The sequence below is a fragment of the Pseudopipra pipra genome, chromosome 13 (assembly GCF_036250125.1).
Source record: "Pseudopipra pipra isolate bDixPip1 chromosome 13, bDixPip1.hap1, whole genome shotgun sequence".
Classification (NCBI taxonomy): Eukaryota; Metazoa; Chordata; class Aves; order Passeriformes; family Pipridae; genus Pseudopipra; species Pseudopipra pipra.
In genome coordinates this window covers 21,179,425-21,322,783 of record NC_087561.1, presented here as the reverse complement: position 1 = coordinate 21,322,783, position 143,359 = coordinate 21,179,425, and the positions used below count along the sequence as shown (strand labels likewise).

General features: G+C 47.5%; 3 protein-coding genes across 5 annotated transcripts; 2 read left to right on the top strand and 1 right to left on the bottom strand.

Moving 5' to 3' along the window:
• Window positions 1–61,167: 61,167 nt before the first annotated feature.
• On the top strand, window positions 61,168–82,316 carry LOC135421740 (serine/threonine-protein kinase 4 homolog A-like). The gene is made up of 4 exons (XM_064670427.1): window positions 61,168–61,623; window positions 62,294–62,343; window positions 81,415–81,537; window positions 82,155–82,316. Exons 1-4 carry the CDS (start codon window positions 61,608–61,610, stop codon window positions 82,314–82,316), a joined length of 351 nt encoding a protein of 116 aa, XP_064526497.1. The 5' UTR covers window positions 61,168–61,607.
• LOC135421724 (serine/threonine-protein kinase PAK 3-like) lies at window positions 66,715–80,704 on the top strand. Of its 3 annotated transcripts, none has more exons than XM_064670408.1 (18): window positions 66,715–66,812; window positions 67,698–67,820; window positions 69,400–69,634; window positions 69,884–69,947; window positions 70,374–70,422; window positions 71,226–71,341; window positions 72,162–72,279; window positions 73,014–73,113; window positions 73,441–73,613; window positions 74,527–74,649; window positions 75,435–75,629; window positions 76,096–76,285; window positions 77,335–77,398; window positions 77,825–77,873; window positions 78,677–78,792; window positions 79,405–79,522; window positions 79,903–80,002; window positions 80,329–80,704. In XM_064670408.1, exons 1-18 carry the CDS (start codon window positions 66,804–66,806, stop codon window positions 80,580–80,582), a joined length of 2,196 nt encoding a protein of 731 aa, XP_064526478.1. In that variant the 5' UTR covers window positions 66,715–66,803; the 3' UTR covers window positions 80,583–80,704. The 3 variants fall into 3 exon arrangements, with proteins under 3 accessions (XP_064526478.1, XP_064526476.1, XP_064526479.1); XM_064670406.1 differs by lacking the exon at window positions 66,715–66,812 and adding an exon at window positions 67,256–67,318; XM_064670409.1 differs by lacking the exons at window positions 66,715–66,812; window positions 67,698–67,820 and adding an exon at window positions 67,272–67,318 and having other exon boundaries at window positions 80,329–80,703.
• A 4,136-nt stretch (window positions 82,317–86,452) lies between the features above and the next one.
• On the bottom strand, window positions 86,453–141,473 carry LOC135421723 (calpain-5-like). The gene is made up of 14 exons (XM_064670405.1): window positions 141,363–141,473; window positions 132,012–132,092; window positions 131,023–131,197; window positions 108,155–108,286; window positions 107,481–107,689; window positions 106,917–107,109; window positions 103,100–103,293; window positions 100,151–100,228; window positions 98,781–98,976; window positions 96,947–97,069; window positions 94,796–94,998; window positions 93,896–94,017; window positions 87,369–87,505; window positions 86,453–86,770 (listed from the first exon to the last, which is right to left on the bottom strand). The coding sequence occupies exons 3-14, from the start codon at window positions 131,185–131,187 to the stop codon at window positions 86,588–86,590; spliced, it is 1,935 nt and encodes a 644-aa protein (XP_064526475.1). The 5' UTR covers window positions 131,188–131,197; window positions 132,012–132,092; window positions 141,363–141,473; the 3' UTR covers window positions 86,453–86,587.
• Window positions 141,474–143,359: the final 1,886 nt, after the last annotated feature.

Sequence of the window (143,359 nt, the reverse complement as noted above, 5' to 3'; positions counted from 1 at the left end):
GTCTGGGCTTTATGAGGTCAGTGCCAAGAGGAGGCCTGAACCATTATGACATATCTGGGCTTCATGATGTCAGTGTGATGATGAGGCCTGCACCATTATGACATGTCTGGGCTTTATGAGGTCATTGCCATGATGAGACATGGACCATTATGACATGTCTGGGCTTTAAGAGGTCACTGTGATGACATGAGGAGGTCTGGACTATTATGACATGTCTGGGCTTTATGTGGTCAGTGCCATGAGGAGGTCTGAACCACTATGAGGTGTCTGGGCTTTATGAGATCAGTGCCATGATGAGGCCTGCACAATTATGACATGTCTGGGCTTTATGAGGTCAGTGCCATGACGAGGCCTGCACCATTATGACATGTCTGGGCTTTATGAGGTCAGTGTGATGATGAGGCCTGCACCATTATGACATGTCTGGGTTTTGAGAGGTCAGTGCCATGATGACGCCTGCACCATTATGACAGGTCTGGGCTTTATGAGGTCAGTGTGATGATGAGACCTGCACCATTATGACATGTCTGGGCTTTATGAAGTCACTGTGATGATGAGGCCTGCACCATTATGACATGTCTGGGCTTTATGAGGTCACTGTGATGATGAGGCCTGCACCATTATGAGGTGTCTTGGCTTTATGAGGTCACTGTGATGGTGAGACCTGCACCATTATGACATGTCTGGCCTTTATGAGGTCAGTGCCATGATGAGGCCTGCACCATTATGGCGTGACAGGGCTTTATGAGGTCACTGTGATTCTGAGACCTGCACCATTATGACATGTCTGGGCTTTATGAGGTCAGTGTGGTGATGGGACCTGCACCATTATGACATGTCTGGGCTTTATGAGGTCACTGTGATGATGAGGCCTGGACCATTGCGACATGTCTGGGCTTTATGAGGTTAGTGCCACGACGAGGCCAGCACCATTATGACATGTCTGGGCTTTATGAGGTCAGTGTGATGACGAGGCCTTCACGATTATGACATGTCTGGGCTTTATGAGGTCAGTGTGATGATGAGTCCTGCACCATTATGACATGTCTGGGCTTTAAGAAGTCACTGTGATGATGAGACCTGCACCATTGCGACATGTCTGGACTTTATGAGGTCAGTGCCACGACGAGGCCAGCACCATTATGACATGTCTGGGCTTTATGAGGTCAGTGTGATGACGAGGCCTTCACGATTATGACATGTCTGGGCTTTATGAGGTCAGTGTGATGATGAGTCCTGCACCATTATGACATGACTGGGCTTTATGAAGTCACTGTGATGATGAGGCCTGCACCATTATGACATGTCTGGGCTTTATGGGGTCAGTACCATGATGAGAAGGCCTGCACCATTATGACATGTCTGGGCTTTATGAGGTCATTGTGATGATGAGGCCTGCACCATTATGACATGTCTGGGCTTTATGAGGTCGGTGTTATGATGAGGCCTGCACCATTATGAGGTGTCTGGGCTTTCTACGGTCACTGTTATGATGAGGCCTGCACCATTATGACAGGTCTGGGCTTTATGAGGTCAGTGTGATGATGAGACCTGTACCATTATAAGGTGTCAGGGCTTTATGAGGTCACTGTGATGATGAGGCCTGCACCATTATGACATGAATGGGCATTATGAGGTCACTGTGATGATGAGGTCTGGACCATTATGTCATGTCTGGGCTTTATGAGGTCACTGTGATGATTAGGCCTGGACCATTATGTCGTGTCTGGGCTTTATGAGGTCAGTGTGATGATGAGGCCTGCATCATTATGACATGTCTGGGCATTATGAAGTCATTGTGATGATGAGGCCTGCAACATTATGACATGTCTGGGCTTTATGGGGTCAGTACCATGATGAGACCTGCACCATTATGACATGTCTGGGCTTTATGAGGTCGGTGTGATGATGAGAACTGCACCATTATGACATGTCTGGACTTTATGAGGTCACCGTGATGATGAAGCCTGCACCATCCTGACATGTCTGGGCTTTATGAGGTCACCGTGACGATGAGGCCTGCACCATTATGGCGTGCCTGGGCTTTATGAGGTCAGTGCCATGATGAGACATGGACCATTATGACATGTCTGGGCTTTAAGAGGTCACTGTGATGACATGAGGAGGTCTGGACTATTATGACATGTCTGGGCTTTATGTGGTCAGTGCCATGAGGAGGCCTGAACCACTATGAGGTGTCTGGGCTTTATGAGATCAGTGCCATGATGAGGCCTGCACAATTATGACATGTCTGGGCTTTATGAGGTCAGTGTGATGATGAGGCCTGCACCATTATGACATGTCTGGGCTTTATGAGGTCAGTGTGATGATGAGGCCTGCACCATTATGACATGTCTGGGTTTTGAGAGGTCAGTGCCATGATGACACCTGCACCATTATGACAGGTCTGGGCTTTATGTGGTCACTGTGATGATGAGACCTGTACCATTATAAGGTGTCAGGGTTTTATGAGGTCACTGTGATGATGAGACCTGCACCATTATGACATGTCTGGGCTTTATGAGGTCACTGTGATTATGAGACATGAACCATTATGAGGTGTCTTGGCTTTATGAGGTCACTGTGATGGTGAGGCCTGCACCATTATGACATGTCTGGGCTTTATGAGGTCAGTGTGATGATGAGGCCTGCACCATTATGACATGTCTGGGCTTTATGAGGTCACTGTGATGATGAGGCCTGCACCATTATGACATGTCTGGGCTTTATGAGGTCAGTGCCATGAGGAGGCCTGCACCATTATGAGGTGTCTGGGCTTTATGAGATCAGTGTGATGATGAGGCCTGCGCCAATTTGAGCCGTCTGGGCTTTATGAACTCAGTGTGATTTTGAGGCCTGCACCAATATGAGGTGTCTGGGCTTTATGAGGTCAGTGCCATGATGAGGCCTGCACCATTATGAGGTTCCTGGGTTTTATGAGGTCACTGTGAACATGCGACCTGGAACATTATGACATGTCTGGGCTTTATGATGTCAGTGTGATGATGAGAACTGCACCATTATGACATGTCTGGACTTTATGAGGTCACTGTGATGATGAGTCCTGCACCATTATGAGGTGTCTTGGCTTTATGAGGTCACTGTGATGATGAGACCTGCACCATTATGACATGTCTGGGCTTTGTGAGGTCAGTGCCATGATGAGACCTGCACCATTATGACATGTCTGGGCTTTATGTGGTCACTGTGATGATGAAGCCTGCACCATTAAGAAGTTTCTGGGCTTTATGAGGTCACTGTGATGATGAGACCTGCACCATTATGACATGTCTGGGCTTTATGAGGTCACTGTGATGATGAGGCCTGCACCATTATGAGGTGCCTTGGCTTTATGAGGTCACTGTGATGGTGAGGCCTGCACCATTATGGCATGTCTGGGCTTTATGAGGTCAGTGTGATGATGAGGCCTGCACCATTATGACATGTCTGGGCTTTATGAGGTCACTGGGATGATGAGGCCTGCACCATTATGACATGTCTGGGCTTTATGAGGTCAGTGCCATGAGGAAGCCTGCACCATTATGAGGTGTCTGGGCTTGAAGAGGTCACTGTGATGACATGAGGAGACCTGCACCATTATGTCATGTCTGGGCTTTATGAGGTCACTGTGATGATGAGGCCTGCACCATTATGACATGTCTGGGCTTTATGAGGTCAGTGTGATGATGAGACCTGCACCATTATGACATGTCTGGGCTTTATGAGGTCGGTGTTATGATGAGGCCTGCACCATTATGACATGTCTGGGCTTTATGAGGTCAGTGTGATGATGAGACCTGCACCATTATGACATGTCTGGGCTTTATGCGGTCAGTGCCATGACGAGGCCTGCACCATTATGACATGTCTGGGCTTTATGAGGTCAGTGCCAAGAGGAAGCCTGAACCATTATGACATATCTGGGCTTCATGATGTCAGTGTGATGATGAGGCCTGCACCATTATGACATGTCTGGGCTTTATGAGGTCAGTGCCATGATGAGACATGGACCATTATGACATGTCTGGGCTTTAAGAGGTCACTGTGATGACATGAGGAGGTCTGGACTATTATGACATGTCTGGACTTTATGTGGTCAGTGCCATGAGGAGGCCTGAACCACTATGAGGTGTCTGGGCTTTATGAGATCAGTGCCATGATGAGGCCTGCACAATTATGACATGTCTGGGCTTTATGAGGTCACTGTGATGATGAGGCCTGCACCATTATGACATGTCTGGGCTTTATGAGGTCAGTGTGATGATGAGGCCTGCACCATTATGACATGTCTGGGTTTTGAGAGGTCAGTGCCATGATGACGCCTGCACCATTATGACATGTCTGGGCTTTATGAGGTCAACGTGATGATGAGACCTGCACCATTATGACATGTCTGGGATTTATGAAGTCACTGTGATGATGAGGCCTGCACCATTATGACATGTCTGGACTTTATGAGGTCACTGTGATGATGAGGCCTGCACCATTATGAGGTGTCTTGGCTTTATGAGGTCAGTGTGATGATGAGGCCTGTACCATTATGACATGTCTGGGCTTTATGAGGTCAGTGTGATGACGAGAAGGCCTGCACCATTATGACATGTCTGGGCTTTATGAGGTCACTGTGATGATGAGGCCTGGACCATTATGACATGTCTGGGCTTTATGAGGTCAGTGCCATGACGAGGCCTGCACCATTATGACATGTCTGGGCTTTATGAGGTCAGTGTGATGACGAGGCCTTCACGATTATGAAATGTCTGGGCTTTATGAGGTCAGTGTGATGATGAGTCCTGCACCATTATGACATGTCTGGGCTTTATGAAGTCACTGTGATGATGAGGCCTGGACCATTACGACATGTCTGGACTTTATGAGGTCAGTGCCACGACGAGGCCAGCACCATTATGACATGTCTGGGCTTTATGAGGTCAGTGTGATGACGAGGCCTTCACGATTATGACATGTCTGGGCTTTATGAGGTCAGTGTGATGATGAGTCCTGCACCATTATGACATGACTGGGCTTTATGAAGTCACTGTGATGATGAGGCCTGCACCATTATGACATGTCTGGGCTTTATGAGGTCAGTACCATGATGAGACCTGCACCATTATGACATGTCTGGGCTTTATGAGGTCAGTGTGATGATGAGAACTGCACCATTATGACATGTCTGGGCTTTATGAGGTCACTGTTATGATGAAGCCTTCACCATGCTGACATGTCTGGGCTTTATGAGGTCACCGTGACGATGAGGCCTGCACCATTATGACATGTCTGGGCTTTATGAGGTCAATTTGTTTATGAGACCTGCACCATTATGGCGTGTCTGGGCTTTATGAGGTCAGTGCCATGAGGAGTCCTGCACCATTATGACATGTCTGGGCTTTATGAGGTCACTGTGATGATGAGAAGGCCTGCACCATTATGACATGTCTGGGCTTTATGAGGTCACTGTGATGATGAGAAGGCCTGCACCATTATGACATGTCTGGGCTTTATGAGGTCAGTGTGATGATGAGGCCTGCACGATTATGACATGTCTGGGCTTTATGAGGTCGTTGTTATGATGAGGCCTGCACCATTATGACAGGTCTGAGCTTTATGAGGTCAGTGTGATGATGAGACCTGTACCATTATAAGGTGTCAGGGCTTTATGAGGTCACTGTGATGATGAGGTCTGCACCATTATGACATGAATGGGCTTTATGAGGTCACTGTGATGATGAGGCCTGGACCATTATGTCATGTCTGGGCTTTATGAGGTCAGTGTGATGATGAGGCCTGCACCATTATGACATGTCTGGGCTTTATGAAGTCACTGTGATGATGAGGCCTGCACCATTATGACAGGTCTGGTGTTTATGAGGTCACTGTGATGACGAGGCCTGCACCATTATGACATGTCTGGGCTTTATGAGGTCACTGTGATGATGAGGCCTGGACCATTATGACATGTCAGGGCTTTATGAGGTCAGTGCCACGAGGAGGCCTGCACCATTATGACATGTCTGGGCTTTATGAGATCAGTGTGATGACAATGCCTTCACGATTATGACATGTCTGGGATTTATGAGGTCACTGTGATGATGAGGCCTGGACCATTATGTCATGTCTGGGCTTTATGAGGTCAGTGTGATGATGAGGCCTGCACCATTATGACATGTCTGGGCTTTATGAAGTCACTGTGATGATGAGGCCTGCAACATTATGACATGTCTGGGCTTTATGGGGTCACTACCATGATGAGACCTGCACCATTATGACATGTCTGGGCTTTATGAGGTCAGTGTGATGATGAGAACTGCACCATTATGACATGTCTGGACTTTATGAGGTCAGTGCCATGAGGAGGCCTGCACCATTATGACATGTCTGGGCTTTATGAGGTCACTGTCATGATGAGGCCTGCACCATTATGACATGTCTGGGCTTTATGAAGTCACTGTGATGATGAGGCCTGGACCATTACGACATGTCTGGACTTTATGAGGTCAGTGCCACGACGAGGCCAGCACCATTATGACATGTCTGGGTTTATGAAGTCAGTGTGATGACGAGGCCTTCACGATTATGACATGTCTGGGCTTTATGAGGTCAGTGTGATGATGAGTCCTGCACCATTATGACATGACTGGGCTTTATGAAGTCACTGTGATGATGAGGCCTGCACCATTATGACATGTCTGGGCTTTATGAGGTCAGTACCATGATGAGACCTGCACCATTATGACATGTCTGGGCTTTATGAGGTCAGTGTGATGATGAGAACTGCACCATTATGACATGTCTGGGCTTTATGAGGTCAGTGTGATGATGAAGCCTTCACCATGCTGACATGTCTGGGCTTTATGAGGTCACCGTGACGATGAGGCCTGCACCATTATGACATGTCTGGGCTTTATGAGGTCAATTTGTTTATGAGACCTGCACCATTATGGCGTGTCTGGGCTTTATGAGGTCAGTGCCATGAGGAGGCCTGCACCATTATGACATGTCTGGGCTTTATGAGGTCACTGTGATGATGAGAAGGCCTGCACCATTATGACATGTCTGGGCTTTATGAGGTCAGTGTGATGATGAGGCCTGCACCATTATGACATGTCTGGGCTTTATGAGGTCGTTGTTATGATGAGGCCTGCACCATTATGACATGTCAGGACTTTATGAGGTCACTGTTATGATGAGGCCTGCACCATTATGACAGGTCTGGGCTTTATTAGGTCAGTGTGATGATGAGACCTGTACCATTATAAGGTGTCAGGGCTTTATGAGGTCAGTGTGATGATGAGGTCTGCACCATTATGACATGAATGGGCTTTATGAGGTCACTGTGATGATGAGGCCTGCACCATTATGTCATGTCTGGGCTTTATGAGGTCAGTGTGATGATGAGGCCTGCACCATTATGACATGTCTGGCTTTATGAAGTCACTGTTATGATGAGGCCTGCACCATTATGACAGGTCTGGTGTTTATGAGGTCACTGTGATGACGAGGCCTGCACCATTATGACATGTCTGGGCTTTATGAGGTCAGTGTGATGGTGAGGCCTGAACTATTATGACATGTCTGGGCTTTATGAAGTCAGTGTGATGCTGAGACCTGCACCATTATGACATGTCTGGGCTTTATGAGTTCAGTGTTATGATGAGACCTGCACCATCCTGACATGTCTGGGCTTTATGAGGTCACCGTGACGATGAGGCCTGCACCATTATGGCGTGTCTGGGCTTTATGAGGTCAGTGCCATGAGGAGGCCTGCACCATTATGACATGTCTGGGCTTTATGAGGTCACTGTCATGATGAGGCCTGCACCATTATGACATGTCTGGGCTTTATGAGGTCACTGTGATGATGAGAAGGCCTGCACCATTATGACATGTCTGGGCGTTATGAGGTCAGTGTGATGATGAGGCCTGCACCATTATGACATGTCAGGGTTTTATGAGGTCACTGTTATGATGAGTCCTGCACCATTATCACAGGTCTGGGCTTTATGTGGTCACTCTGATGATGAGACTTGTACCATTATAAGGTGTCAGGTCTTTATGAGGTCACTGTGATGATGAGACCTGCACCATTATGACATGTCTGGGCTTTATGAGGTCACTGTGATGATGAGACCTGCACCATTATGAGGTGTCTTGGCTTTATGTGGTCACTGTGACGGTGAGGCCTGCACCATTATGAGGTGTCTGGGCTTTATGAGGTCACTGTGATGATGAGACCTGCACCATTATGACATGTCTGGGCTTTATGAGGTCACTGTGATGATGAGGCCTGCACCATTATGACATGTCTGGGCTTTATGAGGTCAGTGCCATGAGGAGGCCTGCACCATTATGAGGTGTCTGGGCTTTATGAGATCAGTGTGATGATGAGGCCTGCGCCAATTTGAGCCGTCTGGGCTTTATGAACTCAGTGTGATTTTGAGGCCTGCACCAATATGAGGTGTCTGGGCTTTATGAGGTCAGTGCCATGATGAGACCTGAACCATTATGAGGTGCCTGGGTTTTATGAGGTCACTGTGAACATGCGACCGGGAACAGTATGACATGTCTGGGCTTTATGAGGTCAGTGTGATGATGAGAACTGCACCATTATGACATGTCTGGGCTTTATGAGGTCACTGTGATGATGAGACCTGCACCATTATGAGGTGTCTTGGCTTTATGAGGTCACTGTGATGATGAGACCTGCACCATTATGTCATGTCTGGGCTTTGTGAGGTTAGTGCCATGATGAGACCTGCACCATTATGACATGTCTGGGCTTTATGAGGTCACTGTGATGATGAAGCCTGCACCATTAAGACGTTTCTGGGCTTTATGAGGTCACTGTGATGATGAGACCTGCACCATTATGACATGTCTGGGCTTTTTGAGGTCAGTGTGATGATGAGACCTGCACCATTATGACGTGTCTGGGCTTTATGAGGTCACTGTGATGATGAGACCTGCACCATTATGACATGTCTGGGCTTTATGAGGTCAGTGCCATGAGGAGGCCTGCACCATTATGAGGTGTCTGGGCTTTATGAGGTCACCGTGACGATGAGGCCTGCACCATTATGACATGTCTGGGCTTTATGAGGTCACTGTGGTGATGAGGTCTGCACCATTATGACATGCTGGGCTTTATGAGGTCAGTGCCATGATGAGACATGAACCATTATGACATATCTGGGCTTTAAGAGGTCACTGTGATGACATGAGGAGGCCTGCACCATTATGTCATGTCTGGGCTTTATGAGGTCACTGTGATGATGAGGCCTGCACCATTATGACATGTCTGGGCTTTATGAGGTCAGTGTGATGATGAGAACTGCACCATTATGACATGTCTGGGCTTTATGAGGTCAGTGCCATGATGACGCCTGGACCATTATGACATGTCTGGGCTTTATGTGGTCAGTGTGATGATGAAGCCTGCACCATTAAGACGTTTCTGGGCTTTATGAGGTCAGTGTGATGATGAGAACTGCACCATTATGACATGTCTGGGCTTTATGAGGTCAGTGTGATGATGAGGCCTGCACCATTATGACATGTCTGGGCTTTATGAGGTCAGTGCCATGATGAGACATGAACCATTATGACATATCTGGGCTTTAAGAGGTCACTGTGATGACATGAGGAGGCCTGCACCATTATGTCATGTCTGGGCTTTATGAGGTCACTGTGATGATGAGGCCTGCACCATTATGACATGTCTGGGCTTTATGAGGTCAGTGTGATGATGAGGCCTGCACCATTATGACATGTCTGGGCTTTCTGAGGTCACTGTTGTGATGAGGCCTGCACCATTATGACATGACTGGGCTTTATGAGGTCAGTGCCAAGAGGAGGCCTGAACCATTATGACATATCTGGGCTTCATGATGTCAGTGTGATGATGAGGCCTGCACCATTATGACATGTCTGGGCTTTATGAGGTCAGTGCCATGATGAGACATGGACCATTATGACATGTCTGGGCTTTAAGAGGTCACTGTGATGACATGAGGAGGTCTGGACTATTATGACATGTCTGGGCTTTATGTGGTCAGTGCCATGAGGAGGCCTGAACCACTATGAGGTGTCTGGGCTTTATGAGATCAGTGCCATGATGAGGCCTGCACAATTATGACATGTCTGGGCTTTATGAGTCAGTGTGATGATGAGGCCTGCACCATTATGACATGTCTGGGCTTTATGAGGTCAGTGTGATGATGAGGCCTGCACCATTATGACATGTCTGGGTTTTGAGAGGTCAGTGCCATGATGACGCCTGCACCATTATGACATGTCTGGGCTTTATGAGGTCAATGTGATGATGAGACCTGCACCATTATGACATGTCTGGGCTTTATGAAGTTACTGTGATTATGAGGCCTGCACCATTATGACATGTCTGGACTTTATGAGGTCACTGTGACGATGAGGCCTGCACCATTATGAGGTGTCTTGGCTTTATGAGGTCACTGTGATGGTGAGGCCTGTACCAATATGACATGTCTGGCCTTTATGAGGTCAGTGCCATGATGAGGTCTGCACCATTATGGCGTGTCAGGGCTTTATGAGGTCACTGTGATTCTGAGACCTGCACCATTATGACATGTCTGGGCTTTATGAGGTCAGTGTGATGATGAGAAGGCCTGCACCATTATGACATGTCTGGGCTTTATGAGGTCACTGTGATGATGAGGCCTGGACCATTATGACATGTCTGGGCTTTATGAGGTCAGTGTGATGATGAGGCCTGCACCATTATGACATGTCTGGCCTTTATGAGGTCAGTGCCATGATGAGGTCTGCACCATTATGGCGTGTCAGGGCTTTATGAGGTCACTGTGATTCTGAGACCTGCACCATTATGACATGTCTGGGCTTTATGAGGTCAGTGTGATGATGAGAAGGCCTGCACCATTATGACATGTCTGGGCTTTATGAGGTCACTGTGATGATGAGGCCTGGACCATTATGACATGTCTGGGCTTTATGAGGTCAGTGTGATGATGAGGCCTGCACCATTATGACATGTCTGGGCTTTATGAGGTCAGTGTGATGACGAGGCCTTCACGATTATGACATGTCTGGGCTTTATGAGGTCAGTGTGATGATGAGTCCTGCACCATTATGACATGTCTGGGCTTTATGAAGTCACTGTGATGATGAGGCCTGGACCATTACGACATGTCTGGACTTTATGAGGTCAGTGCCACGACGAGGCCAGCACCATTATGACATGTCTGGGCTTTATGAGGTCAGTGTGATGACGAGGCCTTCACGATTATGACATGTCTGGGCTTTATGAGGTCAGTGTGATGATGAGTCCTGCACCATTATGACATGACTGGGCTTTATGAAGTCACTGTGATGATGAGGCCTGCACCATTATGACATGTCTGGGCTTTATGAGGTCAGTACCATGATGAGACCTGCACCATTATGACATGTCTGGGCTTTATGAGGTCAGTGTGATGATGAGAACTGCACCATTATGACATGTCTGGGCTTTATGAGGTCACTGTTATGATGAAGCCTTCACCATGCTGACATGTCTGGGCTTTATGAGGTCACCGTGACGATGAGGCCTGCACCATTATGACATGTCTGGGCTTTATGAGGTCAATTTGTTTATGAGACCTGCACCATTATGGCGTGTCTGGGCTTTATGAGGTCAGTGCCATGAGGAGGCCTGCACCATTATGACATGTCTGGGCTTTATGAGGTCACTGTGATGATGAGAAGGCCTGCACCATTATGACATGTCTGGGCTTTATGAGGTCACTGTGATGATGAGGCCTGCACCATTATGACATGTCTGGGCTTTATGAGGTCGTTGTTATGATGAGGCCTGCACCATTATGACAGGTCTGGGCTTTATGAGGTCAGTGTGATGATGAGACCTGTACCATTATAAGGTGTCAGGGCTTTATGAGCTCACTGTGATGATGAGGTCTGCACCATTATGACATGAATGGGCTTTATGAGGTCACTGTGATGATGAGGCCTGGACCATTATGTCATGTCTGGGCTTTATGAGGTCAGTGTGATGATGAGGCCTGCACCATTATGACATGTCTGGGCTTTATGAAGTCACTGTGATGATGAGGCCTGCACCATTATGACAGGTCTTGTGTTTATGAGGTCACTGTGATGACGAGGCCTGCACCATTATGACATGTCTGGGCTTTATGAGGTCAGTGTGATGGTGAGGCCTGTACCATTATGACATGTCTGGGCTTTATGAAGTCAGTGTGATGCTGAGACCTGCACCATTATGACATGTCTGGGCTTTATGAGTTCAGTGTTATGATGAGACCTGCACCATTATGACATGTCTGGGCTTTATGAGGTCACTGTGATGATGAGGCCTGGACCATTATGACATGTCAGGGCTTTATGAGGTCAGTGCCACGAGGAGGCCTGCACCATTATGACATGTCTGGGCTTTATGAGATCAGTGTGATGACAATGCCTTCACGATTATGACATGTCTGGGCTTTATGAGGTCAGTGTGATGATGAGTCCTGCACCATTATGACATTTCTGGGCTTTAAGAGGTCACTGTGATGATGAGGCCTGGACCATTATGTCATGTCTGGGCTTTATGATGTCAGTGTGATGATGAGGCCTGCACCATTATGACATGTCTGGGCTTTATGAAGTCACTGTGATGATGAGGCCTGCAACATTATGACATGTCTGGGCTTTATGGGGTCAGTACCATGATGAGACCTGCACCATTATGACATGTCTGGGCTTTATGAGGTCAGTGTGATGATGAGAACTGCACCATTATGACATGTCTGGACTTTATGAGGTCACTGTTATGATGAAGCCTGCACCATTATGACATGTCTGGGCTTTATGAGGTCACCGTGACGATGAGGCCTGCACCATTATGGCGTGTCTGGGCTTTATGAGGTCAGTGCCATGAGGAGGCCTGCACCATTGTGACATGTCTGGGCTTTATGAGGTCTCTGTCATGATGAGGCCTGCACCATTATGACATGTCTGGGCTTTATGAGGTCACTGTGATGATGAGAAGGCCTGCACCATTATGACATGTCTGGGCGTTATGAGGTCAGTGTGATGATGAGGCCTGCACCATTATGACATGTCAGGGCTTTATGAGGTCACTGTTATGATGAGGCCTGCACCATTATGACAGGTCTGGGCTTTATGTGGTCACTCTGATGATGAGACCTGTACCATTATAAGGTGTCAGGGCTTTATGAGGTCACTGTGATGATGAGACCTGCACCATTATGACATGTCTGGGCTTTATGAGGTCACTGTGATGATGAGACCTGCACCATTATGAGGTGTCTTGGCTTTATGTGGTCACTGTGACGGTGAGGCCTGCACCATTATGAGGTGTCTGGGCTTTATGAGGTCAGTGTGATGATGAGACCTGCACCATTATGACATGTCTGGGCTTTATGAGGTCACTGTGATGATGAGGCCTGCACCATTATGACATGTCTGGGCTTTATGAGGTCAGTGCCATGAGGAGGCCTGCACCATTATGAGGTGTCTGGGCTTTATGAGATCAGTGTGATGATGAGGCCTGCGCCAATTTGAGCCGTCTGGGCTTTATGAACTCAGTGTGATTTTGAGGCCTGCACCAATATGAGGTGTCTGGGCTTTATGAGGTCAGTGCCATGATGAGACCTGCACCATTATGAGGTGCCTGGGTTTTATGAGGTCACTGTGAACATGCGACCTGGAACATTATGACATGTCTGGGCTTTATGAGGACAGTGTGATGATGAGAACTGCACCATTATGACATGTCTGGGCTTTATGAGGTCACTGTGATGATGAGACCTGCACCATTATGAGGTGTCTTGGCTTTATGAGGTCACTGTGATGATGAGACCTGCACCATTATGTCATGTCTGGGCTTTGTGAGGTTAGTGCCATGATGAGACCTGCACCATTATGACATGTCTGGGCTTTATGAGGTCACTGTGATGATGAAGCCTGCACCATTAAGACGTTTCTGGGCTTTATGAGGTCACTGTGATGATGAGACCTGCACCATTATGACATGTCTGGGCTTTTTGAGGTCAGTGTGATGATGAGACCTGCACCATTATGACATGTCTGGGCTTTATGAGGTCACTGTGATGGTGAGACCTGCACCATTATGACATGTCTGGGCTTTATGAGGTCAGTGCCATGAGGAGGCCTGCACCATTATGAGGTGTCTGGGCTTTATGAGGTCACCGTGACGATGAGGCCTGCACCATTATGACATGTCTGGGCTTTATGAGGTCACTGTGGTGATGAGGTCTGCACCATTATGACATGCTGGGCTTTATGAGGTCAGTGCCATGATGAGACATGAACCATTATGACATATCTGGGCTTTAAGAGGTCACTGTGATGACATGAGGAGGCCTGCACCATTATGTCATGTCTGGGCTTTATGAGGTCACTGTGATGATGAGGCCTGCACCATTATGACATGTCTGGGCTTTATGAGGTCAGTGTGATGATGAGAACTGCACCATTATGACATGTCTGGGCTTTATGAGGTCAGTGCCATGATGACGCCTGCACCATTATGACATGTCTGGGCTTTATGTGGTCACTGTGATGATGAAGCCTGCACCATTAAGACGTTTCTGGGCTTTATGAGGTCAGTGTGATGATGAGAACTGCACCATTATGACATGTCTGGGCTTTATGAGGTCAGTGTGATGATGAGGCCTGCACCATTATGACATGTCTGGGCTTTATGAGGTCAGTGCCATGATGAGACATGAACCATTATGACATATCTGGGCTTTATGAGGTCACTGTGATGACATGAGGAGGCCTACACCATTATGTCATGTCTGGGCTTTATGAGGTCACTGTGATGATGAGGCCTGCACCATTATGACATGTCTGGGCTTTATGAGGTCAGTGTGATGATGAGGCCTGCACCATTATGACATGTCTGGCTTTTTGAGGTCGGTGTAATGATGAGGCCTGCACCATTATGACATGTCAGGGCTTTCTGAGGTCACTGTTGTGATGAGGCCTGCACCATTATGACAGGTCTGGGCTTTATGAGGTCACTGTTATGGTGAGACCTGTACCATTATAAGGTGTCAGGGCTTTATGAGGTCACTGTGATGATGAGTCCTGCACCATTATGACATGACTGGACTTTATGATGTCAGTGCCAAGAGGAGGCCTGAACCATTATGACATATCTGGGCTTCATGATGTCAGTGTGATGATGAGGCCTGCACCATTATGACATGTCTGGGCTTTATGAGGTCAGTGCCATGATGAGACATGGACCATTATGACATGTCTGGGCTTTAAGAGGTCACTGTGATGACATGAGGAGGTCTGGACTATTATGACATGTCTGGGCTTTATGAGGTCAGTGCCATGAGGAGGCGTGAACCACTATGAGGTGTCTGGGCTTTATGAGATCAGTGTGATGATGAGGCCTGCACAATTATGACATGTCTGGGCTTTATGAGGTCAGTGCCATGAGGAGGCCTGCACCATTATGAGGTGTCTGGGCTTTATGAGATCAGTGTGATGATGAGGCCTGCGCCAATTTGAGCCGTCTGGGCTTTATGAACTCAGTGTGATTTTGAGGCCTGCACCAATATGAGGTGTCTGGGCTTTATGAGGTCAGTGCCATGATGAGACCTGCACCATTATGAGGTGCCTGGGTTTTATGAGGTCACTGTGAACATGCGACCTGCAACATTATGACATGTCTGGGCTTTATGAGGTCAGTGTGATGATGAGAACTGCACCATTATGACATGTCTGGGCTTTATGAGGTCAGTGCCATGATGAGACCTGCACCATTATGTCATGTCTGGGCTTTATGTGGTCACTGTGATGATGAAGCCTGCACCATTAAGACATTTCTGGGCTTTATGAGGTCAGTGTGATGATGAGACCTGCACCATTATGACATGTCTGGGCTTTATGAGGTCACTGTGAGGATGAGGCCTGCACCATTATGACATGTCTGGGCTTTATGAGGTCAGTGCCATGAGGAGGCCTGCACCATTATGAGGTGTCTGGGCTTTATGAGATCAGTGTGATGATGAGAAGGCCTGCACCATTATGACATGTCTGGGCGTTATGAGGTCAGTGTGATGATGAGGCCTGCACCATTATGACATGTCAGGGCTTTATGAGGTCACTGTTATGATGAGGCCTGCACCATTATGACAGGTCTGGGCTTTATGTGGTCACTCTGATGATGAGACCTGTACCATTATAAGGTGTCAGGGCTTTATGAGGTCACTGTGATGATGAGACCTGCACCATTATGACATGTCTGGGCTTTATGAGGTCAGTGTGATGATGAGACCTGCACCATTATGACATGTCTGGGCTTTATGAGGTCAGTGCCATGAGGAGGCCTGCACCATTATGAGGTGTCTGGGCTTTATGAGATCAGTGTGATGATGAGGCCTGCGCCAATTTGAGCCGTCTGGGCTTTATGAACTCAGTGTGATTTTGAGGCCTGCACCAATATGAGGTGTCTGGGCTTTATGAGGTCAGTGCCATGATGAGACCTGCACCATTATGAGGTGCCTGGGTTTTATGAGGTCACTGTGAACATGCGACCTGGAACATTATGACATGTCTGGGCTTTATGAGGTCAGTGTGATGATGAGAACTGCACCATTATGACATGTCAGGGCTTTCTGAGGTCACTGTTGTGATGAGGCATGCACCATTATGACAGGTCTGGGCTTTATGAGGTCACTGTTATGGTGAGACCTGTACCATTATAAGGTGTCAGGACTTTATGAGGTCACTGTGATGATGAGGTCTGCACCATTATGACATGACTGGGCTTTATGAGGTCAGTGCCAAGAGGAGGCCTGAACCATTATGACATATCTGGGCTTCATGATGTCAGTGTGATGATGAGGCCTGCACCATTATGACATGTCTGGGCTTTATGAGGTCAGTGCCATGATGAGACATGGACCATTATGACATGTCTGGGCTTTAAGAGGTCACTGTGATGACATGAGGAGGTCTGGACTATTATGACATGTCTGGGCTTTATGTGGTCAGTGCCATGAGGAGGCCTGAACCACTATGAGGTGTCTGGGCTTTATGAGATCAGTGCCATGATGAGGCCTGCACAATTATGACATGTCTGGGCTTTATGAGGTCAGTGTGATGATGAGGCCTGCACCATTATGACATGTCTGGGCTTTATGAGGTCAGTGTGATGATGAGGCCTGCACCATTATGACATGTCTGGGTTTTGAGAGGTCAGTGCCATGATGACGCCTGCACCATTATGACATGTCTGGGCTTTATGAGGTCAATGTGATGATGAGACCTGCACCATTATGACATGTCTGGGCTTTATGAAGTTACTGTGATGATGAGGCCTGCACCATTATGACATGTCTGGACTTTATGAGGTCACTGTGACGAAGAGGCCTGCACCATTATGAGGTGTCTTGGCTTTATGAGGTCACTGTGATGGTGAGGCCTGTACCATTATGACATGTCTGGCCTTTATGAGGTCAGTGTCATGATGAGGTCTGCACCATTATGGCGTGTCAGGGCTTTATGAGGTCAGTGTGATGATGAGTCCTGCACCATTATGACATGTCTGGGCTTTATGAGGTCAGTGTGATGATGAGAAGGCCTGCACCATTATGACATGTCTGGGCTTTATGAGGTCACTTTCATGATGAGGCCTGGACCATTATGACATGTCTGGGCTTTATGAGGTCAGTGCCATGACGAGGCCTGCACCATTATGACATGTCTGGGCTTTATGAGGTCAGTGTGATAACGAGGCCTTCACGATTATGACATGTCTGGGCTTTATGAGGTCAGTGTGATGATGAGTCCTGCACCATTATGACATGTCTGGGCTTTATGAAGTCACTGTGATGATGAGGCCTGGACCATTACGACATGTCTGGACTTTATGAGGTCAGTGCCACGACGAGGCCAGCACCATTATGACATGTCTGGGCTTTATGAGGTCAGTGTGATGACGAGGCCTTCACGATTATGACATGTCTGGGCTTTATGAGGTCAGTGTGATGATGAGTCCTGCACCATTATGACATGACTGGGCTTTATGAAGTCACTGTGATGATGAGGCCTGCACCATTATGACATGTCTGGGCTTTATGAGGTCAGTACCATGATGAGACCTGCACCATTATGACATGTCTGGGCTTTATGAGGTCAGTGTGATGATGAGAACTGCACCATTATGACATGTCTGGGCTTTATGAGGTCACTGTTATGATGAAGCCTTCACCATGCTGACATGTCTGGGCTTTATGAGGTCACCGTGACGATGAGGCCTGCACCATCATGACATGTCTGGGCTTTATGAGGTCAATTTGTTTATGAGACCTGCACCATTATGGCGTGTCTGGGCTTTATGAGGTCAGTGCCATGAGGAGGCCTGCACCATTATGACATGTCTGGGCTTTATGAGGTCACTGTGATGATGAGAAGGCCTGCACCATTATGACATGTCTGGGCTTTATGAGGTCACTGTGATGATGAGGCCTGCACCATTATGACATGTCTGGGCTTTATGAGGTCGTTGTTATGATGAGGCCTGCACCATTATGACAGGTCTGGGCTTTATGAGGTCAGTGTGATGATGAGACCTGTACCATTATAAGGTGTCAGGGCTTTATGAGCTCACTGTGATGATGAGGTCTGCACCATTATGACATGAATGGGCTTTATGAGGTCACTGTGATGATGAGGCCTGGACCATTATGTCATGTCTGGGCTTTATGAGGTCAGTGTGATGATGAGGCCTGCACCATTATGACATGTCTGGGCTTTATGAAGTCACTGTGATGATGAGGCCTGCACCATTATGACAGGTCTGGTGTTTATGAGGTCACTGTGATGACGAGGCCTGCACCATTATGACATGTCTGGGCTTTATGAGGTCAGTGTGATGGTGAGGCCTGTACCATTATGACATGTCTGGGCTTTATGAAGTCAGTGTGATGCTGAGACCTGCACCATTATGACATGTCTGGGCTTTATGAGTTCAGTGTTATGATGAGACCTGCACCATTATGACATGTCTGGGCTTTATGAGGTCACTGTGATGATGAGGCCTGGACCATTATGACATGTCAGGGCTTTATGAGGTCAGTGCCACGAGGAGGCCTGCACCATTATGACATGTCTGGGCTTTATGAGATCAGTGTGATGACAATGCCTTCACGATTATGACATGTCTGGGCTTTATGAGGTCAGTGTGATGATGAGTCCTGCACCATTATGACATGTCTGGGCTTTAAGAGGTCACTGTGATGATGAGGCCTGGACCATTATGTCATGTCTGGGCTTTATGATGTCAGTGTGATGATGAGGCCTGCACCATTATGACATGTCTGGGCTTTATGAAGTCACTGTGATGATGAGGCCTGCAACATTATGACATGTCTGGGCTTTATGGGGTCAGTACCATGATGAGACCTGCACCATTATGACATGTCTGGGCTTTATGAGGTCAGTGTGATGATGAGAACTGCACCATTATGACATGTCTGGACTTTATGAGGTCACTGTTATGATGAAGCCTGCACCATCCTGACATGTCTGGGCTTTATGAGGTCACCGTGACGATGAGGCCTGCACCATTATGGCGTGTCTGGGCTTTATGAAGTCAGTGCCATGAGGAGGCCTGCACCATTGTGACATGTCTGGGCTTTATGAGGTCTCTGTCATGATGAGGCCTGCACCATTATGACATGTCTGGGCTTTATGAGGTCAGTGTGATGATGAGAAGGCCTGCACCATTATGACATGTCTGGGCGTTATGAGGTCAGTGTGATGATGAGGCCTGCACCATTATGACATGTCAGGGCTTTATGAGGTCACTGTTATGATGAGGCCTGCACCATTATGACAGGTCTGGGCTTTATGTGGTCACTCTGATGATGAGACCTGTACCATTATAAGGTGTCAGGGCTTTATGAGGTCACTGTGATGATGAGACCTGCACCATTATGACATGTCTGGGCTTTATGAGGTCACTGTGATGATGAGACCTGCACCATTATGAGGTGTCTTGGCTTTATGTGGTCACTGTGACGGTGAGGCCTGCACCATTATGAGGTGTCTGGGCTTTATGAGGTCAGTGTGATGATGAGACCTGCACCATTATGACATGTCTGGGCTTTATGAGGTCACTGTGATGATGAGGCCTGCACCATTATGACATGTCTGGGCTTTATGAGGTCAGTGCCATGAGGAGGCCTGCACCATTATGAGGTGTCTGGGCTTTATGAGATCAGTGTGATGATGAGGCCTGCGCCAATTTGAGCCGTCTGGGCTTTATGAACTCAGTGTGATTTTGAGGCCTGCACCAATATGAGGTGTCTGGGCTTTATGAGGTCAGTGCCATGATGAGACCTGCACCATTATGAGGTGCCTGGGTTTTATGAGGTCACTGTGAACATGCGACCTGGAACATTATGACATGTCTGGGCTTTATGAGGTCAGTGTGATGATGAGAACTGCACCATTATGACATGTCTGGGCTTTATGAGGTCAGTGTGATGATGAGACCTGCACCATTATGAGGTGTCTTGGCTTTATGAGGTCACTGTGATGATGAGACCTGCACCATTATGTCATGTCTGGGCTTTGTGAGGTTAGTGCCATGATGAGACCTGCACCATTATGACATGTCTGGGCTTTATGAGGTCACTGTGATGATGAAGCCTGCACCATTAAGACGTTTCTGGGCTTTATGAGGTCACTGTGATGATGAGACCTGCACAATTATGACATGTCTGGGCTTTATGAGGTCAGTGTGATGATGAGACCTGCACCATTATGACATGTCTGGGCTTTATGAGGTCACTGTGATGATGAGACCTGCACCATTATGACATGTCTGGGCTTTATGAGGTCACTGTGGTGATGAGGTCTGCACCATTATGACATGCTGGGCTTTATGAGGTCAGTGCCATGATGAGACATGAACCATTATGACATATCTGGGCTTTAAGAGGTCACTGTGATGACATGAGGAGGCCTGCACCATTATGTCATTTCTGGGCTTTATGAGGTCACTGTGATGATGAGGCCTGCACCATTATGACATGTCTGGGCTTTATGAGGTCAGTGTGATGATGAGAACTGCACCATTATGACATGTCTGGGCTTTATGAGGTCAGTGCCATGATGACGCCTGCACCATTATGACATGTCTGGGCTTTATGTGGTCACTGTGATGATGAAGCCTGCACCATTAAGACGTTTCTGGGCTTTATGAGGTCAGTGTGATGATGAGGCCTGCACCATTATGACAGGTCTGGGCTTTATGAGGTCACTGTTATGGTGAGACCTGTACCATTATAAGGTGTCAGGGCTTTATGAGGTCACTGTGATGATGAGGCCTGCACCATTATGACATGACTGGGCTTTATGATGTCAGTGCCAAGAGGAGGCCTGAACCATTATGACATATCTGGGCTTCATGATGTCAGTGTGATGATGAGGCCTGCACCATTATGACATGTCTGGGCTTTATGAGGTCAGTGCCATGATGAGACATGGACCATTATGACATGTCTGGGCTTTAAGAGGTCACTGTGATGACATGAGGAGGTCTGGACTATTATGACATGTCTGGGCTTTATGAGGTCAGTGCCATGAGGAGGCCTGCACCATTATGAGGTGTCTGGGCTTTATGAGATCAGTGTGATGATGAGGCCTGCGCCAATTTGAGCCGTCTGGGCTTTATGAACTCAGTGTGATTTTGAGGCCTGCACCAATATGAGGTGTCTGGGCTTTATGAGGTCAGTGCCATGATGAGACCTGAACCATTATGAGGTGCCTGGGTTTTATGAGGTCACTGTGAACATGCGACCTGCAACATTATGACATGTCTGGGCTTTATGAGGTCAGTGTGATGATGAGAACTGCACCATTATGACATGTCTGGGCTTTATGAGGTCAGTGCCATGATGAGACCTGCACCATTATGTCATGTCTGGGCTTTATGTGGTCACTGTGATGATGAAGTCTGCACCATTAAGACATTTCTGGGCTTTATGAGGTCACTGTGATGATGAGACCTGCACCATTATGACATGTCTGGGCTTTATGAGGTCAGTGTGATGATGAGACCTGCACCATTATGACATGTCTGGGCTTTATGAGGTCAGTGTGATGATGAGGCCTGCACCATTATGACATGTCTGGGCTTTATGAGGTCAGTGCCATGAGGAGGCCTGCACCATTATGAGGTGTCTGGGCTTTATGAGATCAGTGTGATGATGAGGCCTGCGCCAATTTGAGCCGTCTGGGCTTTATGAACTCAGTGTGATTTTGAGGCCTGCACCAATATGAGGTGTCTGGGCTTTATGAGGTCAGTGCCATGATGAGACCTGCACCATTATGAGGTGCCTGGGTTTTATGAGGTCACTGTGAACATGCGACCTGGAACATTATGACATGTCCGGGCTTTATGAGGTCACTGTGATGATGAGAACTGCACCATTATGACATGTCTGGGCTTTATGAGGTCAGTGCCATGATGAGACCTGCACCATTATGACATGTCTGGGCTTTATGAGGTCAGTACCATGATGAGACCTGCACCATTATGACATGTCTGGGCTTTATGAGGTCAGTGCCATGATGAGACCTGCACCATTATGACATGTCTGGGCTTTATGTGGTCACTGTGATCATGAAGTATGAACCATTAAGACGTTTCTGGGCTTTATGAGGTCAGTGTTATGATGAGACCTGCACCGTTATGACATGTCTGGGCTTTATGAGGTCACTGTGATGATGAGGCCTGCACCATTATGAGGTGTCTTGGCTTTATGAGGTCACTGTGATGGTGAGGCCTGCACCATTATGTCATGTCTGGGCTTTATGAGGTCAGTGTGATGATGAGGCCTGCACCATTATGACATGTCTGGGCTTTATGAAGTCACTGTGATGATGAGGCCTGCAACATTATGACATGTCTGGGCTTTATGGGGTCAGTACCATGATGAGACCTGCACCATTATGACATGTCTGGGCTTTATGAGGTCAGTGTGATGATGAGAACTGCACCATTATGACATGTCTGGACTTTATGAGGTCACTGTTATGATGAAGCCTGCACCATCCTGACATGTCTGGGCTTTATGAGGTCACCGTGACGATGAGGCCTGCACCATTATGGCGTGTCTGGGCTTTATGAGGTCAGTGCCATGAGGAGGCCTGCACCATTATGACATGTCTGGGCTTTATGAGGTCACTGTCATGATGAGGCCTGCACCATTATGACATGTCTGGGCTTTATGAGGTCACTGTGATGATGAGAAGGCCTGCACCATTATGACATGTCTGGGCGTTATGAGGTCAGTGTGATGATGAGGCCTGCACCATTATGACATGTCAGGGCTTTATGAGGTCACTGTTATGATGAGGCCTGCACCATTATGACAGGTCTGGGCTTTATGTGGTCACTCTGATGATGAGACCTGTACCATTATAAGGTGTCAGGGCTTTATGAGGTCACTGTGATGATGAGACCTGCACCATTATGACATGTCTGGGCTTTATGAGGTCACTGTGATGATGAGACCTGCACCATTATGAGGTGTCTTGGCTTTATGTGGTCACTGTGACGGTGAGGCCTGCACCATTATGAGGTGTCTGGGCTTTATGAGGTCAGTGTGATGATGAGACCTGCACCATTATGACATGTCTGGGCTTTATGAGGTCACTGTGATGATGAGGCCTGCACCATTATGACATGTCTGGGCTTTATGAGGTCAGTGCCATGAGGAGGCCTGCACCATTATGAGGTGTCTGGGCTTTATGAGATCAGTGTGATGATGAGGCCTGCGCCAATTTGAGCCGTCTGGGCTTTATGAACTCAGTGTGATTTTGAGGCCTGCACCAATATGAGGTGTCTGGGCTTTATGAGGTCAGTGCCATGATGAGACCTGCACCATTATGAGGTGCCTGGGTTTTATGAGGTCACTGTGAACATGCGACCTGGAACATTATGACATGTCTGGGCTTTATGAGGTCAGTGTGATGATGAGGCCTGCACCATTATGACATGTCAGGGCTTTCTGAGGTCACTGTTGTGATGAGGCATGCACCATTATGACAGGTCTGGGCTTTATGAGGTCACTGTTATGGTGAGACCTGTACCATTATAAGGTGTCAGGGCTTTATGAGGTCACTGTGATGATGAGGCCTGCACCATTATGACATGACTGGGCTTTATGAGGTCAGTGCCAAGAGGAGGCCTGAACCATTATGACATGCCTGGGCTTTATGAGGTGACTGTGATGATGAGGCCTGCACCATTATGACATGTCTGGGCTTTATGAGGTCAGTGCCATGATGAGACATGGACCATTATGACATGTCTGGGCTTTAAGAGGTCACTGTGATGACATGAGGAGGTCTGGACTATTATGACATGTCTGGGCTTTATGTGGTCAGTGCCATGAGGAGGCCTGAACCACTATGAGGTGTCTGGGCTTTATGAGATCAGTGCCATGATGAGGCCTGCACAATTATGACATGTCTGGGCTTTATGAGGTCAGTGTGATGATGAGGCCTGCACCATTATGACATGTCTGGGCTTTATGAGGTCAGTGTGATGATGAGGCCTGCACCATTATGACATGTCTGGGTTTTGAGAGGTCAGTGCCATGATGACGCCTGCACCATTATGACATGTCTGGGCTTTATGAGGTCAATGTGATGATGAGACCTGCACCATTATGACATGTCTGGGCTTTATGAAGTTACTGTGATGATGAGGCCTGCACCATTATGACATGTCTGGACTTTATGAGGTCACTGTGACGATGAGGCCTGCACCATTATGAGGTGTCTTGGCTTTATGAGGTCACTGTGATGGTGAGGCCTGTACCATTATGACATGTCTGGCCTTTATGAGGTCAGTGCCATGATGAGGTCTGCACCATTATGGCGTGTCAGGGCTTTATGAGGTCACTGTGATTCTGAGACCTGCACCATTATGACATGTCTGGGCTTTATGAGGTCAGTGTGATGATGAGAAGGCCTGCACCATTATGACATGTCTGGGCTTTATGAGGTCACTTTCATGATGAGGCCTGGACCATTATGACATGTCTGGGCTTTATGAGGTCAGTGCCATGACGAGGCCTGCACCATTATGACATGTCTGGGCTTTATGAGGTCAGTGTGATGACGAGGCCTTCACGATTATGACATGTCTGGGCTTTATGAGGTCAGTGTGATGATGAGTCCTGCACCATTATGACATGTCTGGGCTTTATGAAGTCACTGTGATGATGAGGCCTGGACCATTACGACATGTCTGGACTTTATGAGGTCAGTGCCACGACGAGGCCAGCACCATTATGACATGTCTGGGCTTTATGAGGTCAGTGTGATGACGAGGCCTTCACGATTATGACATGTCTGGGCTTTATGAGGTCAGTGTGATGATGAGTCCTGCACCATTATGACATGACTGGGCTTTATGAAGTCACTGTGATGATGAGGCCTGCACCATTATGACATGTCTGGGCTTTATGAGGTCAGTACCATGATGAGACCTGCACCATTATGACATGTCTGGGCTTTATGAGGTCAGTGTGATGATGAGAACTGCACCATTATGACATGTCTGGGCTTTATGAGGTCACTGTTATGATGAAGCCTTCACCATGCTGACATGTCTGGGCTTTATGAGGTCACCGTGACGATGAGGCCTGCACCATTATGACATGTCTGGGCTTTATGAGGTCAATTTGTTTATGAGACCTGCACCATTATGGCGTGTCTGGGCTTTATGAGGTCAGTGCCATGAGGAGGCCTGCACCATTATGACATGTCTGGGCTTTATGAGGTCACTGTGATGATGAGAAGGCCTGCACCATTATGACATGTCTGGGCTTTATGAGGTCACTGTGATGATGAGGCCTGCACCATTATGACATGTCTGGACTTTATGAGGTCGTTGTTATGATGAGGCCTGCACCATTATGACAGGTCTGGGCTTTATGAGGTCAGTGTGATGATGAGACCTGTACCATTATAAGGTGTCAGGGCTTTATGAGCTCACTGTGATGATGAGGTCTGCACCATTATGACATGAATGGGCTTTATGAGGTCACTGTGATGATGAGGCCTGGACCATTATGTCATGTCTGGGCTTTATGAGGTCAGTGTGATGATGAGGCCTGCACCATTATGACATGTCTGGGCTTTATGAAGTCACTGTGATGATGAGGCCTGCACCATTATGACAGGTCTGGTGTTTATGAGGTCACTGTGATGACGAGGCCTGCACCATTATGACATGTCTGGGCTTTATGAGGTCAGTGTTATGGTGAGGCCTGTACCATTATGACATGTCTGGGCTTTATGAAGTCAGTGTGATGCTGAGACCTGCACCATTATGACATGTCTGGGCTTTATGAGTTCAGTGTTATGATGAGACCTGCACCATTATGACATGTCTGGGCTTTATGAGGTCACTGTGATGATGAGGCCTGGACCATTATGACATGTCAGGGCTTTATGAGGTCAGTGCCACGAGGAGGCCTGCACCATTATGACATGTCTGGGCTTTATGAGATCAGTGTGATGACAATGCCTTCACGATTATGACATGTCTGGGCTTTATGAGGTCAGTGTGATGATGAGTCCTGCACCATTATGACATGTCTGGGCTTTAAGAGGTCACTGTGATGATGAGGCCTGGACCATTATGTCATGTCTGGGCTTTATGATGTCAGTGTGATGATGAGGCCTGCACCATTATGACATGTCTGGGCTTTATGAAGTCACTGTGATGATGAGGCCTGCAACATTATGACATGTCTGGGCTTTATGGGGTCAGTACCATGATGAGACCTGCACCATTATGACATGTCTGGGCTTTATGAGGTCAGTGTGATGATGAGAACTGCACCATTATGACATGTCTGGACTTTATGAGGTCACTGTTATGATGAAGCCTGCACCATCCTGACATGTCTGGGCTTTATGAGGTCACCGTGACGATGAGGCCTGCACCATTATGGCGTGTCTGGGCTTTATGAGGTCAGTGCCATGAGGAGGCCTGCACCATTGTGACATGTCTGGGCTTTATGAGGTCTCTGTCATGATGAGGCCTGCACCATTATGACATGTCTGGGCTTTATGAGGTCACTGTGATGATGAGAAGGCCTGCACCATTATGACATGTCTGGGCGTTATGAGGTCAGTGTGATGATGAGGCCTGCACCATTATGACATGTCAGGGCTTTATGAGGTCACTGTTATGATGAGGCCTGCACCATTATGACAGGTCTGGGCTTTATGTGGTCACTCTGATGATGAGACCTGTACCATTATAAGGTGTCAGGGCTTTATGAGGTCACTGTGATGATGAGACCTGCACCATTATGACATGTCTGGGCTTTATGAGGTCACTGTGATGATGAGACCTGCACCATTATGAGGTGTCTTGGCTTTATGTGGTCACTGTGACGGTGAGGCCTGCACCATTATGAGGTGTCTGGGCTTTATGAGGTCAGTGTGATGATGAGACCTGCACCATTATGACATGTCTGGGCTTTATGAGGTCACTGTGATGATGAGGCCTGCACCATTATGACATGTCTGGGCTTTATGAGGTCAGTGCCATGAGGAGGCCTGCACCATTATGAGGTGTCTGGGCTTTATGAGATCAGTGTGATGATGAGGCCTGCGCCAATTTGAGCCGTCTGGGCTTTATGAACTCAGTGTGATTTTGAGGCCTGCACCAATATGAGGTGTCTGGGCTTTATGAGGTCAGTGCCATGATGAGACCTGCACCATTATGAGGTGCCTGGGTTTTATGAGGTCACTGTGAACATGCGACCTGGAACATTATGACATGTCTGGGCTTTATGAGGTCAGTGTGATGATGAGAACTGCACCATTATGACATGTCTGGGCTTTATGAGGTCACTGTGATGATGAGACCTGCACCATTATGTCATGTCTGGGCTTTGTGAGGTTAGTGCCATGATGAGACCTGCACCATTATGACATGTCTGGGCTTTATGAGGTCACTGTGATGATGAAGCCTGCACCATTAAGACGTTTCTGGGCTTTATGAGGTCACTGTGATGATGAGACCTGCACCATTATGACATGTCTGGGCTTTATGAGGTCAGTGTGATGATGAGACCTGCACCATTATGACATGTCTGGGCTTTATGAGGTCACTGTGATGGTGAGACCTGCACCATTATGACATGTCTGGGCTTTATGAGGTCAGTGCCATGAGGAGGCCTGCACCATTATGAGGTGTCTGGGCTTTATGAGGTCACCGTGACGATGAGGCCTGCACCATTATGACATGTCTGGGCTTTATGAGGTCACTGTGGTGATGAGGTCTGCACCATTATGACATGCTGGGCTTTATGAGGTCAGTGCCATGATGAGACATGAACCATTATGACATATCTGGGCTTTAAGAGGTCACTGTGATGACATGAGGAGGCCTGCACCATTATGTCATGTCTGGGCTTTATGAGGTCACTGTGATGATGAGGCCTGCACCATTATGACATGTCTGGGCTTTATGAGGTCAGTGTGATGATGAGAACTGCACCATTATGACATGTCTGGGCTTTATGAGGTCAGTGCCATGATGACGCCTGCACCATTATGACATGTCTGGGCTTTATGTGGTCACTGTGATGATGAAGCCTGCACCATTAAGACGTTTCTGGGCTTTATGAGGTCAGTGTGATGATGAGAACTGCACCATTATGACATGTCTGGGCTTTATGAGGTCACTGTGATGATGAGGCCTGCACCATTATGACATGTCTGGGCTTTATGAGGTCAGTGCCATGATGAGACATGAACCATTATGACATATCTGGGCTTTATGAGGTCACTGTGATGACATGAGGAGGCCTACACCATTATGTCATGTCTGGGCTTTATGAGGTCACTGTGATGATGAGGCCTGCACCATTATGACATGTCTGGGCTTTATGAGGTCAGTGTGATGATGAGGCCTGCACCATTATGACATGTCTGGGCTTTTTGAGGTCGGTGTAATGATGAGGCCTGCACCATTATGACATGTCAGGGCTTTCTGAGGTCACTGTTGTGATGAGGCCTGCACCATTATGACAGGTCTGGGCTTTATGAGGTCACTGTTATGGTGAGACCTGTACCATTATAAGGTGTCAGGGCTTTATGAGGTCACTGTGATGATGAGTCCTGCACCATTATGACATGACTGGACTTTATGATGTCAGTGCCAAGAGGAGGCCTGAACCATTATGACATATCTGGGCTTCATGATGTCAGTGTGATGATGAGGCCTGCACCATTATGACATGTCTGGGCTTTATGAGGTCAGTGCCATGATGAGACATGGACCATTATGACATGTCTGGGCTTTAAGAGGTCACTGTGATGACATGAGGAGGTCTGGACTATTATGACATGTCTGGGCTTTATGAGGTCAGTGCCATGAGGAGGCGTGAACCACTATGAGGTGTCTGGGCTTTATGAGATCAGTGTGATGATGAGGCCTGCACAATTATGACATGTCTGGGCTTTATGAGGTCAGTGCCATGAGGAGGCCTGCACCATTATGAGGTGTCTGGGCTTTATGAGATCAGTGTGATGATGAGGCCTGCGCCAATTTGAGCCGTCTGGGCTTTATGAACTCAGTGTGATTTTGAGGCCTGCACCAATATGAGGTGTCTGGGCTTTATGAGGTCAGTGCCATGATGAGACCTGCACCATTATGAGGTGCCTGGGTTTTATGAGGTCACTGTGAACATGCGACCTGCAACATTATGACATGTCTGGGCTTTATGAGGTCAGTGTGATGATGAGAACTGCACCATTATGACATGTCTGGGCTTTATGAGGTCAGTGCCATGATGAGACCTGCACCATTATGTCATGTCTGGGCTTTATGTGGTCACTGTGATGATGAAGCCTGCACCATTAAGACATTTCTGGGCTTTATGAGGTCAGTGTGATGATGAGACCTGCACCATTATGACATGTCTGGGCTTTATGAGGTCACTGTGAGGATGAGGCCTGCACCATTATGACATGTCTGGGCTTTATGAGGTCAGTGCCATGAGGAGGCCTGCACCATTATGAGGTGTCTGGGCTTTATGAGATCAGTGTGATGATGAGAAGGCCTGCACCATTATGACATGTCTGGGCGTTATGAGGTCAGTGTGATGATGAGGCCTGCACCATTATGACATGTCAGGGCTTTATGAGGTCACTGTTATGATGAGGCCTGCACCATTATGACAGGTCTGGGCTTTATGTGGTCACTCTGATGATGAGACCTGTACCATTATAAGGTGTCAGGGCTTTATGAGGTCACTGTGATGATGAGACCTGCACCATTATGACATGTCTGGGCTTTATGAGGTCACTGTGATGATGAGACCTGCACCATTATGAGGTGTCTTGGCTTTATGTGGTCACTGTGACGGTGAGGCCTGCACCATTATGAGGTGTCTGGGCTTTATGAGGTCAGTGTGATGATGAGACCTGCACCATTATGACATGTCTGGGCTTTATGAGGTCACTGTGATGATGAGGCCTGCACCATTATGACATGTCTGGGCTTTATGAGGTCAGTGCCATGAGGAGGCCTGCACCATTATGAGGTGTCTGGGCTTTATGAGATCAGTGTGATGATGAGGCCTGCGCCAATTTGAGCCGTCTGGGCTTTATGAACTCAGTGTGATTTTGAGGCCTGCACCAATATGAGGTGTCTGGGCTTTATGAGGTCAGTGCCATGATGAGACCTGCACCATTATGAGGTGCCTGGGTTTTATGAGGTCACTGTGAACATGCGACCTGGAACATTATGACATGTCTGGGCTTTATGAGGTCAGTGTGATGATGAGAACTGCACCATTATGACATGTCTGGGCTTTATGAGGTCAGTGTGATGATGAGACCTGCACCATTATGAGGTGTCTTGGCTTTATGAGGTCACTGTGATGATGAGACCTGCACCATTATGTCATGTCTGGGCTTTGTGAGGTTAGTGCCATGATGAGACCTGCACCATTATGACATGTCTGGGCTTTATGAGGTCACTGTGATGATGAAGCCTGCACCATTAAGACGTTTCTGGGCTTTATGAGGTCACTGTGATGATGAGACCTGCACAATTATGACATGTCTGGGCTTTATGAGGTCACTGTGATGAGGAGGCCTGCACCATTATGACATGTCTGGGCTTTATGAGGTCACTGTGATGATGAGACCTGCACCATTATGACATGTCTGGGCTTTATGAGGTCACTGTGAGGATGAGGCCTGCACCATTATGACATGTCTGGGCTTTATGAGGTCAGTGCCATGAGGAGGCCTGCACCATTATGATGTGTCTGGGCTTTATGAGATCAGTGTGATGATGAGACCTGCGCCAATTTGAGCCGTCTGGGCTTTATGAACTCAGTGTGATTTTGAGACCTGCACCAATATGAGGTGTCTGGGCTTTATGAGGTCAGTGCCATGATGAGACATGAACCATTATGAGGTGCCTGGTTTTTATGAGGTCACTGTGAACATGCGACCTGCAACATTATGACATGTCTGGGCTTTATGAGGCCATTGTGATAATGAGATCTGCACCATTATGACATGTCTGGGCTTTATGAGGTCAGTGCCATGATGAGACCTGCACCATTATGACTTGTCTGGGCTTTATGTGGTCACTGTGATGATGAAGCCTGAGCCATTATGAGGTGTCTGGGCTTTATGAGGTCACTGTGATGTTGAGACCTGCACCATTATGACATGTCTGGGCTTTATGAGGTCACTGTGATGATGAGGCCTGCACCATTATGAGGTGTCTGGGCTTTATGAGGTCAGTGTGATGGTGAGGCCTGCACCATTATGACATGTCTGGGCTTTATGAGGTCAGTGTGATGATGAGGCCTGCACCATTATGACATGTCTGGGCTTTATGAGGTCACTGTGATGATGAGGCCTGCACCATTATGACATGTCTGGGCTTTATGAGGTCAGTGCCATGAGGAGGCCTGCACCATTCTTAGGTGTCTGGGCTTTATGAGATCAGTGTGATGATGAGGCCTGCGCCAATTTGAGCCGTCTGGGCTTTATGAACTCAGTGTGATTTTGAGGCCTGCACCAATATGAGGTGTCTGGGCTTTATGAGGTCAGTGCCATGATGAGACCTCCACCATTATGACATGTCTGGGCTTTATGTGGTCACTGTGATGATGAAGCCTGCACCATTAAGACGTTTCTGGGCTTTATGAGGTCACTGTGATGATGAGACCTGCACCATTATGACATGTCTGGGCTTTATGAGGTCAATTTTATTATGAGGCCTGCACCATTATGACATGTCTGGGCTTTATGAGATCAGTGCCATGAGGAGGCCTGCAGCATTATGACATTTCTGGGCTTTATGAAGTCACTGTGATGATGAGGCCTGGGCCATTATGACATGTCTGGGCTTTATGAGGTCAGTGTGATGATGAGAACTGCACCATTATGACATGTCTGGGCTTTCTGAGGTCACTGTGATGATGAGACCTGCACCATTATGACATGTCTGGGCTTTAAGAGGTCAGTGCCATGATGATACATGAACCATTATGACATATCTGGTCTTTAAGAGGTCACTGTGATGACATGAGGAGGCCTGCACCATTATGTCATGTCTGGGCTATATGAGGTCAGTGCCAGGAGGAGGCCTGCACCATTATGACATGTCTGGGCTTTATGAGGTGACTGTGATGATGAAGCCTGCACCATTATGACATGTCTGGGCTTTATGAGGTCAGTGCGATGATGAGGCCTGCACCATTATGACATGACTGGGCTTTATGAGGTCAGTGTGATGATGAGAACTGCACCATTATGATATGTCTGGACTTTATGAGGTCAGTGCCATAAAAAGGCCTGCACCATTATGTCATGTCTGGGCTTTATGAGGTCAGTCCCATGAGGAGGCCTGCACCATTATGACATGTCTGGGCTTTATGAGGTCAGTGCCATGATGAGACCTACATCATTATGACAGGTTTGGGCTTTATGAGGTCAGTGTGATGATGAGACCTGCACCATTATGACATGTCTGGGCTTTATGAGGTAAGTGCGATGATGAGACATGAACCATTATGACATATCTGGGCTTTAAGAGGTCACTGTGATGACATGAGGAGGCCTGCACCATTATGACATGTCTGGGTTTTAGGAGGTCGTTGTTATGATGAGGCCTGCACCATTATGACATGTCTGGGCTTTATGAGGTCAGTGTGATGATGAGACCTGCACCATTATGACATGCCTGGGCTTTATGAGGTGACTGTGATGATGAGGCCTGCACCATTATGACATGTCTGGGTTTTATGAGGTTAGTGTGCTGATGGGGCCTGCACCATTATGACATGTCTGGGCTTTATGAGGTCACTGTGATGATGAGACCAGCACCATTATGACGTCTGGTCTTTATGAGGCCCGCCAAATGCACCATAGAGCCAAAGGTTGCAGGCTTGCTTGGCTGGGGAGAAAGGTTCTTGGCTTTGTGCAGCTCCAGCTGCCAGTCCCACTGCCCAAATGGCATACGGACGAAGATTCCTCCCAGAGCAAAGGGGCCAGGACAGAAAGCTCTTGCTGCCATGGAGTACCCAGGCTGGCCCACCAAATGCACCAGAGAGCCAAAGGTTGCAGGCTTGCTTGGCTGGGGAGAAGGGCTCTTGGCTTTATACAGCTCCAGCTGCCAGTCCCACTGCCCAAGTGGCGTACGGACGAAGATTCCTCCCAGATCATGGAGGCCAGGACAGAAAGCTCTTGCTGCCATGGAGTACCCAGGCTGGCCCACCAAATGCACCAGAGAGCCAAAGGTTGCAGGCTTGCTTGGCTGGGGAGACGGGCTCTTGGCTTTATACAGCTCCAGCTGCCAGTCCCACTGCATAAATTTTGTAGAGTTGAAGATTCCTCCCAGAGCAAAGAGGCCAGGACAGAAAGCTCTTGCTGCCATGGAGTACCCAGGCTGGCCCACCAAATGCACCAGAGAGCCAAAGGTTGCAGGCTTGCTTGGCTGGGGAGAAGGGCTCTTGCCTTTATGCATCTCCAGCTGCCAGTCCCACGGCCAAAATGAAGTACGGACGAAGATTCCTCCCAGAGCAAAGGGGCCAGGACAGAAAGCTCTTGCTGCCATGGAGTACCCAGGCTGGCCCACCAAATGTACCAGAGAGCCAAAGGTTGCAGGCTTGCTTGGCTGGGGAGAAGGGCTCTTGGATTTATACAGCTCCAGCTGCCAGTCCCACTGCCCAAATGGCATACGGACGATGATTCCGCCCAGAGTAAAGGGGCCAGGACAGAAAGCTCTTGCTGCCATGGAGTACCCAGGCTGGCCCACCAAATGCACCAGAGAGCCAAAGGTTGCAGGCTTGCTTGGCTGGGGAGAAGGGCTCTTGCCTTTATGCAGCTCCAGCTGCCAGTCCCACTGCCCAAATGGCATACGGACGATGATTCCGCCCAGAGCAAAGGGGCCAGGACAGAAAGCTCTTGCTGCCATGGAGTACCCAGGCTGGCCCACCAAATGCACCAGAGAGCCAAAGGTTGCAGGCTTGCTTGGCTGGGGAGAAGGGCTCCTTGCTATATAGAGCTCCAGTGGCCAGTCCCACTGCCCAAATGGCATACGGACGAAGATTCCTCCCAGATCATGGAGGCCAGGACAGAAAGCTCTTGCTGCCATGGAGTACCCAGGCTGGCCCACCAAATGCACCAGAGAGCCAAAGGTTGCAGGCTTGCTTGGCTGGGGAGAAGGGCTCTTGGCTTTATACAGCTTCAGTCCCACGGCCCAAATGGCGTACGGACGAAGATTCCTCCCAGAGCAAAGAGGCCAGGACAGAAAGCTCTTGCTGCCATGGAGTACCCAGGCTGGCCCACCAAATGCACCACAGAGCCAAAGGTTGCAGGCTTGCTTGGCTGGTTGACAAGGGCTCCTTGCTATATATAGCTCCAGTTGCCAGTCCCACTACCCTAATGAAGTACAGGTGAAGATTGCTCCCAGAGCATGGAGGCCAGGACAGAAAGCTCTTGCTGCCATGGAGTACCCAGGCTGGCCCACCAAATGCACCAGAGAGCCAAAGGTTGCAGGCTTGCTTGGCTGGGGAGAAGGGCTCTTGCCTTTATACAGCTCCAGCTGCCAGTCCCACTGCCTGAATGGCGTACGGACGAAGATTCCTCCCAGAGCATGGAGGCCAGGACAGAAAGCTCTTGCTGCCATGGAGTACCCAGGCTGGCCCACCAAATGCACCAGAGAGCCAAAGGTTGCAGGCTTGCTTGGCTGGGGAGACGGGCTCTTGGCTTTATACAGCTCCAGCTGCCAGTCCCACTGCATAAATTTTGTAGAGTTGAAGATTCCTCCCAGAGCAAAGAGGCCAGGACAGAAAGCTCTTGCTGCCATGGAGTACCCAGGCTGGCCCACCAAATGCACCAGAGAGCCAAAGGTTGCAGGCTTGCTTGGCTGGGGAGAAGGCTCTTGGCTTTATACATCTTCAGCTGCCAGTCCCACTGCCCAAATGGCGTACTGACGAAGATTCCTTCCAGATCATGGAGGCCAGGACAGAAAGCTCTTGCTGCCATGGAGTACCCAGGCTGGCCCACCAAATGCACCAGAGAGCCAAAGGTTGCAGGCTTGCTTGGCTGGGGAGAAGGGCTCTTGCCTTTATGCATCTCCAGCTGCCAGTCCCACGGCCAAAATGAAGTACGGACGAAGATTCCTCCCAGAGCAAAGGGGCCAGGACAGAAAGCTCTTGCTGCCATGGAGTACCCAGGCTGGCCCACCAAATGTACCAGAGAGCCAAAGGTTGCAGGCTTGCTTGGCTGGGGAGAAGGGCTCTTGGATTTATACAGCTCCAGCTGCCAGTCCCACTGCCCAAATGGCGTACAGTTGAAGATTCCTCCCAGAGCAAAGGGGCCAGGACAGAAAGCTCTTGCTGCCATGGAGTACCCAGGCTGGCCCACCAAATGCACCAGAGAGCCAAAGGTTGCAGGCTTGCTTGGCTGGGGAGAAGGGCTCTTGCCTTTATGCAGCTCCAGCTGCCAGTCCCACTGCCCAAATGGCATACGGACGATGATTCCGCCCAGAGCAAAGGGGCCAGGACAGAAAGCTCTTGCTGCCATGGAGTACCCAGGCTGGCCCACCAAATGCACCAGAGAGCCAAAGGTTGCAGGCTTGCTTGGCTGGGGAGAAGGGCTCTTACCTTTATGCAGCTCCAGCTGCCAGTCCCACTGCCAAAATGAAGTACGGACGAAGATTCCTCCCAGAGCAAAGGGGCCAGGACAGAAAGCTCTTGCTGCCATGGAGTACCCAGGCTGGCCCACCAAATGCACCAGAGAGCCAAAGGTTGCAGGCTTGCTTGGCTGGGGAGAAGGGCTCTTGCCTTTATGCAGCTCCAGCTGCCAGTCCCACTGCCCAAGTGGCATACGGACGAAGATTCCTCCCAGATCATGGAGGCCACGACAGAAAGCTCTTGCTGCCATGGAGTACCCCGGCTGGCCCACCAAATGCACCAGAGAGCCAAAGGTTGCAGGCTTGCTTGGCTGGGGAGAAGGGCTCTTGCCTTTATACAGCTCCAGCTGCCAGTCCCACTGCCCAAATGGCATACGGACGAAGATTCCTCCCAGATCATGGAGGCCAGGACAGAAAGCTCTTGCTGCCATGGAGTACCCAGGCTGGCCCACCAAATGCACCACAGAGCCAAAGGTTGCAGGCTTGCTTGGCTGGGGAGACAGGCTCTTGGCTTTATACAGCTCCAGCTGCCAGTCCCACTGCCCAAATGTTGTGCAGTTGAAGATTCCTCCCAGAGCAAAGGGGCCAGGACAGAAAGCTCTTGCTGCCATGGAGTACCCAGGCTGGCCCACCAAATGCACCAGAGAGCCAAAGGTTGCAGGCTTGCTTGGCTGGGGAGAAGGGCTCTTGCCTTGATGCAGCTCCAGCTGCCAGTCCCACTGCCCGAATGGCGTAGGGACGAAGATTCCTCCCAGAGCAAAGAGACCAGGACGGAAAGGTCTTGCTGCCATGGAGTACCCAGGCTGGCCCACCAAATGCACCAGAGAGCCAAAGGTTGCAGGCTTGCTTGGCTGGGGAGAAGGGCTCTTGGCTTTATACAGCTCCAGCTGCCAGTCCCACTGCCTGAATGGCGTACGGATGAAGATTCCTCCCAGAGCATGGAGGCCAGGACAGAAAGCTCTTGCTGCCATGGAGTACCCAGGCTGGCCCACCAAATGCACCAGAGAGCCAAAGGTTGCAGGCTTGCTTGGCTGGGGAGACGGGCTCTTGGCTTTATACAGCTCCAGCTGCCAGTCCCACTGCATAAATTTTGTAGAGTTGAAGATTCCTCCCAGAGCAAAGAGGCCAGGACAGAAAGCTCTTGCTGCCATGGAGTACCCAGGCTGGCCCACCAAATGCACCAGAGAGCCAAAGGTTGCAGGCTTGCTTGGCTGGGGAGAAGGCTCTTGGCTTTATACATCTTCAGCTGCCAGTCCCACTGCCCAAATGGCGTACGGACGAAGATTCCTTCCAGATCATGGAGGCCAGGACAGAAAGCTCTTGCTGCCATGGAGTACCCAGGCTGGCCCACCAAATGCACCAGAGAGCCAAAGGTTGCAGGCTTGCTTGGCTGGGGAGAAGGGCTCTTGCCTTTATGCATCTCCAGCTGCCAGTCCCACGGCCAAAATGAAGTACGGACGAAGATTCCTCCCAGAGCAAAGGGGCCAGGACAGAAAGCTCTTGCTGCCATGGAGTACCCAGGCTGGCCCACCAAATGTACCAGAGAGCCAAAGGTTGCAGGCTTGCTTGGCTGGGGAGAAGGGCTCTTGGATTTATACAGCTCCAGCTGCCAGTCCCACTGCCCAAATGGCGTACAGTTGAAGATTCCTCCCAGAGCAAAGGGGCCAGGACAGAAAGCTCTTGCTGCCATGGAGTACCCAGGCTGGCCCACCAAATGCACCAGAGAGCCAAAGGTTGCAGGCTTGCTTGGCTGGGGAGAAGGGCTCTTGCCTTTATGCAGCTCCAGCTGCCAGTCCCACTGCCCAAATGGCATACGGACGATGATTCCGCCCAGAGCAAAGGGACCAGGACAGAAAGCTCTTGCTGCCATGGAGTACCCAGGCTGGCCCACCAAATGCACCAGAGAGCCAAAGGTTGCAGGCTTGCTTGGCTGGGGAGAAGGGCTCTTACCTTTATGCAGCTCCAGCTGCCAGTCCCACTGCCCAAATGGCATACGGACGAAGATTCCTCCCAGAGCAAAGGGGCCAGGACAGAAAGGTCTTGCTGCCATGGAGTACCCAGGCTGGCCCACCAAATGCACCAGAGAGCCAAAGGTTGCAGGCTTGCTTGGCTGGGGAGAAGGGCTCTTGCCTTTATGCAGCTCCAGCTGCCAGTCCCACTGCCCAAGTGGCATACGGACGAAGATTCCTCCCAGATCATGGAGGCCAGGACAGAAAGCTCTTGCTGCCATGGAGTACCCCGGCTGGCCCACCAAATGCACCAGAGAGCCAAAGGTTGCAGGCTTGCTTGGCTGGGGAGAAGGGCTCTTGCCTTTATACAGCTCCAGCTGCCAGTCCCACTGCCCAAATGGCATACGGACGAAGATTCCTCCCAGATCATGGAGGCCAGGACAGAAAGCTCTTGCTGCCATGGAGTACCCAGGCTGGCCCACCAAATGCACCACAGAGCCAAAGGTTGCAGGCTTGCTTGGCTGGGGAGACAGGCTCTTGGCTTTATACAGCTCCAGCTGCCAGTCCCACTGCCCAAATGTTGTGCAGTTGAAGATTCCTCCCAGAGCAAAGGGGCCAGGACAGAAAGCTCTTGCTGCCATGGAGTACCCAGGCTGGCCCACCAAATGCACCAGAGAGCCAAAGGTTGCAGGCTTGCTTGGCTGGGGAGAAGGGCTCTTGCCTTGATGCAGCTCCAGCTGCCAGTCCCACTGCCCGAATGGCGTAGGGACGAAGATTCCTCCCAGAGCAAAGAGACCAGGACGGAAAGGTCTTGCTGCCATGGAGTACCCAGGCTGGCCCACCAAATGCACCAGAGAGCCAAAGGTTGCAGGCTTGCTTGGCTGGGGAGAAGGGCTCTTGGCTTTATACAGCTCCAGCTGCCAGTCCCACTGCCTGAATGGCGTACGGATGAAGATTCCTCCCAGAGCATGGAGGCCAGGACAGAAAGCTCTTGCTGCCATGGAGTACCCAGGCTGGCCCACCAAATGCACCAGAGAGCCAAAGGTTGCAGGCTTGCTTGGCTGGGGAGACGGGCTCTTGGCTTTATACAGCTCCAGCTGCCAGTCCCACTGCATAAATTTTGTAGAGTTGAAGATTCCTCCCAGAGCAAAGAGGCCAGGACAGAAAGCTCTTGCTGCCATGGAGTACCCAGGCTGGCCCACCAAATGCACCAGAGAGCCAAAGGTTGCAGGCTTGCTTGGCTGGGGAGAAGGCTCTTGGCTTTATACATCTTCAGCTGCCAGTCCCACTGCCCAAATGGCGTACGGACGAAGATTCCTTCCAGATCATGGAGGCCAGGACAGAAAGCTCTTGCTGCCATGGAGTACCCAGGCTGGCCCACCAAATGCACCAGAGAGCCAAAGGTTGCAGGCTTGCTTGGCTGGGGAGAAGGGCTCTTGCCTTTATGCATCTCCAGCTGCCAGTCCCACGGCCAAAATGAAGTACGGACGAAGATTCCTCCCAGAGCAAAGGGGCCAGGACAGAAAGCTCTTGCTGCCATGGAGTACCCAGGCTGGCCCACCAAATGCACCACAGAGCCAAAGGTTGCAGGCTTGCTTGGCTGGTTGACAAGGGCTCCTTGCTATATATAGCTCCAGTTGCCAGTCCCACTACCCTAATGAAGTACAGGTGAAGATTGCTCCCAGAGCATGGAGGCCAGGACAGAAAGCTCTTGCTGCCATGGAGTACCCAGGCTGGCCCACCAAATGCACCAGAGAGCCAAAGGTTGCAGGCTTGCTTGGCTGGGGAGAAGGGCTCTTGCCTTTATACAGCTCCAGCTGCCAGTCCCACTGCCTGAATGGCGTACGGACGAAGATTCCTCCCAGAGCATGGAGGCCAGGACAGAAAGCTCTTGCTGCCATGGAGTACCCAGGCTGGCCCACCAAATGCACCAGAGAGCCAAAGGTTGCAGGCTTGCTTGGCTGGGGAGACGGGCTCTTGGCTTTATACAGCTCCAGCTGCCAGTCCCACTGCATAAATTTTGTAGAGTTGAAGATTCCTCCCAGAGCAAAGAGGCCAGGACAGAAAGCTCTTGCTGCCATGGAGTACCCAGGCTGGCCCACCAAATGCACCAGAGAGCCAAAGGTTGCAGGCTTGCTTGGCTGGGGAGAAGGCTCTTGGCTTTATACATCTTCAGCTGCCAGTCCCACTGCCCAAATGGCGTACGGACGAAGATTCCTTCCAGATCATGGAGGCCAGGACAGAAAGCTCTTGCTGCCATGGAGTACCCAGGCTGGCCCACCAAATGCACCACAGAGCCAAAGGTTGCAGGCTTGCTTGGCTGGGGAGACAGGCTCTTGGCTTTATACAGCTCCAGCTGCCAGTCCCACTGCCCAAATGTTGTGCAGTTGAAGATTCCTCCCAGAGCAAAGGGGCCAGGACAGAAAGCTCTTGCTGCCATGGAGTACCCAGGCTGGCCCACCAAATGTACCAGAGAGGCAAAGGTTGCAGGCTTGCTTGGCTGGGGAGAAGGGCTCTTGGATTTATACAGCTCCAGCTGCCAGTCCCACTGCCCAAATGGCGTACAGTTGAAGATTCCTCCCAGAGCAAAGGGGCCAGGACAGAAAGCTCTTGCTGCCATGGAGTACCCAGGCTGGCCCACCAAATGCACCAGAGAGCCAAAGGTTGCAGGCTTGCTTGGCTGGGGAGAAGGGCTCTTGCCTTTATGCAGCTCCAGCTGCCAGTCCCACTGCCCAAATGGCATACGGACGATGATTCCGCCCAGAGCAAAGGGGCCAGGACAGAAAGCTCTTGCTGCCATGGAGTACCCAGGCTGGCCCACCAAATGCACCAGAGAGCCAAAGGTTGCAGGCTTGCTTGGCTGGGGAGAAGGGCTCTTACCTTTATGCAGCTCCAGCTGCCAGTCCCACTGCCAAAATGAAGTACGGACGAAGATTCCTCCCAGAGCAAAGGGGCCAGGACAGAAAGCTCTTGCTGCCATGGAGTACCCAGGCTGGCCCACCAAATGCACCAGAGAGCCAAAGGTTGCAGGCTTGCTTGGCTGGGGAGAAGGGCTCTTGCCTTTATGCAGCTCCAGCTGCCAGTCCCACTGCCCAAGTGGCATACGGACGAAGATTCCTCCCAGATCATGGAGGCCACGACAGAAAGCTCTTGCTGCCATGGAGTACCCCGGCTGGCCCACCAAATGCACCAGAGAGCCAAAGGTTGCAGGCTTGCTTGGCTGGGGAGAAGGGCTCTTGCCTTTATACAGCTCCAGCTGCCAGTCCCACTGCCCAAATGGCATACGGACGAAGATTCCTCCCAGATCATGGAGGCCAGGACAGAAAGCTCTTGCTGCCATGGAGTACCCAGGCTGGCCCACCAAATGCACCAGAGAGCCAAAGGTTGCAGGCTTGCTTGGCTGGGGAGACAGGCTCTTGGCTTTATACAGCTCCAGCTGCCAGTCCCACTGCCCAAATGTTGTGCAGTTGAAGATTCCTCCCAGAGCAAAGGGGCCAGGACAGAAAGCTCTTGCTGCCATGGAGTACCCAGGCTGGCCCACCAAATGCACCAGAGAGCCAAAGGTTGCAGGCTTGCTTGGCTGGGGAGAAGGGCTCTTGCCTTGATGCAGCTCCAGCTGCCAGTCCCACTGCCCGAATGGCGTAGGGACGAAGATTCCTCCCAGAGCAAAGAGACCAGGACGGAAAGGTCTTGCTGCCATGGAGTACCCAGGCTGGCCCACCAAATGCACCAGAGAGCCAAAGGTTGCAGGCTTGCTTGGCTGGGGAGAAGGGCTCTTGCCTTGATGCAGCTCCAGCTGCCAGTCCCACTGCCCAAATGGCGTACGGACGAAGATTCCTTCCAGATCATGGAGGCCAGGACAGAAAGCTCTTGCTGCCATGGAGTACCCAGGCTGGCCCACCAAATGCACCAGAGAGCCAAAGGTTGCAGGCTTGCTTGGCTGGGGAGAAGGGCTCTTGCCTTTATGCATCTCCAGCTGCCAGTCCCACGGCCAAAATGAAGTACGGACGAAGATTCCTCCCAGAGCAAAGGGGCCAGGACAGAAAGCTCTTGCTGCCATGGAGTACCCAGGCTGGCCCACCAAATGTACCAGAGAGCCAAAGGTTGCAGGCTTGCTTGGCTGGGGAGAAGGGCTCTTGGATTTATACAGCTCCAGCTGCCAGTCCCACTGCCCAAATGGCGTACAGTTGAAGATTCCTCCCAGAGCAAAGGGGCCAGGACAGAAAGCTCTTGCTGCCATGGAGTACCCAGGCTGGCCCACCAAATGCACCAGAGAGCCAAAGGTTGCAGGCTTGCTTGGCTGGGGAGAAGGGCTCTTGCCTTTATGCAGCTCCAGCTGCCAGTCCCACTGCCCAAATGGCATACGGACGATGATTCCGCCCAGAGCAAAGGGACCAGGACAGAAAGCTCTTGCTGCCATGGAGTACCCAGGCTGGCCCACCAAATGCACCAGAGAGCCAAAGGTTGCAGGCTTGCTTGGCTGGGGAGAAGGGCTCTTACCTTTATGCAGCTCCAGCTGCCAGTCCCACTGCCCAAATGGCATACGGACGAAGATTCCTCCCAGAGCAAAGGGGCCAGGACAGAAAGGTCTTGCTGCCATGGAGTACCCAGGCTGGCCCACCAAATGCACCAGAGAGCCAAAGGTTGCAGGCTTGCTTGGCTGGGGAGAAGGGCTCTTGCCTTTATGCAGCTCCAGCTGCCAGTCCCACTGCCCAAGTGGCATACGGACGAAGATTCCTCCCAGATCATGGAGGCCAGGACAGAAAGCTCTTGCTGCCATGGAGTACCCCGGCTGGCCCACCAAATGCACCAGAGAGCCAAAGGTTGCAGGCTTGCTTGGCTGGGGAGAAGGGCTCTTGCCTTTATACAGCTCCAGCTGCCAGTCCCACTGCCCAAATGGCATACGGACGAAGATTCCTCCCAGATCATGGAGGCCAGGACAGAAAGCTCTTGCTGCCATGGAGTACCCAGGCTGGCCCACCAAATGCACCACAGAGCCAAAGGTTGCAGGCTTGCTTGGCTGGGGAGACAGGCTCTTGGCTTTATACAGCTCCAGCTGCCAGTCCCACTGCCCAAATGTTGTGCAGTTGAAGATTCCTCCCAGAGCAAAGGGGCCAGGACAGAAAGCTCTTGCTGCCATGGAGTACCCAGGCTGGCCCACCAAATGCACCAGAGAGCCAAAGGTTGCAGGCTTGCTTGGCTGGGGAGAAGGGCTCTTGCCTTGATGCAGCTCCAGCTGCCAGTCCCACTGCCCGAATGGCGTAGGGACGAAGATTCCTCCCAGAGCAAAGAGACCAGGACGGAAAGGTCTTGCTGCCATGGAGTACCCAGGCTGGCCCACCAAATGCACCAGAGAGCCAAAGGTTGCAGGCTTGCTTGGCTGGGGAGAAGGGCTCTTGGCTTTATACAGCTCCAGCTGCCAGTCCCACTGCCTGAATGGCGTACGGATGAAGATTCCTCCCAGAGCATGGAGGCCAGGACAGAAAGCTCTTGCTGCCATGGAGTACCCAGGCTGGCCCACCAAATGCACCAGAGAGCCAAAGGTTGCAGGCTTGCTTGGCTGGGGAGACGGGCTCTTGGCTTTATACAGCTCCAGCTGCCAGTCCCACTGCATAAATTTTGTAGAGTTGAAGATTCCTCCCAGAGCAAAGAGGCCAGGACAGAAAGCTCTTGCTGCCATGGAGTACCCAGGCTGGCCCACCAAATGCACCAGAGAGCCAAAGGTTGCAGGCTTGCTTGGCTGGGGAGAAGGCTCTTGGCTTTATACATCTTCAGCTGCCAGTCCCACTGCCCAAATGGCGTACGGACGAAGATTCCTTCCAGATCATGGAGGCCAGGACAGAAAGCTCTTGCTGCCATGGAGTACCCAGGCTGGCCCACCAAATGCACCAGAGAGCCAAAGGTTGCAGGCTTGCTTGGCTGGGGAGAAGGGCTCTTGCCTTTATGCATCTCCAGCTGCCAGTCCCACGGCCAAAATGAAGTACGGACGAAGATTCCTCCCAGAGCAAAGGGGCCAGGACAGAAAGCTCTTGCTGCCATGGAGTACCCAGGCTGGCCCACCAAATGCACCACAGAGCCAAAGGTTGCAGGCTTGCTTGGCTGGTTGACAAGGGCTCCTTGCTATATATAGCTCCAGTTGCCAGTCCCACTACCCTAATGAAGTACAGGTGAAGATTGCTCCCAGAGCATGGAGGCCAGGACAGAAAGCTCTTGCTGCCATGGAGTACCCAGGCTGGCCCACCAAATGCACCAGAGAGCCAAAGGTTGCAGGCTTGCTTGGCTGGGGAGAAGGGCTCTTGCCTTTATACAGCTCCAGCTGCCAGTCCCACTGCCTGAATGGCGTACGGACGAAGATTCCTCCCAGAGCATGGAGGCCAGGACAGAAAGCTCTTGCTGCCATGGAGTACCCAGGCTGGCCCACCAAATGCACCAGAGAGCCAAAGGTTGCAGGCTTGCTTGGCTGGGGAGACGGGCTCTTGGCTTTATACAGCTCCAGCTGCCAGTCCCACTGCATAAATTTTGTAGAGTTGAAGATTCCTCCCAGAGCAAAGAGGCCAGGACAGAAAGCTCTTGCTGCCATGGAGTACCCAGGCTGGCCCACCAAATGCACCAGAGAGCCAAAGGTTGCAGGCTTGCTTGGCTGGGGAGAAGGCTCTTGGCTTTATACATCTTCAGCTGCCAGTCCCACTGCCCAAATGGCGTACGGACGAAGATTCCTTCCAGATCATGGAGGCCAGGACAGAAAGCTCTTGCTGCCATGGAGTACCCAGGCTGGCCCACCAAATGCACCACAGAGCCAAAGGTTGCAGGCTTGCTTGGCTGGGGAGACAGGCTCTTGGCTTTATACAGCTCCAGCTGCCAGTCCCACTGCCCAAATGTTGTGCAGTTGAAGATTCCTCCCAGAGCAAAGGGGCCAGGACAGAAAGCTCTTGCTGCCATGGAGTACCCAGGCTGGCCCACCAAATGTACCAGAGAGCCAAAGGTTGCAGGCTTGCTTGGCTGGGGAGAAGGGCTCTTGGATTTATACAGCTCCAGCTGCCAGTCCCACTGCCCAAATGGCGTACAGTTGAAGATTCCTCCCAGAGCAAAGGGGCCAGGACAGAAAGCTCTTGCTGCCATGGAGTACCCAGGCTGGCCCACCAAATGCACCAGAGAGCCAAAGGTTGCAGGCTTGCTTGGCTGGGGAGAAGGGCTCTTGCCTTTATGCAGCTCCAGCTGCCAGTCCCACTGCCCAAATGGCATACGGACGATGATTCCGCCCAGAGCAAAGGGGCCAGGACAGAAAGCTCTTGCTGCCATGGAGTACCCAGGCTGGCCCACCAAATGCACCAGAGAGCCAAAGGTTGCAGGCTTGCTTGGCTGGGGAGAAGGGCTCTTACCTTTATGCAGCTCCAGCTGCCAGTCCCACTGCCAAAATGAAGTACGGACGAAGATTCCTCCCAGAGCAAAGGGGCCAGGACAGAAAGCTCTTGCTGCCATGGAGTACCCAGGCTGGCCCACCAAATGCACCAGAGAGCCAAAGGTTGCAGGCTTGCTTGGCTGGGGAGAAGGGCTCTTGCCTTTATGCAGCTCCAGCTGCCAGTCCCACTGCCCAAGTGGCATACGGACGAAGATTCCTCCCAGATCATGGAGGCCACGACAGAAAGCTCTTGCTGCCATGGAGTACCCCGGCTGGCCCACCAAATGCACCAGAGAGCCAAAGGTTGCAGGCTTGCTTGGCTGGGGAGAAGGGCTCTTGCCTTTATACAGCTCCAGCTGCCAGTCCCACTGCCCAAATGGCATACGGACGAAGATTCCTCCCAGATCATGGAGGCCAGGACAGAAAGCTCTTGCTGCCATGGAGTACCCAGGCTGGCCCACCAAATGCACCAGAGAGCCAAAGGTTGCAGGCTTGCTTGGCTGGGGAGACAGGCTCTTGGCTTTATACAGCTCCAGCTGCCAGTCCCACTGCCCAAATGTTGTGCAGTTGAAGATTCCTCCCAGAGCAAAGGGGCCAGGACAGAAAGCTCTTGCTGCCATGGAGTACCCAGGCTGGCCCACCAAATGCACCAGAGAGCCAAAGGTTGCAGGCTTGCTTGGCTGGGGAGAAGGGCTCTTGCCTTGATGCAGCTCCAGCTGCCAGTCCCACTGCCCGAATGGCGTAGGGACGAAGATTCCTCCCAGAGCAAAGAGACCAGGACGGAAAGGTCTTGCTGCCATGGAGTACCCAGGCTGGCCCACCAAATGCACCAGAGAGCCAAAGGTTGCAGGCTTGCTTGGCTGGGGAGAAGGGCTCTTGGCTTTATACAGCTCCAGCTGCCAGTCCCACTGCCTGAATGGCGTACGGATGAAGATTCCTCCCAGAGCATGGAGGCCAGGACAGAAAGCTCTTGCTGCCATGGAGTACCCAGGCTGGCCCACCAAATGCACCAGAGAGCCAAAGGTTGCAGGCTTGCTTGGCTGGGGAGACGGGCTCTTGGCTTTATACAGCTCCAGCTGCCAGTCCCACTGCATAAATTTTGTAGAGTTGAAGATTCCTCCCAGAGCAAAGGGGCCAGGACAGAAAGCTCTTGCTGCCATGGAGTACCCAGGCTGGCCCACCAAATGCACCAGAGAGCCAAAGGTTGCAGGCTTGCTTGGCTGGGGAGAAGGCTCTTGGCTTTATACATCTTCAGCTGCCAGTCCCACTGCCCAAATGGCGTACGGACGAAGATTCCTTCCAGATCATGGAGGCCAGGACAGAAAGCTCTTGCTGCCATGGAGTACCCAGGCTGGCCCACCAAATGCACCAGAGAGCCAAAGGTTGCAGGCTTGCTTGGCTGGGGAGAAGGGCTCTTGCCTTTATGCATCTCCAGCTGCCAGTCCCACGGCCAAAATGAAGTACGGACGAAGATTCCTCCCAGAGCAAAGGGGCCAGGACAGAAAGCTCTTGCTGCCATGGAGTACCCAGGCTGGCCCACCAAATGTACCAGAGAGCCAAAGGTTGCAGGCTTGCTTGGCTGGGGAGAAGGGCTCTTGGATTTATACAGCTCCAGCTGCCAGTCCCACTGCCCAAATGGCGTACAGTTGAAGATTCCTCCCAGAGCAAAGGGGCCAGGACAGAAAGCTCTTGCTGCCATGGAGTACCCAGGCTGGCCCACCAAATGCACCAGAGAGCCAAAGGTTGCAGGCTTGCTTGGCTGGGGAGAAGGGCTCTTGCCTTTATGCAGCTCCAGCTGCCAGTCCCACTGCCCAAATGGCATACGGACGATGATTCCGCCCAGAGCAAAGGGACCAGGACAGAAAGCTCTTGCTGCCATGGAGTACCCAGGCTGGCCCACCAAATGCACCAGAGAGCCAAAGGTTGCAGGCTTGCTTGGCTGGGGAGAAGGGCTCTTACCTTTATGCAGCTCCAGCTGCCAGTCCCACTGCCAAAATGAAGTACGGACGAAGATTCCTCCCAGAGCAAAGGGGCCAGGACAGAAAGCTCTTGCTGCCATGGAGTACCCAGGCTGGCCCACCAAATGCACCAGAGAGCCAAAGGTTGCAGGCTTGCTTGGCTGGGGAGAAGGGCTCTTGCCTTTATGCAGCTCCAGCTGCCAGTCCCACTGCCTGAATGGCATACGGACGAAGATTCCTCCCAGATCATGGAGGCCACGACAGAAAGCTCTTGCTGCCATGGAGTACCCCGGCTGGCCCACCAAATGCACCAGAGAGCCAAAGGTTGCAGGCTTGCTTGGCTGGGGAGAAGGGCTCTTGCCTTTATACAGCTCCAGCTGCCAGTCCCACTGCCCAAATGGCATACGGACGAAGATTCCTCCCAGATCATGGAGGCCAGGACAGAAAGCTCTTGCTGCCATGGAGTACCCAGGCTGGCCCACCAAATGCACCACAGAGCCAAAGGTTGCAGGCTTGCTTGGCTGGGGAGACAGGCTCTTGGCTTTATACAGCTCCAGCTGCCAGTCCCACTGCCCAAATGTTGTGCAGTTGAAGATTCCTCCCAGAGCAAAGGGGCCAGGACAGAAAGCTCTTGCTGCCATGGAGTACCCAGGCTGGCCCACCAAATGCACCAGAGAGCCAAAGGTTGCAGGCTTGCTTGGCTGGGGAGAAGGGCTCTTGCCTTGATGCAGCTCCAGCTGCCAGTCCCACTGCCCGAATGGCGTAGGGACGAAGATTCCTCCCAGAGCAAAGAGACCAGGACGGAAAGGTCTTGCTGCCATGGAGTACCCAGGCTGGCCCACCAAATGCACCAGAGAGCCAAAGGTTGCAGGCTTGCTTGGCTGGGGAGAAGGGCTCTTGGCTTTATACAGCTCCAGCTGCCAGTCCCACTGCCTGAATGGCGTACGGATGAAGATTCCTCCCAGAGCATGGAGGCCAGGACAGAAAGCTCTTGCTGCCATGGAGTACCCAGGCTGGCCCACCAAATGCACCAGAGAGCCAAAGGTTGCAGGCTTGCTTGGCTGGGGAGACGGGCTCTTGGCTTTATACAGCTCCAGCTGCCAGTCCCACTGCATAAATTTTGTAGAGTTGAAGATTCCTCCCAGAGCAAAGAGGCCAGGACAGAAAGCTCTTGCTGCCATGGAGTACCCAGGCTGGCCCACCAAATGCACCAGAGAGCCAAAGGTTGCAGGCTTGCTTGGCTGGGGAGAAGGCTCTTGGCTTTATACATCTTCAGCTGCCAGTCCCACTGCCCAAATGGCGTACGGACGAAGATTCCTTCCAGATCATGGAGGCCAGGACAGAAAGCTCTTGCTGCCATGGAGTACCCAGGCTGGCCCACCAAATGCACCAGAGAGCCAAAGGTTGCAGGCTTGCTTGGCTGGGGAGAAGGGCTCTTGCCTTTATGCAGCTCCAGCTGCCAGTCCCACTGCCCAAATGGCATACGGACGATGATTCCGCCCAGAGCAAAGGGGCCAGGACAGAAAGCTCTTGCTGCCATGGAGTACCCAGGCTGGCCCACCAAATGCACCAGAGAGCCAAAGGTTGCAGGCTTGCTTGGCTGGGGAGAAGGGCTCTTACCTTTATGCAGCTCCAGCTGCCAGTCCCACTGCCCAAATGGCGTACGGACGAAGATTCCTCCCAGAGCAAAGGGGCCAGGACAGAAAGCTCTTGCTGCCATGGAGTACCCAGGCTGGCCCACCAAATGCACCAGAGAGCCAAAGGTTGCAGGCTTGCTTGGCTGGGGAGAAGGGCTCTTGCCTTTATGCAGCTCCAGCTGCCAGTCCCACTGCCCAAGTGGCATACGGACGAAGATTCCTCCCAGATCATGGAGGCCACGACAGAAAGCTCTTGCTGCCATGGAGTACCCCGGCTGGCCCACCAAATGCACCAGAGAGCCAAAGGTTGCAGGCTTGCTTGGCTGGGGAGAAGGGCTCTTGCCTTTATACAGCTCCAGCTGCCAGTCCCACTGCCCAAATGGCATACGGACGAAGATTCCTCCCAGAGCATGGAGGCCAGGACAGAAAGCTCTTGCTGCCATGGAGTACCCAGGCTGGCCCACCAAATGCACCACAGAGCCAAAGGTTGCAGGCTTGCTTGGCTGGGGAGACAGGCTCTTGGCTTTATACAGCTCCAGCTGCCAGTCCCACTGCCCAAATGTTGTGCAGTTGAAGATTCCTCCCAGAGCAAAGGGGCCAGGACAGAAAGCTCTTGCTGCCATGGAGTACCCAGGCTGGCCCACCAAATGCACCAGAGAGCCAAAGGTTCCAGGCTTGCTTGGCTGGGGAGAAGGGCTCTTGCCTTGATGCAGCTCCAGCTGCCAGTCCCACTGCCCGAATGGCGTAGGGACGAAGATTCCTCCCAGAGCAAAGAGACCAGGACGGAAAGGTCTTGCTGCCATGGAGTACCCTGGCTGGCCCACCAAATGCACCAGAGAGCCAAAGGTTGCAGGCTTGCTTGGCTGGGGAGAAGGGCTCTTTCCTTTATGCAGCTCCAGCTGCCAGTCCCACTGCCCAAATGACGTACGGACGAAGATTCCTCCCAGATCATGGAGGCCAGGACAGAAAGCTCTTGCTGCCATGGAGTACCCAGGCTGGCCCACCAAATGCACCAGAGAGCCAAAGGTTGCAGGCTTGCTTGGCTGGGGAGAAGGGCTCTTGCCTTTATACAGCTCTAGCTGCCAGTCCCACTGCCCAAATGGCGTACAGTTGAAGATTCCTCCCAGAGCAAAGGGGCCAGGACAGAAAGCTCTTGCTGCCATGGAGTACCCAGGCTGGCCCACCAAATGCACCAGAGAGCCAAAGGTTACAGGCTTGCTTGGCTGAGGAGAAGGGCTCTTGGCTTTATACAGCTCCAGCTGCCAGTCCCACTGCCAAAATGAAGTACGGACGAAGATTCCTTCCAGATCATGGAGGCCAGGACAGAAAGCTCTTGCTGCCATGGAGTACCCAGGCTGGCCCACCAAATGCACCAGAGAGCCAAAGGTTGCAGGCTTGCTTGGCTGGGGAGAAGAGCTCTTGCCTTTATGCAGCTCCAGCTGCCAGTCCCACTGCCCAAATGAAGTACGGACGAAGATTCCTCCCAGATCATGGAGGCCAGGACAGAAAGCTCTTGCTGCCATGGAGTACCCAGGCTGGCCCACCAAATGCACCACAGAGCCAAAGGTTGCAGGCTTGCTTGGCTGGGGAAAAGGGCTCTTGGCTTTATACAGCTCCAGCTGCCAGTCCCACTGCCCAAAAGGCGAACAGACGAAGATTCCTCCCAGATCATGGAGGCCAGGACAGAAAGCTCTTGCTGCCATGGAGTACCCCGGCTGGCCCACCAAATGCACCAGAGAGCCAAAGGTTGCAGGCTTGCTTGGCTGGGGAGAAGGGCTCTTGCCTTTATGCAGCTCCAGCTGCCAGTCCCACTGCCCAAATGATGTAGGGACGAAGATTCCTCCCAGAGCAAAGGGGCCAGGACAGAAAGCTCTTGCTGCCATGGAGTACCCAGGCTGGCCCAGCAAATGCACCAGAGAGCCAAAGGTTGCAGGCTTGCTTGGCTGGGGAGAAGGGCTCTTGGTTTTATGCAGCTCCAGCTGCCAGTCCCACTGCCCGAATGGCGTAGGGACGAAGATTCCTCCCAGAGCAAAGAGACCAGGACGGAAAGGTCTTGCTGCCATGGAGTACCCAGGCTGGCCCACCAAATGCACCAGAGAGCCAAAGGTTGCAGGCTTGCTTGGCTGGGGAGAAGGGCTCTTGCCTTTATGCAGCTCCAGCTGCCAGTCCCACTGCCTGAATGGCGTACGGACGAAGATTCCTCCCAGAGCAAAGGGTCCAGGACAGAAAGCTCTTGCTGCCATGGAGTACTTAGGCTGGCCCACAAAATCCACCCAAAGACACCAACACACATTTAGACACACTCAGGTACACTCAGACACAGTCGCCTACACTCAGACACACCTGCAAACACTGACAAACAATCAGACCCATAAATACGTGCTCATGCACACACTCGCTCACTGAGTCACACTCACACCCACCAAGACACACTCAGATACACTCAGACATTCTCAGACACACTCAGACACTTCTAGACACAGTCAGACACACTCACACACACTCTGACACTCTCACACTCAGACACACTTGAACACACTCCGACACACTCAGGCACTCACTCACACACTAAGGCACACTCTTACACACTGAGACGCACTAAGACACACTCAGACACACTCCTACAGGCTCAAGCACACTCAGATGCACCTGCACACACTGGGGCACACTGAGACACACCTGCAAACACTCAGACACACCTGCAAACACTGAGAAACAATCAAACCCATAAATATAAGCTCAGGCACATTCAGGCACACTCAGACACACTGGCACACAGCCAGACACACTCAGACACACTCTAGCGCAGTCGCACAAACGCAGACATGCTCACTCACACACACACACTCAGACACATTTAGGCACACTGAGAGACGTTCAGACACATTCGCACACACTGAGTGAATCTGAGTTTGTCTGAGGATGTGCAAGTGTGTCTCAGTGTGCCTGAGTTTGTCTCAGTGTGTCTGAGTGGGTCTCAGCTTGTCTGAGAGTGCCTGACTGTGCCTTCTTGTGTCTGAGAATGTTTGAGTGTTTCTGAGTGTGTGACAGTGTGTCTGAATGTGTGCGATTTTTTCTGAATATGTCTAGAGGTGTTGGAGTGTGCTTTAGTGTGTCTGAGTGTGTTGTGTGTTGGCTGTGTTCGTGTGTGTCTGAGTGTGTGTGAGAATATCTGAGGGTGAGCGAACGTGTCTTGGAGTGTGCGAATGTGTCTGAGTGTTCTGAGCATATATTTATTTGTCTGATGGTTTCTCAGTGTTTGCAGCTGTGTCTGAGTGGATGCGATTTTTCTGAGTGTGTCTGTGTGTCTAAGTGTGTCTAGCTTTGTGAGAGTAAGTCTAAGTGTGCCTGAGCATATCTGAGTGTGAGCGAATGTGTCTGGGTGTGTGTGAATGTGCCTGAATGTGTCTGGGTCTGAGTGTGTCTCAGTGTGTGTGAGTGTGTCTGAGTGTGGCTGAGTTTGCCTGAGCTTATATTTATGGTTCTGATTGTTTCTCTGTGTTTGCAGGTGTGTCTGAGTGAATGCAATTTTTCCTGAATGTGTGTGAGTGTGTAAGAGTGTGTCTGAATGTGTCTAAGTGTGTCTAGCTTTGCGAGAAAGTGTCTGAGTGTGTCTGAGCATATGTGAGTGTGAGCGAATGTGTCTGTGTGTTTGCGAGTGTGTCTGAGTGTGCTTGAGTGTGCTCAAGCGTGTCTGGGTGTGTGCGAGTGTGTCTGAGCGTCTCTCAGTGTGCCTAAGTGTGTCTGAGTGTCTGTGAGTTTGGCTGAGCGTGTCTATGTGTGTGGACTGTGCTTGAGTGTTCACGAGTGTGTCTAAGTGTGTCTGAGTGTTTCTGAGTGTGTGCGAGTGTGTCTGCACGTCTCTCAGTGTGCCTGAGTGTTTCTGCGAGTGTGTGAGTGTTTCTGAGTTTGCGAGAGTGCGTCTGAAAGTGCGGGTGTGTCTGAATGTGTGCGAATATTTCTGTGTGTGTCTGGATGTGTGGGAGTGTGCTTGAGTGTATCTGAATGTGCCTGAGCTTATATTAAGGGGACTGCTGGTTTCTCAGTGTTTGCAGATGTGTCTGAGTGTATGCGATTTTGCCTGAGTGTGTGTGAGTGTGTGCGAGTGTTTCTGAGTGTGTCTGGGTGTGCCTGTGTTTTTCTGAACGTGTCTGAGTGTGCCTGAGTGTGTCTGAGTGTGTTTGAGAGTATTTGAGTTTTTCTGATTGTGTGAGAGTGTGTCTGAATGTGTGCAAATGTTTCAGTGTGTGTCTAGATATGAGAGAGTGTGCTTGAGTGTGTCTGAGTGTATCTGAGCGTGTCTGAGCGTGTCTGACTGTGTGTCTGAGCATATCTGAGTTTGAGCGAATGTGTCTGGGTGTGTGCGAGTGTGTCTGAGTGTGCCTGAGTGTGCCTGAGAATGTGTGAGTGTCTCTGAGTGTGTGAGAGTGTGTCTCAATGTGTGCGAATGTTTCTGAGTGTGTCTGGATGTGTATGAGTGTGCTTGAGTCCGCTCAAGTGTGTCTGAGTGTGTGCGAGTGTGTCTGAGCATCTCTCAGAGTGCCTGAGTGTCTGAGCGTGCTTGAGTGTGGCTGAGAGTGTCTGGGTGTGTGGGACTGTGCTTGAGTGTGTCTGAGTGTATCTGAGTGTGTCTGGCTGTGTGCAAGTGTCTCTGAGTGTGTCTGAGCATATCTGAGTGTGAGCGTATGTGTCTGGGTGTGTGCAAGTGTGTCTGAGTGTGTCTAAGTGTGTCTGAGTGTGTCTGAGTGTGTGAGAGCGTGTCAGAGGATATCTGATTGTGTCTGGGTGTGTGCGAGTGTGTCTCAGTGTGCGAGAGTGTGCCTGAGCAAATATTTATGGGTCTGATTGTTTCTCAGTGTTTGCAGGTGTGTCTGAGTGTATGCGATTGTGTCTGAGTGTGTCTGAGTGTGTCTAAGTGTGTCTAGCTTTGTGAGAGTGTGTCTGAGTGTGCCTGGGTGTGTGCGAGTGTGTCTGGGTGTGTGCGAGATTGTGCCTGAGCATATATTTATGGGTCAGATTGTTTCTCAGTGTTTGCAGGTGTGTCTGAATGTAGGCGATTGTGTCTGAGTGTGTCTGAGTGTGTCTAAGTGTGTCTAGCTTTGTGAGAGTGTGTCTGAGTCTGTCGGAGCATATCTGAGTATGAGCCAAATTGTCTGGGTGTGTGCGAGTGTGTCTGAGTGTGTCGGAGTGTAACTGAGTGTGTCTGGGTGTGTGTGAGTGTGTCTGAGTGTGCCTGAGTGTGCCTGAGCTTATATCTATGGGTCTGATTGTTTCTCAGTGTTTGCAGGTGTGTCTGAGGGTATGCGATTGTGTCTGAGTGTGTCTGAGTGTGTCTGAGTGTGTCTAGCTTTGTGAGAGTGTGTCTGAGTGTGTCTGAGCATATCTGAGTGTGAGCGAATGTGTCTGGGTGTGTGTGAGTGTGTCAGAGTGTGCCTGAGTGTTCCTGAGAGTGTGTGTCTCTGAGTGTGTGAGAGTGTGTCTCAATGTGTGCGAATGTTTCTGAGTGTGTCTGGATGTGTATGAGTGTGCTTGAGTGTGTCTAAGTGTGTGCGAGTGTGTCTGAGCATCTCTCAATGTGCCTGAGCGTTCCTGAGTGTGGTTGAGAGTGTCTGGGTGATGGGACTGTGCTTGAGTGTGTCTGAGTGTGTTTGAATGTGCTCAAGTGTGTCTGACTGTGTGCGTGTCTGAGCATCTCTCAGTGTGCCTGAGTGTGTCTGAGCGTGCCTGAGTGTGGCTGAGAGTGTCTGGGTGTGTGGGACTGTACTTGAGTGTGTCTGAGTGTATCTGAGTGTGTCTGGCTGTGTGCGAGTGTGTCTGAGTGTGTCTGAGTGTGTCTGAGTGTGTCTAAGTGTGTCTAGCTTTGTGAGAGTGTGTCTGAATGTGTCTGAGAAGATCTGTGTGTGTGCAAATGTGTCTGGGTGTGTGCGAGTGTGCCTGAGTGTGCCTGAGTGTGCCTGAGTGTGCCTGAGAGTGTGTGAGTGTCTCTGAGTGTGTGAGAGTGTGTCTCAATGTGTGCGAATGTTTCTGAGTGTGTCTGGATATGTGGGAGTGTGCTTGAGTGTGTCTGAGTATGTTTGAGTGTGCTCAAGTGTGTCTGAGTGTGTGCGAGTGTGTCTGAGCATCTCTCAGTGTGCCTGAGTGTGTCTGAGCGTGCCTGAGTGTGGCTGAGAGTGTCTGGGTGATGGGACTGTGCTTGAGTGTGTCTGAGTGCGTTTAAGTGTGTCTGACTGTGTGCGAGAGTGTCTGAGTGTGTCTGAGCATATCTGAGTGTGAGCGTATGTGTCTGGGTGTGTGCGAGTGTGTCTGAGTGTGTCTGAGTGTGCTTGAGTGTGTCTGAGTGTCTAAGAGCGTGTCGGAGTGTATCTGAGTGTGTCTGGGTGTGTACAAGTGTGTCTCAGTGTGCTAGAGTGTGCCTGAGCATATATTTATGGGTCTGATTGTTTCTCAGTGTTTGCAGGTGTGTCTGAGTGTATGCGATTGTGTCTGAGTGTGTCTGAGTGTGTCTAAGTGTGTCTAGCTTTGTGAGAGTGTGTCTGAGTGTGCCTGGGTGTGTGCGACTGTGTCTCAGTGTGCGAGAGCGTGCCTGGGCAGATATTCATGGGTCTGATTGTTTCTCAGTGTTTGCAGGTGTGTCTGAATGTATGCGATTGTGTCTGAGTGTGCCTGAGTGTGTCGGAGTGTATCTGATTGTGTCTGGGTGTGTGCGAGTGTGTCTGAGCATCTCTCAGTGTACCTGAGTGTGTCTGACCGTGTCTGGGTGTGTGGGACTGTGCTTGAGTGTGTCTGAGTGTGTTTAAGTGTGTCTGGCTGTGTGCGAGTGTGTCTGAATGTGAACATATCTGAGTGTGAGCGTATGTGTCTGGGTGTGTGCGAGTGTGTGAGAGCGTGTCTAAGTGTATCTGAGTGTGTCTGGGTGTGTGCGAGTGTGTCTCAGTGTGTCTGAGTGTGCCTGAGTGCGCCTGAGCATATATTTATGTGTCTGATTGTTTCTTAGTGTTTGCAGGTGTGTCTGAGTGTAGGCGATTGTGTCTGAGTGTGTCTGAGAATATCTGTGTTTGCAAATATGTCTGGGTTTGTGCGAGTGTGCCTGAGTGTGCCTGAGTGTGTCTGAGAGTGTGTGAGTGTCTCTGAGTGTGTGAGAGTGTGTCTCAATGTGTGCGAATGTTTCTGAGTGTGTCTGGATGTGTATGAGTGTGCTTGAGTGTGTCTAAGTGTGTTTGAGTGTGCTCAAGTGTGTCTGAGTGTGTGTGAGTGTGTCTGAGCATCTCTCAGTGTGCCTGAGTGTGTCTGAGCATGTCTGAGTGTGGCTGAGCGTGTCTGGGTGTGTGGGACTGTGCTTGAGTGTATCTGAGTGTGTCTAAGTGTGTCTGATTGTGTGCGCGTGTGTCTGAGTGTGTTTGAGTGTGCCTGAGTTTGCCTGAGCTTATATTCATGGGTCTGATTGTTTCTCAGTGTTTGCAGGTGTGTCTGAGTGTTTGCTGGTGTGTCTGGCTGTGCCCGAGTGTGTGCAGGTGCATCTGAGTGTGCTTGAGTCTGTAGGAGTGTGTCTGAGTGTGTCTTAGTGCGTCTCAGTGTGTAAGAGTGTGCCTTAGTGTGTGAGAGAGTGCCTGAGTGTGTCGGAGTGTGTTCAAGTGTGTCTCAGTGCAAGTGTGTGTGAGTGTGTGCGAGTGTGTCTAGATTTGTCTGAGTCTGTCTGAGCATGTCTTAGTGTATCTGAGTGTGTCTGGGGGTGTGTGTGTTTCTCAGTGTGCCTGAGTGTGCCTGAGCATGTAGTTATAGGTCTGATTGTTTCTCAGTGTTTGCAGGTGTGTATGAGTGTGCCTGAGCTTTTACAGTTTTGTATGTGTGTCTGAGCATGTGTGAGTGTTACTGCGCATCTCTGAGTATGTGTGAGTTTGTGCGAGTGTGTTTGAGTGTTTCTGAGTGTGTCTGAGTGTGTCTAAGTGTGTGAGAGCGTGTCTGAGTGTATCTGAGTGTGTCTGGGTGGGTGCGAGTGTGTCTCAGTGTGCGAGAGTGTGCCTGAGCTTATATTTATGGGTCTGATTGTTTCTCAGTGTTTGCAGGTGTGTCTGAGTGTAGGCGATTGTGTCTGACTGTGTCTGAGTGTGTCTGAGAATATCTGTGTGTGTGCAAATGTGTCTGGGTGTGTGCGATTGTGTGCCTGAGTGTGCCTGAGTGTGCCTGAGAGTGTGTGAGTGTCTCTGAGTGTGTGAGAGTGTGTCTCAATGTGTGCGAATGTTTCTGAGTGTGTCTGGATGTGTGGGAGTGTGCTTGAGTGTGTCTGAGTGTGTTTGAGTGTGCTCAAGTGTGTCTGAGTGTGTGCGAGTGTGTCTGAGCATCTCTCAGTGTGCCTGAGTGTGTCTGAGCGTGTCTGGGTGTGTGGGACTCTGCTTGAGTGTATCTGAGTGTGTTTAAGTGTGTCTGACTGTGTGTGCGTGTGTTTAAGTGTGTTTAAGTGTGTCTGAGTGTGTCTGAGTGTGCCTGAGTGTGCCTGAGTTTGCCTGAGCTTATATTCATGGGTCTGATTGTTTCTCAGTGTTTGCAGGTGTGTCTGGGAGTGCTCGAGTGTGTGCAGGTGCATCTGAGTGTGCTTTAGTCTGTATGAGTGTGTCTGAGTGTGTCTTAGCGCGTCTCAGTGTGTAAGAGTGTGCTTTAGTGTGTGAGAGAGTGTCTGAGTGTGTCAGAGTGTGTTCAAGTGTGTCTGAGTGTGTGTGCATGTGCGAGTGTGTGCGAGTGTGTCTAGATGTGTCTGAGTGTGTCTGAGCATTTCTTAGTGTATCTGAGTGTGTCTGGGTGTGTGCGTGTGTGTCTCAAAATGCCTGAGTGTGCCTGAGCATGTAGTTATAGGTCTGATTGTTTCTCAGTGTTTGCAGGTGTGTATGAGTGTGCCTGAGCTTTTGGAGTTATGTATGAGTGTCTGAGCATGTGTGAGTGTAACTGAGCATCTGTGAGTATGTCTGAGTTTGTGCGAGTGTGTCTGAGCGTGTCTGAGTGTGCCTGAGTGTGTCTAAGTGTGTGTGAGTGTGTTTGAGTGTGTCTGGGTGTGTGCGAGTGTTTCTGAGTGTGTCGGAGTGTGTCTGAGTGTGTGTGGGTGTGTGCGAGTGTGTCTGAGTGTGCCTGAGTTTGCCTGAGCTTATATTCATGGGTCTGATTGTTTCTCAGTGTTTGCAGGTGTGTCTGAGTGTTTGCATGTGTGTCTGGGTGTGCCTGAGTGTGTGAGTGTGTCTGAGCATGTCTAAGTGTGTCTGAGTGTGTCCGAGTGTGTGAGCGCGTGTCGGGGTGTATCTGAGTGTGTCTGTGTGTGTGTGAGTGTGTCTCAGTGTGCGAGATTGTGCCTGAGCATATATTTATGGGTCTGATTGTTTCTCAGTGTTTGCAGGTGTGTCTGAGTGTAGGTGATTGTGTCTGAGTGTGTCTGAGTGTGTCTGAGAATATCTGTGTGTGTGCAAATGTGTCTGGGTGTGTGCGAGTGTGCCTGAGTGTGCTTGAGAGTGTGTGAGTGTCTCTGAGTGTGTGAGAGTGTGTCTCAATGTGTGCGAATGTTTCTGAGTGTGTCTGGATGTGTGGGAGTCTGCTTGAGTGTGTCAGAGAGCGTTTGAGTGTGCTCAACTCTGTCTGAGTGTGGCTGAGAGTGTCTGGGTGTGTGGGACTCTGCTTGAGTGTGTCTGAGTGTGTTTAAGTGTGTCTGGCTGTGTGTGAGTGTGTGTGAGTGTGCCTGAGTGTGCCGGAGCTTATATTTATGGGTCTGATTGTTTCTCAGTGTTTGCAGGTGTGTCTGAATGTAGGCGATTGTGTCTGAGTGCGTCTGAGTGTGTCTAAGTGTGTCTAGCTTTGTGAGAGTGTGTCTGAGTGTGTCTGAGCATATCTTAGTGTTCGCGAATGTGTCTGGGTGTGTGCAAGTGTGTCTGGGTGTGCCTGAGTTTGTCAGAGAGTGTGCGAATGTTTCTGAGTGTGTGAGAGTGTGTCTGAATGTGTGCGAATGTTTCTGAGTGTGTCTGGGTGTGTGGGACTGTGCTTGAGTGTGTCTGAGTGTGTTTAAGTGTGCTCAAGTGTATCTGAGTGTGTCTGGGTGTGTGCGAGTGTGTTTGAGTGTGCCTGAGTTTACCTGAGCTTATATTCATGGGTCTGATTGTTTCTCAGTGTTTGCAGGTGTGTCTGAGTATTTGCAGGTGTGTCTGGGTGTGCCCGAGTGTGTGCGAGTGTGTCTGAGCATCTCTCAGTGTGCCTGAGTGTGTCTGAGCATGCCTGAGTGTAGCTGAGAGTGTCTGGGTGTGTGGGACTGTGCTTGAGTGTGCCTGAGTGTGTTTAAGTGTGTCTGGCTGTGTGCGAGTGTGTCTGAGTGTGTCTGAGCATATCTGAGTGTGAGCGTATGTGTCTGGGTGTGTGCGAGTGTGTCTCAGTGTGTCTGAGTGTGCCTGAGCAAATATTTATGGGTCTGATTGTTTCTCAGTGTTTGCCGGTGTGTCTGAGTGTATGCGATTGTGTCTGAGTGTGTCTGAGTGTGTCTGAGATGTGACTAAGTGTGTCTATCTTTCTGAGAGTGTGTCTGAGTGTGTCGGAGCATATCCGAGTGTGAGCGTATGTGTCTGGGTGAGTGCGAGTGTGTCTGAGTGTGCCTCAGTGTGTCTGAGAGTATGTGAGTGTTTCTGAGTGTGTCTGATTGTATCTGAGCGTGTCTGAGTGTGCCTGAGTGTGACTAAGTGTGTGTGAGTGTGTTTGAGTGTGTCTGGGTGTGTGCAAGTGTTTGTGAGTGTGTCAGACTGTATCTGAGTGTGTCTGGGTGTGTGCGAGTGTGTCTCAGTGTGCAAGAGTGTGCCTGAGTATATATTTATGGGTCTGATTTTTTTCTCAGTGTTTGCAGGTGTGTCTGAATGTAGGCGATTGTTTCTGAGTGTGTCTGAGTGTGTCTGAGAATATTTGTGTGTGTGCAAATGTGTCTGGGTGTGTGCGAGTGTGCCTGAGTGTGCCTGAGAGTGTGTGAGTGTCTCTGAGTGTGTGAGAGTGTGTCTCAATGTGTGCGAATGTTTCTGAGTGTGTCTGCATCTGTGGGAGTGTGTTTGAGTGTTTCTGAGTGTGTTTGAGTGTGCTCAAGTGTGTCTGAGTGTGTGCAAGTGTGTCTGAGAATCTCTCAGTGTGCCTGAGTGTGTCTGAGCATGCCTGAGTGTGGCTGAGAGTGTCTGGGTGATGGGACTGTGCTTGAGTGTGTCTGAGTGTGTTTAAGTGTGTCTGACTGTGTGCGAATGTGGCTGAGTGTGTTTGAAACCCTGTAGGTTTCCTGTAGGGAATTTGGTTTTTGCAGGTGCACCAGGAGCTCAGTGCTGAGCAGAGAACTTTCTTGGGAGAAAGTCTGACTTGAGTGGCTATGGGAGAAGTGGCCAAAGGGGGAGGAACGAGCAGGAAGCACCCACGGGGGCACCCCCACTGTGACAGCTGCTCCAAGGGCTCCCTGCCACGTGCGGAACACGGATGTGTCCCTGAGGGATTGACAACAAATGCTGTCCATGTCAGGCAATCACAGCTGTTCTGAATGTCCTCCAAGCCTCTCCACAGCAAAAGGGGAGAAGCCCAGCTTGGTACAGCGAGGGCTGAGCCATGAAGGCTGCTGGGAAGGAATCTCACTCTTCCTGGAGTCAGCTACTGTTGTCAAATACCTCTGAAATTCTAGGGATAACAGAACCCTCAAACCCTGCATTGCTACTGTTAAAAAGCAAGGCATTAATTTATTCACAATGCTGTGGGCTGTGGGTGACCAGCCAAAGGCCTCCACACAGACAGAGATTCAAAACTTATTATTCCATTATTCCATGGAAGAGCAGAGTTGATTTCCAGACGAGTTTTAGGCAGAAAGGTGAGCTTTACATCGGGAGGTAAGTTGACAAATCACTGCAAGAAAGGGAGGTCAGGCTCCAGCAGGAGAGCAAGATTCAACATTCCAGGGGTCAAGAAGCCACCCAAAACCATTGCAGCGTGGGGAACCTTGAATGGCTGTTTCCGTGATGTCACAGGACTGTTGCCCCACTGTCGCTGTGATGTCACTGAAGTGCTGGGTGGCCATTGCAGTGTCCGTGGAACGCTCTCATTCAGGCACCAAGGGCCTCAGCTTGCGGTGCAGTTCGTCACGTGCTCGTCGCAGAGGAGTCTTCGGATTGAGGATTTCTCAGCGGAGAGTTGTGAACGGGCGTCCAAGAGGAGTTTTTGGATTGAGGAGCTCTCAGTGGAGACCCTGCAAACCAGAGAGCGGTTTTCTTTTCCCTCCCCCAAGGGGCTGTGCCCCTTGGACTGCAGCACAGCTTTGCTAAAGTGTTTTGGCAAATCTGTGCTGCAGTTCATGAGTTTGTGCTCTTTTCATCAAATTTATATTTTTCTCCAGACAGGCCCTGCCAGGTGATGGATTTCCCGAGAGGTGAGTAGTGTTTGTTCCTGGGGGCAGCACAACTGGCTTTGGCATGGCTGTGTTCTTTATGCTCTTCCTTAGGCACTGAGATGATTTAGAAACAAAACTGCCCTTAAGATGCCCTTAGTTTGGTAGAACTCCTGTCAACAGCTTTGTCTAAAACGGGGGGTCTGTGTGTGGACAGCATTTGGAATGGAACTTGAGGGGGTTCTGTGCCCTCCACTGGATAGCCTGTGGAGTCTGTTTTTCTGGGGAACTATTTTCAGCAAGCTAAAGAGAACTGATGCTTGCCATTTATTAAAAGAAAAACCAAAAGCCAACAGAACAGAAAAAGAAAAAAAAGAAGAGGAAACTTCTTTAGCTCTTTAGCTAAAGCTGCTTTAGCTCTTGGGCAGAACAGAAGCATTGACTGTTAATGGACAATTTACATTTGCTTGATGGAGTTTCTATTTGTTTTATTTCCTGGGAAAACAGCATAAAAAATAGACAGGAAACTGTAGAAGAAGATGAATGTGGGGTTTTGTCCTCTTCTCTTGCTTGCTGTGCAAAAGAACTGTTGCTCCTGGAGAGATGTTGTGAAAGAAAAATGCTCTTTATTTGGGTTGCCTTGTGTGATGGGATTCCCCACAAGAGGCAGTTTTCTGACAGCATCTGGTTCATTTTCCCTTGCCCATTGCAGACGGAATCACCAGTGGATATGGAGGTGGACAGAGAGCAGCCCGTCCTTCTGTGAGTGGAAAAGGAAGCTTTGACGTTCCCAGTTTTTAAGAATCATGGAGCGAGCTGTGAGCTTGGCCTGCTACAACAGAGTGCCAGCCTGAGGGATGGTTAATGGCTGTCTTGTGTTTCCTTTGTCCCAAGCCTAAGGACGTGCCACCCGAGCTGGAGAATCCCAGAAATCTGCCACCTGTGTTCAATTCCTACCTGCAGTATTGCCTGTACGGGAATGTGAGGCCCCGATGGCCCACCAGGCTGCTTCTGCAAGTAAAGTGGCTGCAGGTGAAACAGCTGTCCAGGGATGGGCTTTGTCATCAGCTAAACTCAGAGGCATCAGGAGGCCTCCTCTCCTACTAATCCCCAGTCTTGGTGCTTTTCAAATGACAACATAGTAGCATCCTAGAATAGTTTGGCTTGGAAGGGACCTTTAAGTGGCATCTAGTCTCACCCCCCAGAAACGAGCAGGGGCATCTTCAACTAGACCGGGTTGCTCAGAGCCCTGTCCCACCTGACCAGGGGTGGGGTATCCACTTCCTGTGCCAGTGTTTCAGCACCCTCATTCTAAACAATGACTTCCTTAGATGTAACCAGAATCTATCCTCTTCCACTTGAAAACCATGACCCTTTGTCCCATTGCAACAGGCCCTTTGAAAAAATGTGTCCCCTTGAAGGACTGAAAGGCCACAATAAGCTCTCCCTGGGACCTTCTCTTCTCCAGTGCCATCCCTCGTGGCCTTTCCTCCGAGGAAAGGTCTTCCACCATCTGGTCCTGTCTGTGGCCCTGGCTTGTACTTTGGGAGGACACTTGGTTGTACCTGGTGGCAAAAGACCTGGAGTAGAATAATAGCAGGTCCAGAGGCTGAAATGGTGTTGGTGGAGGGGGACCCAAGGAAGCAGTCCCAGCCAAGTGGTCAGAGTATTAATGGCCTGGGAGAAGGAAGGGGCTGTGGGGAGCTCACTGCGAGCCTCAGAGGGGGCCCAGCTTGTCCCTCCTGCCACACTCTTTGAGGTTTCTGCCACCCAAGGAGGGACAGCTGAGCGGGCCTTGTCCCAGCCCCATTTGCTGCCTGGCACATTCAAGCAGGCCAGAAGTGCTCCAGGGTTCTGGCAGGTTTTGTGGCAGAGAGAGGGAGCTGCACAAGGTGCCACTGGGCTGTCCCTGCTGGGAAGGAAGGTGGCAGCCAGCACAGGGAGGGGCAGGGGTGGAATGCACACACTGCTCTCCCTGCAAGCCAGAGCTGAGTCCATCAGCACTCTGCCCCTTGTGTCCCTGCTCTTGTCTGAGTGCTGAGAACCTCCACCTCAGTGCTCTTCAGAACAATACACAGGCCTGCATCCTCCTGGGGTTGACCTTGCTTAGAGGTACGGGAATTTCCCGAGGAGGGGTTTATGCTCCTCATCATTTGTGACACCTAAAATAGCCCAGGTCTTTAGAGAAGAGGAACCTAAGGGAGTCCTTTGAGTTTTCTGAAATGGAAAAAGGCCCGAGACAGCAAGTGGCATTCCTGAGCACTGGCAAGGCAAACCTCCTTGCTGCAGACACCTTGAGAAATTGATTAATGGCCTTATGGGCCGTGTTTACCTGCCCATCTGCTCAATCTAGTTGAGAAAATCTATGCAAACTGAACAAGAAAGTGACCTTGTGTCAAATGACTCTTTTGTTATTTTGTGTAACTATCCAACCTTGCAAGGGACAGAATGGTGACTGTCCCTGACTCTACTGACTGTCCCCAGGACACAACAGCAGCATCAGAACCTCTGCTGGCTCCCTCTGATTCTGGACAGGAGGCTGAAGAGAAAGAAGTGGAGAAGGAACCTGTGGCTGTCGGAGAAGTAATGCCTGAAGGGATAAAATCAGTAAGTACCAGCTTTGGTTAGCTCTGCCATTGGTGTCATTCAGAGCTGCAAGTTCCTGAGCAGCCAGTGCTTGCCATGCATGGCTGAAGAGTGTGAGGGCTGTAGCCCTGCCATGACATGGTGCTTCAGCCCAGCCACTGACACCTGGAAACGAGGTTTTGACCCTTCCTGTTTAGTCTTTAGATTGCCGTGCAGGATTCCTAGGAGACAGGAGAAGCTGTCCCCTGGACGTACCTGCCCCTCCACAGGGCCTATTTCAGAAAATCCATGAAAAATGAACAAGAAATTGGCCTTGTGTCAATTTTGTTCTTGTTAACTATCCAACTTTGCAAAGGACAGAATGGTGACTGTCCCTGACGCTACTGACTGTCCGCAGGGCACAAAAGTTGCACCAGAACCTCTGCTGGCTCCCTCTCTTTCCGGTCAAGAGGGTAAAGAAGAGCAAGTGGACAATGAACCCGTGGCTGTTGTTGGAGCAGCAGAGCCTGAAGGAGTGAAATCAGTAAGTGCCAGAGTACATTAGCATTGCCTTTGGTGTAATTTAGAACTTGTGATCAGAGCCAGCTTGCTTTTCATGGCTGAAGAGTGTGAGGGCTGTAGCCCTGCCATGTCATGGGCCCTCAGCCCAGCCACTGACACCTGGTAAAGGGGATTTTGAACTTCCAAGTTGAGCCAGTGTCCCTGGCAGGACACATAGGAATAACTGTGGCCTGGGTTTACCTGCCCGTCTGAACAGCCTAATTGAGAAAATCTATGCAAACTGAACAAGAAAGTGGCCTTGTGTCAAATGACTCTTTTGTTATTGTGTGTAACTATCCAACCTTGCAAGGCACAGAATGGTGACTGTCCCTGACTCTACTGACTGTCTCCAGGGCACAACAGCGGCATCAGAACCTCTTCTGGCCCCCTCTGATTCTGGACAGGAGGTTGAAGAGAAAGAAGTGGAGAAGGAACCTGTGGCTGTTGGAAAAGTAATGCCTGAAGGGATAAAATCAGTAAGTGCCAGCTTTGGTTAGCTCTGCCGTTGGTGTCATTCAGAGCTGCAAGTTCCTGAGCAGCCAGTACTTGCCTTGCATGGCTGAAGAGTGTGAGGGCTGTAGTCCTGCCATGACATGGTGCTTTAGTCCAGCCACTGACACCTGGAAACGAGGTTTTGACCCTTCCTGTTTAGTCTTTAGATTGCCGTGCAGGATTCCTAGGAGACAGGAGAAACTGTCCCCTGGATGTACCTGCCTCTCCACAGGGCCTATTTCAGAAAATCCATGAAAAATGAACAAGAAATTGGCCTTGTGTCAAATGACCCTTTTGTTACTGTGTGTAACTATCCAAGTTGAGTCAGAGTGTCCCTTGCAGGACACACAGCAATAACTGTGCCCTAGAGGGTAGTTGCCCCTCTGAACGGCCCAGTTGAGAAAATGCATGAAAATTGAAGAGGAAACTGCCCATGAACTCGTGTAAATCCAGTCTTTTCTTCTCATCCGTTCACTTTGTGAAGTGGGCAGCAAAAGACAGTTTAAGAGCCCAACTGGTGGCCAACAGCATCTTCCCAAGGGTTTGCATTTGAACTATGATCTCAGGACATCTCTGCAAGCCACCTTTCTGACAGAAACTAATTCTTGCCACAGATCCTCAAGAGGCCTGGTGGGATATCTAAGTCAGAGCAATATGCAGCACTGTCTAACTAGTTGGTAAAGAGAGCAAATTTGGGACAATGGGATGTAATGCTCTGCCCTGAGAGGCAGCTGGGACTGTGGAGGGGCTTCAACTCCCCTAATCTGATAGATAGTTAAATTGGCCTGAGACATGCGCACTGTAGAACTGAGGCCCGTAGGACCAAGTGCATGTCTAGGCTGGTTTATAATGTGTAAGCAGATTAAGGTGGTGTGAAACTATCCAACCTTGCAAGGGACAGAATGGTGACTGTCCCTGACTCTACTGACTGTCCCCAGGACACAACAGCGACACCAGAACCTCTGCTGGCTCCCTCTGACTCTGGACAGGAAAATGAAGAGGAAGAAGTGGAGAAGGAACCTGTGGCTGTTGGAGAAGTAATGCCTGAAGGAATGGAAGCTTTGGTTAGCACTGCCTTTGGTGTCATTCAGAGCTGCAAGTTCCTATTGTTTTAACAATATTTGCTTTGTCCTAATGTTGATCAGGGCTCCTGGAGAAGCCCCAGGTCAACTCTCAGAAAGCAAGGACTGGCCTGTGCTGGAGCTCTTTCCCCTTGGGTAGGGATGGTTAATGGCTGTCTTGTGTTTCCTTTGTCCCAAGCCTAAGGACGTGCCACCTGAGCTGGAGACTCCCAGAAATCCGCCTCCTGTGTTCAATTCCTACCTGCAGTATTGCCTGTACGGGAATGTGAGGCCCCGATGGCCTACCAGACTGCTTCTACAGGTAAAGTGGCTGCAGGTGAAACAGCTGTCCAGGGATGGGCTTTGTCATCAGCTAAACTCAGAGGCATCAGGAGGCCTCCTCTCCTACTAATCCCCAGTCTTGGTGCTTTTCAAATGACAACATAGTAGCATCCTAGAATAGTTTGGCTTGGAAGGGACCTTTAAGTGGTATCTAGTCCAACCCTCCTGCAATGAGCAGGGACATCTTCAACTGGACTGGGAATGAAATCAGTAAGTACCAGACTACATTAGCACTGCCTTTGGTGTCATTCAGAGCTGCAAGTTCCTGAGCAGACAGCGCTTGCTCTTTGGGACTGAAGAGTGTGAGGGCTGGAACCCTGCCATGACATGGTGCTTCAGCCCAGCCACTGACACCTGGAAAAGGGGTTTTGAACTTCTAAGTTGAGTCAGAGTGTCCCTTGCAGGAGGCATAGCAATAACTGTGCCCTGGACTACCTGCCCCTCTGAACAGCCTTGCTCAGAAAATCTATGTAAATTGAACAAGAAAGTGGTCTTGTGTCAAATTACCCTTCTGTTATTGCGTATAACTATCCAACCTTGCAAGGGACAGAATGGTGACTGTCCCTGACTCTACTGACTGTCCCCAGGGTAGAAACCCGACACCAGAACCTCTTCTGGCTCCCTCTCTTTCCGGACAAGCGGGTGAAGAAGAGAAAGAAGTGGACAGTGAACCCATGGCTGTTGTTGGAGCCGCAGAGCCTGAAGAAATTAAATCAGTAAGTGCCAGAGTACAGTAGCATTGCCTTTGGTGTAATTTAGAACTTGTTATGAGAGCAAGCTTGCTTTTCATGGCTGAACATTGTGAGGGCTGGAGTGCTGCCATGACATGTTGCTTCAGCCAGCCACTGACACCTGGAAAAGGGGATTTTGACCCTTCCTGTTTAGTCTTTAGATTGCCGTGCAGGATTCTTAGGAGACAGGAGAAGCTGTCCCCTGGATGTACCTGCCCCTCCACAGGGCCTATTTCAGAAAATCCATGAACAATGAACAAGAGATTGGCCTTGTGTCAAATGACCATTTTGTTATTATGTGTAACTATCCAACTTTGCAAAGGACAGAATGGTGACTGTCCCTGACTCTACTGACTGTCCCCAGGACACAACAGTGGCAACACAACCTCTGCTGGCTCCCTCTGACTCTGGACAGGAAAATGAAGAGGAAGAAGTGGAGAAGGAACCTGTGGCTGTTGGAGAAGTAATGCCTGAAGGAATGAAATCAGTAAGTGCCAGCTCTGGTTAGCACTGCCTTTGGTGTCATTCAGAGCTGCAAGTTCCTATCGTTTTAACATTTGTTTTGTCCTAATGTTGATCAGGGGTCCTGGAGAAGCCCCAGGTCAACTCTCAGAAAGCAAGGACTGGCCTGTGCTGGAGCTCTTCCCCTCGGGGAGGGATGGTTAATGGCTGTCTTGTGTTTCCTTTGTCCCAAGCCTAAGGACGTGCCACCCGAGCTGGAGACTCCCAGAAATCCGCCTCCTGTGTTCCGTTCCTTCCTGCAGTCTTGCCTGAACTGGAATGTGAGGCCCCGTTGGCCTACCAGGCAGCTTCTGCAGGTGAAACAGCTGTCCAGGGATGGGCTTTGTCATCAACTAAACTCAGAGGCATCAGGAAGCCTCCTCACCTACTACTCTCCAGTCTTGGTGCTTTTCAAATGACAACATAGTAGCATCCTAGAATAATTTGGCTTGGAAGAGACCTTTAAGTGGCATCTAGTCCAACCCTCCTGCAACGAGCCGGGACATCTTCAACTAGACCGGGTTGCTCAGAGCCCTGTCCCACCTGACCAGGGGTGGGGTATCCACTTCCTGTGCCAGTGTTTCAGCACCCTCATTCTAAACAATGACTTCCTTAGATGTAACCAGAATCTATCCTCTTCCACTTGAAAACCACGACCCTTTGTCCCATTGCAACAGGCCCTTTGAAAAAATGTGTCCCCTTGAAGGACTGAAAGGCCACAATAAGCTCTCCCTGGGACCTTCTCTTCTCCAGTGCCATCTCTCGTGGCCTTTCCTCAGAGGAAAGATGGAGGTCTAGATAGATACATCCTCCTGATGTGTATTGCTGATAACCAGAGGAATCCCACTGGAGCCTGTCAGAAACTGCATTTGGAAAGTAATGGCTCCTTTTGTTCTTCTTTGGTTTTTCGGTGCAGCATCGGTTTTTAGAAAAATCCAAGAGTCTTGCCAAGATGGCTCCTCTGATTAATGCAGTCAGGAGACCCAGAACAGCAGCAACAGAACCTCTGCTGGCTCCCTCTGTTTCTGGACAACAGGGGAAAGAAGAGCAAGTGGACAATGAACCCGTGGCTGTTGTTGGAGCGGCAGAGCCTGAAGAAATTAAATCAGTAAGTGCCAGAGTATATAAGCACTACCTTGGTGTAATTTAGAACTTGTGTTCAGAGTGAGCTTGATTTTCATGGCTGAACATTGTGAGGGCTGGAGTCCTGCCATGACATGGTGCTTCAGCCCAGCCACTGACACCTGGAAAAGGGGTTTTGAACTTCCAAGTTGAGTCAGAGTGTCCCTGGCAGGACACATAGGAATAACTGTGCCCTGGGGGTACCTGCCCGACTGAATAGCCTTGTTCAGAAAATGCATGAATATTGAAGAGGTAACTGGCCATGAACTCGTGTAAATCCAGTCTTTTCTTCTCGTCCATTCACTTGGTGAAGTGGGCAGCAAAAGACAGTTTAAGAGCCCAACTGGTGGCCAACAGCATCTTCCCAAGGGTTTGCATTTGAACTATGATCTCAGGACATCTCTGCAAGCCACCTTTCTGACAGAAACTAATTCTTGCCACAGATCCTCAAGAGCTCTGCAATGGCAGGTGCTGCTGCAGTACCACAACCTAAAGAAATCTCCTTGCCCGACATTGAAATGCCAAGCACAAGCACTGGCAAAAGAGGCACTGGGAAAAAATGCACGCAGAAAACAAGCACTGGGAAGAAAAGCTCTGGGAAAACCAGCACAGAGAGAAAAAGCTCAGACCAGCCACAACTGATATCCTCACTAACAAGTATTTACCTCGCCGATCTCAGTACGTATCATGTATTTCACTTCTGGTAGAGCAGTCCATGGTATGCATGTCAACTTTAGCTGTACTAAAGGAACAGAGTGTTTGTCGAGCCATCTGTGCTTCAGAGCTGCCTCTGTTGCTCTTGTGATTGTTGTTGTTACCAGCTGACTACAAAGGGCTCACAGCCCCACACAGTGGGGCTGCCTTTCGGATCTGTTGCAAGGTAGTATCTCTGTTTCACACGAGCATCTTTCATATTGTTTCTTTCAGAGGGCATTGTGAGTGAGGGGAACCCTACGAAGAAATACACTTTACAGCAGATAATTGGCCAAGGGTAAGTCCAATCTCAGCTACTTCCACAAAACCATGGGCCAGGGATTTTGCTGGTGTCATATCAAGCATGCAGTCAGGCAAGCTGCAAACATGGGCAGACACTGGGCTTACATCCTCCTGTCTGTCAGTTCTGATCAGTATTTAATAACTGTGGTCAGAAGGCATTGTCAAAGACAACTCGATGCTGGCAGTCTCTTGCCTGTAACAAGGAGCACGGCGTGGAGTATGTCCTATGTTTTCTCCTGGCCACCCTGCATGGCAGAGGGCTGCTGGGCTGCTGGGCTGCTGGGCTGCTGGGCTGCTGGGCTGCTGGCTGAAGCCGAGTGTTTTATAAACACTCTGGGCAGCAGAGCTCTGCTCTCTGGGCTGGCTTTCTCACCCAGGGCCTAAACGCCTTCTCCTTTCTTGGCTGCTGCTCTGTTTCTAGGACTTTTGGAACAGTTTTCCGAGGAGTTGACATTGCCACAGGAGGACAGGTAAGGGCCAGCACCCCTGGCAGATTGTGCAGCTCTCGAGTGCTTTCCCCTCCACTGGGAGCTGTGGCCACAGCTCTGGGTGGCCACGAGATCTTTGCTGCAGAGACTCTTCCTCTGAGGGCAGACAAGTGTCAGCCTGCAAGACACGGTTTGGACAGACCTTGTCCTTATTAAGTCCCCAAAAGAACACAAGGAGGGCAGGGGTATCTTTCAGAGAAGGACACCTTTGCTCAGACTTATTTACTGACTATGCTAAGCATCAGCTACTTGGTGGCTCCTTACCCAGCTGCAGTGCTGCACTTGGGAAGTGCACTTACACAGGAGTCTGCAAGGGATCTAAAGGCCCTGAGCGCTGCTCATAACCCCGGCCACATCCATAAAATACCCTAGAATGGGTTATTCCTTTTCAAACCCAGAAAAGAACTGCAAATAGGAACTGGGTTAAAAACGTCCTTTAGAGTTGCAAAATCCAACTTCAAGATGTTAGAAAGTGCCGGGATTGTATTTTTTTGTGTAACCCTCATGACCTTTTAGGATGGGATTTCCTCCATTATGGATTGATTGTTTGCAGACCATTTGTCCAGAGTTTACAAGGCAAAATGTCTATAGCCATGTGTCCTGTAACTGGCACACAAGGGCGAGTGGAGGAATCGTCTCTTGTCCTGTCAGTTAAGAAGCTCTGGTGTCTAATCCCAGGCAGTTTGGCCCACCCTGGCTCCATCATTCCAAAAACACCTGCTCCATGTGTGTTGTGGTCCCGTGCAACAGACTTCTCAAGTCTGTGGCTTTTAATCGCCTTTCAGGTGGCCATCAAGAAGATTTTTCTTGGAGACCAAAAGCATCAAAGCGAAAAAGTTGTAAATGAAGTTACGGTCCTGAAGAGAATGAGGCACCCCAATATCATTCGCTATATAGACAGGTGAGGGGTTCTGGGATTATGACATTGAGGTTCATCGACACACTGCAAGCCAAAGGCTAAAAAGCCACTTTGGTCACTGGAAGAACATGGAGCTCTTCATTATTTCTCAACGCCTCCACCAGCAGTGGATGGGAGGAGCTTGCCTTGTGTCTGCCTTGGCCTTTTCTGGTATAGGTAGTTTGAAGCGTGTCTTCCAAAACCTGCATCTGCCATATCTTCCTAAAGCCACAGCCCTTCAGTTCACTACCTCCCTCTTCTTTTGGGGTCTGGTTTTTTTCAAACTGACCATCTTTTCTGTGCCTTAATGATACGTGCTGATAAACCCTCCTAGAAATTATTGCCCTTGGGGTTTTCCCACTATTTTCTGTTGCTGTGGATGCCAGGAAGACTAGGCTCTTGTTTGCACAACCACACAATGTGCCAGGTTTTAAATGGTTTTCCCTGTTTCTGAATGCACTTTATGCAATGCTTTCCAAGGGGTTGACCAACATCTGCCCTCAGTGGTGCACACCCTCCTCCCATGGCGAAGTCTGTGTTGCCTGCTTCCTGGAGTTCAGGCTGGAAGGGATGAGTTAAGATGATGAAGCAGCTGATGGCAATGTCCTGGTTCCAGATTTCTCTCTGCTGTCACTAAACTTCATTTTTGCCTTGCTTGCCATCTAAGACATCTCCTTTTTCACAGATGAGCCTTTCTCATTTAGCCTGCTCAGATTCTCTCTTCATTTACAAGTGACCTGGCAAGAAAACTCAACTGCAGTCTTTCCCATAAGGTCATTTAGCTGGGCCCATTCGTCTCCATGCTGTGGGTTTCTTCTTTCAGCTACGTTTTCAATGAAGAACTCTGGCTGGTGATGGAATATGTGGAGGGATGCACCTTAGCTGCTGTGGTTTCCAAACAAGCTCTTGAGGAAGAGATGATAGCCTCTATCAGTCAGGAGGTAAGGGATGCTGCTCTTGCTTCTGACAGCTTGGACAGGATGGTTCTTTGCAAAAGGTGGTAAGAACAGGAGTGACTTCCTGTTCAGAGCTTTGTTTCTGCGTTGCTGTTATGATGTGGAGAAGAAAAGAGCATCCAAGTGAACGACCTGCCAATCTCACTGCATTTCTTGTACTCTGTTATTATACTCCTATAATGTTGTTGTACTTTCTTTTTCAGTTTAATTTCATTTTTTTTATTTAATATTCTCCCTTTACATCTTGAAACTGGAGCATGTCTGCACTGCAGTCTTTGCCTGTAAAAGCAGACATGCTGCTGGCAGAATTTTGACCTAACTGCAGAGATAAGTAGAGACTCATTTCTCACATTCCCCATCTTAAAAGGATATTCCTGCACCCAAAAAGCTGTTTACTTCTGAAAAGTGACTAACGTGCCACTTCCGAGTCTGCTGTTTAAGGCCAGCAATAAAAGCTTTCTCGTGCAGACTTCACCCCTGAAGTGTTCCAGTTCTTAGTGAAGGGAGGGATGTTTTCTCTTTTTGGCAAACCATCATGTGTCACCTGGATAGAGAGAGCACAGCCACAGCAGTCAAGACTGCCTGGGTTTGGAGGGGACAGTGTGGAACAACAATTGACGTGTCACCTGGAAATTTGATCTTTTAGAGCCATTTCCGTTTTTGTGCAATAAAATCAACCTAATTAATTTTTCCTCTTGTGTTTCTGTGTTTAATCTCAGTGCCTGAAAGCCCTGGACTTCCTTCATTCAAATCGAGTGATCCACAGAGACATCAAAAGTGACAATATACTTCTGGGAATGGATGGATCTGTCAAATTGAGTAGGTGTTCTTGGTCAGGCACAGCGTTCCTGGGAGGCAGGGTCTGGGGTTGCCTTTGAGTGCCTGCCAGTTCCTCAAAAGTGGTGCTGGTGGGAGCACCCAGCCCACTGCTGTAAGCTGAGAGCAGAGCTGCAATGTGCAGAGAGCTCTAGAGAGGATGAGGCTGTCAAGAGTGCCTTTGGTTTGGGTATGTCCCTTCCAGAGGAAACAGAGCACAGCCACTCTTCCAGCTAGATTCAACACTGTGCTCTCAGACTGAGAGTGGGGAATTCTTATGCTTGCTTTCATAATTCAAGCTGGTTTCAACACTGTTTCTTTTGTTTGCAGTTGGTTTTGGCTCCTGTGTTTGGCTCCTCCGTGCGCAGAGGAAACAGACATCAGTTCACGGGACTCCTTTCTATATGGCACCAGAAATGTTGAGAGGAGACAGATATGATGCCAAAGTGGACATCTGGGCCCTTGGGATCACAGCACTAGAAATGGTGGATGGTTCTCCAGAGGTAAGGTGCAAATACTGTCAGAGAGCCCTGCCTTTCTCCCCTGAGCCATATCTTTCTCCCACTCACATCAGCTTGAACTAGTCCCACCAAGGCCCACGTCTAAAAGTGTCCTGGAGCACATCTGCTCACAGGAGAAGCGACATGTGCCAGTGCAGAAATGGGCCGTTTTGGCCTCCCACAATGCTTGAATTCCTCCTGTGCTCTTTGAACTCCCTTGGAGCTGGATCTCCCAATGGCAGGAATTTTTCAGCAGCAGGATTCTCCGGTTGGAGAATTACTGTGAAAAGCATTTCAAGGGGATCTGCAGGCCAGAAGTCTTTTCAAACTTGGACCAGTGCCCACTGCTTACCTGACCCTTTCAGGGCAGGTCACTGCTTCTAGTACTGCCACAATTATGTATTAGCCAGTACATTTCTAAAAGTAGGTTCTAGCACAGCTCCTTGTAGTAAGCCAATGTATTTTCAAGTTTGCAGTTGTAGATGCTAATTCCCTAAAATGAAATGACCCGCTCTTACACCAAAGGAGTGTGCAATAGCCCAGGAAGGCATACCGGGATAAAACCCCATGACTAACAGCTGATACCAAGTTAAATGCTGCACAGTTAATTCCTGAGGAAGGCAACAATTACGGAAAATGTCAGTCTTCCAGTCCTTCTGAAAAAGGTCCCTGACTTTTCTTGGAAGACTTCTTTTGGATTGCATTTGCCTTGCAGAAGGCAGCAAAAAGAGTTGAAGGGAATTAGCAGGACTGGTCTGGATGCTGAAAATTCTCTGCTTCCTTAAGCTCAAATGTTGATCAGGGCTCCTGGAGAAGGCCCAGGTCAAGTCTCAGAAAACAAGGACTGGCCTGTGCTGGAGCTCTTCCCCTCGGGGAGGGATGGTTAATGGCTGTCTTGTGTTTCCTTTGTCCCAAGGCTCAGAACAAGCTACCTGAGCTGGAGACTCCCAGAGAACTGTCACCTGTATTCCATTCCTTCCTGCATTCTTGCCTGAACCGGAAGGTGAAGTGTCGATGGACGGCCAGGAAGCTGCTGAAGGTAAAGTGGCTGCAGATGAAACAGCTGTCCCTCCTGCCCCTCTCTTTGAGGTTTCTGCCACCCAAGGAGGGACAGCTGAGCGGGCCTTGTCCCAGCCCCATTTGCTGCCTGGCACATTCAAGCAGGCCAGAAGTGCTCCAGGGTTCTGGCAGGTTTTGTGGCAGAGAGAGGGAGCTGCACAAGGTGCCACTGGGCTGTCCCTGCTGGGAAGGAAGGTGGCAGCCAGCACAGGGAGGGGCAGGGGTGGAATGCACACACTGCTCTCCCTGCAAGCCAGAGCTGAGTCCATCAGCACTCTGCCCCTTGTGTCCCTGCTCTTGTCTGAGTGCTGAGAACCTCCACCTCAGTGCTCTTCAGAACAATACACAGGCCTGCATCCTCCTGGGGTTGACCTTGCTTAGAGGTACGGGAATTTCCCGAGGAGGGGCTTATGCTCCTCATCATTTGTGACACCTGAAATAGCCCAGATCTTTAGAGAAGAGGAACCTAAGGGAGTCCTTTGAGTTTTCTGAAATGGAAAAAGGCCCGAGACAGCAAGTGGCATTCCCGAGCACTGGCAAGGCAAACCTCCTCGCTGCAGACACCTTGAGAAATTGATTAAGGGCCTTATGGGCCATGTTTGCCTGTGATAGCAAGGTCCTGGACATGAAGTTGGAGGTGTAGATGGTGCCCTCAGTCCTCCTGATGTGTATTGCTGGTAACCAGAGGACTCCTGCTGGAGCCTGTGGGAAACTGTGTTTGGAAAGTAATGGCTCTTTTCTTTCTGTGTTTTTTCCTTTGGGCAGCATCCATTTTTAGAAAAATCCGGTAGTCTCACCAACATGAGTCCTCTGCTTGAGGCAGCCAGGAGATCCCGTGCAGAGAGGTTCACAACACCATCACCAGAACATCTGCTGGCTCCGTCTCTTACTGGAGAAGAGAGTAAAGAAGAGCAAGTAGAGAAGGAAAATGTCAAAGCAATGCCTGAAGGAATGAAATCAGTAAGTGCCAGAGTACATTACCACTGCCTTTGGTGTCATTCAGAGCTGCAAGTTCCTGAGCAGACAGCATTCGCTCTTTGGGACTGAAGAGTGTGAGGGCTGGAGCCCTGCCATGACATGGTGCTTCAGCCCAGCCACTGACACCTGGAAAAGGGGTTTTGAACTTCCAAGTTGAGTCAGAGTGTCGCTTGCAAGACACATAGGAATAACTGTGCCCTAGAGGGTAGTTGCCCCTCTGAACGGCTTGGTTGAGAAAATGCATGAAAACTGAAGAGGAAACTGCCCATGAACTTGTGTAAATCCAGTCTTTTCTTCTCATCCATTCACTTGGTGAAGTGGGCAGCAAAAGACAGTTTAAGAGCTCGACTTGTGGCCAAAAGCATCTTCCCAAGGGTTTACATTTGAACTATGATCTCAGGGCATCTCTGCAAGCCACCTTTCTGACATAACCTAATTCTTGCCACAGATCCTCAAGAGCTCTGCAATGGCAGCTGTTGCTGCAGCACCACAAGCTGAAGAAGTCACCTTTGCCAACACTGAAATGCCAAGCACAAGCACCGGGAAAGGTGACGCTCGGAAGAAAAGCATTCCAAAGGAAATCACGCACCGGCCGCCAACGCTGTCCCCACTAACACGACTTCTCCTTGCTGAACTCAGTACGTTTCATGTGTTTCCTGGTTGGTACAGCAGTCCATGGTATGCATGTCAGCTTTAGTTCTACTAAAGGAAGAGAGGAAGCAACAGAGCACTGTGGCTGTTCCTTCTGCCTCTGAGGGCAGCTGGGGCTGGATTCAGTTTTCCTGAGCTTCCATCTACGCTCCAGGCAAAGGCAGAGATGGTTTCTGGTTGAGCAGAAGGCTTTGACCTAGTGAATGACCTAGTGAACTCCTGTGTGCAGAGGGCCAAACCCAAGAGAATATTAGGGTTCCTAAATTCTCTTTAGACTCCTGACTCCTCACAAGTCATTGGAGTACAGAGACTTTGCTGAAATCTCTAAGGTTGAAGACAAGCCGTGTGGTTCTTCAAATGGCACAGGCAAGGTCCTCTTCAGAACTCAGTCTGCTGATCTGTGATGAGGCTCCTTGTTCTTAAAGCCCCATCCTCAGGGATTAGAACTTGAGATGCTGCTCTTGAACAACATAAAGGCTTTTTTTGGCAAACTGCTGAAAGGTTGGGCAGATTTCATCCTCTCCTGTAAACACCTGATAATATTCTTTCTGTTCTGAAAATGGCACTTGTTCATAACAGTAGATTCCAAAACTCAATTTAATTGCCAAAATTTAGTTTTTAATGCATTTAATTTAGTGCATTTAATCGTCAAAAACATTAAACTTTTGGCTGAATCACACGGAGTGTTTCTCTCCAAGAAAATAAAGGCTCTGTTGCTCCAGCTCTCCTTAAAGTTTGTAGACAACAAACTCTTGCATTGGTGCCTGTTCTTTTCTGACTTCTGTCTCCTCTGAGCATTTCTCCATGTGCTTAGTTTCCTGTCAAGGTAAACCCTCAAAAGACTGTGGAAAATCAGTCTTTGTGGAGCCACCTGTGCTTCGGAGCTGCCTCTGCTGTTGTGGTTATTGTTGTTGTTGTTGTTGTTACCAGCTGACTACAAAGGGCTCACAGCCCCACACAGTGGGGCTGCCTTTCGGATCTGCTGCAAGGTAGTATCTCTGTTTCACACGAGCATCTTTCATGTTGTTTCTTTCAGAGGGCATTGTGAGTGAGGGGAACCCTGCGAAGAAATACACTTTACAGCAGCAAATTGGCCAAGGGTAAGTCCAATCTCAGCTACTTCTACAAAACCATGGGCCAGGGATTTTGCTGGTGTCATATCAAGCATGCAGTCAGGCAAGCTGCAAACATGGGCAGACACTGGGCTTACATCCTCCTGTCTGTCAGTCCTGATCAGTATTTAATAACTGTGGTCAGAAGGCATTGCCAAAGACAACTCGATGCTGGCAGTCTCTTGCCTGTAACAAGGAGCACGGCGTGGAGTATGTCCTATGTTTTCTCCTGGCCACCCTGCATGGCAGAGGGCTGCTGGGCTGCTGGGCTGCTGGGCTGCTGGGCTGCTGGGCTGCTGGCTGAAGCCGAGTGTTTTATAAACACTCTGGGCAGCAGAGCTCTGCTCTCTGGGCTGGCTTTCTCACCCAGGGCCTAAACGCCTTCTCCTTTCTTGGCTGCTGCTCTGTTTCTAGGGCTTTTGGAACAGTTTTCCGAGGAGTTGACATTGCCACAGGAGGACAGGTAAGGGCCAGCACCCCTGGCAGATTGTGCAGCTCTCGAGTGCTTTCCCCTCCACTGGGAGCTGTGGCCACAGCTCTGGGTGGCCACAAGATCTTTGCTGCAGAGACTCTTCCTCTGAGGGCAGACAAGTGTCAGCCTGCAAGACACGGTTTGGACAGACCTTGTCCTTATTAAGTCCCCAAAAGAACACAAGGAGGGCAGGGGTATCTTTCAGAGAAGGACACCTTTGCTCAGACTTATTTACTGACTATGCTAAGCATCAGCTACTTGGTGGCTCCTTACCCAGCTGCAGTGCTGCACTTGGGAAGTGCACTTACACAGGAGTCTGCAAGGGATCTAAAGGCCCTGAGCGCTGCTCATAACCCCAGCCACATCCATAAAATACCCTAGAATGGGTTATTCCTTTTCAAACCCAGAAAAGAACTGCAAATAGGAACTAGGTTAAAAACATTCTTTAGAGTAGCAAAATCCAACCTCAACATGTTAGAAAGTGCCGGGATTGTATTTTGTTGTGTAACTCTCATGACCTTTTAGGATGGGATTTCCTCCATTATGGTTTGATTGTTTGCAGACCATTTGTCCAGAGTTTACAAGGCAAAATGTCTATAGTCATGTGTCCTGTAACTGGCACACAAGGGCGAGCGGAGGAATCGTCTCTTGTCCTGTCAGTTAAGAAGCTCTGGTGTCTAATCCCAGGCAGTTTGGCCCACCCTGGCTCCATCATTCCAAAAACACCTGCTCCATGTGCGTTGTGGTCCCGTGCAACAGACTTCTCAAGTCTGTGGCTTTCAATCTCCTTTTAGGTGGCCATCAAGAAGATTTTTCTTCGCGACAGAAAGAACAAAAGGGAGCTTGTTGTAACTGAGGTTTCACTCTTGAGTAGCATGAGGCACCCCAATATCATTCGCTATATAGACAGGTGAGTGGTTCTGGGATTATGACATTGAGATTCATTGACACACTGCAAGCCAAAGGCTAAAAAGCCACTTTGGTCACTGGAAGAACATGGAGCTCTTCATTATTTCTTGACTCTTCCAACTGAAGTGGATGGGAGGAGCTTGCCTTGTGTCTGCCTTGGCCTTTTCTGGTATAGGTAGTTTGAAGCTCTTGTTTGCACAACCACACAATGTGCCAGGTTTTAAATGGTTTTCCCTGTTTCTGAATGCACTTTATGCAATGCTTTCCAAGGGGTTGACCAACATCTGCCCTCAGTGGTGCACACCCTCCTCCCATGGCGAAGTCTGTGTTGCCTGCTTCCTGGAGTTCAGGCTGGAAGGGATGAGTTAAGATGATGAAGCAGCTGATGGCAATGTCCTGGTTCCAGATTTCTCTCTGCTGTCACTAAACTGCATTTTTGCCTTGCTTGCCATCTAAGACATCTCCTTTTTCACAGATGAGCCTTTCTCATTTAGCCTGCTCAGATTCTCTCTTCATTTACAAGTGACCTGGCAAGAAAACTCAACTGCAGTCTTTCCCATAAGGTCATTTAGCTGGGCCCATTCGTCTCCATGCTGTGGGTTTCTTCTTTCAGCTACGTTTTCAATGAAGAACTCTGGCTGGTGATGGAATATGTGGAGGGATGCACCTTAGCTGCTGTGGTTTCCATACAAGCTCTTGAGGAAGAGATGATAGCCTCTATCAGTCGGGAGGTAAGGGATGCTGCCCATGCTTCTGACAGCTTGGACAGGATGGTTCTTTGCAAAAGGTGGTAAGAACAGGAGTGACTTCCTGTTCAGAGCTTTGTTTCTGCGTTGCTGTTATGATGTGGAGAAGAAAAGAGCATCCAAGTGAACGACCTGCCAGTCTCACTGCATTTCTTGTACTCTGTTATTGTACTCATATAATGTTGTACTTTCTTTTTTCGTTTAATTTCATTTTATTTTATTTATTATTCCAAACTTTGCCACTTGAGGTATGTCTGCAATTGATGTGTCACCTGGAAATTTGATCTTTTAGAGCCATTTCCTTTTTTGTGGGATAAAATCAGCCTAATTAATTTTTCCCCTTGTGTTTCTGTGTTTAATCTCAGTGCCTGAAAGGACTGGACTTCCTTCATTCAATTCTAGTGATTCACAGAGACATCAAAAGTGACAATATACTTCTGGGAATGGATGGATCTGTGAAATTGAGTAGGTGTTCTTGGTCAGGCACAGCGTTCCTGGGAGGCAGGGTCTGGGATTACCTTTGAGTGCCTGCCAGTTCCCCAAAAGTGGTGCTGGTGGGAGCACCGAGCCCACTGCTGTAAGCTGTGACCAGAGCTGCAATGTGCAGAGAGCTCTAGAGAGGATGAGGCTGTCAAGAGTGCCTTTGGTTTGGGTATGTCCCTTCCAGAGGAAACAGAGCACAGCCACTCTTCCAGCTAGATTCAACACTGTGCTCTCAGACTGAGAGTGGGGAATTCTTGTGCTTGCTTTCATAATTCAAACTGGTTTTAACACTATTTCTTTTCTTGCAGTTGATTTTGGCTTCTGTGCTTGGCTTCAGCCCTGGCAGAAGAAACGGAGGTCTTTCATTGGGACTCCTTTCTATATGGCACCAGAAATGTTGAGAGGAGACAGATATGATGCCAAAGTGGACATCTGGGCCCTTGGGATCACAGCACTAGAAATGGTGGATGGTTCTCCAGAGGTAAGGTGCAAATACTGTCAGAGAGCCCTGCCTTTCTCCCCTGAGCCATATCTTTCTCCCACTCACATCAGCTTGAACTAGTCCCACCAAGGCCCACGTCTAAAAGTGTCCTGGAGCACATCTGCTCACAGGAGAAGCGACATGTGCCAGTGCAGAAATGGGCCGTTTTGGCCTCCCACAATGCTTGAATTCCTCCTGTGCTCTTTGAACTCCCTTGGAGCTGGATCTCCCAATGGCAGGAATTTTTCAGCAGCAGGATTCTCCGGTTGGAGAATTACTGTGAAAAGCATTTCAAGGGGATCTGCAGGCCAGAAGTCTTTTCAAACTTGGACCAGTGCCCACTGCTTACCTGACCCTTTCAGGGCAGGTCACTGCTTCTAGTACTGCCACAATTATGTATTAGCCAGTACATTTCTAAAAGTAGGTTCTAGCACAGCTCCTTGTAGTAAGCCAATGTATTTTCAAGTTTGCAGTTGTAGATGCTAATTCCCTAAAATGAAATGACCCGCTCTTACACCAAAGGAGTGTGCAATAGCCCAGGAAGGCATACCGGGATAAAACCCCATGACTAACAGCTGATACCAAGTTAAATGCTGCACAGTTAATTCCTGAGGAAGGCAACAATTACGGAAAATGTCAGTCTTCCAGTCCTTCTGAAAAAGGTCCCTGACTTTTCTTGGAAGACTTCTTTTGGATTGCATTTGCCTTGCAGAAGGCAGCAAAAAGAGTTGAAGGGAATTAGCAGGACTGGTCTGGATGCTGAAAATTCTCTGCTTCCTTAAGCTCAAATGTTGATCAGGGCTCCTGGAGAAGGTCCAGGTCAAGTCTCAGAAAACAAGGACTGGCCTGTGCTGGAGCTCTTCCCCTCGGGGAGGGATGGTTAATGGCTGTCTTGTGTTTCCTTTGTCCCAAGCCTAAGGACGTGCCACCCCAGCTGGAGACTCCCAGAAACCTGTCGCCTGTGTTCCGTTCCTTCCTGCAGTCCTGCCTGAACCCGAATGCGAAGCGTCGATGGACGGCCTGGCAGCTGCTGAAGGTAAAGTGGCTGCAGGTGAAACAGCTGTCCAGGGATGGACTTTGTCATCAGCTAAACTCAGAGGCACCAGGAAGCCTCCTCTCCTACTAATCTCCAGTCTTGGTGCTTTTCAAATGACAACATAGTAGCATCCTAGAATAATTTGGCTTGGAAGGGACCTTTAAGTGGCATCTAGTCCAACCCTCCTGCAACGAGCAGGGGCATCTTCAACTAGACCGGGTTGCTCAGAGCCCTGTCCCACCTGACCAGGGGTGGGGTATCCACTTCCTGTGCCAGTGTTTCAGCACCCTCATTCTAAACAATGACTTCCTTAGATGTAACCAGAATCTATCCTCTTCCACTTGAAAACCATGACCCTTTGTCCCATTGCAACAGGCCCTTTGAAAAAATGTGTCCCCTTGCAGGACTGAAAGGCCACAATAAGCTCTCCCTGGGACCTTCTCTTCTCCAGTGCCATCCCTCTTGGCCTTTCCTCAGAGGAAAGATGAAGGTCTAGATAGTTCCCTACGTCCTCCTGATGTGTATTGCTGGTAACCAGAGGAATCCCGCTGGAGCCTGTGAGAAACTATGTTTGGAAAGTAATGGCTCCTTTTGTTCTTCTTTGGTTTTTGGTGCAGCATCCATTTTTAGGAAAATCCAAGAGTCTTGTCGTGATGGCTCCTCTGATTGATGCAGTCAGGAGACCCAGAACAGCGGCACCAGAACCTCTGCTGGCTCCCTCTCTTTCTGCACAAGAGGGGAAAGAAGAGCAAGTAGAGAAGGAAGCTGCAAGTTCCTGAGCGGACAGCACTCGCTCTTTGGGACTGAAGATTGTGAGGGCTGGAGCCCTGCCACTGACACCTGGAAAAGGGGTTTTAAACTACCAAGTCAAGTCAGGGTCCCTTGCAGGAGACAGGAGATAGGACAAACTGTCCCTTGGGGATACCTGCCCCTCTGCACAGTTCAAAAATCCTGGCACTGCTGCAGCACCACAACCTGAAGAAGTCTCCTTTCCCGACATGGAAATGCCTCCACTGGCAAAGGAGGCACAGAGTAAACATGGACTAGGAAAATAGCCAATATCTACTCTGATCTTTGCAGCCACTTCATTTGTAAATAAACTTTTGTTGTTATTCATAGCTGGGAAGTCCCATTGATGGGGGGTTTTGTATGGTTTGGAATTGGGAAAGGGTTTCTTTCATTCATCGGCTCCAGACCACATTGCCTTTGGAATACATCCCACTGGCCTGCGTTTGCCCAGTCGTGGTACTTCTATATGAGGAAGAAAGTGCAATTGCAAGTCCAGACACAACCAGATGGAGAGTGGGGCAGACAAATCACCCTGTTGGGTACAGGTATTCAACTGGGACCGTAGAGCGTTTGAGTTCTTGACAAATGGGTTTGTATGACTACTTGCAATCTCTATGCCTGGATGAGAGTCTTCCTCAGCTGAAAAAGCAGAAGGTCAGCCCATGTGCTCCGAAGGGGCACATCTGATGCGAGGCTTTCAGAGCAGCAGTGTGAGGGGCTGAGCCCCCGCAGAGCCCGGGCAGTGCAGCCTCAGCATGCGCAGAGCCAGGCTGGAAGAAGCCCAGCCCGGGGTGCTTGCATCTTTCTGGGACCAGACTAATCTTCTGGACTCAGAGACAAACTGGGTGTGGGCTGCTCCAGAGGGGAATCGTGACCAGGCATGGAAATGCACGGACTGATGGGATTTGCCACCTTGGGTCTGCGCAGGACTCGAGAAGGGCAAAAGAGAGCAGAGTGATGGAGTCGTTTTTGGCGATGCCTCTTGACCTCTTGGTTGCCTCGTAGCTCCTGGGAAAGGTCAGGAGTGTCTGTGCCACTCTGGACAGAGGGGGAGGGAGCTGGGCTGTTCCACAGGCTTGTGCTCAGGTGAGTGTCCTTTAGGCATCCCAGTTCTGCCCTGGGAACTGAGGCTGACACAGAGGGTGACAGCCTTCCCTGGGAGAGGCCCACTGGCAGACAGGATATGGAGGATTCCCTGTCCTCCCTCCACATGGCAGAACATAGTGACATAAAAGACATTTAAATATATAGAGATTACAAAACAGGTGTGTATAATACATAGAGATTACTAAATGTGGGAGCGTTATATGGGGGGTGTGCAAATTTATAAAATATATAGACACACAATGTACTGCATAATTATTATTATATATAGATAGCGTGTTACAGTGCTATGGACATAGCTGTACTCTGTACTCTATAGGGCATTTGCACAACACCCCATAACTCTCCTGCACTGTAGCCCCTTATATAATGCTCCCTTATATATAGATAATTTATATATGTGTTTGTATATAGAGAGACTGTGTATATAGTGTGTATATATATAATGTATATATATAGCGTTTGTGTAAATATATATTGTGTGTATCTGTAGTATATGTATATAAATATGTATTTTTATAGACATTCGAAGGCCCTTCTATAGGTGCTACACACTGTAGAGAGAGGTATAATATCGTGTATAGGATAATGTATGATCTCTTCTGTAAACGATACCCTGTATTTATCGGTGTGTGTGTTGCGTCGGTACCTGGCCATGGTTTTACCTGGACGGATGGAAGGATGGGTGGGTGAATGGATACAGATCGCCCTCTCGCGGCTGCCAGCGGGGCAGGCGGAGGCAGAAGTCCCTGAATATGTGTTTGTAAACCTTTTGCTTCAGTCACTTCACATTGAAGTTATGAAAGGCCGAAATGAAACATTTCCCACCCATTTCCCCCGTTTTCATTTCCGAGGGACTCTCTGCTGAAGGTGGCCTGAGTATGTACATAAATGCAGCACCCTCCAAAAAACCCTGTTTTTCCCACAAGTTGTTAAAAAATACTGCCCAGCTCTGTTAGGAGCTGGAGCCCACAGCGAGGAGGCATCGTCCCTGCCCAGCCTGGGCTATTGTGCGGGGAACAGGCAGCCTTGCTTCACCTGGGATTCACTGGGGAAGCCAGAAGCCTTGTAAATCAGCACAGCCAGTTGTGTTCCCAGCTTGGGAACTCAGCTCCTTCTGATGGGCAAACCCTGTCTGTTCCAACTACTTCCAAGAAAAAATAAATGCAGATGTACAGACATTCTGCTTGGCCTCAGCTTCCCGCAGCTCCCAGCACTGCCATTCCCTCCAGGCAGTACTGGAGTTCAAAGGTTGCCTCTCCCTATGCCATGGGGACAAACTAGAAATGTTTGGAGCTGACAGAATTCCAAGGCCTAAAAGCCACCACTTTCATACTCATCACCCAAACTTCCCTCTTTGTCGGCTGTGCACAACCAGGAATTGCGGGTCATGCTCCCTCTGCCTTGCTGGTGCTGGGGACAACCCTTACACAGAGACTGAAATTTCAGAGGATAAGCAACCCTGAAGCCATGAGTGTACAGAGAATTTCACTTGCCTGTGGGGCATGTAGTTCACACAGCTGACAAACACTCTGTGTGCTAAATGGCCTAAACCCAAGCTATTTGAAAAGAGCAGGATTTAGGTACTTGGTACATGCAGCTGAGCTGATGGCACTGTAGCATCGTTCATAGCCTTACATTCCATCTCCAATGTGTCAGAGCATTTTCCTACCACAGCAGCGATCCTTTTGGAGCCCCAAAGAGACTTAAAAACTTTTTCTGAAAACATTAACGCTATCAGGAGCCATTTTATAAATTATAAAAGTTGCACAATGCGGCCAGAGTGGTTATGAGATACACAGAAATCCAAATTTCCTGGCTGTACAAAAGGCAGAACAGTCATCCTTCAGCTTCTCTTTACAGACCAGAATTTGCAGCCGTATAAAATCCACTTCCAAGTGTCTGACACAGTGAGCCTCTTGCACTGCCAGGGTCACTGCCCAGTGTGCCCACACATAAAGAGCTGTGAGGGAACCCTGCCACAAGGCTGCAGGCAGAACGTAAGAGAAAGTTTGTACCAGAACCCTGCTTTGAAGGAAATGTGAAACAATACCTGTTCTCCATGACAGCCAAGTGAAACTTTATCAAAGATGCTGGATTTGTCAGCAATAAATCAAAGCAAATTTTGAGAGTGAAACCTGACACCTGCCAGGGCACAAGACCTTGGTTTTACAAACCCGTCCTTGTCATGAGCTAATTTGCTTTTTTTTCAGTCTGGTGCTACCCATCTAACAAGAGAAAAGGAGTGTTATTCCATGTTTAACATCATGTGGATTAAACAAAGCTTCCTTAGCTAGGAGGCTCCCATTAGTGAATTTGTGCTCTGAGCAAAACCACAGCTGAACTGTGAGGTGCCTTTCCTGCTCTTGGACAGAGATACCAACTTGTGAGTCATCAGCTTGAGGTGGAGAAGAGTCAGAAAGTTGATCTGAGAGCCTGTACGTGGACATAGCTATTATTTACTGTGGTGTTCAAGCAGCCACTGCAAGACCTGTCCCTCTGTTTTAATTGCCCTGCCTCACAAGGTCTAAGGCCAAGAGCTATGACTGAACTCCTTGAGTTCATCACAGAACAGAAACATCTGATCTGTAGCAATAACACTGAAATGCATCAAGAAATTTATATCCCTCTATGGGGGAAAAAATCACCCTCCCAGAACCAGGCTGGCAGTGAACAAGGACTGGGTGATGCAAATCCACCTTGTGCTTGCCACTCCCCCAACCTGCTCGTAGGTGCCCATGGAGCTGGAGCCATTCCTGCCTGCATCCAATCCTACTGCTGGGAATAGATGAGGATGTGCTGGGAACTGTGAGGACAGTCACATGGGCTTCCAGCTTATGTGCTGAGAGCTCCTGAGAGATGCTGCTTGGAAGATGGTCACATCTTAATGAGCTTATCTGCTAGCATTTTTTCTGGCCCCTCTTCTACTGTATGTGCTGTATCATGAACATATATATGTATAAATACGTGTTTTCCCCTCTTTCAAAGCCTCTCTCCCCATTAGCAGTGATAACACGGAGAGTTTTGAGGGCTTTGCCTTTTTAAAGCGATTATGATGATGTGCACCCTGTGCTCCCGAGTCCCCGCCCCGGCAGGCACAGACGAGTCCCGCTGCTGCGAGGTGACAGCTCTGTCTGGCTCTGCGGGGCTCCGGCGCTCAGAGCTCCGCGAGGTCATCGCTGGAGAAAACCTTGATGGTGATGTGACCCGGCACCTCGGCTGCTTCCTGGCCGCCTCTCCCTCGGAGCTGCAGCGTCTGCTGCTCTCGGGGGTCACTGGGGGAAGCTGCCAGCACTGCCTGCCCCAGGAGCTGGTCACACAGGATGTTGCTGTTCCAGACCTAAAGACAAGGGAACAGAAAAGAACCCAGCTGAAGTGTTGCTGCTCTCACATTCCACCTGCAAGGGCAGTGCTCGAGGACGGTCACCCCCATTAGCCCCATGAAAAAGCAGTGAGGAGTGGGCGTACATCTAAATTTAGCTAATTGTCTAGAGAGCATGTGGGAGAGTTTGTATTTGCATGCTCATTTACATACTCTATGCAAATAGGGAGTGAATGCAGCTTTTTGCTTTCTAGGTCACAGCTTGCCTTTGGTTTTGTTTCAAATGCTGACTCTGGACAACACATGGCTTTTCTTTGTCTCTGTTTCATTGGGTACCATATAAGGCAAAAGGTAATTCCAAAAATTCTTTCAAAGCCTTGGAATGAAATATGCCTTCAGATTCCTAAGTGCCATCAGTTGGTGTTTATGGAGCAGACTTAGACTGGAGAATCAGCAGAACAGCTCCAGGCATAACTCACTGAGGGGAGCAGAGATTCTCACACTTCTCTCCTGGGTATCAGTCATACAAAGGAAGAGCTGGCACAGGTGAAGCCCAGTGATGCTGCTGTGCTCCCCTTCCTGCCCTCAGCGGCCTGTCCTGTGTGGTTTGTCTCACCTGGATTGTGATAGGACTGTCAATGTTCTTCTTGTAAAAAATCACTTGTGTGTTGAAGACGGGACTGGTCATGTCGTGCTGCACAGGGGAGCGCACATTTTGGTTCTCACACTTGACAAGCACATAGGGATCTGCTCCTAAAACACAAACAGCAGCACAGCTCTTAGGACAAAGAATGGCACCTGAGACCTGCCCAGAAATCCAGAAGAGAATTCCCTCCTGTGCCTCACAGCACTGCTGCTACTGAGCACAGGAACAGGGAACCAGAGCACGCTACAGCCACTGCTACCTGCCCAGGTGAAAACACAGAATCATGGAATGGTTTGGGTTGCAAGGGACCTTGAAGACCATCTAGTTTCAGTTTCATGCCCCTGCCATGGGCGGGAACACCTTCCACTAGACTCGGTTGCTCCAAGCCCCATCCAACCTGGCCCTGGACACTTCCAGGCATGGGGCAGCCACCGTTTCTCTGGGCAACCTGTGCGAGGGCTCCACCCCCCTCACAGGGAAGAATTTCTTCCCAATATCCCATCTAACCCTGCCCTCCGTCAGTGGGAAGCCATTCCCTCTTGTCCTGTCACTCTAAACTGTTGTCCAAAGTCCCTCTCCAACTCTCTTGGAGTCCCTTTGAGTACTGGAAGGGGCTCTAAGGTCTCCCTGGAGCCTTCTCTTCTCCAGAATGAACAACTCCAACTCTTTCATTCTAGCAGCAACTGGGTGCTCACAGCTGGAAACCAGGCCCCATTTGCTGTGAAACCAGCTCACTCCTAGACAGGGATCATGATCTTCCCACATTCCCTTGCTGTGCATCCTCCTGGCTCATCTAACAGGAAGTTTTCAAAGTGGGTCTCTGAGCTTCCCGACACTGCTCTAAGATGTGACAGCCAAAATGCATCTGTGCACATGACATCTGATATGAAGTTCTGGATGCCTTGGCTAAAATGAAAGGTAAAATCTGTTCATCTTCCACAATTCCTGTGTAGGGCAAGGACAGGAACTGCACAGAAATGCTTTTAGGTCCCTGAATGCACACGTCAGTGGCCACCCTTAGACTGCCAAGCTAGAAAGAAAGTGCTGTCTCTTGTACTCAGATATGAGTGTTAGTGTTAGGAGGTAGTTTTCAAGAAGCAGTTTCTCTTCGATAAAGCAAAATGTTGTCAAAATACAAACACATTTTCTACAAGTGCACTGGTTTCAAGAAAGTTTTCTGTGGAAAACCGTCAAAGCAAATCCTCCCCAGTTTGTCATTTCATTCCCATAAACCCGAGACAATCTATTCAGTTCTGTCATTTGGATTGATGTAATTCTAAAGTTTATGTTACCACAACTATGATAGGTCTAGTTAATATTTTAAATTACACTTGAATCACACCTGACCTACTGAGATTATTTAACCTTCTAGAAATGCTTTGTTGTTTTTACACTGAGCATTTTTATTTATTATTAATGTTGATATTTTCTTTCCCTTCCAATAAAGAGCAAGAACCAATTTGGAAATGCCTATCTTTATCCTCAAATAGAATGGGCCATTCCACTCTTTAGTTAACTTCTAATTAGACACAGGCAATACCATTTTTTGTATTTCAACACAACTATCTCCTGTCCATTCCTGTTGTTAACGACAGCATGCCCGTTTTTACATACGTTGCTACTTCTTATATGCAGATTTTAAATAAAACCACTGAGTGTGTGTAAGAGTAAGTCAGGCTCACAATAGTTTCTTACACATTTCTTACACACATTTTGTCACTGTCTACTTGCAAATGCCACCGCTGGAGTGACAGCACTAAGGCAGCTTTAGTTTTTTAACAATCCATACCCAGGATGATTTTCCTCAAACACATCACTCATTTACAAGAACAAATACCAACACCTCACACAAACAAACCACAAAGCAGCTGCATCCAAACCAGAGGGAGTCACTTCCCTGTACAAGACACAGATTTTTCCGTATGCTGCACTGTGGTCACACCTGGCCAGACCTGCCCCAGGCCCATTATGCTGACAACACCTCACAGTTCTGTAGCAGGTGACAGAGTATTGGCTTCTCTGATAGGCAAGTACTTTCTGTGTCACTGAACGTGTGAATTTAGCTCTGGGGCATGGGGTGGCACCACGCAGTGGGATCAGGGATGGAAAAGCTGCCCTCTTTGCTAAGCAGTTGGGAAAATGGGTCTGAATAAAATTGGGTCTTGCATGTCACCCCAATGGTGTCAACTGCTTTGTCTGAGGGCAAAGAGCAGAGCAACATCTGACCATTAAGAGTAATTAAGAGATAAAGGGCATAAGGAGGGTTGGGGAAAGGACACAGAGCATAAAGAGGTAACCGGTGTATCTGCTGAATGGATGAGAGAGCAGGTAAGTGAAAGGAAAAGATATTATTTGAAAAAACATTCAAATTCTCAGCAAGAGCTCAAGAAATGGAGGGAGGTAGAAGAGGAACACAAAAGGTTCCTGCACAGCATGACCCCATGATGACAGAGCTGAATGGTCAGTTATATTAGGATTACTGACTCCAGTTCCAGAACAAAAGGAAGAAATGGAAGAGAGGCATAGGGGGGATGAGACAAGGGATGTTCTCTGCTATGGTTGATTTATTTACAGCAGAAAGGGTTGCTCACATGGAAAAGCAACATCCTAGTGTTGGTCATGAGCTGGGAATGAAAACAACTGGAGCTGCTACTCTGGCAACTGCCCTGGCAGTGGAAGGAGGGCTGGGTTCAGTTTTCAGGCACACATATGGCTATGCCCTGAACACTACATTGTGTGTAACAGCTCTCTCACCTCAGTCCTGGCCATACTGCTGCTTTGGGAAGTAGTACAAAAGAAAAGTGCAAAGGAAAAAGCTGGAATTTGTAAAAGCCAGAAACACCTGAACAACAATGACATCTCTAAAGCTTAAAGAAATCCATGATCAGTAGTCTAAGGCTACTTGAGTTCTTGAGAATTGCAGTGAGGATCTAACATCCACATTCTTCTGCACTGTACCAAAACAAAAAGCTTTCTAGAAAACATTCTTGAGAAAAAGTTTCCAGAGGCATTCCCACTCCTCTCCAGCTGAATTGCTCTTACTGGTACACGGAGAGCTCTGACACAGTCACTGGAAAGGGCATCGAACAAACAGAGTAGACACAGTGCTGAGACACAAGCACTGCCCTGGGTTGTTTTGCCTCTTGCAGGTGAGTCTTAGCTTCTCCTTCCTTCTACTTCTCAGGCTGCTCCAAAGGCAGCTTCAACAAAAGGTACCATATTCTCTGCTTATCAGGTCAGTCACAGGCCTGTCTGAGGATCACAACACTCAGTTTGGAACAGAAGTAGTGAAAGACAATTAAACATGAAAATTCAACACAGAATTTCAGCAAGGAGACTTAAAATGCAAAAGGTTTCTCGAAGAGAAACTCTTGGGAAAAAGGTGTGACAGACAGTAGCGACAGCAATTTTTAAGTCAGGCTTGGAAATGAGACAGAAAACCTCCGAGCACCCAGAATTTCCTTATCATCCTGCAGATCTGCCACTATGTTTGGCTCATAAACAGCGAGATCCACTTCAGAACAAGCTAACTTGGAGAGGTGCCTCCACGAGGAGCAGCCTGTGTGCATTAAGGATTGAGTCGGGGCAGTTAGATCCATCCACTATTCTTTACAACAGCAAACCATCCATTATGTTTTCTGGACAGGGCAATGGATCAATGACAGCACCAAGGAGGAGTTTTCCAATATACATTTAAAATAAAAGATTAAATAACCTTCCTCTGGCCAGCAAGAGGGCTCTGATGACAAACAGCTTATGAACCAGCACTGGCTGTGCAATTCTCATTCTCTTCCAGCTTTGTTTATGTAGCTATTTAGAAATTTGTGCTAGGCACAACTCTTAGATGACAGTGATGGGCTTATGTGAAGAACAGTGCACTCAAGTCTCAAATCCTTGATTCTCTGTTCAGGCTGCTCTTTCTGCATCTGCATACCCCAATATTTAGTGTCCTGAAGTTTTCAGGGCACTTTGCCCTATTCAGATGGAATGCCAGTCTCAGTTCTCAGAAGCTCCAGAATGAAGCTCTCCTTTATCTCTCCTTTATCATCAGGGTTTGTCTTCTCTCTATGCTAAGGGATGACAGTGAAAAACCAGGCAGGTGGCTCGCCAAGGCAGAACACGGCTGACAGGTGACAGAGACTGAGCACAAGGAAAGAGGCAGCTGGAGAGCTGAGATGCTGCCTATCAGAAGGCGCAGGAGTCAGGAAGCCCTGGTGAAATGCAGTGGGACTAATTGGACACAGCAGCTCTCTTAGAAACAAGCTGCCAACAACCTTTGTACCAGAAAATGAGTAACCTTTGTGTGAGGTCCTCTTAGCAGCAGGCAAACACAGCCACTTCATCTACCTGTTTTCTGCTTGAATAAACATATTGACTGGGCCTAATCTGAAAGCAAACCTCTCCTTGTCACTCCCAGTGGCAAGTGCTGTGTGCTCTCTTCCCTCATCTCACAGTGCTAGCTAGACAGGGGGCTGCTGCTGATTTTTAAATCTAGTTCCCATCAGGAAATGCTCCAAGACCAGCAGGTAAGGCCAGTATTATAGTAACTACCCATGTGACTTCTCCAAATTCCTGGCTGCTGTTCCTTCTTAAAGTAAGCATGGAAGAGGGTCTAGATTTGGATCCAAAGAAGTCAGAGAGGAGATTAGGGATGACCAGGAGTTGCATTCTTCTGTGGCAATACTAGGAAGCAGTCTTGGAATGTGGGATATTTCCTGTCCCTGGATACATTAATTTCTAGTCTAAGTTTACAATCAGTATGTTTCAAGAAATTTCTATATCCAATCTTTTAATCTATTAAACAAACAAAGTGAGAAACATTACCATACCCAGCTTTTTCTGCTACCAAAAATGGACTTTAGTATCAATCAGAAGCTTTGCCAAGTTTCCCAGCAAGGTGCCCTTAGAAGGCAGTGTGCCAGGTATGGACATTACCCTGATCTTTGCACAGCTTGCTTTTATTGTCTAGCACAAATGCCACCAGTGTGCATTTGACTGCATGGGGGTTCTATTTACACATTCTCCCTACTTCATTTCTCTGAAGTTGCTACAAGATGTGTCATTCTCCAAGACAATCTATAAAGGTGTTTTGTGAGCACTTCATGAGTTGGAGACACTTACAGAGAAAAAAAGGCTAATAAAGAAAGAGTCAAACAGGGATTTCACAGCAGAATTCAAGATAATGGGGAAGCCACTGAAGTGAAGTAACTCAGCTCTCTTTCAGAGCCCTCTGAATGGACGAGATTTGGAATTTCAGGCTGAAAAGAGGCAAAGGCTTTTACTTGAAAGCTTTATGTCGATACAAAAAGAAAGTATTTTAACTTTTTTTGGTGAAGTTTTATTCAATGTCAAACAACAAGATTCATCTAGGTTTTGTGTTCACATCCCTGTATGTTTCTGACAGATTTAAAACTGGCACAGTGTTTCACACAGGGAAATGGAAACACTTCAGAGAAAATTTACAATGATAGACTGATATTTCTTCAGCCATTTGATGGATTGAATACTAATTCCCAAACAGTATCACTTGATCCAATTATTCACTTTTTCAGCAGATAGAATAATCAAGCAGAAATTTTGCTTAGGTTTCAACAGGAAACCTCTGGGTCTATTTCCAACAGACTGTTCTTTCCACACCTTTTCAGTTCTGTCAGGGTAATCATCAGTCCAACACTGGTTGTTGAAACCAAAGTGGAAGAATATGTTTCAGTTCAACCTGACCGTGTGTGATAGTACTGGGTCCTAAAGGTATTTGACTATGGTGTGGTTAAAATATCTATTACGCATTGTGTGTATATTCCTGAGGGTCTGTGTCATGATGCACCAAATCTCACAACGCTCTGAGCTGAAGCCTGGTCTTTGGCATCTACAGGCAATTGGTTCCAATTGGATCTTGTCAGCTCTGTAATTGTGCTAAAGACTGTGCAATGCCAAGGGTGGAAAATTGGCTTTGGTTGTTTTACTGAAGGGAACATTAGAGAAAAATGTTTAAGGGATTTTAAAAGCAAAAAAAAATCCATTCTTAAAAATGAAAATGTCCACCACAGGGCAGGAACATGCTGACTCTTTCCAATGCACTGCTCTGCTGCCCCTTTGATTTCACCCATCCACCCTGCCTGGCTGAGAACAGGGAGCCAAACCTCATCTTGCTTGGTTGAGGTGTTTGTGGCTCTTGTTTTTCAAGAAAATTACCAAGAAATATGAACTGAGTCCATTTTCTGCATCTCTTCCCACAGAGACCACCGCACTTGACAGAAAGTGGCTTTCCCAGTGAAAAGTACATTCAGTCATCACTCAGTGGGTGCCAGGACATAACACTTGCTGTTTTGCATCCCCATATTCATCTTATCTCTCCTCTGGAGCAGATTTTACAACATGATGAAAAAAAATCCCATAAATCCTCAGTTGTTTGGATAATTTCTGACTGCTTATGTATCAAATCATCTTTAGAGGACTGGAAAGCCCCTTCCACTCTTCCAGGTTCATTTTCCACTTACCGCCCGATCTGTGTTGCTTCTGTAAACCCTCTGCAGAGTGAACTTTGATTTGGGTGACTCTGCGTGGGTAGCCACAAAGAAGACTCCAACATGTCATTTTAGGCTTATCTGCCTTCAGCTCCCTGAAAAATAGTGGGGAAAGCAACTGAAGCAGAAGAACATCAAGTAAACAATCAAGTGTTGTGGAAATTCAGCATTTTTAGAATATGAGATTCATACTTTTTCCTCATCTGCCATTTTGGAATTCTGTGGTGGAGAAATGACAGATGTAAGAAATAAAAATAGAGAAAACCAAAGTAAAGCAAATTCACGTTATCTTTGCACAGCTTGATTTTATTGTGTAGCACAAATGTCAGCAGTGTGCATTTGACTGCATGGGGGTTCTATTTACACATTCTCCTTACTTCATTTCTCTGAAGTTTCTATAAGATGTGGCAGCAAATGGGGTGAAAAAAACCCTTTAAATATTTGAAGACAGTATCATAGCAAGAAAAAAATTCAGTGGGCCTGGTTTCATGAAACACTGGTTTTACCCTCACAGCGACCACTGGTTTCAAAGGAGATGGTCCCAGAAACAAACAATATCAGCTGTAAACATGAACACCAGTGCTCGGCGTTCTGACCTGCAACTGAGGCCACCGCAAAAGCCAAACTAAAAATTCAAAAGACCCAAACTGAATTGTCCATGAGGTCCCTAACTAAAAATGTCCTGACCATGTACAAACCCCAGTGATCCGGAGATTCCCAGAGGTGACCTGACCGTCTCAAGCCCTGGCCTAGTTCTGGAGCAATATGAACGAGTGAGTCAGGGGCATTTGAGCACAACCAGGCAACCGCGACCAAGGAGGTGCAGCCAGTGAGTGCTAGGAAAGATCTCCTGTAGCAGTGGGTGCAGCCTACTTGAGTTTGGATGGCACGTCTGTGAAGAGCCTCAGGATAAACTCTGTGGCGATGCCCGGATGGTAGGTGGTTGGGATGAGGACGTAGCGGCCTTGCTGAAGGATCCTCCTCAAGAAGACAGTGCGTGTGTTGATGTACGGAGACGTGGCCACTCTCTCCTGCACAGTGAGCTTGTGCAGCCGATAGCTTCTGTTATCCTCCACCTACAGCCACAGGGCAGGATGGGGATTAATGGAAGGAGGGATAGCAGTGCTAACAGGCAGGATTCTCCCTGCACATCACACAGCCTTTCATGGCCAGAAAACACAACGTGCAACAAAGGCAAATCAGTTGGCAAATGTTTTTTCACCCACTGAAGCTGTGGCAGAGACAGCCCGGATGGGCACCCCAGTGCCCCTGAGGAATTGGACTCTTTTATTTGCCTTAAAACGTTGCTAATGTAGAGAGCTGTGCAAGGCTCCTGCCAGGGGATTGAAAACAAGGCTGAGGGGAGGAGGCCATAGCCCAGGAAGTTACATTTGTGGAGGCCCGAGGGGTGAATCTCTGGCATGTGATGTTTATGTCCTGCGTCAAAGGAGGCCCTTTGCACACACACCCACCACTACCCCCGAGAAGGCCTCACTTGTAGCAGGGGTGCCCCCAAAGCACTCCCCAAAAGCCTAAATGGCTTTACAAAACCCAGCACCTCTGAAAAACAGCATTACTGTGCAAAAAACAGTCTCCCCACACACACAGGGGAAGTGCCAGGAAGGTTTCTGAGGCTATAGAAACCTGCTGGACTTCATGTTTCAGAGGCTTCTCTCCCCCACCACTCCCTGACAGACCAAGACTCCAGTGACAACAACCACCAAGTTCTCTGGAGACCTTTGGGTGTCTCAGACAGGCTGAGATTCCTCTGCCTCCTTTCTCTAGGATGAAGAGAACATTCCAGCCTTTCACAGCAGGCTCTCAATCCAGGTGCACACACCTGTATTTTTGTTGCCCTTTTCTGAATACAAAAAAAAAAAAAAAAAAAAAAAAAAAACACCCACAAAATAACCATTTATGTTTTGTTCTAAGCCCTGAAGCTGTGCTTAACTATTAACATCCTCTCCAGGGGACTGGTATTTGCCACAGCACAGTTAAAATATAAACCTATTTCTTAAGCAGCTCTTGAGGGCAAAGGCAGCCCTACATTCTTTTCTGGCAGTTCTCTTCCCAAGGCCTTTAGTCTTGTTAATGAGCCTGGTGGGTTAGAACATTTTTGAAATAGAAAACTTATTTAACAGAAGTAAAGATAGATACTTTTCTGAAGGCGTGATTTTCTTTTCCAAGCCTTTCCAAATTAGATATACAGGCATGAGCAAGGCAAGGTAAATTATGCCACTTTCTGTAATGACGCTTTTCAATATCTGTGGTTAACAGGTGATTTTCAAATGAATAGGTGTGATGTAGATGTCAGCAGCTCTAACTGACTGTTTAAAATTGACATTTTTTTACAGTAGAACCATAGTGTAGTCCCACTAACTGTAGCAGCAGATGATAGGATTTATCCAAATCCTTAGTAAAAAAAAATCAGAAAAATAGCTGTTTCTTTGCTTCCTTCCTTCTCAAGTTCAGGTATTTTCATTTTAATCAATTTGCCCTGACAGTGCAATTAAATTACCTTTTGGGATCCCTGTGGTTCCTTTTCCCATATATTGATTTCCCACTCACTACTCCAGCTTTTGAAAGCATTCTTTTTTCTAAGTGGCAACAGAAAAATGGCAGTCTTTTCAACCTCATTCACTTAGCTGTATTTGCTGATGAAATGGAGGCAGAAGCCTTTGGTGAGAAGGAGAAAAACACCCCTCCATGTTTCAAACATTAATACTATTTTGCCTTTCTCTTGGAAGCTTGGGGTAGGAAAAGCACTTAACATTCTTTTACAAAAGGGAAAAATTACTTACGTTCCTTTAGTTGAAATAGAGTTTGAACTGAACGAAGTTCAATTTAGTTCCAATAGTCTGTCTAATGTCAGCTCTGCTGACGGAGTGCAGTGCCCATGCAAAGCTCGTGTTGAGTGGAGAGCCAGACACCACGGGAATCGTGGCTCTATCTGCCAAAGATCTCATGGCTAGGGTGAAGCAGGACTGAACAAACTCTGCACCAGGAGTGCAGGTGGCTGCCTACCTTGAATATTTCAAAGCCAATTGGGATGCTGTCTCCTCTCCCTTCTTTCTTGTATTTGCGGCGATCCTCCTGTTGTAACGAGACCAACACTTTGTCCTCAGTCTTCTTGACATCAAAGATGTACTAAGAGAAGAGAGAAGAGAGTGAGCTGTTAAAAATGCCCCAGGATACTGAGGATAAAGCCATCACCAAGGAAATATGTGCATCCAGTGAGGCAAATAGAAACGTATTTGGGGAGGGGAGGAGAGTTCTTCATATAACAGGTATTCCCAGCAATTCCCAGCTGAAAAGTAATGCTAATAGTGAGGATCTTTAAACCAAAAGTATCAAAGACACTGAAAATGTAATCCTAGTGATAGGACAAGGGGGAATATGCTGCAACACCTAGAAAGGCACATTTTAATTCATGTCTCTGTGGAACCATATGCAGTGTTACCTGATCAGAGTATTCCAGGGCAAATGGAGGTACAAGAGGAACCAAGAGAGCTCTCTTGGTCTGATGAGAGCCCTGCAACTGTGATCTTACTTCTGAGGACATTTCAGCTGTCTTAATGGGTAACGATCTAAAAGCCAGCAGATGTCTGTAGGAATACACTTATATTTGGCTTAAATTCCCTTATCAAAAGGGACTGGAAGTGTCACAATCCCTCTCTGTACAGGTAAACTCTACAGAAGGCCTCAGTGTCAGGTGTTTCACTCAGGGAGGACGGACAGGAATTGTCTCTAGATTATGGTGGTGTGTGCCACAGTAATTCATAATGGCAGATAATACAATTGTGTTCCAGCATTGCTATAAAGAGCCTTTTAATCAACTAGCCCAGAGATAACAATGGAATAAAAAGCACTTCCATTGCATCAGGCACGCACTGAACTGTATATATTGTTTTCTGTGGCAGCTAAACACTTACAAATGAGACTCAGACAAGCACTTGGAATACATCCAGAATCATACAGGGGAACACCTCTGGGAATGAGGCACTGACAGAAGACAGAGCAGTGAAGAACTGCTTCTGCATCTACACCTACATGGCAGGATGAGCTGGGAGTCTGAGATTCACTCCTGATCTGAAGAGCAGAGGCTGCACTGCCCAGTATCCTGCTATGAAAACAGGGGGGTGCAGGCAGAAACCTCCCTTGAAAGTGCAGAGAAGCAGATACAAAAACATCTTTAATTAATCTAGAGAGAAAGGTCAATTTTCAAAGTAATAATTAACACAGTAAGTGCTCAGCTCTCATTGACAGTAATGGAAGTTTTATGCCTGAATTTGCATGTGCTGGGATGAAAACATACCACATGGAGAAGGGCAGGAAGATGAGAAATAGAGTTGGAATGGATGAATGGATAAACTGAATAGCTTGAAATTACCAGGTAGGATGAGACAAGGAAAATTCTGAAATGCTGATGAGAGGGTGAGCTTGGGTAAGAGACCAGATACTTTCAGAATCTTAGATTAATGCCAAGGAATACTAACTAAATACAGTGGATCAAATCCTCAGGCTGTTTAAGGGTGTTAAATGAATGAAGCTCTGTCATTGGAAAATCAGACTTGTTGCCTTTCTACAACTGGTAAACTAAAAGAAGTCCAGGAAGGATGTCAGTAATCCTGGTGTGTTTGACTCATCAGCCCCAAACATGATCAGTCCCAAACAAATATCTCAACTACTGAGAGATTTCACAGAAATCACTGAAGCACAACACACTCCCAGGGGACAGACACTGGCAATCAGGTTTTTTGCCAAGTACTCACTGCCAACTCCTAAATGGGTGGATACTTCAGAAGCCCCAGCTCAAGCGGACACACTTCAATGCCTCACAAAATACAGGGGTTCCCACCTGGGGATTCTGAAGGAAGGTCTCTCTGTTATCAAAGCAGCCACCAGAGCGATTTAGCAGGGGCTCTGAATTTTTTGTCCAAGCCCCATGCATCATTTTCTTCTCCCAGGTCTTGTGGATGCTGAAGTAGGAGGTATTCACAATCCGGCAGATGTCCACGTCTGTGAAATTCTTACACCAGTCCTCAAACGTCATCCTGTTCCATGGGACACCAGGAAAGTAGTGGCTTATTTAAAAATAAACTGTGATACTCATGCAAAGAGCCAAAATAACACACAAAATCTTCCAGTAATTTAAAAGGAGGCATTGCTCAGCTGTCCAGAGGACAAACTGATCCAGTGGGAAGCTCTGCATGTGGAAATACTTGTGAAGCCACAATCACACACTCTTAGAGCTTAATTTAGAGAAATATCACTTAGTGTGTTTGGTCAGGTCTGGATCTGTTCTGTTGCATCTCCTAAGCCTAGAGGACAGGTTGTATCTACCAAGCTGGGTTTGGTAACATATATTTTGCAAAGGCAAAAGAGATCACCTGCAACCAAAGCATGATCCACTCTTCATTATTACGGTCCTTATTGCGACATGTGTCCTTGAGCACAACTCAAATCTCTGTGCTCTGGACATAGCTTTTATGTAGCACCATCTCACTGCTGCAACCTGTGCCTGCTGAAGCAACAGGCTGGATTGTAGGGCAGTTAAAAAACATTCACCTCCCCCAGCAGCTTGGGATCTCTGAACTACCATGATGCCTTGGCTTATTAATGGCCCAGAGCCAAACTCTGAGGTTACCAGTTCTGACAAAGCCAGCAGAAGGCTTTTCATACTGAGCACTGCCAGCACACTTGATGCAGTATTGACGATCTACTGAAGAAGTTGCTGGACTAAGTATTTGGTCTTTAAGCAAAGTGAAAATTAATAGAATTTTAGAGATTCTGTAGATAATGAACGCTCCTTATGCCCGTGCTGGAAAACACCAACAAATATCAAAATTCATTGGCTGCAATTCTATTTATAGATAACTCAGGCACAGCAGTCAGTGAACAGGTTTGATTGTGTGTTCAATACCTGGAATTTTGTCATGTAAACCAGCATGTGTTGTCTGGATTGAGTGAATGTCCTAAATATAGGTAATAGAATTCGAGGGCATTTGAAACTTGTATTTACTAAGAGCTACTAATTTTGTTCTACTAGTTTTTAATCTGCTTTTTCTATTCTTCTCTCTCATCCCTTGAGACTTTAAAAGAAACAGAGCTTGTGCCAGGACTGGATAATCTTATTCATTTGGGAAAATTGTTTTGCAGCTATTAAATGGCAGATTTATTACTCACTGTAGCTAGTGTCTCCAAACCCTTCACATCTCTGCTACTCACCAGAACTCCCCATCATTCTCCAGAATGAGCCCTAAGCTCTTGCGTTCTGAATCGCTGACTTTCTTCCACTCCTCAGAACTAAAAGGGAAAAAAAAAAGAATTAAAAAAAAAAAGAGAGAATGTAGTGGTTTGGACTTTGTTTTCCCCCAGAAGCTAAGAAAAGTGGTAGACCCCAAGGGGTGGAAACCCCTAGAAGTTTTGAAGTTCTGCCCAATGGGCGCTCCTGCAAAAATGTAAACATATAACAACCAGACCGGAAGAGATGAGTTGTAGTTTGGTTGTTGTTGGAGGGGTGGCCATGTTGTGAGCCACGAGGAAGGGGCTCTAAGCCCCTTGGGCCCTCTGGGGCCTCCCAGCCCCCGGCTGGGGGGGCTGCAGGGACCTGGAACAGCATAAAGCTGGGCTAGGTGCCTGTAGTTATGCCGGGAGATGCTTTTCTCCATGGGCACAGAACAGCAGCCGGGACTGACCAGAGAAATGGTGCCAGAGAGCCAGAGATAAGGACCTGAACTGGAGGAGCAGCAGAAACAACATGCAGCACCGGAGAGAAGACTTCTGGAAAGGGAGGAGAAAGAGAGCCAGCAGCTGAGAGACAGAGTTTGGGGTAAGACTGTACCAGCCCCTCAAACTCCTTTGAGACCTCCGAGAAAGGAGGAGTAGATGGACTCCTATTTTAGAGGAGCCTTGGAGTACAGCAGCACCGGAGAGAGAGAGGAGCTGAGAAGCTCAGAGCATCCCGGGAGCTGGACCGGGACGGCCAGATGGAATGCGGGGGGGAGTTGACCTTGGCTTCCCCCACCCCCGCACTGCTGCCACGGTGGCAGCCTGAGAGACAGAGCACAGAGGCCCTGCAAGAGATACCAGACCGTCACAAAGACCCCCCTGTGTCTTCGTGATATGACATGGTGATACGACCTTGTCTGGGGTTACGAAGCCCACGGAAGACCCCTCGGTTGGAGGCGATGGGGTCGAGAGAGAGACTTAGATATCTCCCTCGTTGAGTGCTGGCAGAAAGCCAGCAATCAGCTGCTGCATGTGAAGAAGACAGACAGAACCTGCTGCCTCAGAAGATGCTGCTGCATAAAGACTGGAAGGGATCTGTCCTTCTTTCCCTCCTGGACTTTTATTTGGAGGGGAGAAGAGATCTGGTCCATTGTAAATACTATATGTCATGGTAGAGATAGTTGTGATCGTGTGTATAATGTGATATGGTATTTATCTGTACAGTCATTGTAATATATTTCCTTTCCCCCACTTTGAGTCTGGTGTGTTTTGTCTGGAAAAGCCCATCTCACATTAGGTTGAGATGTGGGAGGGGGCTTAGACTAGGGGATTGGATTTTGGGACTATCTCAAACCATGACAGAGAACAACAAAGATGATTAATAAATTAAATGTTCTCACTTGGAAAAAAATTAGAAGTAAAAATCTCTCATGGCCCCTTGTTTTGAAAGTAACATTAGAGTACTGAAAAGGCAGATGATATTCAGGAAGAAAATGTGAGGCTTGCAGGAGAAGTTTTAAACCATTAATTGATTTGAAAGCTACTAAAAAAGGAAGAGATTAATGGGAAATTGGCACAACTAGAGCAGAACCTTATTGATTTCCTTTATTACACTCTCCATTAGGATACTTAAACACTTAAACAGCTGGTTTGGAAGGTCATAGGAGATTGAATCCATTCCCTGAAGGCCCTTCAAATGAAATCTGGTTCTCCTCCTCAGGAGATTATTGGATGCTTCACTTAGACCAGTGTATTCTCTTTGTCTTTTAATCACCTTAATAAACAGGCCTGAGATTACCCCAGAGAGCCTTTGAGAAGAAACTGCTGGAGCATGAGCCTAGTGTCCAGTTTCCAGAGGAACACTGCACTGCACAGACACCTCACTGCCTGCATGAGCTTAGTGCTCTGCCTTGGCCCCTGCAGGCACCTGCCTCTTCCACTGACTGCAGGGGAGCACAGACCCAAAATGCATCACTCGTGCTGAAATCCAACAATAGGCTGTGTGAGCCCCTTCCCTGATGTCTTACGTTGGACAAACAGAGCCACAATTCCTCATTCCCTTTCCAAAAGTACTTGGAGGCTAAAGCTGAAGGTGGTTGGCAGGAGAGAAGGGAGGTTGTTTACTATAACAGACATTTTCTTAACCCATTTGGAAATTGTCACTTTAATTCTGTGAGGCCAAAAGCCATGGTCCAACCTCAGAATCCTCAGTGCTTCCACTGGCATGAGTGGCAGCTGTGCCAAGATACACAAGCCAGTGGAGAAGCCCAAGGGTTTAAGTTAAAAAAAGACACAGTAGCTCTTCTGTGCGTTCTTTGCATTTCACCTGGACCAATCTCTTTGAAAGTAATAGATTTCTGCTAGCTAAAATATAGGATGTAAGAAATTAATATGAACTGTAACACGTTTTTCATGTACAAATCACCTGTGATGGAATATATCCCCTCCAGCGATCATTTCTGTTGCTTGTAGAGGGGACTGCTAAGACCGCATGAAAATTCATTAGAAAATAATTCAAGAAATCACAAATGTAGCAATTTTACAGCATTTTTCACCAATCACTTAAATTATCTAAGAATAAAAGACTTATGGCACCTCCAGCAGCTGGCAATTACAGACGAGAAACTGAGTCACAGACAAACTCAGTGGTGAAGCTGGGAACAAGCCTCATGTTCTTGACTCATCTCCTTAATTGTGGGCTGTTTTTCAGCCCATGCGGCAAGTGTGCCAGAACAATGGTGTATACAGCAAACTAAGGTTCAGGAAGCCCTAAGCTCCTCCAGCATGTGCTCATTTTCTCAGGGAATGCTCTGCTTGGGAGGAGATGGCACAGAGGTTCAGCTGTCACTGGGGATGGCTGTGTCTGAACAGTGTTTAACCATGTATCTCACGTCCAGTGGCCCCAGCACAGTTTCATTCCTTTGACGCTGGATTTGCAGCACTTACTTGTCGCTCCAAGCACCGTTCCATTCTTTTTTTCCCCAGGGATTCCTCAGCCTGATCATGAACAGCTTTTCTGCCTTAAAAGAGAACACGAGCCTTTCTCCAAGGCGCAGCTTCCGAATTCCAGTCACCGAGTAGGCATGGCCAACAACAAGCCCCATCTCTGTCTCCACCTCACTGGCACGGCCAGAGGACACCTGGAGCACGAAGAATGACAATTAAAAAATAGAACTCACATCACTGAGGGACTTGAGAGCTACAAGCTCAAGGGGCAAGATAAGGAAGGCTTGTTTTCCATTCCCTTCCCAAGTGATTTGACTGTCCAGGAAAATAACAGCACCGGGGCTCACAATGCCTCGCTGGTCTGGTGCTGTGCAGGATACTGCTGGACAATTCCTACCAGGCAGAAACCCAGAGCTTAGGGGAATCCTGCCTGCTACAGCCATTTTGTCTCTTCCTGGCCTCAAGAGTTAAAGAATTCCAAAATCTTGTAATCTTTACAAAATTACTCTTCTGGATATTGGTGACTGTGCTCAGGCTGTCCAGTGGTATCCTCAGCTGGACACTCCGTAGGGCCTAAGAACTGAGCTCATGAGTCCAATGGTTGTTTCTGTGTTGGAGTCAGTTTGATATCCCAGAAGAACTACTGTTGATATATAAAAATAGAGGTCACAGGCAATAAATCTTTCTATCCATTTGTCAAACCTGTCCTGTACCTCTCTTACTTGGCAACGGGCAGATCTGCAGGTTTATTTAGGAGCTGGGTTTGCTCCTCATGAACTTCACACAAGCAGCCTAGTTTCCAGCAGTGATCAGGCAGTAAACTGTCCTGACGGATGACCTAGGCCTGACCAGAAGCTGATCTAAGAATACATAAAAATTGTCAAGTTCTGAAAAATATGACAATTTCATTTAATGCATCCAAATCTCCTAATCTAAACCCAGAAAAGCAGTATCATATAAAGATGCTGGAGTTGCTTTGAAGGACTGGCCCTTTACAAAGCCAGCAAAATGCTGCTTCTGAGCAACACAGACCAGGCAGGACAGTGGAGAAAATAAAGCTGTGCCAGTGTTATAACCCTTCTTCTGAGCCAGGAACAATCCAAATGGTCCTGCCTCTGGCTTCTTCACATCCTCACTGCAGCCAGCATGGGCATCCTTGCACTGAGCCATAGCTAGAGATTCTCTTTTCTGTATTGGACTATAACCCATTGGGCCTGAAGACACTCACTCCCTTGGACAGCAAGGAAGGAAGATTTGACTCAGTGCAGATCCTTATGTGTAAACTTGTAATAACCTAATTAATGATCAATCAAGCCTTTGCTGTGGCAAAGAGAGCAAGAGTTATGATTCTTAGTGGTATTAATGTAAATATTAAAATATAAATATATTATTTATTGTTTATCATTATACAGTAATAATTATAATAAATATATAAATATTTCAATATCAACAAGGACTTATCAGAGTTATGCTAAGCAGACATTTTTACCCATTTAAAAATTTAACTGGTCTAAACAGAGTCTTTCTCCTAAAGCAAGAGTTGCACTGATATAAGAATGTTCAGTTCCTAAAGGTAAAAAATAAAATAAAAAAAAAAAAAAAAAAAAAAAAAAAGGGGAGAATGAGAAATTTATATCAAATTGGAACTGACAGATGGTCCGGCAATTGTGAGAGTCTCACCAAGCCCTCTTTGCCTTTCACCAACAACAGCTCCCAAAGAATCAGCTCATGTGTTACATGGAGACTGGCTGACATTTCCAGTGGGTTTGGGCTTTCTCCAGAGTAACACTTTCACTTGCATTTTTCACAACTAAAAGCAAACATAGAGTCCTTGACAGCATGGGAGTCTGTAACTTCTCCTGCTGCCTTTATTACCCCCAGGCTTTTCTTACTGCTGGGCTGCCTTTCCCACCTCCTTCCAGAGGCATTTATTTATCTATTTATTTATTTATTTATTTAAATATCTAGTGTCTGTTCAGATTTCTAAATGGTGATGCTTAGGGCTATTTTGTGATCCAAGGAAAATGGTGACATGCTTGTAAGGCAGCAACAAAGCCACTTGAGTATTAAATATTCTACACCTAGCAATCTTCATTGTGTGTATAATACATCAAAAAGTGACAAATGCAGATAAACATAGGAAATGCCCCTCTCTAATCAATGATTAGAAGGATTTGTGTTTAATTTGACAGACAGATGCATAATGCCAGGAAGAAGTGAAAGTGTTACAACTGCCTAATTAATTGCTTTTTAAAATACAAACTTAGCATATCTCCTCACCAGATCCACGTTAAGTAACAGAACTGCCTTAGCATTTGGGAGCAACCTATCATTCCAGAAACAATTTTTACAACAACAATTCACACCAGGAAGTCTGGTCTGCCAGGCTGGTCTGAGCAGATTGAATGGAATTCTTTCAAACAAAAATTCAGACCTTATGAAAAAGGTAAAACAAAAACCAAAGACCTTGAAGATTTTGTTCAAATTAATCTCCCAGAAGGTACCATGTGTTCTTCTTTGGTATCATGGCACTGGCACAGGGCAGAGCACAGCCAGGGACGGCCAAATGTGCTCAAGCACCTCCAAACACAGCTGCTTTTCTGTTTTTCTAGACAACTCCATGACTACCATGAGACTCACGAGAATTTCTGAATGCATCAGCACTTTGGGATCCACCACTTTACCGTGGATTTAGCACTTGTGCCACACTATTGCTGTAGCACTTAACTAGTGTTAAGCACTTAATACTAGCATGTGAAGTGCTACACTATGACCTTCATTTCACAGATGTGGAAATTACAGCAAAGTGTTTAAGTGATTTAACTAAGTCCACAAATGATCAGCCTTAGCCAAAGTCTTAAACTGGAAGCAGGGGGCATGGGAAGAAGATGCTAAGTGCACCTAAATGCCAACCCTGCAGCTCCTAGAGATTGATCGCTTTCCTGCAGGCTGCACTTTAAAACTCATTTAAAAGGCAATCTTTCAGGAAACATTCAGGCAGTTTGTTAGCCCTCCACGTGTGGTAAGAGCTTCAGGCAAGGTGAGAATTTCAGCACTACCCAGTCATGGCCTGACATTGCAGACTTAGACAGAAGAGGAGTTAAGCCCAGTTGTCACTGGTTTCCCTCCTATAGCAAGAGGCAGTGCAGGGCCCTTGGCTGCCTGTGGTTTGTGAAGTATATGAAACACTTTGGGAGCTGCTACCACAGAAGCCATCCCCTCTCTACTAAGGGAGCCTCAGGGTCCTGGCCCCTAATGTAGGCACCCGAGTTACCTGCCTCACATGAGCCAGTGTAGACAAGTTTTGCTGGTTAATTCTAATGGGGAGGTTATTAGCAAACAGTACTACCCGAATAACCAGGTGAGCTCAGCCTTTCAGCTCAGCTCCAGTGTGTTACACTGGCTGCACCATCACAACTAAGGTCAAGGAGTCTCAGCAGTTCGGTGTCAGCAGAACTGTTTTCTCTAAACAGATTCCCCTAAGGAATAAAGAAAGTGAACGCTGCCATCTGGCCTGTAAATTAGGGCATTCTAGGTGGATTAACCTCGGGTCAGTACACAACTGTGACCACTGAGAAAGAACAACATTTCAGACCCACAGCAAAGTGGCAGCACAAGCAGCTTTGCAGTTTTGTGATTGTATTTAGTGGCTCCCAGAGCTGTAGTGGGCTGGCAGCACTGCCAACTTGGTAGATTTCTCCATATAAAGCTTTCAAAAATATACAAATGAAGGACATACTTAATACACTAATAATAGTATTTCTCCCAGAACATTTCAACTGAAATTAACTCCTGAAATCCAGCGCTCTGCACATACCGCGATGGAGCAGCTGATCAACCCGCCTCTTCTATGCACTTTCATCAAGTCTTCAAACAGTTTCATCTGCTCAGAAATAATCTCTCCATATTTGCCCTGTACCAAATCAATAGATTCTGCCACTGCTCCAGTGAAATCCACAATAGCATCTGCAGCACTACCTCCATCGAGGGCTTCGTAGGATCCAGCCAACCTGGAGGCAACACAGAACATTCTCAGATACCAAGAGGCTGTTACAAGTGCTCTAATTGAATGTAGGTAATATATTTGGGTCTCACCAAGTCAAAAACAAAACAGAACAAGAAAACCCCAGCAGATTGCAGATAGAGATTTCCTGGTTTCTAAGATCGCTAAGGCTTTGGGCTGCTGCAGTTGACTGCATTGCACTCCTTTATGATTCACCCCTCCATGCAGATTAAAGAAGGAGTTTTCAGACTTTCTTAGGTTCTCTACTAGCAGCAACCTGAAAACCTAGGGAAAGTCTGGTAGAACTGAAAGACAAAACAAATAGCTGGATAGAAGGGACAACACTGAGAATTACAAGGACAATGAACCAGCTCATACTTTGCATAAGCTTTCTCCAGCAGTGCACTCCAGAACTCATTTTTCACATTGGAATGGCAGTAGATCAACCTCCCATCCATTGTTGGCAGCAGATCATCAACAACCACCTCTGTCCATTCTCCAAAGCACCAGAAGCGGAAACGGAAAATCCCAGCATATTTCTCTGGGTTTTTAGGGTCCCATTCTTGTTCATTAAAGTCTGGAATCACCTGAGAAACCATGGAAGGGAAAGTTCAGCAAATGCACTCTGTTAAGGTTTATTCTGAGGGCAGACTGCCCTGGAGCATGCACTCTGCTGGCATTCAGCTTCATGAGCACTTGACCCTAAATAAATGAAGCAGTAAAAAAAGAGGATGAATTTGGTACAAAGTCCAAATGTAATCCTACATCAAGGAATCTTTTAGGAAAATAAAATTCATATTGATCTGCAGAGAGAGATAAAAAGAACCCCTTGTACTCTCTAGCTTTGTTATATCTGTTCTTTGCTACTCAGTGGGACTGAGGAGTGAGGGGGTCTCATAACAAGAGAAATGAACTTTTAAAGAAAGGGAAGATTTGAATCTACCAAAATTCACTACTTGTTAGTCCTAGAGGGAAAAATATTAGCTGATAGGCAAGGAAACAGCCAAGGTTTATTAGCTTTATTCCATGCATCATGCACATCTATTACCTACCTGCTGCCATAGGCATTTCCTCAGAGCCAGGCAGGAACATGCAGCCACAAACCAGCAGTTCCCCAGGATGCCCTGGTGCAAGTCATGGGAGCTGATTCCATTCACAAACAGATGGGGGTCTTCACAGAGGTCCTGACAAAACAAACCAGAGATTACTGGACACTCCACTGCAGAAATGATCACAATATCCTTTCCATCAAGAAAAGCAGCAGGAAATGGTGTTACTGACATCTGGAGCCCTTTCTTTATTGCCATGCCCTTGGCTGACATACTGGAAACCCTCCTTCAGCAACAGCCTGAGTTGCTGCCACGACTCCAAGCACACAACACCTAAGGAGGCAGAGAATACCTGTCTGTGAAACACACCTTTCATTCTCTGCGTCTCATAATTCTCATTCAACCAGCTCCTATTAGAACCACTCACTCCTCCTTTCCCATTGCTCTCCTGGCTCCATCTCTATCTACATGCAGATTCCCAAGAAAGCACAGCTGGATCTTCCTGTGATGTCTCCCTGCTCCTCCGTATCTGCAGATCAAGGCACTAAAAGGAGCACCAGTATCATAGAGCATAGGAAAGCCACACGGGTGTATTTTGCAGCAGTATTGTGTTTGTTACCAAGAAATCTTTGCAGACAGTGTTCTTGCTGAATGGATACATATGTGGCCTCACAGTACCAGAGAGAACCTCCCACACAGCACTTCAGCAAACACGTAATCTGACTGTCTTTAACTGATATGGAACCTGCTGGTTTCAGCCCAGTAATTGCTCATGACATTCTCCTCTCAGTCACTGCTCTTCCTGACTGGCTGAAACGATAGCAGTGGTAGGAAATTCTGCTTTCACAGTATAATAACCCTAAACTTCAACACTGTGGAAATGATTTTACATCCAAGCATTAGAAATGCAGAATAAATAACTCCCTCTCACCTCAAAATGGCAGGAGACTGCAGATCTACTGCAGGTTTTCCAGTTTGCTATGAGCAGTAGAATAAGGAGCTGTGCTCCTTACCTCATGGATTCTCACTGGCCTTTGGTGATAATAGATGATGATCCCAAAATACCAAGACTGAAATCAAAGCCTGGCTACAGACCACAGGCACGTGAAGACCTCTCAGTCTTCCCTCTGATGTGACTGTAACAAATCAGTGCCAGCTGAGCTTATTTTCCAGAGTAAAGAACCACATCAGTGCTGAGCTGGAGGCTGGTTTTCCTAGGCTGGTTTAGCCGATGGCACCTGGAGTCAGCTCATGGCATGGAATTCATGGAGCTGCTGCCACTCTCTTTAAGATAATTATATTTTTGGCATGAGACTTTTCTCATTAAGTAATAGTTGAAATTTTAAATGCCTTTTGGGAAACAAGTAACTGATCATTACAAGACACTGTTATTCTGTCAGTATTTCTTACGCGTCTCCACTTAGAGACGTTTCAAAACTTATTAACAGACCTTAATAAAAATCTGAATAAAAGAAATGATGCCTATGAGGAAAATTGATCATGCTCATCAGCATCGGGGACAGATCCATTGAGTCTCCCTGGATGGTCTGATGTGGAATGGCAACAGGACCTTCAGGCTGACACTTCAGCTGATGTAAATCAACCCAGTTGCCTGTTGCAGGGGCTGACAGCAGTTGACTACTTGGCCTTCACAGTGGTAGCACACATTCCACATGACCTGGGGTAGACTCAAGTTTAGTATCCCACTTCCAGGCAGCTCCGGCATTAATAATTTCTAGTTTGTTTTTCCTTTCAAAATGTTATTTTGTCAGAATAATAAACAAGCGATAAATGGAGCCGTGAGGGTTGAGATTGTCCAAACTTTTTTGTCACTAGAGGAAGCCAAAACTTTAATTGGTTTTGAAAGAAATTAGGCACTGCTGTATATTACAAGTATCTTCTCTTTCTCTTTTTCCTTCTAAAAATAACCACATTAAACTGTCATTTTTCAATTGAAGTGTGTCTCACATGTCCCACAGTCCTCAGAGAAAAAAACAGAGCAGCATGTGCCAACTGCCAAAACTTATGGATGAGATTAGCCTTTGCTGACTACTGGGGTCCAAAGCAAACATGGAACAGCAGAACTCAGAAACAGCACCTCCCTGTTTCCACCAGACTCACCAAATTCTTTAGAATCCTGCTTGATAAACCTTATTAAACTGCTTAAAAGCCCCGCACTCCTGGGACTAAAGAACAGCATAAGAAAATTACATCAGTTCTGTTCCTTTTGTCATTAATTACAGCCATTATAACAGCTTCTATGATGACTGTCACTGCATGGCTCAGATGAGACACATAATAACACTCAGGCACAAGCTGGAGCTAATTTCAGCTGTTTGCTGTCTTCTGGGTTTTTTGATTTTCACCACTTATGCAATACAGCAAATTCTAAGGAATACTTTTAGCTATCTAAGCCACAATTCCCCCAACACAATTAGAAATGTGCTATTTCGATATATTATTCTGCAGTCCTTGTGAGGATATTAAAGCATTTTTGTTGCCCCAAGCCTGTAAAAAAAATTAATAATTAAAAAAAAAAATCACTTTTCCAATAATGCTCCCAGCAGTGATAATTCAGGGTAGTTGAGGACCAAGCCAATTACTATCAGAGGAATTACATGGAAGAGACGCTGATGTGAGATGTGGCTCAAGCACTTCAGGAAACCTGATGCCTTCTCTTTCTTGCTACCTAAGTACCAAAACACTTGAACTCTGGGTTCCACCAGAAGTACCTCCTTTGCAAAGATAGTGGTTTAACCCTAATCCCTTTTCTCAGGATCAGCGTGTGACATCTGTGCTGTAAAAAGGAGAAATATCTTCACATTTCCAAGAAAAAGTTTAAAGGCAGTTGCTGGATCTTATTAGACATCATTAATGTCTAACAGCCACACTATTTCTAATACAACACTGATAATAAAAGCAGTTGTTGTATTATTTATGCCTGCAGGGAGCATTTCACCACCAAGATGCAGAGCTCTTCCCGGTTCTCCCCTTACGTGTGTGCACAATAAAATAAACACCATCTGCAGAACTATAATTGGGCTGTAAAGAGTCTGAAAGTGAGGTAAGAGGTTGCAGGGCCTGAAGGTTCTGCTGAAAACCCTGACACTCTGATTTTCATACCAGACTTCCTTTTCTATCACAGAAGTCTATTTGTGTCGCCTCCCATCCTTGCTGTCCTGTGTAGGCTTGAAATATCTGACTGTTCACTGTTCTTCAGCCACAGATGCTGTGAGAAATACAGGGGCTCCAAAACCCCCTTTTTATGATTTTAAATGGTTCATCTCTCTGTGACAGAGTAAGTAAATGAACTGGTTTATGAGCAGACTGGGAGAACACCGAGCAGCCTGGAGATGAGGAGTCAGCAGATGGGATCACAGGAAATAGGAGCAGAAGAGACTGTGAACAGGTTAGTCAGTCCCAACAAGTGCCCAGATTAGCTATCCCTGACCTGCTTGTGACTGAAGCTTCTCTAACCTGCATTTCACACAACCCACAAGGGAAAGCCCACACATTCCTCCCCTAGTCAGCAGAGACGAGCATTGCTGAGCTGCTCCACAAGCCCTCTGTGAATGGAGAGGACAGTTACCTTTCCTTTCTACAGCAACTCCTCAGATAAGCTGCAAACCTATAGCAAGTCTCTTCTCTCTAGTCTGTATAACTGGTTCTTCACATTTTGTGTCACTGGTGGCACGTGGTGCCCAAATCCAGGCCCTTTGCTCCAGGTGGGGCTATGGCAGTGCTGAGCAGAGCTCCATGCTCTTGCTTACTGAAGCTGGGGGAGGCATTTTTCTCTTTTTCCCTTGAACTTCACATATTTAACTTGTGTTCGGACTGGGATCCACCCTCTGATCCTGTTCTATGGACTTACTGCCTATTCATTCTATCTCCCTAAGTGAGCCATGAAGTCACTTAATACCAAAGCACTGCACCTGGGTGCATTGATGAAGTGATGCTGAATTCTACCCTATTTATTCCACATTATTTTCCCAAGCTCAGTTTGAATTCACGACCCTGTCAAGTGGCTTGCAATCCTACCCCAGTCTGTGTCTTACAGTATTCCCATACATGCCTCCCTAGCCTCTCATGCAAGTAATAATGGAAATACTAATGAGTACCAGATTAAGGGAGATTCCTCTAGGACTCCATTGACACAAGGCCAGTTTGAGAGTGCTCCAAGTCATTTATTTCACCATTACAGATGTTTGAATTAATCCAAATGTTCATACTTTGAAGAAATGTATCAGACACTGGCAAAGTCTTAGGAAAATCAAACTATATCACATATACTGCTCTCTATCTGTACTATGAGATCTGTCCCACTGTAGGCTGGAAGGAAACCAAGGTGGTTCCTATCAGGGTACCTGACAAAATACAGTCTTATAACACAATCCATACCATCAGACTAACAGTCATCTGCTGAGGTCTGATAAATTGCAGTCAGGAAATTCACTGAGATACAAAAATGTTTGGACTGCAGTACAAATATGGAAAATGGCAAATTAACTTTTTGCTACCATGTATGTCCCCAAAGGAAATTGCAAAACATTGTGAACCATGGGAGACAACAAACGTCCATGACACAGGAGCTGTGAAATGGTTTCTATGCTGCTCTGTCATGATTACTTAAGATAAAATAAAAATGTAAAGAAAAAATGAAAAATGTAAAGAAAAATGTAAAGAAAATGTAAAGAAAATGTAAAGAAAATGTAAAGAAAAATGTAAAGAAAAATGTAAAGAAAGATGTAAAGAAAGATGTAAAGAAAGATGTAAAGAAAAAGAATAAAAAAGAATAAAAAAGAAAAAGAATAAAAAAAGAAAAAGAATAAAAAAGAAAAATAATAAAAAAGAAAAAGAATAAAAAAGAATAAAAAAGAAAAAGAATAAAAAAGAAAAAGACGAAGTATGGGTTTTATTTGAGAGCAGAAGCACCACAGAAAATACAGCAAATAACTGATTAACTGTAAGCATTAATTTCAGGTTTCTGTGGCTACTTTGAATCTTAAAGAAATTTAGCTAAAGGAGAAAGTTGCACTTAACTCTAAAGATGCATCTCTTGACATTATGTCTTACCAATATCTATGAACTAAAAATTATGCAATATCGGTTATAAATAGGAAGAAAAACATTTCAAGGGTTAATGAATTATCTGTGTTTTTTCACAGATATTAAATGAGCCTGCACTGTAAAACATTATGAGAGATCTCTCAGATCTGAGAAAAGGGAAAGATGATTTTTAAACAGATTACATACGGTCTGTCAGCTTGCTCAGACAGAAAAACAGAGATTCAGGGAAAGGGAAGAAGAAAAAATAGCAAATGCTGCTTTCAACCAAGATTTTCAAAGGATTCAGTAGCATTTAGAGCTTATTTTCTCCAGTACCTTTCAAAGAACCCAGCCCTAATGTGAAAAATAATGCCCCTTTGCTTGCACACAAGACCTATGGAGACAGGCACTCTCTATGATTGTATCAGACTGATCTACTTAAACCCAGTACACTATTCCCTTAATATTGTTTATAGCAGTTTGAATTCTGTCAGAGCTGAGAATTGTTTCCATTTTCTTCTCTTCTCCCATCTTCATATCATCCTGAGTCAGCTCCTGTAGAGAGTGAGGTCAGTGTTGGGGGAAGCAAGGGGAAAGGCAATTCTTTCTGAACATGGATGCAAAAATTCAGCTTTGGCTGCAGCTCACTATGAACCAACCTCATCTAAAGGAAGGCAGCAAAGACAGCACTTACCTTGTGGTTGTGTAGCTGAAGAGGTAGGCAAGATTGTCCTTCCTATAATAAACCCCAGCTGTGCTGGCATAGTTACAAAAACCTTCTCCAGACCAGGCTGTGTGCCAAGGCATTTGTAGTTACCCCTGAGAAGCCAAATAACTGAGCCCAACCATGCTAGATATTCCAATGCATGGAAAAAAGTCCTTTGTAACCTTGTTATGTCTGAAAAAAAGTCTGCCTATGGAGCAAAAAAAAAAAAGTGTTAAATTCGAATCATGCCCTGTGGTAGAGCTGTAACCCCTCAGGGGACAGTTCTCAGAGAAACCTCCACCCAAAGAAACCCGAGGTTAGACGTGACCTGACTGAAAGAGCCCTTGCTGAGATCAGGAAGGGACTGTTGTCACTGCTGTAACACCATGTAAATCCACAAAAGGCAAGTTTACCTGTCACGCTTCTGCCTGTACACCCTGAGCTCAGGAAGTGTAATTCCTCTGTAAACTTTATGCCTATTGTCCAGCAACACCTGTTCCCAAGAGTGAGGTTATGCCAAAAAGTGCTTAAAAAGAAATGGAGCTGTATGTAAGCACAGGGAACAGTATGCCAGTGTACCCCAGTCTTATATAAAAGAAAACCCAGCTATTTGGGGATTGAGAAATTCTTCTTCCCCCTCCTCCCTCTCCTGTAAATCCCATTACAAAACCAAATGCATCGCAGACATTTTTAGAGTGTTCTTTTTTTTCCCATATTCAGCTCGGGGCGAGTGGTGACTAATACTCAGCGAAGGCCATGGGTTTCAGCCCTGCCCTGCCTATGCCTATGTATTTGGGGGGGATCTGAATCAATGTTTTGGAAGAAAAACTCCCAAACATTGGGCAACATGGTGTGTATCTTGGCTGCCTCTAGGTTTCACCTGACCCTTGGAGCACTACAGCTCATTCCCATCCGGAATGCTGACGGGGGCTGGAAAGGGTTCAGATGATGTGCCATAGGGCTGACCTTTTCCTCAACCTCATGACAAAGTGTTTACTGAAGCCCTGCCCTGAGTCCTCTGTCACCACATCCCGGGAATCACTCAAGACTACAATGAACAATTTTCTGTTCTCCCAGAACCCTCAAACAAGTACATCAAACCATCTCTTGCCACCCTATTTTAGGTTGTGATGCTTTAGATCAACGTTCTACAGAACTGCAGCACATCCATCACACTTTAAGAGGAGAGCTGCCTTGTTTTTTTTTTTTCCTCACTGAACTTACAAAACAACAGTCTTTGTCTCCTGCCTCCTTCCCCTCGTACCTATTCCCTTCTCTAAACTCAGTACCACAATTTGTGTGACTTCTCCTCATGAGCAGCAACCAGAGATGCCATTCTTAGGGCAGGACTCACCACAGGCAACAGTCAAGTCCTCTCAGCAAGGTTCCCTGGAACCAGAACACGAGTTCTTTCAAAGGGCAATGGACAGACATCACCTTGCCATCCCATAGTGCTGTAACACTGGAGAGAGGCCTGTCTCTCTACTCATCATATAAACCAAGGGAATGGTTCAGAGCAATTTCAACCTCTGGGAAACTTTATTCTCTGCTGTTCCAAAGCTACAACAACTGTGGCATAAGCTGGGGAGAAAAATTTAATCAAGGTATCATGTTAATTGGCTACAAATGTATAAGTTAAAATTTCTGGGAAAAAGCAATTGTTTTCCATCAGAAAAGACATCATTTTTGGGTCATTAACCCAAAGTTTTCTTGTAAAATGCTGCCCACCAGCAGGAATAAGGACATTACAAGTACGTTCCTTTGTATTTAATAAAATCAATCATTATTAAATATTACAATGACAGAATGGGGAGAAACAGCACACGGGGAAGAGCCTCAGACACATCAGACTCACTGCACATGAGCCTCTGTGTGAGCACTAACCCTTTATCTGAGGGGTAATTAGCTCCAAACAGGGATGTCAGCAGGCCAGAGATCTCAGACCAACTGGCCTTTTTTTTCCTCCACTGTAAAGGAAAGAAGTCAGAGGCATTTTAGAGCAAAACTGAGCGTACAGTTCTTTTGAGAGACAGGTGGTATAAGCCAGTATAACTCTATTTCTGCAAAAAACAACATACCAAAGCAGGGGAAATGTCTCTGCATTAAATGCAAGTAACAGGGGATGGCCAAGGTCAAAGACAGTCGGCTTAGAGTGACTCCCTGATGTCACTTCCAGGCACACACCAACATGCCTGAGGTCAGACAGGGCCTGTAAGTCCACTCACAGTTCATCAGACTAAAAGACCACCCACTGTTTAGCTAGGGTTTTTCTATTGCTTCCTGAAAACATGTTTTTCTATTAAATTCTTGGACTAGTTTCCTAAGACGGGAAATAAAAACAATGAGGAAAGGAGATTGGGTTAACTCACACACAATTTTTTCCACTGCACTGAAATATTCAGCACTGGACCAGTGCGGAATAAGCAATTCCCAGCTCTGTGCTCCTGACTGCCCAGCTCTGTCTGGGGAGGCAGCTATTTCCTTTGCCTGATAACGAGCATCATTTTGGCTCAGTGGCCGTGACCTTCCTAGGCTTGTCCAGTCTGACCTTATGCTGTGTCTCAGGGGGCTGGCAACTGATGCAGATGGAATTCTCCCTCACTGCCTTTTATGAGGAAGGGAATATGCTGTTTAATGAAGAGAATTAAGCAGATTTCAGCACAGTCACCTATTATTTTTGTTATTACACTGGGCATTGTGTGGCAAAACTGAAGTCAAGTCCTCTAAGAAACATTGTCTGGAGTGAAAATTCAGGTTAGTCCCCGAGATGATTTATATTACTTGAAAGGAGGTATTTCTTCTGTACCCAATGGCAATGCAAAGGTTAAAAAGCATAAGTCTAAACCACCACATTAAAGAGCATAAACCCCTTTAGCAACAGGCTCTTCCTTTCCACCTCCCTTATCCAGCAGACTTTGGGTTCAGCCTCGTTTCCAGTATCTGCTGATCATGGCATTCATATCAGACACTTTCTTAAGGATAAAAATCCCTCATCCTCTCCTCCCAGTCTTCTCATGTTTTTCAGACAGTACCTTGAGGTGTTCTTCCATTTAGTTCCTTAAAGCAAAAAAAAATTTAGTGCACGGAGTAGCCAGTGACACCTTCCAGATACACTTTTGGAATTGTGATCTGTGCCACACCATCCTGGACTAGATCTTTGCTTCATAACATAAAAAGAGGAACTGTAAAATTGTATAAAACCCTGAGCATAAGACAAGAGCTTCTTAAACAAATAGATGACTTGAGCTATATCAAATTTTGGATTTTGATTTTTTTTTTTTAATAGAAATTTTGTTTTAGCAAGCACAACACAACTCTGCTGAGCCTGTGTAAGTCAGAGTCTATGGAGTGTCTCTGTCCCAACATGACACATATCAGACTCCTAAATTCTAGTCGGGACATCCTTTCTGACAAAGATCAGTCTTAGAACATGTAAAACGGGGTATTTGTCTTTTAGTAACACAGAGATATACCCAGTACCTTGAAGAGAACCACAGAGCTTTCATGCTATCAGACCTTTATCAGATCATTCACACAGGCTCCAGAAAAAGCCTTCCCATGGGGCTATTCCTTGAGCCTTCTGCTACAGCTCACTCCTGACATTCCCTGTCCAGACTGGGTTTGAGCTGCAGCCAGGACAGTGACATCAGCATCTCCTGCATCCAGTCTCAGCAACCAACCACCTTCCCACTTCAGGGAATCCGCTGCTTGTCTAAGAGTTCAAATTCCAAGCTATAAAATTTTTGCATCAAAATTGACACAGCAGCATCTGCTTTACTGCTGGATAAAAAGCACTTTTATGACTCAACCAAATCAGTGGGTCATAGAATCATAAATTCACAGAAACTACCAAAAAGGGTTTTATTTACACATCTTGAAAACAAACAGCAGCTTCTATTTCTAAAACATCTTTTAAAGCCTTATCTTGGAACGATGTTAATTTAGCAATAAAGTTATCAGCACATGAGATAAGTTTCTTCAGTTTTGAGTGATGAAACTGAAAAACCCACAGCAGTGATTTCCACAGTAGGATTCTCAAACAAAGTCACAGTTGTCATATCTGCCAAGCAATCAAGCACACGCTTAACTCCATGCAGGTTATTTTGTCTAGCACAGATTGCTGTTAGAGGACTAAAAAGAGGACTAAAATTTTTGGATAAGCCCCTTCTAATTATGCCAAAACTTCAGGAAGTTTTTACAATTTAAGGAACCATATTATGTGCTAAAGGGTAAACTTTTTAAGGGTGATTGGCAGATGCCCAATGATACCCAGTATTGCCACTATGTTCATGAATTCATTTTAATTCACACTTCAACCAGGCACTCTCCTTTCTAGCCCTGTATCTTTCACTATGTTCTCACCTTTGCTTTTCTTCCCCACATTCTGTTATCGACTCCACACGTTTCAGAAGGAATCAATAAGAGAACTACTTCCACATCTCACAGATCTGTTTAGGAAGCTTGCTTTCTGGTATCTCCCTCTCTTGTGGGCACTCTGACATCTGATAAAGGATAAGCCTTTTCCCAGGGTATCCAGCTCCCACTCAACTGTCTGTTGCCATGGCACGTGTGGTATCTCTGCTTACTTTGATGGCAAATGCAAGTGACTCCAGTCTCTCACTGTCAAAGTTTTCATTACCATGATCCAGGATTTTCTTCTGCTTCAACCCAAAACAAAGACTAGAGCAGATTCAGTCAGACAGATACATTGAGAAAAGCCTTTGGCTCCTTGGGAGGAGTCAGCCTGTCAGGGTAGTCCAAATGTTTACTTGGTCATGATTTTATCCCAGTTGAAGCACAGCCAGTTTCATCTCTGTGTTTAAATTGTTCAGGCATTTAAAAGGCTTCTTGCTTGGAAAGACACAAGAAGAAACTTTTTTCCTTATTTATATCATGCTGTTTCTTTACATAGCCCTTTCGCTGCATTTATCAAGCTTATTTTTGGTTTTCCCAATGTGATGTAGATTTGAATTCACTACTTCATTTCAGACATATTCCTTTTTTAAACACTAACATCACATCTGCCTGACATCAGCCCCAACTGTCAGGTAACAAGGAAGCCAATGTGGCAAACACGTGACCCAGAATCATTTTACCACAAAACTCACTGCCAGCAGACCTGCATCTTCACCTGTTCATGCTTTTCGTTAATGAGGCTGGTTTAGCTCTTCTCCAGGGCCAGTTTCCCACACAAAATGTTGCAGCCAATGAAATAAGCCCCTGCATGAAGCTGTATTATTTCTGGTGAAACAGATGGATGTGGCAGTTACAGAGTGAGGGTATGAGCCTCTGAAGAGGCTGAAGGTATTCTGCATTTGAGAAGAAGCAGGGTCTGCCTTTCCAGCTCAAAGAGCAGGTACAGATTTGTTCATACCAGGTATTATATAAATATATGCACGTGGATGACTGCACACCTGAGACCAATTGGCCTCAACATGAGAAAACGGAGATGAAAGTAAGAGGACCATATTATCCACCCCAAAAAGGGAGTCCCAGACCCCACGCTGACTCCATCCCAGGAGGCTCTGCACTGAAGGCCCATGGCCTGACTCTCCTCTCCCTGAGAACAGAATGGTTGAGGTTGGAGGGGACCTCTGGAAGCCAACTTGTCCAACCCCCATGCATGGGAAGGCTGCCCAGTGAACGCCCCAATGGCTTCTGGATATCTCCAAGAGCAGAGATTCCATTTCCTGAGGCACATGAGGAGGTCAAGGTGGCCTTTGGCCCCTGAAGCACTGGCCAAAGCTCAGTACATAAAATACGGAAGATAAAATTTGCTCTTAATAGAAAGTGTATTTTCCCAAGGAAGAACATTTTATTTCCTGAAAACCGGAAAAGATGCAAATGCAAAATGTTTTAGCCTTATGATTCAGTTAGAAACAATGCCACATACAGGCAAGACAGCAGTTCTAAAAGGTTCTTTTGGCTGTGAAGGATTTTTAAGAGCTTTTTTTTAGCCAACAAAATATACATATTTATTTAATCTTTAAATAGAATTAATCTTGAAGGAAGCATACGTTTAGATCACAGGGAAAGAGCATGAAATTCAAACAAATTACTCTTCAAATCTAAGATAGAATGGCTTACAAAGCCTCAAATTCCAAGACTTTACTCATTCCAAATACCCCTTTACATATGAAAATAAAATGAGAAAAGCATAAAGCTCTTCAGACAGAAAGCATTTTTTGAGTGCTTTCCAGTCCTGGTGAAGTATTGACAGAACAATACCTTAATTTCCTTTGCGACTGGCATGTTCTGGCTGTAATTTTTCCTTCAGAGAACTCAGACATTTAATTCTTTCAGAAGACTGAATCAATGAGCTAACAATTACTGTAAGAAGACTTATGTTGGCTGAGGATGTGATCCTCAGGCTTTTTGTTTTGCGGCCTCAAAATAAATTTTACTGTGTCATCCTTGCCATCACCACATCACCTCAGGGCAAACGGGAGCTGACTCTCTGAGAAACCAATTTTCATCTACTGACGGTGGAACCAACTAAATCAAACCTGGCATTTAAACTTTAAAGAAACATTCAGAGCCTTGGAACCGTACTGTTTATGTTCTAGAAATGACATTGAGGTCATTTAATATTTTTTCTTTGGGGGCAAACAAACCGCAACAGCGTAAGAAAGCCTCCATCCAGCCCAAGAGAGGGAAATACAAACTGGAAAAACTGCCAAGAGAGAAGATAACAAAATACTGGCATCTGGAGAGCTGTCTGCTTGGCAAGCATGAATGTCATTTACAAATGTTTGCTCTTAATTATATTCCTGGAAGACTTGGGTGAATAACACTGTTGTGAAAATTGCCGCTTCCAAAACACTGCCACTTCATCATGTTGAAATAAATGCAGCACTCGTGGAAGGGAGAGTGTACCTAAGGATATCACCTTAAAAAGTGGGAACTTGTGCCTCACAATGCCCTGGTACCTGCGAGACAAGGGGGAGGAAGGATGCAGCTGGGTACAGGGTACCCACTGAACTCCCAGCTCCTCAACAAGCTTCTGGAGCAGGGAAGGCAGTGTTGCTGGCAAGGTGCCACCGGGGTTTTTCCTTCCTGCCATGACACAGCCAACACAGAAGGGTGTATCGGGACGAAGCTGGGATGTTATTTTTTGGTCTGTGTTTGGCCTTAGCCACCTGCAGTTAGTTTATATTTTCTCCTGCCAAGTCTTCTGATAAACCAGTGAACTTGGCCTTGGAGGGAGAGCTTCTGTGTAAACTGTTTTAATTGGTCTGTTGTGATTGGTCAATTGCTCGTCAGGGGCAGTTGGAGGACAAAGTGATGAGGAGGGTGCTGAAGGCCATCCCCCAGACTCAATTGGGAAGACCCCCCCAAAATCACTGCGCCTGCGTCAGGGGATTTCCAAGGTGCTCACGCACGCGCAGGAGGGGTGCACTTACATAACAGAAGGGGTGGGATTCAGAGCCCTGACGGGGCGGTGCTGGCCACACCTCCCCGGGGCAGGTGCTCTCAAAAAACTTTATAAAAAGCTGAGACGCTTCTTGGGGGGGCCGGCTCTTCACGATGGACCAAGTTGCTTTCAGCGGGGACGCCTGCTTGAAGTGGGAGCCTGCCACCCCCCATGAACCCGCAGCTGCTGCAGAGAGACTTCATTATTGGTTAGGATGGGTAAGACTTGTTTACAGGTGATACCTTGGTGAGTATGGGGGGGGAGCCTTCTTCCTAGGGTCTTTTGGTGCACTTTTTCCTCCGCCCCAATCCTTCTCCCTCAGGCGCCTGTTTTGTTTTCTCCCTTTTCCCTGGTTGGCCACCTTTTCCTAATAAATAGCTATTATTTTTGCCAACTAGCAACGGTGTTTGGTTTATTCACCTACCAGTATCTCTCGAACCTGTGTTTTCCCTTTGGCTTAGTCCCTTCCCTGTTACAAAGGGCACAACTAAGAACAAAGAATTTTCTGAAATGACATCAGAAATGGGATTGAGCCATCAAGTTGATGTCATACGGGGCCCACACAGTCACCAGACTGCACTGGAGAGGTTGGACGTGAGTATTTGCTGACAGCTGAAGGCTTTATAGCTCCTTGCTCATCTCTTTTTCTGGGCAAGCTCCGTCTTAACAAGATTTTCCAGGCAAAATAAAAATAAAATTATGGCATTAATAAAATAAGGGTGAGCAAACAGCTCCATTCCGAGAACAGTTTGGCAATTTCAGAAGAAATATGTCACAACTTCCCCAGCTGAAAACATTAAGGACAAAATATTTTTGGAGGAATGTTCTATCCAGTCAGAAACAAAGATGGAAACATACCAAGCAATGTTTTTGTGATGCCTCCCATACTCAGCACACTGGGGGAAAGACAAGATGATAAACAGAGCACAGTGAAAATTCCAAGGCTTTGAAAGGGGCCAGAGCTCAAACCCCATGATATTAATACTGAGGTGCACCAGCCTATATGACTAAGGGCAATAAGAGTGAATTAAACTAAGTTCATAAATTCCTATTGTTTACAAAAGGATGCTTCTTAAAACAACATCCTTGGGAGAACAAAACAGTATCTGTTTCAGTCTCAGTAGAACTTCTTAAATTAAACACCCATCTCGTAAAAAGTGAGGATGTCCCTTCCCAACTTCTGGAGCACTGTGTTCTCCCACACTTTCATTTTTCAAGTTGCTTAATGCCCAGAAGCACAGTCAAAGTCTCCTCAGGGTTAAGCTCATTGCCAGTGGCAGGAGTCACCAGCCCATTGCAGAAAGGTGAGGAGAGACACAAAATCCTAGAACAAAGCAGAATTCCTGATCCTATTTCTGAAGGATCTTCTCAAACATAGAAACGGAACCCAACTGAATGAAACACCATAAAGTTCTTGGGGCTTCTTATTTAGAGTGTGTCTGAGCCACAGCACACTGCACTCACCTCATCCTTGGTTTGAACTGCAGGCTCTGGTCTAGGAAAATGGGACACGAACAAGGGTCACACAGCTGTAGGTGACCCTCCAAGACTTGAATCTCAGGCACTGCCAGCAATAACTGCCGGGATGGATTAAAGGAGTTAAGAGATCCCTGCTTGTTTGTTTGGCTGTGTGAGAGGAGCCCTCAGGGCACCACACACAGCTCTGCTCACTTCCTGCCTACAGGAACAAAACAATTGGGAAAGAAAGTGCTTAACAACACATCTGCAACAGCCCTTCGGTGACTGCTCTGTCCAGCAACTTCACCATGCTTCTTGGGCCCATCTTCTAGAAAAGCAGATGGCTGCACTGTCCATCTGCAGTGTTACTATTTTCCCATCACTACTCTCAGCATAGAAAAAAAGAATAATTAAATTACCCTTATAAAGGTAACACGCCTCAAATTCTGTAGCACAGACTCTGGGACTCTCTCTGCTTTCAAAATGTCACAGGTTTACTCTGGGGTGACAATGCAAGTCCAAAGTACTCCTTCACCCTTCTTCCCACTGCCCCATTCTGCTTCCCAAGTCCCTGTCTGGTGTCATGGATGCACATCCCTGTACATAAATCCATCTAAACACATCCATGCCTGCCCATCATACAGTCTTCATATTTGTATTAGCAATTGAGTTGGTCTTGTCACGGACAGAAATCATATTGCAAACGAATCAAGATTTCAGTTTGCTGAGGATTGACATTGGTGAAACTTATAATTGATGTGAAGTTTGTATTGCTTCACCTTTAAAATCCTCTTTAGCAAAATGCCATCAAATTCAAAATATTTGCTGTTAACAGGATTCTTGCAGGGTCCAATGCACAACAAATTTCTAGAGACAAGCTTGTTAATTTTTGAGTTTTTGGTGACAAAGGTTACTTTGGAATAATAACAGGCCAAACCTGCAGACAAAGTCAACACACATTTACACATTTTCCAGTTTATCTGACAATATAAGAACACCTGCTGGAAGCTGAGGCAGGGCTTGCAGCAGAGCATGTCACAGCCACTGTGAAAGGATCAGAGTCATGTTGAACATGAACTAGCACAATGGCCACAGTCTGGGCACTTTGACCCATGATGGTCTCCCATCCTCTTTCACTGTGATCAACATTATGTGACCTCAAGTGATTATTATGTATTTTTATTATATTCAGGGAGGGATATCTTGTGGCAGCTGTCTTTTCTGCTCTGGCAATAAAGGCTCTTCCTTTTGTGCTACAGGTTTTGGCTCCATGAAAGATTAGCTAACAAGAACAGATGAATAATAATGTTAGCCTTAAACACAGGAGACTCTTTTGGAGTTTCCCTGTTTCCTCAGGAGGCTGCTTTCAGAAGTTGTGAGCTATCAACCATGTTTTACATGGCTAATGGAGCAAAAATGCTCCTGTTTGTTTCTTCCTTTTTTAGCCAGCTGTAAAAAAACCAGAACTCCCTGTTGTGAAACACACAAACACAGTCCCCAAAAAACTCCACCTTTACTATTTCTCGGCCAAGAAGGCAAACGAACCGTGTGTATCTCACTACCTTCGCCTGCCCGAGTGTCACCCTGGTTCTGGTCTGTCCTGCTCTTTGGCTACCATCTCCCTCTGCCCAGTTTCTGAGGCAGCACAACACAGCACATCCCAGGTAGAGCATCAGCGGCATCTCGATGACAGCCATTAACACCCACTCTGAGCAGTCTTCTGTCTCAAAAGGATGTCACTCATTAGGTCTTTTACCTCCTTCCTCCTCAGCGAAGAACCCCTTTCCCTCAAAGCAAATCAACACAAGAAGAGCTAGAAACATTCACATGCTCTGGTACCCTCACCACTTCAGACTCCTTTATTGTGCAAGGCAATTGTGCTGATAGAGCCCTAAAAACAGATCCTGAAGAAAAGGGCAAGAAAAGCCCGGCATGACTCTCCTCGGAATGTCCAGATCATCAGTTACAATACCACAAGTAGCAGCAGTTTGGATGGTTTGCCTGGACAGTTTGGTTCTGCTATTTCTGCAAATAATACAAGGAGGAAGATGGAATAGCAGCAACAGAGAGTGGCCAGGGAGGGGAGGAACACGTCAAAGTGTGTTCTCTTGCAAAGGGAGAAGGCATTTTCTTTTCAGAACAAGGTCAGTAAAAAAAAAAAAAAAGAAAATAAAAACACACCAAACAAACAAACAAACAAAACAAAACAAAAACCCCAAACCAAGAACAAACAAACATAATAAAAACCAATCTCAAAACCTGAGGAGAAAATAATAATGGGAGAAGGAAAGAAACAAAACAAAGCCCATGATGTTTTCAGTGAATTGCTTGGCCAGACACCATCAGAACATGCTGTTCCAAGTACCTTACAAAACCAACAAGGGAAGGCCCTTTACAGCTGGAAAACGTTTCCTTGCCTCCAAGAAAAAATTCAAGAAGCATTTCATTTTTATTAGTGTAGTTGGGGGAAAGTTGCAACTCAGTATTCCCCCCCTCCAAAATAAAAAAAAAGCGCCACCCTCCCCCCCCCTCCATTTTTTCAAAATGTGTTTCCTCCTCAAAAAGATCAATTACTTGGAGCAGCCAAGACTATTATTAATTTAAAAATTACTACAGTATCATATTAGGGTAGCACTAATAATGACAGATTTAATCTATCATGATCTTCTCTATGAGAACTTACATTCCTGGTTAGTAGAATGAGAACTACAGTTCCAATTACTTTTTTCATCTCTGTAGATCAATACATACTATATGTATTCGAGCTATTAGCACTTTTATTTAGATTATATTTAGATTTTAATATCCCCTCTAACATATTGGCAGATGGTTTATATTTTTGCTGTTTTCAGGAGCAGAAAAAACATCCAAACCAGCACTTTCTGTTATGCTTTTAGCACCCCACACTTACCTGGTCATTCACATCACCCAAGTCCCTTAAACGAAGGGTTTTACTGCCCAGACTTGCTATCAGCCCTCAGTTGGCTTGAAAATCAGTTCTGAATTGCAACTGGAGGCAAACTGAGGACCTTGTAACTGGTAGTGAATAAAATCAGTTATCTGAACCATTTCAAGCAATGACTGGTTAAGTATTCTTGCCTTTGGTTAAGTGTTGCTGGACTTCAAAAGCCTGGGAAATGCTGGTCTAAAGACACTTGTACTGAAGACACACCAGGGTGCCGCTAAGTGCTTTATAATGTTTTGAATTTCAATGAACTCCCATGTATCTCACGTGCCAAATCATAGCTGGCCACCTCTGTCTCATCACTCCAGTGCAAAACCAAGTGGCAAATCACTCCTCTTGAACATGACATTACATTTCCAACTGCTGGTAGAAATGGTCCAAATCAACTGATTCCACCGAATCAGACAAGAAAGCAGCTTCCTAATCCATCTGATCCAGAACTACAGCCATAGGGTAAGGCCAAGACTTGATTTGACCTGGATTTGAAAGACCTTGCCCTCCACTTTATGCCACCTCCTCCCAGTAGCCCAATTCCTCAGGGCCATTGTAAACCCTAGAGTTCCAGCCTGGGGATCACCAGGATGCAAGAACAGTGGCAGCTGAGATGTACAGAAGATTACCCCACTAGATCTACTCTCACTAAACAAATAAAGCCCTTGGGCAGACTTTTAGTCTCTCAAAAAAACACCAAACAAGGTTCAGAAGCCAAGTGCCAACACCAATTTTACCCTTCAAGAAACACACAACATGATGGAGACTTGCCTACACCAGGATCTCAAACGGGTGGCAGCTCCTTGTAATATTCACTTATGTGTACCCATCACCCCTCCCCTTCCTTCCTAGCTCAAAATTAATTCCATCAACATGAAAACAATTCGGGTTAATTGCAATTGCATCATCTTCTGCAGGATCCCACTGCCAACCCTGCCATCTGAATGTGCAGTTGCTAAGGCAACGGGTGTGAAGAGCATGTTTTCGTGCTGCCACATGCATGTGAGCTGTGCCAACATCCGAGCTCCTGCAGCTGGGGTGGATTTAACACCTTCCTCCCCAGGAGCAGCCCGTCCTTACTTCCATTGCAGGGTTGTGGCAGCCAGCCCTTGGCAAGCAGCTACTCCTCCTCTGCAGATCGACACCTGCACAAGAGGAACAGATGGCTGCAGCTCAGCTCAGCAGGATCAAGCAACAAGGATGCTGGAACAACTCAGCTGAAACATGCAGCAGTGCCAGACTCCATTTGTAGAAGGTTCAGGGCACAGAGTTCATCATGTACATAATTAATGAGGAAAGAAAAAAATCCTTTGCCATCATTTAAGAATTTTGTTCTGACAGTTTCCCATCTACCTGTTGTTCCCCCCTCATCTACTTGCAACACACAAACAGAAGTTTGCATCACAAACTTGGGGTACATGGTCTCTGCCTTGACAATTTTAAGCTGGAAAACAAGATTAATGTGTACAGAAACCTTCCCTTCAATCTCTCCGACTATATTCCAGGGCAGACTTCTTCCCAGAGTTCAGCTCTTAATACCTTTCCTATTTCTTTAAGGTGAAGGGTTTAAACTTAGGTCAGAGCCTACTTTGCCTGTGACCTTTTATAACACTTTTGAGTCTGCAAAGCTTAAGATCTTCTATAAAAATTAAGGTGCCCTGCAACCATATATACACATGTGCATTTGGCAAAGAAACAGCTGACTTAAAACTTTTCCATAGATACTGAGCTGTAGCTGAAGATCACAAGCTAAATGTGCTTTTAATGGCACATAAAACTATTTGTAAGTGGCAAACAGCCTCTCTGCTGCTGCACTTGTGTAATCACAGCTAATCACAGCATACAAAAGTGCCTGTTAAAACGATCTCCAGTGTAATCCAGGAAGTCCTAAAATCCTCGAGTAGCCCTGTACAAAGCAATCATGGAGTGCATGTCTGAACATACCCACTGAGGGTTATTATTTGGCCTGTGGAGGACAACATCCATGGTGTTAAGGTCTGGGATGTGACAGACACATAAGGAAAAGAAACCCGTTAGGATTTATTTCATCTCAGTGCAAGGCCAAGTCTTTCACAGCCCTTTTCTCCTACAAACACATCCCACAGAAGCACAATGAACGAGCAAGCTGCAAGACACTGGTGCCTGGATCACACAACCCGCAACCTGAAACCACCTTTGTGTTCCCATCAATGTCTGAGGAATATAAAAGGATGTGTGAGCTCCCTCAAAGCTCAGCAGAGGCTCATCACCTCTCTTTGAAGCGCATTTTCTCACCTGTCAGATTCAGGCATGTTCCACATGCGCCTGTGTTTCCAGTACAAACACAAATGTCACAGCACACAGAGCTTTGCAACTTGTGCTCATCTACAGTTGAACAAGAGTCAATAACCACCAACAACAGAGAAATGTGAACAAGAAAAACTTCAGCTATTTCAGCACATGACAGCAACCTTTGCAGAATAAGTAATATTTTCAAGAAGAACAATAATTGGATCCTACAAAGCTTGAGGGGTGAGGAGGAGAGGTGGGTAGAGACCCTTATTTTGATTAAGCAAGAGCATTGCTATCACCTCATATCTTTTCTTCTGGAAAGAAGTGGCTGAAGGGATTAAAAAAGCATGTTCAGATCTGAAAAAGGGATCATTAAATCAAGAGCCACACGCCTGAAGGGAGCTGGGGGTATGGGGAGAGGTCTGGCAAGCCAGGTAAGTGTCACTATACAGAGGGACTGTTACAATCTAAACACTTTGTCACACAGAAGGCAGCAATTTCACTAGACTGTACTGCTAGAAGTCCACATCACTCTGCCATGCCATCTTATGGCATCCCCCTTTAATGTCCATTCTCCTCCAGCTCTGGATTCTCCCCAGGCCCCATCCTGGCAGGTATCCCAGGGTGTGATGAGCTGTCATTCTGCTCCATGCCCCGAAACTGTTCTTTCAGTGCGTGGTCATGCAACTGCTCAACCCCTGGTGCGGTGCCAGGACACCTCCCTCCCCTGCCAGCACCCCTGGACTCCGACACAAGTCCCAAACTTAAGCAGATGTCTCTGGTCTTGTTCACAGCCAAACTGAAAAGCAGGGTTAGACTGCAGCAACACTGTCACAGAACAGGCAGAGGAATTAAATGATGAAGAACATTATCTCTGAGGGGCATTTAACCCAGGTGTTCTTACACCTGACAGCCAAGTTTTTCATGATGCTCATTCCACAAAATTTATGAGGACTGGGATACTGTTAAATATTCTGGAGGGCTGTGACCACAAATCCTGTGGAATAAAGAACATTAATGCAAAATCTGTAAAGGTAACCCAGACTAAGTGCCCAGGCAGGCAGACATGTCCTGACCCTCCGCTACCTTCCAAAGGAGGGTGAAATCTTCTTAGACAGGTAGAGAGGCAGAGGAGCTGTCGGGGTTCAAATCAGCACTTGTAAATAGGAGGATATTTCAGCTTCTGAGACAATGTGTCATTTTCCACCAGTTAAAAGCAAACGAAAGCTGGTGCTGCCTCCAGTAAAGGTGCAGATGCAGAGGTCAGAGCTCCTGCATTCTCTGGCAAAAACCTCAGTCCCCCTCACAGTGCCGTGGATAAATCACCAACCTGCTCATCCCACACTTCCCAGTTTGGGAAGTAGGGAGACACTTGCTCTGTTTATTCCTACATGCTGTATAATGACAGCACACAGCATCTTATTTCCTGGACTTTTCACTTGCATGGTGATAAGCACACCTGAAAACACAGGAAAATTGGTGAGAAGATGGAGAATGGGGCCCATGGCACAGTGTTTCTAGGAACACAGGGCAGGTTCTCCACCTTCAGCCACGTATCTGATCTTTGACACCAGTGAGTTAATCAAAGACAGCAGTGTCCCTTCTGTGCCCTGGACACAAGAGGGGTTTCTTGGGAAGCAGTTCAGCAGTCCTGTCACACGGTGTCTTTCTGTGCTGTCTTACTGAACACAAACCAGCTCTGTCTTTCCAGAAAATAAGGGTGCAATCACAGCCCTTTCGTAAAGAGAAGATGCAGATGAAAGCAAAACGGGAGCTTATAAAACACAGGGTCAAGCAAGGGAGCCAGGAAAGCACATGATAAGACTCATTCTGAAGGATCAGACTATTATTTTCCTTTATGAGTAACTAAAGAACACTGTTTACCTCTGAAGCAAGCTTATCCACTCTTTCCCCACATGCCTGCCCTGGTTGGAGGATCACTGCTGTTTGTTTAACACTGACAAAGAGGTCCTTGGGATTTCATACTTTTTGCAAGGTCAGTGGAAAAAAAAAAAAAAAAGAGACAAACCCGGGGTTTAGTTAAAAATGAGACAGACAAAACATCCACTGAGCAGAGTGACTGTCATTCCCGGGTATTTTCACCCCATGCTGAGCAGGATCACCACACAGAGACAGTGTTTGCCTCAGAAAGGGGTTAGCCAGAACAGGTGGCTGAGGACATCCCAGGGCCAGCTGAGATAGCAGGGAGGCAAGAGGCTTCTCCTGCCTCTTGGCAGGACACAGCTGCCCCCAGCCCCACCTCAGCCTGGCAGAGGGAAAGAAACTCCAGGGAAATCACAGGAAAAGAGCAGGATGTATTTTGACACTAATATCAGTGGGCAGGAAAATTGCCCACTAATAAGGGGAATCTTTCTTATTTTTTTTCCCCCTCACAAACAAGCAGGTTTTCCCCACAGAAAATTTCAGGGGGGTTGTGTCTTATGTTACTGCTTTTGATCTAAATGATGTGGGGCTGGTTCTAAAAAGGAGAGTCCCTCAGCTCTGCATGAGGTTCTAAAAGCCTGCAAAATCAGCCACTTACAAATCCCTGCTCACAGCCTGAGCCTTTCTGGACAGTTCTGATCAGCCCCCTGACAGGCAGAGATTGCTGTCCCTCTGCACTGGTGTGGAGCAAGCAGAAGAGTGGGGATATTTCCCTGTTAAGATGCCAGTAAAAGTGGCAAATAGACACAAGCATTACTGTTTGCTTGCAAGACAATAGCTGTTCATTTGGAATACAAAATCCCTGGTGTGTAATTGAGGTTTTACACGAGTCAAAGGCAAAATGCACAGTAACTTCAGCACAGCCATACAGAGACCAGAGATGATATCGATCAACAGAGGAAAACTCTCCACTCCCTCTGGGTGTTGCTGCTGAGGTTTCACCAGAACCAAACTGAAACACAGCCAAGGAAGAGGGTGTCAAGTCCACGACAGAACAATGGCTTGCTCAGACACCTCTTGGTGGAGGTGCCTCTGCTGGGGGAGAGAGTAGGAGTGAAAAAACAATCATCAGTTACCTTTGGGCGCTTCCATTCAACTTTCCTTGGTGGTGCTGACTGATAGAAAAGGGACCCATCTGAGGCTGGAAACTCAGGATCTTCGAAGAGCTGTCTCTGCTGGATACACTGCCCTTTCAGCTCGTGGTACTTCTGATCTCTGAAGAGTTGCACTGATGAAGGCATAGCTCCCTGTCTAGGTAAAATGAATATTGGCTTGTACAAATTACAAAGGCTCCTTAAAGTCCATAGATGATACCAGTCATTAACACATATAACTTGTTTCAAAGGAGATTACTGATTTATTTAAAACAAAGCAACCCAGATTATAAATTAGATTATGTTAAAGTAGTATACTAGAAAATTATAAAACCCAAAAAGATCCTATATATAAGGGCCATATTTTTGTCTGAACTGAATTCTTATCAGGAAAGAGTCCAGATCAGTCACAAACCCAGCATTTTTCTTTGTCTGATTGATTTGTAAGGTAACAGAGCAGGGCTTGGCTCTCAGTCTGCACCATGTGTGAAGGGCTGGACCATCTTTCTGTCATACATTCTTCTTCTGGCCACTAAAGCTCTAATTATCTTCTCCAACTCTTATGTCTAAAGAACCCAAACCAGATTTCTATGGTTTTCCATCTCAATTTAAGTGAAAATATTTTGGTTTGTACTATTGTCTTTGAACTTTATGTTACATTTCAGGGAACTGAATTCCCAGAAGTAGCAAATAGTTGCAAATAATTGGTGAGAGTTTAACATACTTTAGAAAGCACAACAACACTAAAAAAAAATGAAAAAATGTGCTCTCAGGACTTAATTCCCGGAGTCCTGATTATCTAACCTGACAAGTTTATGGTTGCAGCCACAGAGCTCAAATAAATTGCTTTAAAACATTTTACAGTTGAGAAATAAACTACAGAAACCATTCAGGATAGTTTGAAGTTTGGAAGACATGAGGGATATTATCTCTCCTTCAAGAAAGGGAGTGGTGAGCGCATCTGAACTTACTCTGGAAGCTCCTCTGTGTCAATTCCTCTTCTCTTCCTTCTGGACACAGGTCAGAGATTTATCTCCCCTTCCTTCAGTTATCTACAGCAATAAAGACAAATGCAAGTTGTCCTATGTCAGACAACTATGTCCTATGTCAGACCATAAGAATTAACCAGCACAGCTGCTCTGGAGCACAACACCACATCATCCTGGCAGCCCACTTGCTGTGTCCAGTTGCAGTGTGATCAGCTGGTGCTCCTTAAGCCATTTGCAGCATGAATTGGATGAGATTCCACACATTTGCAGAAAAATTAAACCAAGGCTTTGCAGGTGTGAGCACAACAGGAGGAACACAGAAGAGTAAGGAGCAACACTTGGAAATGTCAAATTTATCATGGTCTTTGTTCTTCTGAGTGAAAGATACCGTAGCCTGAGTAGTCTGTGGATGGGTTCAACACCTTCTCTTTCTCCCTTTTTCTTGCCCTCAACTCCCACCTCCCCTCTCCCATCCCAATAAATCAAATGGTAGTTCAGTGATGAGAAATGTTGCTCTAATACCTTCACTAATGGGAATGAGGAGAGTATTCAGGAGTGTTCTTCTACCTCTCTACCATTCTCTCTGCCCATAAGCATAAGCACGGCCAGATTTCTGCCAGCAGAATCTTACACAGCAAAGTGATGGAACAAAGAACCAGTTTATTCTTGATGTTTTGAGCAGGCAAATCCTTCAAATGCCAGATCATTCCCCGTCCTTTCTCAGGGCAAAAATCCAGCTATAAATTTTGCATACATCAGGACTGTCATGACTTTGAGTAAAATCTTGATGCTGCTGGAATGAGTGGAAAAAATCCTACTCCTTCAGCCAGGCCCTTCCAAAAGTGGACCATGAAGTCCCTTGGTGACTGTGTAATCCAGCTTCAATAAAGCAAAACTACACTTAAAACTACACTGATAGTATGGCATTTTTAGCAAATTCCTTTTTCTTAAGGGCTATTTCACAAGAGCATGGAGTGACAGGGCAAGGGGGAATGGGTTCAAACTGCAAGATAGTAGGTTTAGATGAGATATTAGGAAGAAATCCTTCCCTGTGAGTGTGTTGAGGTCCTGGCACAGGTTGCTCAAAGGAGCTGTGGCTGCCCAATCCCTGGAAGGCCAGGTTGGATGGGGCATTCAGTGGAAGGTGTCCTTGCCCATGGAAGGGATTGAAAGTGGATGGTCTTTAAGGTCCCTTCTAACCCAGGCCATTCCATGATTCTGTTATTTTCTTTTCAATTATGTCTCTCAAATAAAAAAAGTCAGAAGGCATCTCACTTGGCAGGTAGCCTCCCAAGACAAGGTAAATAGACTTGCTTCCCCCCACAAACGGATTTTTCAATTTCAAGTGCAGAACAACTTGTTAATTATACAGAGATAGCTCAGGGTCCACAAAATATAGTTTGACTAATTTGGGTGGGATAGAAATTATTTTATGATAACTGGCATTCTCGCCTATTAAAAATTCCCCACAAGCTAACTAACAGTCTAAACTGAGCCTATTTGTTTTTAAAATAGCCCCTGGGTGATAAGTTTTCCAGCTGTCACTGCCTAATTCATTGAGATAGGTCTTTAATGACCTCATTCCCCTGCCCTTTCTCTCTCGCTGTCTGCCGGACTGGAATGTGAGTCCTTCCAGGATTAACACCCCATTACACAACAGCCAGTGTCCTGGCACTGCACGGAACGTGGTGATGAAGCACAGCACGTGAAATCAGGCTGCTGTCTGCTCACCCTGGGCTGCACAGGGCAGTGCTCACCAAGGGGAGCTCACAAGGAGGAGGTTTCTCCTGCCCGGCTCTTAACCTGCCCCTCCCCACGCTCCCTGTGCCATCCAGAGCACACAGTGGAGTGCATGTCTCAGGGACTCAGGCTCCTGGGGCTGCCCAGCCTGGCTGCTTCCCATCCACCCAGGAGACACTGAGCTCTGGAGCTGAAGTCCCATCACCGTCTGGAAAACCAGTAGGAACCCAATTTCGCAGGAACCCAAAACTGCCTTTTTTAAACACAGCAAAAGTATCTCTTTCTTGTTGGAAAGTCCACAGTCAAGAGTGTCAGTGCAGTTTCTATGCAACAGCCTGGTGGTTTGAGCCCTGAGGATGGAGGACCACAGCTGAGCCCTCCTATCCTGGGGTGTTCACCTACCAGGACGTGGCCTGAGGCAGACAGCAAGCACTTGGCTCCCATTCCAAGATTTTTTTTTTGAAGCAGCTCCCAGTTTTTGACCCTCAGTTGATCAGTGAAGCTCCCAAAATAAGATCCACGCTCCCTCCTCCTTCCTCCAAGTCACGGTGCACAGCAGCACAGCTTCCCCTGCTCCACATCAGCAGCTTTACCCTGGTTCAGCTGGCACTCCCAATGCACAGCACTGAGGAAACACCGGGCAGGGCTTGGCAGCCCCTCTGTCCAGGGCTGCCTGCACTGCCATGTGATACAGAATGAGCTGAGCACAGTGCAGTGAGGGCTAAGAAACACAGTCCTAAAAATACCATACCCCAGCTCAGAGACACTCTTACTGCTCTGCAGTGAGAAAGGGACCACTCCAGGGGAGGGACAGAAGACAGAGGAAGAGGGAAAAAAACAACCCTGAAGAGTTCTACAGGTCAGCCATTCTTATATTTTTTGTTTATTCCCTCACTATATACAATTACAGTTTTGCTTTTAATCTTTTCCAGCCTCTGAGCTGAGCTCCCCAGGACTTCTTGTCTCCAGGCAGAACAACTCCACAGCTGCCCTCAAGGTTCCTACAGCACCTGTGGTATCAGCAGAAGTACAGGAGGTCCCACATCTCTCAGCTTTCAACCTCTGAGCTTTAAAGTCTTTGTCTGACCCTCTGTTTTACCAGAGTGAGTTTCCTATTTTGATTGGAAAAAGGGTTTCAGTGGAAGAGTGAAGCTGAGTCAGTGCAGAGTCCCCTCCTGAGCCTGACCACGGAACAATTTCATTTTTACTTACAGTTTATACTCAGAAATCCTTCCCCCATCAGAGCCAGCCAGAGCACAACTAAATCACATTCAACACAGCAGCAAATACCAGCTCCTGGCCTTACAAGCAGCCATAAATTAAAGAGACATTCACTTGAAATCCAGGTCCTCACCAGAGCATTAAGATGAAATTCAAGTGTTACTTCAGTTATCCAACAGTGTTTCTTTATGCTCACATTTTCCTTTCTTAACTTTTCTCTTTCCCAGCTGCTGCATGGAAGATCCACAACAAACAACACTGACTTACTGTCCAGACAGGTGTGTGAGGGATAACCACACCCTCACTTCCCCTGGATTCATGCAATAAGCACACAAAGCTGAGCAAAAGTCATGTCCCCTCAGCCGGTGTTTTTAACTCTGCGTAACTAAGTGACAGGCAGGGTAAAAACTCAGGGAGGGCAGTTATCGCAGCTGTTAAGCCGAGCACACCCCCACAGCGAGCCTGTGAGTGTGCCAAGCATCCCGCCCACTCCCATTCCAGCCAGAGGGGTTCAGGAACAGCGGGACCAGTTTTGCCTTAACCAAACCCAGCACTCTCAGTCCCGGAGGCGAACGCTGCCAAGCAGCTGCGGAGAACCCTCGGTGCCAGATGAAACTCCTCTGCAAGGAGGAGGCTTGGTGTGTTGTAACACTTAACATTTTATCACACACCCCACTTTTTCTGTTCCAGCTGCAAAACTCAAAGGAATTTCCATGCACAGCACCAGGACTACAAGGACAAAGTGCATTTCCAGCCAGGATTTAAGGTCACAGTTGGACACAGCTTTGAACATGAAACTGCTTTTCCGGAGGTGGATACTGAAATCAAGCTGCACAAGTTCAGGCACACCCCAGCCTCAGGACCACATTCCTGCTGGTTCAGGAGCCCCCATCTGGGAAGACATTGGAGGGATGCCAGAAAGGATATACAGAGCATATGCCACGCTCTGGGGTGGCATCCTAGGCTAGGAGAGCTGGGGCAGTTCAGGCAGGAGAAGAGAAGAGGCTGGGGAGACATTATTGCAGCCTTTTAGTACCTAAAGGGAGCTTATAAAAAAGAGAAAGAGTGACTTTGTACGCAGGCAGAGAGTGGAGACAAGGAGGAGTGGTTTTAAGCTGAATGACAGGAGATTTAGATTGGATATTAAGAAGAAATTCTTGGCTGTGAGGGTGGGGAGGCCCTGGCACAGGTTGCCTGGAGAAACTGTGGCTGTCCCATCCCTGGAAGTGTTCAAGGCCAGGTTGGACAGGGCTTGGAGCAACCTGTGCTAGTGGAAGGTGTCCCTGCCCATGGCAGGGGGATGGAACTAGAGAACCTTTAAAATCTCTTCCAAGCCAAACCATTCTGTGATTCCATGAACCCAGTTTTAAGATTATTACCCATTTGCAGGTACCAAGCTTGCTTTTGTTTCATGCAAGCAGTCTCCTCACCAGTAATAACAACCACCACCACCTGGTTTCCGAGTTTCTCTTTTGTGCCTGCAGTTGTGGGCCCATCTTAACAAGACACAAAAACCTTTCAGCTCTAAACTTTGCTCCTTCGAAACTTACTTCTCCTCAAACCTCAAAGCCACTGTTTGGTCTATGAGAGCAAAACAAGGACTCAAGTATTTCACTGTTTGCAAACATAGTTTAATATTTTCCCAAACATCTCTTCCTCAAAACACATAGTTTACTTCAGAGCAATCAAGTCAGTAAGTGCCTCCAAAAAGCAGCCCTGCAGCCTAAAGCTTTAAATTACTCTGAACTGGTTTTCTGTAAAACCAGAAAACTGTAAAACTGCCAATTAAAGGCACTTCCAGAGCTCCATCTGGAAAAGGTTATTGCCCTCTCTTCCTGTGCAGAATGATCACAGGTCCTTACAAAGCAGTGACTTTGCAAATCTGTATTAAGAGTGCAGGGAAACTTAAACCAGTTTTAAAGCTTCCACTTCACATACTCTATGGTTTCGTGATCTTGGCTGTTCCACTGCTACCTCTGCAGAAGAAGCATCTCTTCTGGAGAAATTTACTCATTCAAATTCTTTAAACAACACACTAACTTCTCTGAGAAGCTTTATGCTGGACTGAGTGTCCTCTCTTCCTCTGTGTTAGAGCCAATATAAAAGTATAAAGTCAATGTTAAATCCGTGTCGTCTGTATGTGCAATTACATTAGTCAGAACATACTCAATTTGGGTCAAATTTGCTGCACAGGATAGTTTAATAGCAGCCTGTCCAGTATTAATGGCTGTGGTCTCAGGGCTTCCCAGTTTTTTTGGATGGCAGTGTTATCCCTGATGGTGCAAAACACCAAGTTTTTATTGTGTGCTCTGGCGATACCATGATTCTGCAGCATTAGCCCTTCTTTCAGTTTTTTGGGTTTTTTTTTGATTTTTTAACAAAATAAGGTTAATTTGACTATTTTATGGCCTCTGTAAGTTAGTACTTTAGTAGGCATGTAAAGATTTCTCTTTTAGCTCAGCTCAAGAATTGCCTACGGGAAGGAGACACAAGCATTTGCCTTTTTATAGAAACAGGAAGGTACCAACATTGTTCTGCTGTGCAGTTTTGCTACACTTAAAATTGAGAGAGGCAAACACATATTTTTGTCTGAGAGTATCTGCCCATATCCTATCACTTCTGTGAAGGAATGTGGGGGAGAGTAACTGGACGTGAGAAACAGGACTGGCCATAACCTGTTTGCTTTCAGAGATGGCATCAAGGCCTGGCAGGATCATCTGGCTATAAACCAAAGCTTTCTACAATAAAATTAATTACAGTACTTGATTTGCAACACCACAGAGCTTAACCAGGCTTTTCTTTCGGGTCTCACTGGGACCCAGGGAATTTCTCCAGCACCTGAGCTGTGAGCCAGAATGCAGATTACACTGTAAAGCCCATGCAAGACAGTGCAGAGGGTGGGTGCTGGTTCAGGACCAAGCTTTCCATCCCCTAAGCCCAGGAGTGAAGCAAGAGCTCTGCCAGGAACCTGCTGTTGATTTTCACAGTTTGTTCTCTCTCCCAGCCTCTCTGTCTCACTAGTTCCTGGTGAGATAAAATGTAAACCCCTTCTGACCCCTCAGGATGGGAGTACAGGAGTCATGGCTGATGCTCTGCAGCCCTTTGGGGTGTGAGGTGCTGGCTATCCATGTGCTGCAGCCCCTCATCCCACAGCAAGAAGTCTGGCTGTTCCAGCCTTCAGGGGCAGGAGCTGAGGGTGCTGGGACTGACAGGTGGGGCAAACAGCAGCTGGGAAAAGCTCCCCTTGCAGGTGATTATGCCCAAGGGCGAACAACTCCATCTGGTGTGAGCAGAAGCAGGCTAGATTTGTAGAGCTGATGGTTAGGGGCGTGTGGGATCCTTACAGCTTGAGAACTGAGCAAAATCAACATGCCTGTGATTGCTAAGTGGTACACTGCTGAGTGGTCAAAACTACTCAAAGTCCTGGCAGAATGCACTCAGAGAGGGTAAACACTGGCTTGACTCCCTCTCTCCCCTCCTTGCCTTCCCTGTGAGAGTTTATCCCAATGTGAAACAGCTTTTTGACATTTTCTCTCTCCCCTTGGGCAAAGGCAAAGACTTAAAAAGGAGTGGAGTTAGCAGCAGAGCAGGCTGCTTCCTCTACCTGATTGGTTTCTGGGTGAAACCTTCAACTAAATGCTGAAATTCTTAGAGACCATTGCAAACAGAGATAAAAACCCCGTGGCTCCTTTCCTTCAATTCAACTAAATGCCACAAGGACCAGGCTCACCTTCCCCTGCTATGCACCTGTCAGAGACTGAAATGGTTGATGATTTATGCATTCTAGGAGACTTTTGCAGGCTTTTGACTTGCATGATACCTCTGATGAGCAGTCGGGCCCCTCCCTCCCTCCAGTGCTGAAGGTGTGAAGTCCTGAAAAGGCAAGAGCTGAGCTTGCAGGCTTTTGACTATTGATACATCTGATGAGCAATCAGGACCCTCCCTCCCTCCAGTGCTGGAGGTGTGAAGTCCTGAAAAGGCAAGAGCTGAGCTTGCAGGCTTTTGACTATTGATACATCTGACGAGCAATCAGGACCCGCCCTCCCTCTGCTAAACTTGAAAGGCGGGAGCCAGGCGAGACACAGCAGCTCTCTTGCGCAGGGCCCAGGGAGAGGTTGGAGGCTCGAGGCATGGCCCGTGACACTGACTATGGATATGATAATTCATAACTTCTTGGAGTGTGGGGGCTTCCCTCCTTCACCCCCAGCAGATCAAGACCACCACTTCAAGTGACAGACATGGAAGCTGCAACTATCAAGTTTCATCGCTGGATCCCGTGGGCGGTGACTATGGACATCTGTCCACTCTCAACTTTTCTTTCCCTTACTCTCCCTTGCTCTTATCCTGCCTTTCTCTCCCCTATGCATTTTTCTCCTCCCCAGAAAGGTTATGACAGCACCCAAAAATGTTAACTTACCTATTGATTATGACAACACCCAAAAAATGTTAACTTACCTACTGATTCAAAATTGTTAAAATAAATCTTATCAATATATGTTTTCATACACCGATTATTTAGTGTCGTTTCACTTTAATCCACCCCAAAGGAATTTTTGATAAAACCTGGGTTACCCCCCCCCCCTCTTTTCCTGGGGCGGGTCGTAACAGCACCCTGCCCATGTTGGTCCCCAGAGGGGAGCCCCACAGGTCTCTGCCCACACCAAACACACAGTTACTGCTCGGCCAGTGCTCCCAGACTGCTCTCAAAAAACAGCACATGCTGCCCCACTGCCTTCAGCCAAACTGGGTTTTCACAACTGTGTTTTGTGTGGCTCCTGGTCCTGTCCACACATGACAAATAAACTGCTGGAAGGTCTCTTGCACCAAGACCCCGAGGGACTCAGCCAGAGGCACAAACTTGTTTGGCAGCCACCAGCTCTGTTCTGCTGATCATGTACTAAATTAAGAGCACCCAAAGTCCACGAGCTATAAGCCCATGATGCACTTCACAGTTTAGACATTAAGCAGTAGCTTGAGACAATTTTTTTACACTCTATCTCATTCTCAAGGCCCCAGTGTTTTGTCTCTGTCGCCAGTGCAGATGTTTAAGTCTCTTGCTAGGTCTTGGCCAGCATTCAGAAGTTCAAAACCCTCTGCAAATCCGGACTGTGAGGGTCTCTGTCCCCAAGAGCAGCGGGGTGATGGTACAGGATGAACACGTGGCACTACAGACCAACACCAGCACATCTACCTGCAGCTGGCAAGCAAGATTAAAATGCTTTTCCAAACAACTGTGCACCAGCACCATGAGGATGTGCCCCTTTTCCAACAGGTCTCAAGAGCAAGTACTCAGGGTGGTCCTTTCTGTTTCAGGACAGCAATTGCCACCCGTTCATTTTATGTCGCACTTTGTCTCTCTGGTGAGAGGAGAGAATCCTGTGTGTATTGCACAGGATCCAACCTCAGCACAGCTTGATCCTTCAGCTAAACTGATACAAATTTTCTCTTTAGTGAAGACACGAAGTGGCTACGGGACACATTTTTAAGGCAGACGGGATTTTCCAAAGTGCACAGGTGACTGCACGCTTCAAAAAAACCTACCTTCAGTGGCTTCCATTATAGCCTTGGGATCAGACACTTTTTCAACTACCTCAGGGAGGTGCAATTCTAGTTTGATTTTTTTTTTTTTTTAAAGAATTTAGTACAGTAGATGCCAATTGTTACAATTACCATTAATCCAGACGAGTTATATATAACAAGCTCTGAAGAAAATGTCAACAGCATTGTCACTTGATTCATTCAAGCCAAGCTTTCGTGCTGGAACCACAGGAAACAACTTTCTTCAGAATTCTACAGAATTCTGCCTTTTCATAAAAGTCAGTTAAAAAAAAATTATTGCAAATTAATGGTTAACTCCTTATCAGACCACTCCATTATTTTATATATCCACTTATCAATTATTTTAGACACGGTATAAAAATCTCTCCTTCACTAGAAACAAAACAACCAAGAAATTTCACAATGAAAGACTCCACAGCGAGAACTGATAGTATTTTGGAAGACCAGAGACAGTATGGCAAATGGAATTATAAGAGCAGAGATCAAATCACATTTTATCAGTCTGGCCCCTCTGTTTGGAATAACTGTTAATGATGGGTGTAGAGATGACTAATGTGAAACTGGTTATCCCAGAAGAAAGGAGAGCACCCATGCCTTGGCAATAAATCCTGTAATAAAGCTAAGAGTTAGTATAGAGTTGAGATGTGACTTTCTGAAAGAAATGTACATTAAACAAAATCAAAAAGTAATCAAAATCATTTTCTCACTGTGCTGGCTGAAACACCTGTTCCTGCTGACACAGAGAGTTTTCATCCTGGTGATAAAGGTGCAAATCTGGTGAATGGCAGTTTTCAGGTTGCCCCTGGCACTCACCTGGGTGAGGTCAGACCTTGCTCGGGGCACATCAAACTCCAGAGTGGCTCCTGCAAACACTGATCCCCCAAAGCCTTAACCTGGAATTCTCTGGACTGTACCACGATCACATCTCCAGCGGGGGTGGTGTCGGGATGCCCCTTCCAGGGATGTCACAGGGACCCAAAAGGCAGAGCCTTGTGCACTCCTGACAGACAAGCTGCCTGTGAGCTGTGACTGCGGCTGTAACTGTGAATGAACTTTTAAAGGAGGAGATGAAGCCAGGCTGTTTGGCAAGAGCTGCAGGAGGGGGATTTTTTTCTGTAGGGAAAACAGAACAGATTAATGTGCATCACGAAAAAAAAAAAGTTACATTCCTTATTAGGCTGCAGAGCGTTCCTCACTTGCGTAAAGCCACCAGTATCAGTGCCTCTGCCTCTGTCCCTCCTGACACACCCGCCCAGAAGAGTCCCACACAGCTTTCATGGGATTCAGCTGGATGGGGCAGGAGATGCAGCAGAACCCAGCGGTGGCTTCGTGCCCAGAAAATAATACATTTTCTCTGTGCTGTGGCAAAATAAAATGTAGGACACAAAGAAATTCTCAATAAGAAATGGTTTCGGCAAAACAAACTTCTCCCCATTCTTTCCTCAGCTTCAATTTCCTTTTGGGTAAATCCTAAACATCTGGATTAATTTGACTCGAAATTTTTCTCATTTGAGGACAATAACACTCTTATTTTACCATTATGTGGCTTTTATTCATACTTCAGTAAATGTAGGCCAATTTTTAAACAGGAACCGTTTCGAAATGCATTACAAAATTTCATCTATACCAGTAGTTTTAAATATTCTCCCCAGTTTGCTTCCTCCATTTAATCTTCATTTTAGCATAACTTGTCATAAGTTTCCAAATAGGTCCATTCCTTTTCCTAAACATTGCTATTGAGCAAATCTCTTATTTGGCTAGAGGAATTTGGATCTCAGGGGATGAGTTACATTCACAAAGTACCCTGAAGATGATTAAGTAGTATTATAAATTTTGGTACTGCAAAGTTTGCTGCAGGACTGTTTGCTCATTTACCCCAATTCCTTTTGAAGGCACATTGAAATTTGGAGTGAGAGGCCCTGGAAGCTGCCACTACAGTTTTAACATCTCATGAGTAAAAAAGGTCCTATGTACTAAGGCCACGTGTTTCCAATTCATGATTGAGTAAGTAGACTGAAGTTTAAATCATAATAAAAAACTGATGCCCACCTATATATTACACACATGGTGTGATTCATTTGCACAGATGAGGGAAGAACATGAAAAACCCCACATGAGTACAAAAAAATTCCAGTCTGCAAGCTGATAATAAATATTCCCAGCTTATAAAATGTGTTCTCACAGTATCTGCCTTTGCTTTGATCCAAGGTGGAACAAAACCATGAGAACTGTTTCATATAAGTGATGTAATCCAAGAATTGTAATGGATTTTGCTGGGCTGAGGAGGAGCTCTTGCTGGAATTCTTGTCAGAAGCAGGAATTCCTTTGGACAGGCAGCAAGGTGAGCCACAAGGGTGGCAACCAGTGGCAACCAGACAGCTCTGGTGTGACTGCAGAGCTTGTATTTCAGTGGGGCTATGGCCCAGCACTCAGAGACATGCTCACCCAGACAGTGAAAAAAGATCTCACTTATTATGGGCAGTTTAACCTTACAACATTACCCCTGAAATCCTTGGATGATCCCTGCAGCCTTTAGCTTCCTTGTTGGTGTCCTGAGCATCAGCATCATCACCACACACTCCTCTAGGCTGGTTTACATCCATGACTTTGCCGCATTTCCCAGTGTCCCCAGTTTTCCCACTGCTCTCTTGCACAGCCTGTGAAGATCCCCTGAGCAGTGCCCCACCACACTCTCCACTGCTCTGAAGTTGCTGCTTTCCAAACCTCCTTCATCCCGCACCCTCATCAGGCAGAGCAGAGCCCAGAGCTGTCGCTGTGTGTAAAGACACACCACAGAGCAGATAAAAAAC

What these genes read in the sequence shown, in the direction of transcription:
- LOC135421723 (XM_064670405.1), bottom strand. Translation starts at nt 131,187, where the DNA reads ATGCCTTCATCAGTGCAACTCTTCAGAGATCAGAAGTACCACGAGCTG. An exon ending in TTGAATGGAAGCGCCCAAAG is followed by an intron (nt 108,287 to 131,022) that starts GTAACTGATGAT and finishes TTGTTTTGTCAG; the next exon opens with GACCTCTGTGAAGACCCCCA. An exon ending in TGATCAGCTGCTCCATCGCG is followed by an intron (nt 103,294 to 106,916) that starts GTATGTGCAGAG and finishes TTCGTGCTCCAG; the next exon opens with GTGTCCTCTGGCCGTGCCAG.
- LOC135421740 (XM_064670427.1), top strand. An exon ending in AGAGAGCAGCCCGTCCTTCT is followed by an intron (nt 62,344 to 81,414) that starts GTGAGTGGAAAA and finishes CTTTGTCCCAAG; the next exon opens with CCTAAGGACGTGCCACCCCA. An exon ending in CGGCCTGGCAGCTGCTGAAG is followed by an intron (nt 81,538 to 82,154) that starts GTAAAGTGGCTG and finishes TTTTTGGTGCAG; the next exon opens with CATCCATTTTTAGGAAAATC.
- LOC135421724 (XM_064670406.1), top strand. Translation starts at nt 67,277, where the DNA reads ATGGCTGTTGTTGGAGCCGCAGAGCCTGAAGAAATTAAATCA. An exon ending in AGCCTGAAGAAATTAAATCA is followed by an intron (nt 67,319 to 67,697) that starts GTAAGTGCCAGA and finishes GACTGTCCCCAG; the next exon opens with GACACAACAGTGGCAACACA. An exon ending in TAGCCTCTATCAGTCAGGAG is followed by an intron (nt 72,280 to 73,013) that starts GTAAGGGATGCT and finishes GTTTAATCTCAG; the next exon opens with TGCCTGAAAGCCCTGGACTT.